Genomic DNA, 144179 nt, shown 5'->3' on the forward strand with positions numbered 1-144179 from the left:
CTGCTGGAGATTTGTATGACCCCTAACCAGAGTACCATTTTGTGCTACAGATGATGTGGATATGGCAAATAGGCCATCCACTCAATGCTTAATAGGGTAAGCTGTTTTAAATTCCACCGATGTATCTCCAGTTAGTGACACTGTTTGCAAGAGGGCCTGGTTCACTGCAAGGAACTATTTTTCCAACAGGATATAGCATTGCTCAGGCCCCCTAAACAATTGCGAGCAGAAGCTAAAGGGCATTTGTTGGTTGCTCTCCCTCTGCCAGAGGACCCAACCTATTCCTTTCTCAGTCACAGAAATATCTAATTCAAATGGTTTTGCAGGGGTGAACATTTGTAGGGCTTGTGCTTACATCACTAAGGCCTTTGCCTGAGTAAACACTTCTTTTTTAATGCTCCAGTCCCAGTGTGCTCCCCATCTTTATCAGGGAGTATAATGGCCTGAGACATTTGGCAAAGAGGAAATGAAGGTCCTTCGGTATCCTAGAAGACCTACAAAGGGTTGTAGTTCTTTAACTGTTTGGGGCCATGGGTATACCTGAATCTACTCAATCACAGCTGGTGGCAAACCCAAGTCTTACTCAACAAACCATGACCAGGAATTTTATGATGCCCCTGGCCTCTGGAGTTTCTGTGGGTTGATGGCCCATCCTCTGAACCACAGGTGCTCTAGAACCTTTTGGGTAGCCTGTGCAAAATATTCAAATCTGTATAAATTAGCAAAATCTGTATATAATGTTCCTGGTGAATGCTGAGCATATCACCTACTATGATTTGGATATGGTTTGTTTGGCCCTGCAAAGTCCATGTTGAAATGTTATCCCTCATGTTGGAGTGGAGCCTGGTGGGAGGTGTTTGGATCATGGAGGGGGACCCTTTGTGAACGACTTGGTACCATTGTTGAGGGGGTGCATAACTTCTTGTAGTTCATATGAGAACTGGTAATTGAGAAGGGCATGGCACTTTCCCTCCCCTCTCTCTTCCTTCCTCTCCTGCCGTGTAATGTCTGCCCCCCTTCACCTTCTGTCATGAGTGGAAGTAGCCTAAAGCCCTCACCAGGAGCAGATGCTGGCACCAGAATTCTTGTACAACCTGCAGGACCATGGGCCAAATAAACCTCTTTTCTTTATAAATTACCCACCCTCAGATATTCCCTTTATGGCAACACAAATGGACTAAGATATCACCCAAAACCGTGAGATCACCAGCCATCAAACCAGGCAGACAGTAAGGCAATAAAAACACCCCAGGAAAGCACTTTAAAAATTAATCGTTGACTCTCCTAGATGAAGGCAGGCATGTCCTGGGACTTTGGATCTAAGGGTGTGCTAAAGAAAGTGTTTGCTAAATCCAGGACAATACATACGTACCTAAATGAGTAGTCAGCCTATACACTATATGAACCACATTTGAGAGCAGCATGTATTAATGGAGTCACCTTATGCGTTCCCAGTAATCAACTGTCTTCGCCCAGGTGCCATCAGGATTTCACACCAGCCATATAGGGCTGTTGTATGGGCTCTACGCTGGATGCACAATCTCCACCCTCTCCGGTTTCTGAATAGTTGCTGTTACCTTTCTGTGCCTTCCTGGGAGATGATAGTGTTTGATAGACACCACCTGTCTTGGGCAGAATAATACCACCAGCTCCCATCTAGCCTCCTTTTGGAGCATGACTCTTAGTACCCTTCCCTAGAGATGGAATTAACCTTTAGTTGTTTCAAGGGCAGCTCCCAGGAGAGTATCTATCCTCACAATGTTCTCAGGAGTTGGGGAGATATAGAACCAACATGGGGTTGGTGGAACATGCCTAATTTATAACAGTAGATGTGCTCATCTCACAGGGATGCATGTAGCTCTGTATCCATCTACATACATTAGGAGCGGTGCATTCAGCTCCTGTATCTGCCAGAACTGAAATTCTTTGTTTTAAGGGTACCAGTGAATCATTATTTCTATGTGGGGCCTTTGGTTCCCCTAAATGGCTCTATATTGAGAAGAACTTTGACCGTCCTGTCATGATAGGGGCTGTGGTGCTCACTACCCTTTTACCTTGGATTCTTCTTCCAGAGGTATTGCTGAGGGTTTAGGATTAATCTTAGGCACATTGCTGCTTGGGCTTTAGGACTTTTCAAAGTCTAAGGAAAACTTCACTGGGTTGTTTGTCTATTTTCTCTCTCTCCATACCTGTCTTCAGAAGATCTTGCCATATTTTACTCCTTGACACCCATTTTGCTGTATCTCTCTCTTTTCCCTTTCCTTGTCTCCTAAAGTTTCCCCCATTATTACAGCACTCCTCGCTTTAGCTGCACTGCCATAGTTTCGAATTCGCTTATTTCAACCAGAGCCCCTGCTAAGGGACTTAAGATGGGAAGAAGCGTTTGCTTCCACCCAGGCAGAGTGGCCTTTAGGAACATATTGCACATACTGGCCATGAATGTGGCATTATTATGCCCCAGAATAGATGGGGCCTGCATTGCCAGTTCGTGCAACAAAGCCTGTGTCTCTTTGATTGTCTTCCCAGGTGCTGGATCCCCAGGTGTATGTATACCCCTTAGATGGCCAGGCTTCCCTATAGGTTAGGATGTATCGGTCTATCCCAGGAGTAGCACAGGAGCCATGTAGGCATTGCCCAATAGAAGGATATGCTGTAATAATGATCATATTTTCAGCTTCATTTCCAGACAGAACCACCCAGTCAGTGCCACCATCCCATAATCTTCTCAGCCAAGTAGCTAAGAACTCCTTCAGGTTCTGGCAAAAATGGCTAGCCAGACCAATTAGCTCTATAGGAGTATATTCGCTCAGGGGATATGTTTGATTGGCAAGTAGTGGAGGGCCTCAGGCTCCTGCCTGGTGGGCTTACTTTAATTTACTCTGTGTGAGGGAGTGAATCCTCAGACGTTCCCCTCCATTATCTGGATCTGTCAGACTCACTTTAACTGTCTAAGGGTTCCCATTTTTTGGCATCCCAGTTGGGGGACTGGACGATGGCAGGGCTTTAGGTATTTTCTTACTGCACCATTTAGCATAGCAGCATGCCGTGTGTTCAGCCTCCTCTTCTTCCACTTTATCGACCCTGTTGGGAACTGACAGAGTGGAGCGTACATCTCTTTCCAGTTGTAATTCCTCCTCTAACTTGCCCACCTGGCTTTCTGCTGCCAGCGGAGCCTCTGTTGCTAGGTGGATGGCCACAACAGAGGTCAGCCTTTCCCAGTTGCTAGAAACCTGGCCTCCTTGCTGGCCAGTTGCAATTTCAAACCCTCCGTAAGGCTAATCAAGCCAGCTGGAGTTTTTGGAGCACCTTGGTATTCCCAGGGAGGCCTGCAAGCATGGAGCAAGCCGGCCACAGAAGCCTCACATAGAACCTTGCACCATTACAGGACGTACCCCGTCAGTTCCTCTTTGCCCCATTTCTATGGGGTCCTGTTGACTATGCCAATTGTTTCATCCTGCCTAACTGCTTTTGGGACTCACCCCAAAAGCAGCAGCAGGGGAATTTGCACAAGAGAGTGCCCCAAATTGTGCTGAGATGGGGCTAGTCGGGATTCCAAGAAAGAAACACTAAATGCCAAAATGATCAGTCCAAAACATTTACTAGGGGAACTTAGAGTGCTGCAGTGGTCCTCATGATGAACAGTAAAAGAAAAGGGGTGTTCTACCTAGGATGTTGCAGCCAGGGGTTGAGGTATGGACTTTATGTGAAAGTTTAAGAAAATTGGCCCAGGGCTGAGACCACTTTCTTTCAGTGTTTTTGGCAACAACATAGACATCTTTATCAGTGCCTGGGAATGTTCAAGGTTTTCCCCCTGGGAAAAATCTGAAGCTGGCTGGTCACAGAGCAGTAAAGGCACTTCATGATTTTTGGCCAGGACACAGAATGAAGGTGGGAGGAACTGGAGACCCTGCAGACTTTATATATCCCAGATAATAAGAGTGCTTTACCAGCTACATGGATTGCAAATATTTCTCCCAGTCTATAGCTTGTCTTTTCATCCCCTTAATAGGGTCTTTGGCAGAACAAACATTTTAAATTTTGATTAAATTCAATTTATTGATTTTTTTTTCTTTTATGAAATGTGCTTTTGTTGTTGAGCCTAAGAATGCTTCACAGAAGTGTAGGTCCTAAAGATTTTCCCTTATGTTTCCTTTAAATGTGGAAAATCACCTGTCCAGTTTGAATTAACTTTTCTATAAGGTGTGAGTTTTACTTTGAATTCTTTTTTTTTTAATCTGTAAATAAGTACTTGCTCCAGTAACAATTGTTGAAAAGATGATTTTTTCCCCCACAGAATAGATTTTGGACCTTTGTGAAAAATCAATTGGCTATACTTTTGTGGGTCTATTTCTGGATTTTATTTGTATAATTCCATTAATTTCTGTATCTACATCTATAGGTACAAACACATTTGGAATTGTTATGTCTTCATTTGTATTAAGCTTTTTGTTCATAGTGTGGTTACCCTCTTAATTTCTGGTAATTTCTTTTACCCTAATGTCCATTATGTTTTATATTAATATAGACGTTATAGATGTTTCAGCTTTTTAAAATTAATATTTGCTCAATAAATCTTTTCAATTCTCCTTCTTTTGAACTTCCTGTGTCTTAGTATTTTGATTTGCCTCTTATAAACATCATGTGGCTAGAATTTTATTAATTTACTTTGACAATTTAGTTTATTTTATGACACAGGGTCTCACTCTGTTGCCCAGGCTGGGGTGCAGTGACACAATCTCCACTCCCTGCAACCTCTGCCTCCCGGACTCTGCCTCCCACTTCAGCCTTCCCAGTAGCTGGGACTACAGATGCACAACACTAGACCTGGCTAGATGTTGCATTTTTTGTAGAGACAGGGTTTTGCCATGTTGCCCAGGCTGGTCTCAAACTTAAGACATCAACTGATCCTCCTGCCTCAGCCTCCCAAAGTTCTGGGATTACAGGTGTGAGCCACCCTGCCTGGCCAATTTATGTTTTTTATCTAAAGCATTTAATCCGTTAAAAAAAAAACTACTTGTATTTTGGGATGTACTTCCATCATCTTATTTTGTGTTTTTTTATTTGTCTTAACTTTTCTGTTGCTCATTTTTTTTCTTGCCTTCTTTTATATTTTCTTTTATAATTCAATTTTTCCCTATACTGTTGTGGAAGTTGATTTTATTTTTATTCTGTTATTGTCACTCTAGTATCTTAACATGCACACTTAATTATTAAACATAAAACTAATCAACACTTTTACCCTTCCTTGCAACAGAAAGGTCTTAGAACACTGTAAGTACAATTTATACAATATTCTTTTCTATTTGTGATTTCTTAATCTTATAGGATATTGTTATATATGATTGATGTTTATATTTCCCATCATATTTTCAACATTTATTGCTCATTATTTTTCCTTATTTTTTTCACCTTTCATCTGGAATCATTTTCCTCCTGTCTATAGTATACTTTTCGGAAGTCCCTTGAATACAAATCTGTTGGTGACAAACTCTTGGTTTTTATTCATTTCAATAGGTCTTGATTTTACCTATGTTTCAAAAAGATTTTTTTGATTAGTATACAATTCTAAGTAGCGTTAATTACTCTGAGCACATTGAAGACATTATTACAGTCCTAATGACTTCTGCTGTTGCTTTTGAAATGCCAGCTGCCAGTTTAGTTTCATTCATTTGAAAATAGTACACCTTTTATGTCTAACTAATTTTAGGATCTTCTCTTTGTCTTTGTGTTCTGCCTAGTCAATATCATGTATACAGGTGTGGGTTCTGTTTTTACTATTATTTTATTTCTTTCCTTTTTATTGGCATTGTGAAATGAATAAATTGCCTTTGCTCGATTCCAAAATGTTTTTTTCTGTAATCTCTTCAGGTATTATCTTTTTGTTCTTTCTTTCCTCCTTTTGGAATTCTGATTAAATGTAATTTATATATTTCAATTCCATTTTGTCCTATTTGTATCATATTTTCTATTGATATGAGCTAGTCCTTGTTCTTCTTTGCAGAAAAATGCTTAATCCTTTTGCCATCATTTATTCTGACTCATATTTTCAATTTCTTATTTCATTCATCATAGTCATCATTTTATAATCTGTATTTTATAATTCTAATACACAATATCTTTATCAATCTATTTCTGCTGTTTCTTCCTCTGGTGTTTTGTTTCCTGTGTGTTTCATGATTTATGTTATTTTAGTTAACTTTGTGGAAATGTTTGAGGCCTCAGTTGAAAGTGAATTCTCCTAGAAAGGATTTACATTTGTTTTATCCAGGAACCTGGGTGGTACTATGAAAACTTTAATCAAAATTTTAGACTTGAGGTTTTTAGGATCAGTTAGGGAGTACAAATTGGGCTTCAAACTTACGGGGTCTGATTCGAGGACATAGACTTTCAGAATGAATTTCTTTTACTTCTGCACTTCATACTACTTTTTAATATGGGTGGATTTTTTTGCAGCTTCCTGCAGAGCTAGGCTTATTTATCATTACCCTAAAACTCATTTTAGCTTAATGCAGGGAGTTTCTAGCAAAATCCTTTTCCTCTGGCTAAATGGATGAGAATTGTTCTATCCTATACAAACTGAGAGGTAGTGATAATTAAAGTTGAAGTTCACCAGGATCAGCAAATACTCCAAAGTTTAAAGCCAGCTTCAGTCTCTTTTGATTTACTTTTTGATCTTTTGAGTATTCATTACTTTGTTTTAGGTTATTTGTACCTTCAAAAAGTTTTATTTAAAGCCAGATGTTGTGTCACCTACCTGCAGTCCCAGCTGAAGCTGAGGCAGGAGGATCACTTGAGCCCAGGAGGTAGAGGCTACAGTGAGCTACGTTTATGCCGCTGCACTCTAGCCTGGGCAACAGAGTGTGAAAAAAATAATACTAATAACAACAAAAAAAAAACAACCAACCAAACAAACACACGTTTTTTTAAAGATTTTTTTCTTTCTCTTTGTTTTAGTGACAACTTTTTTATTTTGTTTTATTTTTTAACTTTTAAGTTCAGGGGTACATGTGCAGGTTTGTTACATAGGTAGACTTGTATCATGGGGGTCTGTTGTACAGATTATCTCATCACCCAGGTATTAAGCCTAGTACCCGTTAGTTATTTTTCCTGATCCTCTCCCTCCTCCCACCCTCCACCTTCTGATAGGCCCCGGTGTGTGCTGTTCCCCTCTATGTGTCCATGTGTTCTCATCATTTAGCTCCCACTTATAAGTGAGAACATGCAGAGTTTGGCTTTCTGTTCCTGTGTTAGTTTGCTAAGGACAATAGCTGCCAGCTCCATCCATGTCCCTGCAAAAGACATGATCTCGTTCTTTTTTTATGGTTGTGGTGTTCCATGGTGTATATGTACCACATTTTCTTTATCCAGTAAGACTTTTTTTCACATAATACACAAAAACTGGAAACAACTCAAATATCAATCAGAAGAATGAATAAATATATCATATTGTATTCATACTATATAATATGATATAGCAATAATTTAAAAAGAACTAACTACACACAACAGCCGATTACACACAACAAGATAGATGAAGCTCTCATCTTGTTGAGTGAAAAAAAACTAGATGCAAAAAAACATATCGCATAATTCCACTCAGATGATGTCTAAGAATAGACAAAAACAGTCATTGATAATAGAAGCCATATTATTGGTTATCCTGAGTTCGGGGAGTGTTGGTTATTGACTAAGGGGGACATGAAGGAAATGTATGGAGCTCTAGAAATATTCTAGGTCTTAATCTGGGTGGTGGTTATATAGGTATACAAACTTACCTAGTTGTACACTCAGGATTAGTGCACTTTACACACTTTAACGTGTGTATCTTGTACCTCAATAAGGTAAAAAATATATATATTGCTCCAGTGTTAGTTGGTTTGGCCAAAGTATCTCATCTGCCTTACTACTGCACATAAAAATCCAAGTGCTCTACAAATATAAAGCATTTATATTCATTACCTATATTGCCAGTGTGAAGTAAAAGATTGGACAGTTATTTAAAGAAGGCAATGAGAATATAAAACTACCACCTCTCCTTTTTTAGCAATAGGGTTTTTAAAATCATAACTTAAACTCCACACTTCATTTTGCTTTTATAGTCAGTATCTGAATGAGCAGAAACATTTCCTAGAGAAAACGTATTAAAACAAAGTATTAACTAATATAATTGCAGATATAATTTCTAAAGGTATAGTGAAGCTATGATTTTTGTAACAAAAGTCTTGAAAATGAATGTACTTTTAATTCTTTAATAAATGTTACCAGGAAGGCCACAGGCAGTTAGACCTGAAGGAATGTGATTAATTTTTCTAGTGTCTCCTATTTCTAGAAACCTATATAATTTCTACCACTGCACACTCAGGGCATTTTTTCATGTCTAAATGCAATTTATCTATAAACTATTTTTGTGTATAGCCATTTATTAATAGAGAAGAAAAGATTTATTTTATTGGCAAAAGGAAATAAGTAGCTAAATGGGTATATTTATGTATTTAATAGCCATTGTTTACACATTTACTAACAGGATCATTAATTGTTTTTGCAAACGAGACTCATGAAGTGGGTAACAAATTATAGATGAGACAAGATGCTTATCTCAGCATACTGAAGCTTGAAACCAACATTTATTAGCAGGATTATCCATGTCTTTATACATCTTTGTCTTCCTCAGCATGTTCAGCAAAGTTCCTAGCACATAACAGGCTCTCACAATGTTTGTCAAATAAATAAACAATAATGATAACATACCTCTCCTTTTAAATCATCTTATTTAAAAAATCATGTTCCTATTATTTAATAGCTATCAAATAAGTTTTACTGTAATGGAATGGGAAAAGAAGAATATTATAACCAATATTTTCATGGATCAAAAATAATCATGTACTACTACCATTTTTTCTAAAGCAAAAAATTCCTCAAGGGGTATGAAAGAATACTTTTGTCAGTGGAAAATAATTGTTAACCACTTAATGCCTGAGCATCAAAAATTGCAAGAAACAAATGTTTACTACGTACAGTATTTGCAAGACATTCTGCCGGATGCCGGGATCCTAAAACACATGGATCATTACCTCAGTTTACTTGGAAGCTGGGGCCCTTGAAACTAAGTCATCTTAACCAACTTTTGGTGTGGATCTCTAAGGGCAACATCAGGCAAAATAGGTCTGGCTCTTTGACTTAACAATTAGATGACAATGACATTCCCCAAGGAGTTCTATAATAGTATTAGTAGAAGAAAAAATTAGTAGTAGAAAAAAAATAGATTTTTGTATTTAGTTTGCTTTTATTTGGTTATTTCCCAAATTACTGCAAGCAAACAGGGCTATTCATTGTGTTTTGCTATTTAATTTCTTCCTATTCCTTTGATTCATCAGAAGCCAGACTAATGCAGTACCTGCTGGGTGAAATTTGGAAGCACTGGTTTTACTATAGCAGAGAGACCCACCCTATTCGTTGAGACCACACTGAATGATCTTTCATAAGGCATAATTTCCAAACACCTTAATTTTAATCATCTAATAATCAAGGGTGGCAGCATGGTTAACCTTGCATGATGATTGTTCTAATGGAACAAGATTATAAAGTGCCTTGCACTTTACCTGAAATATAAAAAGTTGCTCAATAAATATTAACTATCATCATTATTATCTTCTTCATTATCATTTATATTAAGTAGCAGCTAAGAGTCTACACTTTGGAGTTATATCTGAGATCTTGTCCTGGCTCTCTCCCTCAAGAGGCATACAACCTTGAAAAATTCTTCATATCTCTTATATTCAGTTTTCCCACTTTAAAATTGAGAATAAAAATAGCCCTAATATATTCAATTGCTATGATAATCAGTTGAGATGATGCATACCAACCAAGCCTTTAGTATGATGCCTGATACACAGTACATGCCCAATCTATGAAAGTAATAATGACAATGAGAGCAGATTATTCATTTCTATTATATGGTTCATCTCTGAATTCACAAGGCGAGGCCTGGAGTAGATTCCCCCATCCCAATACAGTGTTGGTTGAATTAAACTAGAGTGAGGAACAGACATGGAGGAGAGATACAATGTGAGATAGCCTTATGTGGCATGGGAGCAGCACCTTTTGGATCAAGGAACGAGAGAAAAGGAGAGTGATAGTCTAATTTGATTAAAATAACTTGTACGGGATTATTTACTACTCCAAGAAAGCCTTGGAAAGCCCTCTACCGAGAACTTCAGCAAATCATGTAGGCTTGGAAAACATTAGTGATAGAAGAATTTATTTCCAATAACTCACTGGAAAAACACACCTAAGAATCAAGACATCTGTAAGGCTATTTCAGATTCAAGATTAACTTGGCTTGAGTTACCTGGATATTTGACCCAGTTATCTCATTTAAAATCCATGTATTCTTAATGACAACCCTGTGAACTGTCTGAGCATAAACGTACTTAGCTGCAAAAATGAAGACACTGATGACTCTGCCAAAAGATAGCAGAAAAAAAAGAAAATAGCAAAGAACAATGACCTAAATTTGTGCCTTGGTTGTTTTCCTTCCAGTCCTGAGATTTTCATTATCCTAGCAAAAGGCTGTTTACATACCTTAATATAGTTGCCTTTTCACTTACGTTCTTAGCTTGGAAATATTTTCCAGCAACAACTGTATCTGGGTCTTTGTCTTGATGGCAAATGCGTCCTTTTATGGCCATTGCCCCTTATTCCTCCAAATCTTTTTTCTTACAGTCCACTTACGTTTTTGACAGTGAACAGCCTTGTGGACAACTTCAAGTGGTGATGCATATTTATATATACACTGCCTTCTACTTCAACATGCTTTAATAAACTATACGATACTGAGAAATGAGAGGAGAGCTTTGCTGTCGGAGGGCTGAATTCTTACCCTTGTCAATATCTTACCCTGAATTAGAGGGTTTTTTCCCCTTACTGCTGTCACTCATAGTTTCTCACATCACAAAGGCAAACCTGGGAAAACACACACACACTAAGATTTCTCACTATCCTGTGGTAGCTGATCTTATTGAGCAAATGAAATCACTTGGAAAATGAATGGAGAGGGGCACCAGTCATAATGTAACTCCTGAATTCATTGTTCATCCTAGGCATTTTGTTGTTGGAGAAAAATACATTACTCAAATTAAATAAGTAAAACAATTTTTTTTTCTTTTTATTGCTTGACTGCTGAATGTTTTACAGCTTTGTAATTTGGAAAGAGTGGATCAACTCCTTTTGTGCCTCACTTTATCATGCTATATAATTACATCTGCTAAAGCCCAGCATTAAATTCTGCTTTTTGTGCATGCATACCGTTCATCATCATAAATGACATTTCTTTTGGATGGTGCTGGTTGCTTAGCACTTTTATTTTGTATTTCTTTCCATCAATATCAATACCAGCAATCAGTTTTACAAGGCATCTTTTTATTGAAATTTGCCTTACTTCCATAAAGAAAAGTTCATTGCAAATGGTACATTATAAAGTCTGTACATGGGGTTTCAAACCAACTGTTCATTTCTTTTTTGTTCTCTTTTCCTTTCTCCTTTTTTCCTTCCCTCCCCTCCTTCCTTGTCTGATAAGTGTTGATACGTTTCTTATTCATTGAATTTGAATGAGTGGCCCACATTTTGAACTTGGGACATCTCAGCTGGAGATGAGTAGAGGCAGCTCTTTTAGCATGCATCCTCATTTCTCTGTAGTTTTCATCTTTTCCTCCAGGTTCCCTAACACCTTGCTTGATTAATTCACACTCCCTGCCAGAACCAAGAGGACATGTAGGGTTGTGATCCCCACTCTATGATGAAGTGAGAGTTGCCATTCCTTTATATTTTTTTCAAGTTAAAAAACCTTCATACATGTATGTTAGAGATCCTCAAATGGTTAAACCCATGCCAGGGTCCATTACTTCCTTAACACCCTGTAGTGTCAACCTTGTGTTGAAACCATTGTATTCCTACACTGTGTCTGAGAGAGTGAACTACCCAGCACTTTTGGAAGACAATATATTGTTTTCAGACACACAATTCTATGGTGTTTTGGTCTGTATGGCATAGATATGCAACTCCTAGGGACTTAAAGCATCATTTCAAAACTAAAAATAGATAAGCAGGAAAATATTCATTGAAATGTTATCTATAACAGCTAGGATTTAAAACAACCAGCAAGGTTCTTAAATGTTAATTAGAAAGACTGTGTTGAAACTTGTAAAACATGTTAAGTGAAAAGAACAAATGCAAAAATAGCACACACATTATTACAACTAAGCCTCTAGAGATATATGAAAATATGGAGTGGCTGTGTTAAACATCAGACGAGCATCAATTTGTCTTCTTAAAACAAATTGCCCTTAATTTTATTGATTGGCTTATTTAGTAATACATCCTGGGTGAATGCATTTCATCAAGCACGAAACATGCCTCCCAGAGGAATTTCCATCCTAGAAAGTTTGGCCTAAGGACCATTTAGGATTTTGCTGAGAAATGCAGACCTCAGGCACTTTCATTCACTCAGAACTAGAGACCTCTTTTCTAGTGCCTATTCTCTATTCTCTCCCCAGACACATAAAGTCCTGTGTGCAAATGAAATCTTGCAATGATTATCAGTTTCACAGATTCTTCTCCCTGAACTTGTTTTATCTTGTCACTCTTTTGAACAGGGAGATGCCATTGCCTTTCATCAAGAAAACATGTCAGGAGATCTAACTGTAACAAATACTCCCCCAAAGAATTGGAACTTCAGCAATGGAAAGAAGCAGAAGCTCTGTCAGTCTTAACAAATTAACAGGCAGATTGGTGGGTGTGAGCTTTCTCATCCAGTAAGCCTTGGTGCCCCTGAGGATATTGTGTGGATTGGCATTTTTGAATTGTGAATGAGAAAATCTTTTTTCCCTTAAGATTGCAATACAAGAAAAGGAAAAAACTTAAGGAAAGTCAGATCTCAGATGGAAGAGGGTGGAATCTTTGTTTATAAATAAAAACAGCAGCTGTCTTTTTTTTTTTTTTTTTTTTTTGGTAGAGCTATGTTATTTGATAAATCAGGGATTGAAATTATTATCAGAAGGGGAGTGTTTGGCCTACACAGAGAAGAACTTGGAGTTGAAATCATGCTAATGAAGCAGCACGATGTAATCAGTGAGTAGGTATTATGTCTTAGATGTCTAAGAAAATTTGTCCACAAAAACATATAAACAAAAGAGTTGTTTTTCTTGGTTCCCTAGTAGAAACCTAAATCCATTTTTTAAATCTACCCAAAAATCTACTCCCCCTGATTCTCGTGACGATGTTCTCATTTTCTTTTGGGAAACTGTCATCCATTATCTATTTTGGCATTTCAGGTGGTTGCTGTGTGGTAGAAGCTTGGCTCATCAGAAAGTTCCAGCCTCCAACCACAGTTGAAACAGCCCACATCCATTGGAGCAAAGAAAAGGTCAGTAATTTGTTAGAATTTTGAGAAAATTTCTTTGCACTGGGATTTTGGAATTTAATAGGGATACCATGGTTTAGGAAAAGTGTACTTGAGATAGAAAAACTCCATAGAAGAAAGAGAAGCCCAGATGGGAAAAGAGCCCCAGGTCTCAGCCGGGCCTCAAACCAATCAACTGTGCACATATGTTTCATTTTGGCTTAATTCAGTTGGAGTTTTTATTTTAAAAAACACCCGATTAATATAGGATTTTATACATTGTCAAACTGAAAGAAAGCTCAGAAACTGACCTTTTGCATCCATTTTTCTGCTCTGAAATTTTTAATTATACTCAACAAAGAGGGAAATACAATTTTCAAAGTAGAAACCTTAACTGATGATACACATTTTTTTTTCTGGTGTGGTTTTACTTATCAAGTATGGAGTTACGTGAAGACCAGTTGTAGTAATTTTCAAGACCCTTTACCTGTATCCCAAAGTTCCTTAATGTAGTCTCAAGAAGACGTCATATAAGACTTTCTTTTAAAACCTGTCTATGTGTCTATTTTACATCTACTTATTACTGAGGATGGTTTTAATTTTCTGAGACTAAATTACACTGATGGGGTAAAATTATTATTCATATAAATATTAGGAAGCAAGTGGGAAACAGCCTACCTTTTAAAACTCAAACCTCCACATATAACCCTTATTTTGGTAGTGAAAATGACAGTAGTCAGCGTGAAAAGGAACAGGAGAACAAAAAATAAAGGCCTGCAAACTGTATTTGCTAGTCTATAAATGTAGTACATTCCTGGGGGGAAAAAGAGAAAAGTTTTATGATTTATTTTTCTCTAGGTATCTAGAAGTCATAAGAGATGGGCTAAGTCTACTGAGATAAAACAAAGTAGAGGCCTGAGAGAGTTATTTAATTAGTCCAAAAGACAATTATTATAGAGAAAGGACATTCATTTTTAGAGGGAATTATACTAGCCATGCAAATTGATTAAATTATCTGGACAATGTAATTAAGCTTGCCAGAAAAGCTCATGACTCATAAATTTTGCAACACAGAACCTGGTGTAGCATAGGCTTAAAAATTGGTGACTATAGTCAGTGTCATTGTTGTATTGTTGACATATCGATCAGGTGAGAAAAAAAAGCTAAGAGCTATATCTCTTTAGGTAACTCTCCCCATGTCTATATCTACATCTAGTCTATTTTAAAATAAATTAAATATACAGTGATAATATATATATATATATATATTTATTTAGCTTTCCAGGTAAATGTTATGTGGTCACAATTCATAGGTTAGTGCAGATGGCAGTGAGAACTGGGGCACCGGGACAGTTGTAGTAGAGGGTACAGAGTTTAAGTGGAGATGAAAAGTTTGGACCAGCTACCATGAAATGATTGCTTCTTGGGAATGTATGTGTCAGCTTTATCTCTTTGTGATTTACACAAACTCTCTGCTCAGAGATCTTTTTCCTGCATGCATGGTCCATTACTCAGGGCTGACCAATCTCTAAGGAAAATGATCACTTATCATTCTTACATTTTCTTTTTAATCCTTCAAACTCCAGTAAATCAATGGCATATTCCTTCATCCCCATTAAAGGCCCATTGGTGCACTGTCTCCCTGAGGCTTTTATAGTGGATCCATTGTCAAAGAATATTTTTCTCATCTGCAAAACAGCTAATCTCCACTTAAGGGGTTAGCAGTAAGGACTACAAGTGTTTTCCATTCTTGAGGATATTATTATTCGGCTTCAAAGATACCGTATTTTCTGTTGTTCTTGTTTCCTCCTACCTCACTGATTGTTTTCTGTTTGTCTCATTTTCTGGTTCTGTGCTCAACTTTTAACACTGGAGTGCTCTGGGTTTCAATCTTTTAACTTATTGTTCTTTTGCAAAATGAGCTGATTTTGTCCCATGGCTATAAAGTCACCTATGGGTAGACTCACAAATTATATCTCTGATCTTGACTGTTCTCCAACTCAGGACTCAACCACTTACGTGACATTACCACTTGCCTGTCTAACATATATCTGAACAAATATAGTATAGAACTATTGATTCCCCTGCCCCAGCTCCTTCATCTGTGTCCTCCCTAGACTTCCCCATTTTGAAAATGGCACCAACAGTGTTTGGGCCAAACAACCAAGGATTTTTGAGTATTTTAGTGCACCTTTTTGCACCTTTGTCATCCACCATGAAGTTCAATTGATTCAATTTCCAAAATACACTTCCAATTCCAGAGCTTCCTTTCATGTATACTACTGTCACCCTAACTGGAGTCATTATTTCTTGACTTGGCTGATGAATTTAACATCTAATTGGTTTTTCCTTTCTGCTTCTTGCCCTTGATACAATGCTCTCAGCAGCCAACAACTTCTTAAAATGTGTATAAAATTTATTTTCATACTACTTAAAACCCTCCACTGACTTTCTATCACTACCAACTCCTTTACACTTCCACCAAATCACATGTAACCTGGCTCAGCCTTCCCTCCACACTCCCATATTTCCTTCTCTGTCTCCGTTAGCCTCATCTTTTTTCTCTGCCTCAGTCTTAATACATTTACTCCTGTGTGAGCCTTTGAACCTTTCATTTTCACTCCTGGAACAATTACACAATTCTTCCCATTGCTGAGTTCTCACAGTTCAGATTCCAACCAACTGGGGAGCTTTCGCTGTGCCTCCATCTAAAATAGGGATATTTAGTAATGTTCTATCACATTACCCTATTTTACTTTATTCATTTTATTTAACATCAGTTGAACCACAATAAATTACTATTTTTTTTAAAGAAATAATTGGGCCCGATCCGGTGGCTCACGCCTGTAATCCCAGCACTTTGGGAGGCTGAGGCAGGTGGATTACGAGGTCAGGAGATCGAGACCATCCTAGCTAACATGGTGAAACCTCATCTCTACTAAAAATACAAAAAATTAGCCAGGCGTGGTGGCAGGCGCCTGTAGTCCCAGCCACTTGGGAGGCTGAGGCAGGAGAATCATTTGAACTTGGGAGGTGAGGTTGCAGGGACCGGTTTGCACCACTGCACTCCAAGCTGGGAGACAGAGGAAAACTCCATCTAAAAAAAAAAAAAAAAAAGAAATTATTGATTCGTTATGATTCAGTATCTAGATATAGCTAGTATATTCGGTATCTAGATATATCTAGTATATCTAAAATGTTTTTATTCGCTAAGAGTAGAGACCTGGTTTGTCATTTATGATATGTTCTCCAATGCCAACAACAATGCCTAACACAGAAGAAGCTTAAAAAGCATATTCCCCAAGTTGAATGAATGAATGAATGAATGGAGACTATGAGTTAATTGTAGGGGCATTTGGCATAGCTAGAGAAGTTAGCAGAGCTTCCCTGTGAAAGGGAAAATTGAATAATGACTTGACTTTGTAGGCATAATGTGGTTTTCTTTCTAAGAGTAAGTGGTGGGGAGCAGAAAGTTGAGGATAGAGTTAGTATTTCTGGAAAGAACGATGGTCTATGTAAAGACCTAGAAGCAAAAGGAATCTTGTTGCACTGGAGAAACAAACAGAATGCTCACAATGCAGGCGCTAACAGGGCAAGAAGATCGGTGGTGATCTGTTTCCAAATTATTTCTCAGGGAAATACTTTTTCTTAAACAAATTTTTTTTTTTTTTTTCTCTCTGTCACCCAGGCTGGAGTGCAGTGGCATGATCAATGATCATGGCTCACTGTAGCCTCCCTCCCAGCTCAGCCTCCTGAATAGCTGAGACCACAGGCATGCGGTACCAAACCCAGCTAATCTCTATTTTTTTTTTTTTTTTGTAGAGATGGAGTCTCACTATACTGCCTACACTGGTCTCAAACTCCTGGGTTCAAGCAGTCCTCCTACCTTAGCCTCCCAGAGTGCTGGGATTGTAGGTGTGAGATATTGTGTGGAGCCTTAAACAAAACTATGTGGAAATCCAGTGCATTTTCAAGACCCACCCACACCCGCTGGACATTTGATTCCTTCAGGGTCCTAAGAAAGAAGTATAGTCTACCGATTAAAAATGCCCAGTTTGAGAAAGCATAATTTTCTACTAGGGAAGACCAACTTTCCGGGATTTGTTTATCGGGCTGTACTCCTTTGGAAGGGAGGAGCCCACCTCATGTACAGTGCCAAGCCCAGCCAGCCCTAGTGCATCAGGAATTTGTTATACAATGCTCTCACAGTGTGCTGGGACGGCAGCTCTCACCTGGGTGTTGAATACATGGGCTTTTATGCCAAGATTTCTATGTAAGACCAGGACTCACCTGCCAGAATATTAAAACACATTGAAACCCATTGGTCTGGTCTATCTCTGTGACTCATGCGTATCTTATCTCTTGTAGTTCCAGCTTTCTAAAAAAGAAAAAAAAAATGAGTCTCAGAGGATGATGAACTTGAAATTGAATCCTAACTCTATTATTACCACTGTGACCATGAGTAAATAATCTCATTTGTCTGAATTGTGAGAATTAAATGGAATTATATACACACAATCTTGGTGCATTGCTTAGTACATAGTGATGTGATAATTAGTTATTGTTGTTGTTGATGTTATTAATATTAACTCTTCACAATGATGTCTCCTAAACTAGTCAAGCCTTAATTCTGAGGTCACTCTACAACAGTGTTTCTCAAGTAGGGGTAATCTTGCTCCCGCAAGAGACATTTGGCAAGGCCTGGAGAGATTTTTGTTGAGACTTGAATCGGGGGGTGTGCTACTGGCATTTAGTAGATAGAGATCAGAAATGCTGCTAGCATATACAGTGCACACCTCCAAACCCCAACACAGAAGTATCTTGCCCCAAATGTCAATAGCGCTGAAGTTGAAAAACCTTACCCTACAAAATCAGTCTCTGTAACTTTCCCATGGGAGCATACGGGTTGAATACTTGTCTTTCTTTCCTACTTTTGCTTACCTCTCCTGGCTCCCACTAACTCCAGCAGTTGCACTTTGCCTGGAACACAGTAGGCAGTCAATAATAGTCTGATTAATCGAATGCAGCAACAGAAATGATTTGTCTCCTCCTGCCCCACCCCAGTTAACCTTTGCAAAGAATATTTGGTAAATAGAGACTGCATCTGTAATTAGAACTCAGAATTCAGTATCTCAAATTAAATTAGCCTCCCAGGTGCTTTCTCTTAATTTATAAGTATTTAGAAGCAAGAGTACATTTTAATAACTGCAAATCTCTTAGACAAAAATTTAATTTATAGTGTATGTCATCAATTTAGCTGCATGGTTAAATTGGTTTACTTTATTTGCTCTGCTCCGATCCCTGCAAAAAAGACACATTTGGAAGCTAATTTCTTCTTGAGAGACTGTTACAAAAGTGGCCTGTCATCTTGTTGAAGGGGAGGATGCTGAGTTAAGGGAAATAACAAGTTCATATACTGTTCCTGAGGTTTAAGAAACTCACCTGAAGTCAACCAAAAAGCCTATTTCCAGGAGCCAGAGAGAAGCACTTATGTTCTAATGAGGCTATAACAAGCTGAGACCTGTGCTTCTCACCCCTGGTTGCACATAAGAGTGACCTAAGGAGATTTAAAACATACAGATGCCTGGGCTGCCTGCCCACGCAATTGAAACAGGATCTCTAAGATAAGCCTGGATAGCAGAGCATTACAAAGTTCCCATGTCATTTGTACATCCTGCCAGAGTTGAGAGCTGCCAGCTTAGGTGAAGAATTAGATGAGCAGTCATAATAACAGCCGAGCTGTTCTGACAGAGGTAAATCAGGCATCATTGCTAGGTTTCTATTTTGTAGTATTAGTAGGTGCCTTGGTCACTGCTATGCTGAAAACCAACAAATCTTACACAGCACTGTTAATAATAGTACCTTGCGTTTGTATTTTTATTGTTAATTTTCAGAGGTACATTTTTATTATATTTAATTCTCAAATCCACCCTCAAGAGTAATCAGAAAATATATTCTGGTTTTGTTTTGTTTTTTAGATGAACTAATGGGTTCAGAAAGCTCACTTGACCTACCCAGGTTCAACTTGGTTTGTCTACTTCTTTCTTTTGATCATTTATTTAATAACATATACTGAGTGTCTGCCATGTGACAGAGACTTAACTGGTTTGGAAATAGCAGTGGCAGTATGTAGAATTCCAGGTAGCAGAAGTGGTGGTAGTGACAGGAATGTGATATCATCAAGCAATTGAAAGAATAGGCTTCCTATTAAAAGTTTTCTGTTGTAGGGTGCTGTGGCAGGGATGAGCTTACAGTTTTGAATTCATTGAAACTGGGGTTGCCTGCTCTATTATTCCCAGTTCCCTGTCTTCAGCATTTCTACTGTTTTCTCCATTGTTAGAGTTCATTCTCTATTTTCAAAGCATGGTCCTCTTTCTTAGATTTTTTTTTTCTTTCCTGACTGTGGAATTGGCTACCACTATACAGTTGCCTCTGTCACACACCTCAATCAAAGTGTTGAGTGTTTGTCCAGCCACCATATGGGTCATGTAACCAACTGCTAGCCAATCATGGTACTTGTTTCCTCTGTTTATAGTGATTGGTCTAAAATGTGGGTATGTGTTTATAGTAGGGCCAGTCATAGATCTATGAGATATCACTTGAGGATACCAGGAGACACTGTGGCTCTCTTCCTTGTAATTGTGAGCTGTGAGGTGCCTTCTATCTTGCCTATTGAAGAGAGAGCTGTCCTTGGCAAGAGGTACTAAGGTCAGCTCACAAAGAAAAAGGCTCAGAAGCAGAACCAAGAGAGATGGAGAGAGTAGGAGCTTGGAACATATTGTATTATCCTCTGGATACACCTGTGCCTCAAACTTCCCAATTATACAAGCCAATAAATTCTTCTTACTGCATCAAGGAGTATAGATTGTATGTGTGTGTGTGTGTGTGTGTGTGTGTGTGTGTTTTAACAGAAAATGATCTAATTATAATACCACACATTCTAAAGCTTGGGACATTTGAAAATGCTTTTAACTAACCAGTTTCAACTCAGGATAGGGTTATTCACTGAAAATTTTACAGACAATTCTCCTCCAAACATAGTAGTCAGGCTTGGTCACAAAGTGTACCCCTCTGGGCATCACGGAGTGTGAGGCATGCTCTAGTGTAGTGATTCTCAGCATGGAGTCCCCTGATTGGCAGCATCAGTATCACTGGGGAACTTATCACAAATGCACATTCTTGGGCCCTTCCCCAGACCTATTGAATCAGAGACTCTGGGGCCGGACTCAGCCCCATTTGGATTTCATTTATTTTTCACTTGGATTTGGATTTCATTTATTTTTCACTTTTTCTGGTCTTGGCTCTCATCTAAGATAATCACATTTAGTCCTCATGTCTCCTAGGCAGGCTGTGACAGCTTCTCTGGCCTTCCTTGTTTTTCATGACCTTGAGAGTTCTGGAGATTGTTTTTATTTTTAATGGAGGTGTAATTTACATATATTGAAATGCAAAGATCTCTACTTATAGTTGTAAGAGTTTCAACTGCAATCAATGTTTTAACAAGACCTCTAACATATCCTGATACACACTAAAGTTAGGCAACCACTATTTTGGGGTTCTCAGAATTTTCTCCATTTTTTTGGAAGACAACCAATCAAGGAATATCTTGAATGCTGATTATGGAACATTAACACATAAAAATTTTTCATGTGATAATTTTCATTATCATATGAAAAGTTGTGTAAACAACTTGCCAGACAAGTGCCTCAACCTGTTTCTGTTAATATGACAATAAACAATAATGCTAATGATAGTTAACCTTCATTGTGCACTTATATATCAGGAACCTTACCACTTTCTTTACATATACAGGCATACTTCATTTAATTGTGCTTCACAGATGCATGTTTTTCAAAAGCCCATGTTGAGTAAATCTATCAGTGCCATTTTCCCAACAGCGTGAGTCTACTTTTTTATCTCTGTCACATTTTTGTAATACTCTCAATATGTCAAACTTCTTCATTATTAGTGTATCTGTTACGGTGATCTGTGAGATCTGTGATCTTTGATGTTACTATTGTAATTGTTCTGGGGTGCTATGAACCATGCCCACGTAAGATGGTGAACTTGCTCCGTAAATGTTCTATGTGTTCTGACTGCTTCACTAATTGGTAGTTCCCTGTCTCTTTCCCTTTCCTCAGGCTTCTATATTCCTTGAGTCACAACAGTATTGAAATGAGTCCAGTTATTAACCCTTCAAAGGCCTCTTAGTGTTCAAGTGAAAGGAAGAGTTGTTCATCTCACTTTAAATCATAAACTAGAAATGATTAAGCTTAGTAAGGAAGGCATAAGCAGAGAGAGACTGAAAGCTAGGTTTCTTGTGCCGGTTAGCCAAGTTGTAAATGTAAAGGAAAAGTGCTTGAAGGAAATTAACAGTGATACTCCAGTGAACACACAAATGATAAGAAAGCAAAGTAGCCTTTATTGCTGATATGGAGAAAATTTCAATGGTCTGGATAGACCAAACCAGCCACAATGTTCCCTTAAGCCAAAGCATAATCCAGAACAATGCCGTAACTCTCTTCAGTTCTATGGAGGCTGAGAGAGGTGAGGAAACTGCAGAAAAAAAGTAGAAAGTTTGCAGAAGTTGGTTCATGAAGTTTTAGAAAAGAAGCTGTCTCTATAACATAATAGTGCAAAGTGAAGCAGCAAGTGCTGATGTAGAAGCTGCAGAAAGTTATCCAGAAGATCTAACCTAGTAGTATTGATGAAGGTGGCTACAGTAAACAACACATTTTCAATGTAGACAAAGTTGCTTCATATTGAAAGATGCCTAGAAGAAATATCTAAGAGTTTCATAGTTAGAGAGGAGAAGTCAATAACTGGCTTCAAAGTTTCAAAGGACAGGCAGATTCTCTTGTTAGGGAATCTGGTGACTTTAAATTGAAACCAGTGCCCATTGGCCATTTCAAAAACCCCAGGGCCCTTCAGAATTATGCTAAATCCACCCTGCCTATGCTCTATAAATGAAACAACAAATCCTGGATGACAGTGCATCCAGCATGGTTTACTCAGTGTTTTAAGACTTCTGTTGAAAACTACTCTTCAGAAAATATTTATTTCAAAATATTACTGGTTATTGACAATACACCCAGTCACCCAAGAGCTCTGTTACAGATGTACAAGGAAATGAATGTTGCTTTTCTTTGCTAACACAACATCCATTCTGCAGCCCATAAATTAAGGAGTAATTTTGACTTTCAAGTCTTATTATTTAAGAAATCATTTTGTAAGGCTATAGCTGCCACACTTAGTGATTCCTATGATGGATCTGGGCAAAGTAAATCAAAAACTTTCCAGAAAGGATTCACCATTCTAGATGTCATTAAAAACATTCATGATTTACAGAAGGAGGTCAACATGTCTGTATTAACAAGAGTTTGAAAGAAGTTAATTGAAACCTTCATGGATGACCTTGAGGAGGTGAAGACTTCAGTGGAGGAAGCAACTAAAGATATGGTGGAAATAGCAAGAGAACTAGAATTAGAATAAGGCCTGAAGATGTGACTGAATTACTGCAACCTCGTGATAAAATTTGAGCAGATGAGGAGCTGCTTCTTATGGATGAGCAAAGAAAATGGTTTTTTGAGATGGAATCTACTTCTGGTGAAGACGGTGTGATTATTGTTGAAAAGGAAACAAGTTATTTAGGATATTACATTAACTTAGTTGATGAAGCAGTGGCAGGTTTTGTGAAGATTGATTCCAATTTTGAAGGAAGTTGTGCTGTGGGTAAAATGCTATCAAACAGCATTGCATACTACAGAGAAATCTCTTGTGAAAGAAAATGTCAGAGATGCAGCAAACTTCATTGTTGTCTTGTTTTAAGAAATTGCCACAGCCACCCCAATCTTCAGCAGCCACCACCTTGATGAGTCAGCAGTCATCAACATCGAGGCAAAGCCTTTCACCAACAAAAGGATTATGACTCAATGAATGCTCAGATGACCATGAACATTTTTTAGTAACAAAATATTTTTAAATTAAGGATATATATAGAGGATATGTATTTATATAATATATCCTCTCTATATATAATATATAAATTACATATAATATCCTCTAATACAAATTATATATAATATATATCCTCCATAAATATATCCTTATGTATATAATATATCCTCCATATATATGTCTACATATATATATATATATATATGAAGGATGTATCATGTACATATTAGAGATAATGTTATTGTATGCTGTAGGGTAAATGCACCTGAAAGCAATATCTTAAGTATACTCTTAGAATGATCCTGTATGATAGACACACCTGAATGTGTGCTCTGAGCAAGGGAATCCAGGAGTGGCCAACCCAGTGATTCATTCCTCATTGACTATGAGGAACATCTGAGCCTCTGGCCTTTCCCGTGGAATATAGACTGTACAGGGAATCATGGCCCTGAGTTTTGGGATAAACGAAGGTTGTTGGGTGAAGGTCATTAAGAGGAGAGTGTTAAGTGAAAATGCCATATAAACTGTATGCTGTTAATAAGGAGTTGCAGTTTTCCTTCCCAGCCCACTGCCACTGGGCCATGCAGATATGTTGTCTAGCCTGCTGCCACTGGACTTTAGGTAAGGCAGGTATCTTGTCCAGCCCACTGCCACTGAAATGTTTCTGTAGGTAAGATTGTTTTCCTTTCTAGACTGGCACCACTACACTCTCTCCCTTGTATGTAGGCTCCTAATAAAAAATCTCACGACTTCTTTGCTGGCTCTGGGTCTCTTCTTCAGTCCCTTAAACCTAGTGTCTTCCCTATTGAGGTTAACAGGGGTTCGGCATAATACCCTCTTAATAGACTATAGTATAGTGTAAACATAACTTTTATATGCACTGGGAAACAAACCTAAGAAACTTGTGTGACTTGCTTTATTGCTTTATTCACTTGATTGCAATGGTCTGGAACCAAATTTGCAGTTATCTTGAAGGTATACCTGTATTACCTCCATGTTGAAAGTTGATAGTGTAAAATCTGTTTTGGTTTCAATGTCTCCTTGGAATGAATTTTCAATACCTTAGTAACCAGTCCTGGAAATAGTGTCTCAGTATCCTCATCTGAGAGTCTAGACCCCCTGCAGTGCATCTCACGTATTTGTGGGATGTATTTTCAAGGGGCATTTGTGGCCCCTTTTATTCTTTCAGAAGAGCTAATATCCTTTGAAAGAACCAGTGGAAAAGGAGAAACGTTTGAGAAGAGGATAGGAATGGAAAATCCTTGCAAGTAATTCCATGATTTGCCTCTTCTTGCTTAAGCACATCTAACCCAGGTGGAATGATGGTGCCATTTGCAAGCCATCTGTTTTTAATATGGTAATTTGAAGCTAATAAAAATAATATGATACTGAGGAGAAGGAATCATATGTTATTTGGTGGTGGTTGTCTTTTTGAGCACTTGAAAAAGTGTTTGAGCAGTTCTACTGTAGTAATTCCAAACACCAGTTCATGGCGGACAGCTGTGCACCTTAAGAATTCCCAGAGAGCTTGCTGAAAGTAGAATTGTATGTGTTCAGCCCGTTGAGATTCTAAGTCAGTAGATCTGGAGTGGAGCCCAGGAATTCATGTTATATAAAAAGGCTTTTCAGTTCGGTTGGAATACTCTCTAAACCAAGCTCATTGGTTTATAAACTGTGTACTAATTGTTTAAGGGAAGCACCTTAAGGGCGACGGGAAATCCATCGAGTGCCTGACACTTTCATCCCTTTATATTCTAAATTTTGGTGTAAGGCTTCATTTTAAAAAAAAGAATGTGTTACAATGTTTTAAAGTTATTAGTTTTGTTTATCCCTTTGTTTTCGTTGGTAGGAGAATTGGGACTGAAGTCTGGACCTTGTGACTTCCATGACAGTGTTTCTTCTGCCTGCACCAGAAAGCCAAGGAGACCCCAGGACCCTGGAGGTCTGAGAGCTTTCTCAGAACTGTCCAACTTTTCAGCCACAAGGTAAGTTTAAGGAGATATGATAATGTGGCTAGCTCCTCGGTGGCTTCTAACCTGTAATATTCACTCCTTAAACCCTGACCCTTTCTGAACCTGCCTCATTCATTCACAGAAATCTGTTGAAGGGCCACTTTCCTCTGTTCACAGCTTTGGGTGACAGCTAGAGGGAGAATTGGTAAGGCTATGACAGACTTAGGGCTTAGAGAAGAGAACCATTAACTGTCCTGTCTTCCTCTTTTGGGGCATCTGCTTGGATCTAGTTGTTTCTTTTTGAGGAGCTGTACTAGGATACAGGTTTTAAGATTCCTGTTCTGAAAATAAAAGTCCTATTTTATAAATCTCCAGGAGGGTCAGTTTATAGCTAAGAAATTTCAGTGTTAATTTTGGAGAATGAAAAAGTATAAACTGACAAGTACAGGTATAAAAATATAGAAGACAGAGATTCATAAACTGGGATTCATGGGGAATCAAGAAAGAGATTGTGCCAATATATGCATGGAACCCCTGTGACCCTACCCATCCTCCACATGGCCACACATTTTCTGTTCCAAGTTTTCTATGTAAATATGAAGCAGGCAAGATAAAAATAATTGTCATGGTCCCTCTTAACAACTGGGATACCTTTTGCTGGTATCAACATATATCCTTCTAGTAATTTGCAAAGAACTCATTTTGTGCCCAACAGATGAACACAGAGCAATGTTATCCTTCTTGTAGAGCACTGTTTTTTTTTTTTTAAGTGAGAAAATACTTTGACTTAATAAATCATTAAAATGGTGTTTTACTGAGGAAATGTTCAAAAACTTGCCCCAAGCAGTACCAAGTCAGGCTATCAAGAGCTGTGCTTCTTACTTAGATAACACATTCCATTATTATTTTAAGGGAAGGGTATTAATTGGGATTCTTCTGAGAAACAAGAAAAACCAATAAAGTGTGTGTGTGTTTGTGTAATAAGTATGTATATTATAAGGAAATGTATTCTAAGAAATTGGCTCACATAAGTAAGGAGGCAAGTAAGTCCAAAAATCAGCAGAATGATTCAACAAGCAGGAGACCCAGGAGAGCCGACAGTGTAAGTTTCAGTGCTAAGACTGGCAGTGTCAAGACCTTGGAAGCATTGGTATTTCAGTGTAAGCTCAAAGGTAGGAAAAGACCAATGTTCTGCCTCAAGACAGGCAGGCAGGCAGGAGTTCTGTTGCTTCTAGGCTCCATATTAGAGCACACGATGTGCTTTACTCAGTCTATCAATTTAAATGTCAAACTCATTCCAAAACATCCTCATGGAAACCCCCAGAGTAATGTGTGACCAAATATTTGGGCACTCCATGATGCAGTCAAGTTGACACATGAAATTAGCCATCACACGAGGACAAGACCATAAAGAAGGATGCCTTCAGAGGAAATTCCAAGAGACCTCTGTTCAATTTTCTAAGTCCTCTTTCTCACCTGTTTCCATTCCAGCCTTCTAGTGAAGTTCAGTGTCTTTGGATCCTTTGTTAGGACCCATCCCTCTCCCCACAGAATTACAAGATACCAGGTGCTTCTTGTGTTTTGCAGACAGTTTCTTTAGGCTTCCCTTGGCAGAGGGATAGAGCAGGTAATTCGAATTTGATCTCTCTGTATCCTGAAGCTATAGTTTCCTTCGGAAATAATTTGAATGAAAACATAGTCTAATACCATAAAGATTAATTTTCTCTTAAATATATCTGCTATATTCTGTGAGTGGGATGAATACCCCATTCAGCCTGTGGGAAGAGTGAATATCTCTTCTCTGGAGACTACTTTGACACTACTTGAGACTACCTTTGCAAAAATTTATAACTGAGGAAATTATGACAATGAAACAGATCAGACCTAACCAACTCCATCTTGCTTCTGACGTTTAAGCTGTGCTAATTCATTCCTGAGCATAGGCCGAACTAACCTTGGGAAGGAATTTAGCTTTTAGTTTAACTCTGAAACAAAATTGATAATAGCCCTTTCCCCAAAAAATCCCCTTCTTGCCTGGGGACCCGTCTGCCTTTGTAGGACTAACAAATGAGCTATAAGATTAGAAATTATGGTTTAGGGGCCATAAAGCCTCTGGTGGCAAGAATCTGAACAGCTCCAAATTGTTCCTGGGGATAATATCACTATTGTAAAACCTAAAATCAGTGCTCGAGATATTTTGCAGTTCTTGCACTTGATGCACCAGCTGACACCACCCAGACTGGTAATCCGGCTCTACCAGTTCTGTGATTCCACCCAGGAACAGAAGACAGCAAGAAAAACGCATCTTGATCAGCTATGATTGTATCTCCAACCTGATCAATCAGCACTTGCCACTTCCTTAGCCCCGAACCCACCAAATTGTCCTTAAAAACTCCAATCCCTGAATGCTTGGGGAGACTGATTTGAGTAATAATAAAACTCCAGTCCCCTGCGCAGTCAGCTCTGTGTGAATTACTCTTTCTCCATTGCAATTCCTCTGTCTTGATAAATCAACTCTGTCTAGGCAGCGGGCAAGGTGAACTCACTGAGTGGTTACATTCTTATACAACAATATCTCTGGTCTTATTACTTGTACATCTTTCCCATCTGCTAGAGCCACTCTGGAGGAATGGAACCAGCCTTAAACATTTTTTTTTCCTAATCCCTGGAGGGGTATAGAAATACTTAAAAGATCATTCTCCTAAAAACATGACTTTTTTTTGAGTAGGGGGTACATATTAGGTATTTGAACATCAAGGGGTCTATGTTTAATAACATCAAGATATTTTTAAACAAGTTGATGGGTTTCACAAGTGAAACTTCACAACTCCCTAAATAAAAGAACATGCAGAAAAATTTTCTGCTTTTGACTTTATTGATACATGTGTTCTACCCAGAATATGGTGTTTGATTAAACAGGGCAATAAAAATAATTCTGCAGTGGAATTCTACTGTAGAACCAAGTCCTCTTCCTTCTGCCCATCATCTCTCTTTGCCATGGGACAATTGACAGACAAATGTGATTACTTTTGATACCATAAAGTTATTTGGAAAGCTGTATTAAACTGCATAAGTCCTAATATGTGCACGCCAAAGGTTAAAGGTCACAGAAAAAAATAATGTAAATACTATTGTGATTTTAATTTCCTAACTCTGGGGATTGAAGAACTCAGTATAACTTAAAATGCTTTCTACAATTTCACTTAACCTTTGAGTCTACATGTTAAGACCTGATTGTTTTCTATGTAGATGGAGGCCCATAAAAGCTCTACATCCTTCTCTTGGTAAGGATGCCATAAAAGTTTAGACTTGAGCCTACAGTCAACTTGGGTAAACCGGAAATAAAGGCCCATATGATATACCCTTCTATGTGACTTTAAAGAATCTAAAGCAATCACATTTGTCTGTCAATTGTCCCATAGCAAAGAGAGATGATGGGCAGGAGGAAGAGGACTTGGTTGTATAGTAGAACAGTAATTCCATTTTACTTAGACCTGTAATACGTTGTTCCTTCTACTGCTTCCCATTTCCAACTCCTAGTATGAACCCCGGAACGTAGTGCCTGAGCCTGATCCTAGGAGATCATCTTTAAACAATTTTTTTGAACTTGCTCCATAAATTATTCTTGCCAGACTTTGAATGTGGTGTAGGTGTCAACCCCTAAATAAGAAAGCAGGTTCCGACACAGGTATATAATCAAAAGTAATTTTTCTTTTGCAACATTCCACAAAGAAAAATAGAACATTTGAAGTTGTTGAGATACTTTCATTGTCTTACACTGGTATTTTTGTGTGTGTGTGCGCGTTGTCATATAAAGCTAGGACAGTGTTACAATAATAATATCCTGTATCATTCCATTTTTTATTTTTGTGTTTTTCCCCCTGCCTGTCTCTTTTCAATATTCCCACCATCCTTTCATATTGCCTCCTGGGCCAATCTTTTCTGAAATCAAACAGTAGAATTTTCTTATTATGTTTCAAGTATTTTAAAGATGCTGCTGAATTTCCAGAGCCCCTTGCAACTAGGCAACAGTCCCCTGAGCTCCAGCCCACATGGGGAGAAAAAGAGTGTATAGCTCTGGGTCTTCGGAAATGATTCCAAGACTTGAGCCCTAGGATCTCCCCTTTGTGGACTTTGGCTTTGGGGATGAGTGAGCCCAAGGTGAGGATAAAGAAATGTCACAACAGAAGAGTCTGGAGTTTGTTTTCAGAGAATGTGGTGCAAATATATCTTCCAATGAAAAAAAGGGGAAATAGAAATATCAGCTTAAAAAATAAGCATTTGGGAAGGCAAATTTCTCATTCCCAGTTTCTGCTTTGGGAATCAGAGCACAGCACGTTTTAAAATCAGAGCAGAGGGGCAAATGTTATGCTTTCGAAAGTCGGCAGAGGGAGAAAATGAGTCAGGGCAGCAGTGAGACTTGTGGGTTCCTTTGGCTGAGAATGTGGGCGCCTGTGCTACTGGGAAGTTGAGGAAACAGGCCTAGAACATATTTCATGGATGGGGAGTTCAGAAAGCGTGCAGACACATTTTCCATAGAACAAGAGCGATTGGCCTTGTGGCCTGGATCGTATTTTCCATATACGGCTGTAATTATTCCCTGAGCTGGGATGATGCAGCTATAAGAATAGACGCAGTATACCTGCCTGACCCTCCAGGTAGTTGGCAGCATTCCCCTGTGCCTCACTATCCAATATAACCTGTAACAATGAAGACAAAAGCCAACCTTTATTATGGACTTAATATTCGTCAGGCACATCGGTAAGCACTTTGCATGCATTATCTCACTGAATCTTCCCAGGAGTCTGATGAGCTAGATGCTACCACTATTACCACTTCACACATGAGGAGACTAGGTTGAAAAATATTAAGTAACCTGTCCATTCAGGTGCAGAATATAGAAAATAGATATGATTTCAGCAGGACCAGCTACATTTGCAAGGCCCCCTGTTAGAAAATTATTTCAAGATGGTAGTAGAAACATTAAAGCAAGCATGGGGACCATCTAAGTGCAGGCTCTTGTGCAGGTTGTACACCCATGAAGCTGGCCCTGGTTCCCAATCATGGCTATTTACCAAATTTCTGTTTGTTTTTCTCCTTACCACCATTAATCATCATTATGCATCCTCTGTTCTTTTTTTTTTTTTCCTTTTTTTGTACCTTTTGATTTTTGTTTTCCTCATTTCCAGCATATTCATTTGATATGGTTTAGCTGTGTCCCCATTCACATCTAAACTTGAATTGTATCTCCCAGAACTCCCACATGTTGTGGGAGGGACCCAGGGGGAGGTAATGGAATTATGGGAGCTGATCTTTCCCATGCTATTCTCATGATTGTGAATAAGTTTCTTGCCACCATCATGTAAGAAGTGCCTTTCACCTCTTGCCATGATTCTGTGGCCTCCCCAGCCATGTAGAAATGTAAGTCCAATTAAACCTCTTTTTCTTCCCAGTCTCGGGTATGTCTTTATCAGCAGCATGAAAACGGACTAATACATCATTCTTCATTTATCTACTTTTTTGTTGATGTTTCTGTGGCCCAGTATCTGTGACTCTTTAATGCCCAGTTATAACATAGAAAAGACAGTAAGCTTTGAAGTAAAATAATCCAGTTTTTAGTTTTTCAGTCACAAGGCGTGCATTAAACCATGGGAGTGAGTGACGTCCTGCTCAAAACCTAAGTCAGAGGTGGATACTTGTGAAACTTCTAGTTTTATTCTAATTATTCTTCCTTCCCTCATGAAGGGAACCCACCTGAGAAGGGTTTAGAAGAAGAGCTTTCTGATGCCTCCTTCTCAAGGGAAACTTTTTCCTCCAATTTGCCATGAATTTAAGTCCTTTAAAACAGACTATACCAGACTCTGAAACACCTTGGACCGTGAAACCAAAACTCAAAGTTACTAATCCTTTGCATACGGGGAGAAGAAATATATATCCTCTGTCCTTTTCTAACTATACTATGGTAGGTCCCAGTTGCAGTGGTCTGCAACCAGCCTCAAACACAGAAACCCTCAGAAGTTAGCCGTTCTAAAGCAGCTACCAGAACCCAGCAGAAAATCAACTATGAAACTACCTGGTCATTGTCATTTATGATTGTTCCTGATTGAGGAGCTAAAGCAGCTACCAGAACCCATTAGAAAATTATCTATGAAACTACCTGGTCATTATCATTTATGACTGTTCCTCATTAAGAAGGGAATGTCAGAGCAATTAGAAAACAGAGTCTTGGTGGATGCCAAAGCTAGCTGGTCTTCTAAATTTACTCCAATTTAACTGACTAATCGTCTACAATATATTCTTCTCTTTCTTTCTTATCCTCTATCTTATTTTTCTCTTCTATTCATGCCTAATCCAACCCTTGGTTCTCTCTTACCTATCTACTCTGTGTATCTACATGGCAACTTCATTTCTGAAAAATGCCATCTTCCTCCTTCTCTTTCCTCTGAGTTGTTGCTTCCTTCACTGTCAGTTTGTCATTCTTAGGGATGCCGTTAGCTCCTCAGAGAAGACATTTGCCTCCAAATCAAATTTTACACTTGAAGCAATTTTGTTCTGATTATCTTGGAATTTTCCAGTATAAAAATGGTGGGGTTAAATGAGATATATCAATGTGTACATGCCCTTTGAGCTTTCAGGAAGAGAGGCCCTGTATAAATCAAATCAGATATTTCCAACCTCACAACTTTAATAGCAGTAACCAGCAATAGTCCGTCCTTGAAGTGTTTATTCTCATCTAGATGTGACCATGCGTTTGTGAGTTCATACTTTAATGCTACAAGGCTTGTATTTTACTTTATTTGAAAATATCAAAGTGATTTTTGTCTTTTTCTTTCCATTACAGGGGTACTGTAGGTAGTACCTACTGTGGCCCAGACATGCATATTACGGGAAGATGCATGCTATTTTTATAACTTGTGGCTTGGAGTACTCAGACACTGCTAATGTGATGAAGTGATATGCTTTCCTAAAGTTTCTGATGTATAGTGGTTTTCAGATCAGTTTCAGGATCTAAATGAACTTGCAGAAAGACATCAGTGAACAGTTATTCCAGGCAGCTTGGCATGTTTTTTTTGTTTTTTTTTTTTTTCATTTTAATGTATTTATTTTGAGCCTCTGTGGGTCATAAATTTCTCAGTGGAGTTAGGTTTACTTCAAGGAAGGTCAAAATGATTACCCTCAAATTTTAGAGGTGGAGAGCAGACAGAGAGAGACACTAGGAAGAAAAGGAGTGTGATGATTGCCTAAATGAATTAGCAGGAGATAAGGAAGATTTCAGAAGAGACATATTTCAGAAGAGACATGGGATCAGTCAATCAATTTTCTCCCCCTTTGAAAAGCATAGAAATGCAATTTTATGTCTTTAAAACTGGTTCTAAACAGTTTTCTTCTAAATTAAAAACTTGAAAAAATAAAGAAAAAAGAAACAAACTAGCTTTTGCATTAAACACACCTTAGTAATGAGATGACCGTGGGTGGGAGGAAGAAAGAGGAGGAGCAGGTTTTAAAAAGTAGTATTTTTAGTTTTGTTTTATAATTGAGCCACAAGTTAACATTTTTGAATCAGTTACTAGTTTCTTAAGCTTTTGAAAGTGAAAGGAATCTATTTAACTGGCTTTATGATCATGATCAAATATTCTAGGCATCCTTATGCTTGAGATTTCAATTTTACACGAGGCACTTTCAATTGCAATTGCTGGAAGAGATTGGTTTATGAGATGTGAGCAAACTCAATTTGAAAAAAAAAAAAAACCTTTGAGCTCTTTTTCTATGCATAGCACTGGGCGCCGTGGGGCATTAAAAAAAAAAAAAAGGGAGATGTCATGATGAGGCACACAATCAGTATACGCAGAACATTTCAGAGCAGGTTAGAGAGGGACACAAATGTGGCACCACTCTGAGGCACTTAGGGTGATTGGAGGGAAGAGGGATTAAGTCAGGTGGGGTGGAGCTTGAACAAATGTTATAAAATAAAATATTTCTAATAAGTACCAAGAGAAAAAAAAGAATTATAGGTGCAGAAGGCCCTTAGGACCAATGGGTAAACCCTACCTGTGTCTATAAGCTACAGCAGGGATTTCTGCTGGATGACTTAGATAGTATGAGTAGCTCATACTATCTAAGTAGGCAACAATGAGATTGTAGTATATTGAACATTTATTAAATGCTAACTATATGCCAGATACCACTTTAAGAATTATGGTTATAAAAATAAGTAGACTTTGGTACTCAGTAATCTCACTGCCTACTGAAAGAATCAAACAAGTAACTTAGTCACTAAATAAGTAACTCACACAATAACAGAGATTTTAAGATCTCTTAGTGGGAATAAGAAAGGGTAAAGGATATCATCTAGGTGGGGGTTCCTGGAAATAAATATAATCTCTTCCCCATTATAGTGCTCAGATCGGAAAACTGGATTCAGGCAAATCTGTGTAAATGTTATGGGAAAAATTCTAAATGGTCAAACTGTCAATTGTCTTTCCTGCAAATCAACTTCTAATGTGTTCTGATTCGAAAGTCATGGTTCTTTTATCTGTACTATTTAGCCCTACCATTGCAGCTGACAATTTGGAGGTTTGAGAAACTTAGGAGAAAAAAAGAAAGATCCAGAATCAAAGAGTTTTTAAACTCTTTGGGAAGCATTTATAATAGTACACACCCCTGTTTTGAGCAATGTAAGCACTGCAGACTCAAGCTTCTGTAGTTTGAAAGCCAAATGGATTGTTTGAGGGAATCTGGTTTCTGCTGATAATTGGAAGAAGGATAAGAAGGTTATAAGCAAACAATAGGCTAAAAAGTAAACAACATTTTGAGAACAATTTTATTTGGTATTCCTATTTCTTATAATTAAGTCTCAGCTCAGTAATTTGTTTGGAACTTAATTTTCAACAATTATTTGCAAGTCATAGGATGCTAGGCCTATGGATACACTAACAACTGTGTTAAATTGTAGAAATTCAGAAAGGTCATGGTGAAGTTTTGACTATCATGTGCTATTTACACTGGAAAATTGTTGTCATATGGAGATGAGGGGAGATGGGTTGCCTTATTTTCCGGCATTAACGAAAAATATCAACATTCAATCCTTCACTTCATTCATTCGTTTGCTAAATATTTGAGTGCCTTCCATCACTTAGACATTAAGTTTCTTGTCATGATTTTAGGATCAAGCAAGTTTTGTCTTTGAAACCCAGCCAAGCAGTTTGCAATACTTTATTGTAGTGATAACAATGCTAGCTAACATTTGTTTTATACTTGCAATGTTCTAGTGGCTTTATAAGTATTAACTCATTTAATAATCTTACATATTTTATGAGGTGGTATTATTAACTTTTATTTTGCAGTTGACCCAACTGAACCTTAGAGGCAGTAAAAAACCCACCAAGGCAATACAGTCAGATAGTGTCCAGTTCAAGCAGCCTGACTCCAGATTCTAGACTCTGAAATACTTTAACAAATATAGTACATATCTTGTCCATCAGTCAACAAGAATGTACTGAATATATCCACCTATCTGTGAATCTTTCAAGAGCAGAGATCTTTTCTTCCTTTTCTTCTTATGCCCAGAACTTAACATGGAAACCTATCATAGATATTTATTAAGTAGTATAGAATAAATATTGCAAGGAACATTCAAAATATAGAAGATAAAGTCCCTACTTCAACCTGTTTATAGCCTAATTACCAGTATAAATATATCTGTTTAAAATTTTTTGAAACTTAAAAGTAAAGCAAAAATGTGTATGGTTTGTTTATTCAATGTCACACTGGTGCATTGTTTAATGGGCCCATCCAAGCATGTTATTACTTTAGGAAAATGTACCCATTTACTGATTGACTAGACCTGGACACTATGAATTTACATGTTTACTTATAGATTTGTATACAGTAGAAAAGAGAACTCCAAGAGCTATAGTTTTATTGTTGTGTAGAGTATTAACCAGTTGTTTTTAACATTGATTATTAAAAATTCTTATTATATATTTTTAATATTTTATTTTCTCTTTTATAAGTTATCTTTTCATGATCTTGGGACCAGTTCACCATCTTATTGATTTCTTCATTAATGAGTTAATAAATCTCTGTCATGTATTCATTCTATATTTGTCTAAGAGTCATTGTGTAAGTTTCAAACTTGGACACCTTCCTCATCAGAATTTCACAGAAAATACGTATTTCTAGACATTTGTTAACATAATGATAATCATAGCTAACAATTATGATTCTAAATGCACTCTATGAATTATTTAATTAAATTTCTACAACCACCTATGAAGACAGTCTTACTGCACAGAAGTTGAGGAAACTGTGGAAGAGAGAGTTTATGTGAGCTGCTTAAGGTCATTCAGCTGATATTGGTGAAGTCCAGAGAGATTTGATGTCAAACAGCCTGATTCCAGAGACTATTGTATTAAACACTACACAAACCCCTTCAAATACATAATGCTTACCATCCATTACATTAGCTACATTAACATGAGTTAATATATTAGCATACAGGCAATAGACTAAATAATGATAGCATACAGGCAATGGGCTAAATAATGATAACTATAATACAACTCCTTGAATGTTTGCCACGTGTCAGACACTGTGACAAGTGCTTTACATATAAGATCTCATCTAATTCTCATATAACATCACAATGTGGTTGTTCTTATCCTAATTTGATAGGTAAGGAAACTGGGGCTTAGAGAAATTAAGAGTCTTATCTAAGGTCACACAGCGAGGGCTCAAAGATGGAATCTTGTCTACATGACACCAAGACCATCTTCTTAAACACTTTTTCGTGACTTTTATTCTCAGAAGACTACCCATTGGTAGAATATCTTTTAAAATATCTCACATCGTTAGAGCTGATTACAGTAAGAGTGGACATTCATCTAAACGTCTTCACTTTAGCAGAGCATGGTTAATGTCAACTTAGTGGTTTACATTCTCATGTAAGCTTAGCACAAAATCTGGATAAATTAAAACACTGATGGAGATGATTAAACTAGAGTTTTAGTCATTCACTATATATGAGAAACTAAAACAAACATTTGAAGATTGTTAGCAAGCAATGACAAAGACACTGAAAACAGGAATAATTTTCTGAGCTGTAGTAGAGGAACTGAAGATAAACATTCAGAGTCTGAAACACATTGGACACTTAGGAAGCCATAAAGATTTCTTTCAGTTCTGGAGAATTCATCTCTCTCTCTCTCTCCCCCCGCCTCTCCCCAACCCCCCCATACACAAACATTCTCTCACTCCTCATGTAATTTACACAAATTTTAACTATCACATTCCTCTCTGCTTCATGTATTTCCCTGGAACAGTAGTCCCCAGCCTTTTTGTGACCAGGGACTGGTTTTGTGGAAGACAATTTTTTCCACGGCTGTGGGGCTGGAGGGGATGGTTTCCGGATGAAACTATTCCACCTCAGATAATTGGGCTTTAATTTCTCATAAGGGGTACACAACCTAGATCCCTCACATGTACAGTTCATGATAGGGTTTCAGCCCCTATGAGAATCTAATGCTCAGGCCGTAATGCTTGCTCACCTGTCACTCACCTTTTACTACACAGCCTGGTTTCTAACAGGCCACAGACCCTGGTAAAAGTCCGTGGCCCAGGGGTCCTGCCTTGGATTACCTTTGTACTTCCTTTATATCTTCCACTTATCTAAATCCTACTCACTCTTCCAGACTTGACTGAAAAGGATAGTCTTCCATGCAGACTTCCTTGGAAACTGCAGCTCTCAATCAACTCCTTACACCTTCTTATTTACATAGCAGAGATTCTCAAATGGTTTAAACACCCTGCTGGGTGCTTACTAAAATGCAGATGGCTGAGCTTCCTTCCCCAGAGATGTCAATAGGGTTAAGGGAGGATTTCAAACCAAAAGACTTGGATAATCTTCACTTTTAACTATCCCTCCAAGTAGTTCTGATTTGGAGGGTCTAAAGATCAGATTTTGAGAAGTACTGTCCTGAGCTTTTAGAATTCAGAAAGGAGATCAAAGTGTAAGCATCCCCAGGCCTTTTCTCCTTACTCTTATCTATATTTCCATGTGCAATTCCCAGAAGTTTTATGAAACCGAATCGGGAGACTAGGTGGATAGAGAAGGAAAAGACAAAAAAGGTAAGAGAGAAAGAAAGGTTCCTTGCTTGAATCCCAAAGAAAGCCAGAGAAAGAAACGAAATAGAAAACTAAGTCAATGTATATAAGGAAAAACTGAGGAAGACATGAGAGAGAGAGAGAGAGAGAGAAAGGTGGGACAGAGAGAGTAGAGGGAAGGAAATGAACTGGACTGGAGGAATATTTTTGGCACCAGGACAGTGGTGAAGTGTGAGACATTGGGGAGGTAAGAGAAATTTGGAGATGTATCACTGTGAGTTGTGGCTGGACCCTTTTTCATGACCTTAGAAAGACTCAAATAAAGAATGGAATTTGCTCTGTAGACCGAATGTGTTTGTTCTCCCCAAGTTCATACGTTGTAACCTAATCCTTAATGTGATGGTATTTGGAGGTGGAGCCTTTGGGAGGTGGTTAGGTCATGAAGGTGGAGACTTTATAAAAGCCCTTGGCACAGTGGCTCATGCCTGTAATCCCAGCACTTTGGGAGGCCAAGGTGGGCAGATCACGAGGTCAGGAGTTCGAGACCAGCCTAGCCAACGTGGTGAAAACCCGTCTCTACTAAGAATACAAAAATTAGCCGGGTGTGGTGGCAGGTGTCTGTAGTCCCAGCTACTCGGGAGGCTGAGACAGGAGAATCGCGTGAACCCGGGAGGCGGAGGTTGCAGTGAACTGAGATCATGCCACTGCATTCCAACCTGGGTGACAGAGTGAGACTCCATCTTAAAAAAAAAAAAAAAAAAAAAAAGTCCTTGTAAAAAGAGACCTCAGAGAACAATTTAGCTTCTTTTTGCCACGTGAGACACAGTGAGGTGCCATGTTCATAGACTGACCATCTATGAACCAGGAAATGTGCTCCTACTAGACACCAAATCTGCCAGCACCTTGACACTGGACTCCCCAGCTTCCAGAACTGTGAAAAATACATGTTTTTTGTCGATAAGTCACCCAGTCTGTGATTTTTTTTAATAGCAGCTGAACGAACTAAGACAACATTTCATTTAAGTTACTTTTTGCTCTTTTACCATTTAATACTAGAAGTTTGTCAAATGTAATCTATACAGTGAGCCACATGAGAGCTCCTAAATGTATTACAGTTACACAAGAAAGTAAACTGTTCTCAAGATGTTCACTATCTGGTTACAGGAATAAAGCATGAGTGCAACTGTACCCAAAGGTGCAGAAACTGGCCTCAAATTCCACCCTTGGTGCTAACTAGCAGCAAAACAGGAAGAGAAGCGCTCTCCAACCACTATTCAGTCTTGCTATTCTTGTGACCTTGTCAGTGTGACTATGGTCAGTTTTGTCAAGTGCGGCTATACTTGCTCTTGAGTATAGGGACTCTGTCTTCTGCATCTTTTCATCCCTCGGACCCAAGAGGGTGCCTTGATGTCTATGCTTTCAGGAAATGACTGCTGAATCAATGTCTAAATTAATGCCAAATTGAGCTTCCTGTGAATCCTTTAGCCCTAGTTTTACTCATCTCACAAAAAAAGGAGATATGAAACTGTTTTTGCATACTGATGAAAGCTTTTTAATGTCATAAAGAATGAAACAGAGACTTGCTTAAGGGATCTGTTAAAATATCATGGATTCCATATGAAGGCAGGGGAAAGATTCTAATGTTAAATGTAAGAGAGACCCCCATAATAAATAGACCCCTTGAAAGTGTGGTAACATTCTCCCTTGTAGGAAGAGTGCTTTTTAGATAAAGAAAAGGAACATCACAGCAATTGAGTAAGGTAAACTGAATGACGCATCATTGCAATTAAGAAAGTCAATTTCTAAAGAAACATGAGAGAGGGGTAGAAAGAGAAATGAAAAGATGAAAACATTCCCTGGGATTAATTCTTACCCAGTGCACAGAGTATACGCAGCCTCTGAATCGCCTTAATTCATCTCTGTCTGTTGTCCTGATTCAGATGATAGAGTGGCTCAGTTAAATTGAAACCGAGTTAATTCGACAACCAAAGAGTGGCATTGTTACTGGCTGAAAATCATTCATTTTGATGTGATAAATTCCTTTCTAATGGGGGCATTTTTATTATCTTTGGTGTTTTTGGTTTGGTGGCTTTTTCCAATAATATCAATATTTCAAGTAAGCCAGAAGAGAAACAAAACAGCCTTACACTCCTTTTCTCATTATGATTAGATTTTAAAAACGCCTTGCTGTCCTAGTCTGCTTAAGGTAAAATGAAAACTTAATAGGACCAAGAATACATCAAAATTGTGATTGTAATACAGTGATTAATTCTGAGGTTTTATCAGCATATTAACTAGGGATGCAATTGTGAAGCCTACTACAGTTGGAGATTAGTTGGACATTTAAACCAATTGGATATAAAAGCCAGTTATCTGACAAAACCTTAATCAGCAAATGTTCCCCTTTGGGAGCCTGCTGTAAAATCAGTGTCTTTTCTTCCCAGAAATTCAAAGATGCATTTCTTGTTTAGGCACAATCGTTCCTAACCTTGACTTAATATTGTCATCTCCTAGGGAGTTTTTTTAAAAAATACTATTGCTCTCTAGTGATTTGTACTTAGTTGGTCTGTGGTGCAGCTGGGCAATGGGATTTTTTTTTAAGATCCCTGGGTAGGTGATTTTACTACTTACCCTAACTTCATAGGGACTTCTTTAGATGTGTATGGTTATCAAATCAGAAGATTATAATCAAAAGCGTTAACTGAGAAATCCCTCACAACAATAAGATGGCAAGTTGATTTACTCTTGTATGGCAACTTGATAGACTGGGAGTGGCTTCTTGGAGCACAATATTGAAAAGGATATTAAAGCCATATGTGGTCTCGGTGGCATAGGGTGCTGCTATCTACTAAGGATGGGGAAGAATGCATGGTGCTCTAAATGCTATGTGTTGCTCCACTCAGAATTAGCAAATATGTAAGTATTTAAATTTTGTTTAATTCAGGCAAAATGTATATTTGATAAATAATCCCAATTCACCAAGGAATCAGCAAACTTGTTTCCTTATTCAGGTGTTTTGAAGCAAAAATTATCTTTGTCTTGATTTTTTTTTTTTTTTTCTTTTGGCTTTCTCTTTTCTCTTCCACAATTTTAGTCTTGATTAGGTGTCAGTAGAGACTATTGATTAAAAGGTCTTATAACACTCCCTTTGGACTTTGAACTTCTAGAAATCAGGAATTGTATTTTATAATCTTTGTATCCCCAGCATGTAAAACTGGGTCTGGCATGTGAGTGCCAGTATAAATAGTCCTTGCATTCAAATAGCTCAAGTCCACTTTCTGAAGTACTAGTCTTCCTACTTTTTAAAAAAAGTCACTTCTGCTTGTTAACCTTCCTTCTTTTATTGCTTCACCTTTGTGTTTGCTTATTTGGACATTGTCTTGGCACTGCCTGATGAGAAATGTTTATAGTCAGGGAAACTTTTGTGTTCAGTCTGATAACCTTCCTGTACTGTCCTGGTTTCCTGTTCGTCCTGCTGCACTGACTCCTGGGCTGTCAGTCTGTGGGGTAGGTTGTCTTTTCCAAAGTGGGCCTCATGGTCACCCACTTTTCATTCTCTTCTGCAATGTGACCTGACCATTCCCCTAACAAGAGACCAGGTCTATTTCTCCACTTCCTTGAATCCAGGCAGCTTCTGTATTGCTTTGACTAACAGATCTGGTGGAAGTAATGCTGTGTTGTTTTGAGCATAGCCTTAGCTGTCTTGGTAGCTTCATATTTCTCTCCCTTGGAAGCCAGCAATCTGATATGAATCATGTCTACCCTGAGGCTCCCATGCTGTGACAGTCCCGAGCTAGTGTGAAGATGCAATGTAGTGAGAAAGGGAGAGACAGAAGTTAAGATGCACCAACGTGTCAGAGTGTGAGTGAAGAGTCCTTGACAGTGCAATTCTTCAGCCCCAGCCACCCCAGCTGATGCCACGTAATTCAGATTCAAACAGCTCAGCTGAGACCTTTTTGAATTCCTGACCCAAAGATTCTGAGCAAAATAAAAGTTAACAAATTAAATCACAAGGTTTAGAATAGTTGTGCGGTAATAGCTAGCAGGAATGGGCTCTGGGCAATTCTTGTCAGCTTGTGTATTCTGTCTGCAATGCGGAGCTCACTGCCTAATGACCTTTGTAAGAATACAAGTTTTGAATCTCCAGTGATTGACCACATGGCCACAATATTTCTGGAGTCACACAGATTGCCTTGACTCTCTGCTTCACCTTGTACTAGGTGTGTGAACTTGGACATATCATTTCCGTTTTCTGAAACTCAAATTTCTTGTTTTGTAAAATACAGTAATTAATACATAGTAACAGTGTTGGGGTTAAACATAAAATATTGCATATAAAGCACTGAGCACAATGCTTAGCTCATCTTGAGTGCTCAGCAAGTGGGAGTTGTTAAAAAACAAAACAAAACAAAAACCCCCTGCAAAATCACGGCAATTTTCTCCTTCTGTCTTTCTGCTCTGCTGATTATTGGCCCAACTAAACAGCTGTGCCTCACCCACTGCTCCGTCTTCATCCTAGTTCCTCTGTGAGACTTGTATTCTTAGAATTTGGAAATACCACGTTCTTTTTGGAATTTCAGCCCATGGTGGTTCCTTAGTGACAACTCAGCATGGCTCCCAGGTCCCATAGTGTTGGGTAAGAAGAAAAAGTTTCTAAGGCAATTGTCTTTGGATAAGTCTTCCCTAAGCAAACAGCAGATTCTCTCCTCCATGCTTTTTTTTCTTCTTTATCATTTCATAGAATGTCCTCTTCTCTTACAGATGTGGGACTAGGGAGTAAATGGTGGCATTTAATATGCAAAAGTTACGGGTGGTATTTAAGTTTATAATTACTGTTGTATATAGAAACTGTAGGAAAAAATCAAGTGTGGCATTTGAAGGCAAGATTTGGCTGAATCCCATACTGTATCATTGGCTTTTATTTTAAGCATCTTATTTCCTCAGTTTTCTGTGAGTGCCTTAAATTCAGAGACAGTGTTATCTACAGTGTGTGTAGGTAGCCTTTTCATAATTCTGAATACATGAAACATTTATTTGAATAAAAGATATACTCAAATAAATAGAGTCCGGGCGTCGTGGCTCACGCCTGTAATCCCAGCACCTTGGGAGGCCGAGGCTGGTGGGTCACGAGGTTAGGAGATCAAGACCATCTTGACCAACATGGACAAACCCCGTCTCTACTAAAAGTACAAAAAAATTAGCTGGCCATGGTGGCATGTGCCTGTAGTCCCAGCTACTCAGGAGGCTGAGGCAGGAGAATTGCTTGAACCCAAGAGGTGGAAGTTGCAGTGAGCCGAGATTGCGCGACTGCACTCCAGCCTGGTGACAGAGCAAGACACTGTCTCAATAAATAAATAAATAAATAAATAAATGGAGGAAAAAATGTCTAATGAGAACCAATATTGTGTTAGACTTTCAGATGGTATATTAATGTACCAACTTCATTACTTTTATTTTTTATTTTATTATAAATTGACAATTTGTAATTGTATATCTTTATTGGGTATGGGGTGTTATCATGGTTTATGAAAATAATGTGGAGTAATTAAATCAGGTTAATTAACATACCCACCACCTCAAATACTTATCTTTTTTGTGGTGAGCACATTTGAAATGTACTCTCTCAGCGATTTTGAAATGTACAACACATTTTCGTTAACTATGTTCACTATTCTGTGCCAAAGATCACCAAAAATAAAAACTAAAACATATTCCTCCAAAGATTTTATACTCTTTGTCCATTATCTCCCCATTTCCCTCACCTCCCAGACTCTGTAACTGTCATGTTAGTCTCTGTCTCTTTGAATTACATTGGTTGAGATTCTACATGTAAGTGAGAACATGTGGTACAGGTTGAGCATGCCTAATCCAAAAATCCCAAATCTGGATGCCACAAGTAGAAAATTCCACACTTGACCTCATGTTAGATTGCAATCAAAACACAGTTTACTCTGTTACTCTGTCTCCAAGGGGGAAAAAAAAAAAAAGACTTCATTCGTCTCTCTGGGAGGCACTCCCTCTAGGATGTTCCTCCTTGTCTCTTTCTCCCTTGGCCACTTCTAAAGTGCTTATAGGTGATCATTCTGCGCTTTTCCAGTTTGCTTGCTGCAAGTGCAGGTTTTGAGCCCTTGGGATATTTTATGACTTGAGCTGTTAAAGGCATCTTTAGGCTAGGCCTGTAGTTTCACTGACAATACAATTCTCTGAAAAACTTAGTGGGCTTTGGATCTATCTGCTTCTAGGAAGCTCTGGGTGGCAGGAACTATGCCGTAAGTTTTTGCCTAGATATGTCTCCCTATTTCTTTTCTTCCTTATCCTCAGTTTCTTTCTCTCAGACTAATGGCATTTATCATGAGGCTCTCTGAAACAAAAAGGTTGGGTAAAAATATGACAACCTTAATCTATATTTCCCACAAGGCTTAGTTCCTATATTTCTTTTAACTGAGAAGTCTTAATGGACTTTCTTTAGATTGTCTCCTATTCTTTGTAGTCTAGAAGAAATCTCTTTCTTCAACCCCATAAAGTTCTTTAATTTCTGCCTGCAAATGGTTGCTTGTGATTTCTTGCTGTAAGCAGCAAGAAACAATCAACAAGCACTAATATTCTAGCTTATTCAATCTGCTGCTTCCAGAACAGTATGCTCAGTATGTATTCAATCTTCCTTTGAAGTGATTTTAGGTGATGGTTTTACCAGACATTTCTCCATCTTTCTGAACTGTGAAATCTATTCCTGTGCTACCTGTTGCAAATCCAATGAGTTCTACATTGCTATACATTTAATCAATTTGTTAAAGCAGTACTTCACTTGAAAGTGCTAATTCCTACATTAGATGGGATAGATGGGATGACTTTGCCATGTAGATCTAAAAATATAAAATGGTTCACACATACACAGTTCATTTCTTGATTATATGTCTATTCCAGACAGGCATAATTTGTGAGTGGCTTTGCTTGTTAAGAGTGATTATAAAATATTGGCTCCTTCTACCCTAAGGTTACACCACCTCTGAGGCCTCAAGAAGAAAAATGAAAGTGCAGAAGTTGTAAGATTTTCTCTCGCATATTATTGGCTAGAGCTTAGTTACATGATTATTATTTAGCTGCAAGACTGGCCGGGACACGCAGTCTAGCCATGTGGGCAGACACGGAGAGATGAGAATTGGAGCAGTGGTAGCTTCTCCTCCATGCCATCTTTACCCAGGTGAGCCCCAGTTTCACCCTGAGTTTCTCACTTGTCCACTTGGTTGTTTCATACTCCTCAGAACAAAATTTTCTATCTCAGTAAATGGCATAATTATTCACTGAATTGCTCTAGCCAGAAACTTGAGAGTCCCTTCCCTCACTCTCCCATCTAGTTCATTACAACTCCTGTCTTTTGTTCATTTATTTTAAACACAGGTAAGCAGAATTTAATGAATTATAATCCTTGGTTTTTGACACCCTCTGTGGCCTTCCCAATACCATCCTCCTACTTCCCCATCTGAAGATAACTAGCTTTAATCTTTTCTTTACTTTTTCTTATTACATTTTATCACATATGTATGTATTCCAAAAAGCATGTTATTTAAATTTTTGAATGTTTGTAAAAAGAGAAGGTGTTTGTAATCTTCTGGGACTTTTTTTTTTTTTTTTTTGGAGACAGAGTCTTTCTGTATCAGCCAGGCTCTGGAGTGCAGTGGGATGATCACGGCTCATTGCAACCTCAAACTCCTGGGCTCAAGTGATCCTCCCACCTCAGTTTCCCAAGTATAGGTACATGCCACCCCACCACAACCAGGTCATTTAATTTGTTTTTGTTTTTGTTTTTTTTTTTGGTAGAGACATGGTCTCACTATGTTGCCCAAGCTGTTCTTGAACTCCTGGCTCAAGTGATCTTCCTGCCTTGGCTTCCCAAAGTGCTGGGATTACAGGCATGAACCAGCACACCCAACCAGGGCTTTGAATTCCATATTGCAATGTTAGTATCTCTCCATGATAATGCATGTCCCTGTGGTTTTTAAAAAATATTGACGTCACATAATATTCCAAACACATCTCATTTTATTCATTCTTTTATCAGGCATTTAGATTGCTGTTACAAACATTACAATTTTTTTTTTTTTTACATTGGTGTGTTTATTTACCATGTGCATTTACAAATCTCTCTTGTGTATATACCTAGAGGAAAATTCCTTGCTTTTAGGGTATGTAAATATTTCAGTTTACAAAATTGTTCTAAACTGTTTTCCAAAGTGAAGGTTTCAATTTATGCTTTTGTCAGCAAGGTTTAAAAAATATTGATGCTTTTTGTTTCTTCCAACATTTGGTATTCTTATGTCTCCTAATTTTCATCAATAGGTTTTTTAAAAAATAATGCTCTCTTACCATAGCTTCAGTGTGTATTCACCTGATAGTATTTATATGGACACCTACTTATATGTTTACTAGCATATATGTTTGTTTGAAGAATGCCTCTTCACGATTTATCTGAAGTTTCATTTGAATTTTCCATGAAGATTATTATGTCATCTGCAAATAGTGAACATTTCATTTCCTCTTTTTCAATTGTTATGCCTTAAGTGTCCTTTTCTATCTTATTTTGCCAGCTAGGACATCCAGTGCAATGTTGAATTGAATGGTATAAAATCTTATTCTAATTCGGATTTTAAAGAAAGTGCTTTAAACACTTCTCTATTTAGGATGTTATTTGTTATTGCTGTTGTTTGATAGAAACCCTTTATCAGGTTGAACACTTTTTTTTTTTTACTTCAAATTTACTCAGAATTTTTGAATTGTGAAATTATTTTCAATTTTATTAAGTGATTCTTCTGCATATTTTGAAATTACATTATGGATGCAAAAATAAGTAATATACTTTTCAGGCCCTCAGAGAGATTGGAATTAACAGTAGGGAGAAAGCACACAAATTCACCTGCAGTTGCATATACCCAATAAACCTGTAAAACAAATGAACAGAGTAGTTGTTAATTTTTTCAAAAATTTCCTTTGAAAAATTATCTTGTAGAAGGTGGCACTTAATATAGGTCTTGAAGGATGAATACATTTTAACAGAAAGTTAAGACATGGGATGAAGGGAAAGAAGGAGAGGTCTTTGTTGAAAGGTCTGTTCTAGGTAAAGATATACAGTTAGGAAAATGAATGATGAATGCTAACTGATCATTTATATCAAAGTATGTGAAGAAAATATCAGATATATCTGTTGATATCATATTTTAGAAAACAATACATTTAAGAATAGTAATTCTAAAAAGAAATGTCACTAAAACTGTACTTTAAACGTTAGATACTTTAGGTAGATAAATCTAGCATCGTATTGTATGTTCCAGAAAACACATGCTGCTCTTCAAAAGGGGTTTCATTTTCAATAAATTTGGTAAATACGGCACATTCTATTCTATGATCTATATTATGATATTAAAAGCTCTAATATTTCCTGCAATTTAATGTATTTTTTAGTCTAGATTTGTCAAACACATTTGATACTGAAAATCTGAGTAGACCTTGGGTAATATATTGAAGGAATTTCTTTTGAAAGTCAGTAGTACTGGGTAGCAAATTGGCTTGTTAGGGAAGGAAGAAAAGTAGAAAAGGAGGGAAGAAAGATGCAAAGATCATACTAGGTTTTGTAAAGTGGTAAATGGAAAAATGAAGACATTAAGCAAAAATAGAGAAAATAGAGTGGGAGATTTAATTCAGTTTGAACTACTGTGCTTTGACGTTACTTCTGAGAGTTTCAGGTGACTTTCAGCAAGCAGCTGAACATATATGTCTCTAATTCAGGGACAGAATAGAGATAGAATAGAGATTTGGAGTCACACATATGAAGCTAATGATGAAAGGGAATATGAATCTGCAATGAGAAAATGATACAAAATCAAACATCCACTTCAGAAAAAAGTTATTAGGGAACAGTTACAATTACAGGAACAAGAAGAAGAAAATAAGTGAGTAAAGTGGACCAATAAAAACAAAAACAAGCCAAAACAAAAAATCCAAATGGCCCAGGAGAAAAATCTATAGTTCAGTGTCCTGGAACACATAGGAATGTTGAGGAATAGTTGTGGATGAAGAATAGTCTTTATCATTTTCTTAGAATTCGTTTTCATTTTCTTTTGAATAACCACAGTTTTCAGAATATTCTATTTTTGTTGAGTTTGGGTTTTGAAGTATGGCTTTATCTAAAGACCTCTGTTAATTGTGGGTTATGAACTAAGTCATGGTGCCAATAGCTTTTCCAGTTCTGTGACCCAACTGTGAAAAATATGGAGGGGAAGGAAGTGTTCAGTTGCAGATGGATGCTTTCCAACTCATTGTCACAGGGGTGTTCTGCACCATCTTGATACACATGCAGCTAAGCCCCAGTATCTAATTTGAATTGGTAAGTTGAACAGTAATGACCTCTTCTAGCTCAGAGAGCATTAAAAAGCATTAGTTTATCACCATTCATAGCATTTCTCAGAGCTTTCCAAATGAGAGGAGGAATCATGGATGCTTCCCAAGTGCAAAGAATATGTTTTATGGATAACTGTTGGTCAGGGAAGCCTGATAAACAGTTGAATAATTGAAACTGAACTTATCACTGCTCAATAAACTCTCCATTCTCATTAGTGATACCTCTCATGAATTTCTTGCTGTCATTTACTTTGAAGCTTATGTCTTCACTGCAACTTACTTCATGGAACTGCTGTGGTGAGCATCAACAAAGCCAGCCAATGAGAGATTTTCTGAGATGCTGTCAGCATCATAAACTGTGTCAAATGATCCATTCAGATCAATTGTATGAGACCAGTTCGCAAATTCAACCATTATTGGCAGAACAAGTAATGCATTGTCAAAATCTTCCAGCTCACCCAGATCTAGGTGATTTATCTCCTAAGAAACTTTTATAAATGGACCATAATTTCCCTAAACAATGAAAAAAAAAAATGAAAGCCACCTCTACTCTCTGCTATGTCTACAGGGAAATAGAAATGATGGACAGGGATTACTTATGAGGAAAGATTAAAAGAGCTTAGGGACAAATACAGGGGAAAATAATGATAGTCTGTGAATATTTGAAAGAAATAAAAACAGATGAGAGTGAAATTACAGTATTTAGAATGGCCCAGTTGGGGATAACTAGGAGTAATGGGATGAAAATAATGAAAACATTTAGGCTTATTCTCAGCAACATCTTGCTGGCGGTGCTAGATGACAGACTCATCTCCTGAGGCAAGTGACGGAATTGCTATCACCTTGGGAATTTGAAACTGGAATGGAAAAATTAGGTTTGGTGGCAGACAGCAATGGAGGCAAACTCATTTGTTCTCATTTCTTCCTGTCTTAAGATATTGTGATTCTCAGAGACAAAGAATGCTCAATGACTATCTTTGATCACCTTACTATGTTTCTGTGCATCATTTATAAGGCTTCACATGTCTTCGGAGAATCATTTGGCTGATTTATGCTCTAGTGTAAAACAATTTTTTTTTCTTATCAGTAATACATCTTCTTTTCAGTTATTGGTCCTAATGTGTCATTCTTGACATATAGCTTGCATGCTTCTGATTATATTATGTGTCCTCAGAGGCACGCAAATATATATGAGGATAAAAACTTAAACAACAAGTACAGGGTGCAAAGACTACTCTGGGAACTGAAATGTCACTACTTGCAGAGAAATCCAGCACACACAGGAGTTTGTTATCTGGTGCCAGTGGGCCACCTTTACAGAGCTCATGAACCCTCTTGAGTAGTATGAAATACACTGTGTGAATACAGGTTCCTTTTTCTTTGTAGAAGATCCATGGTGTTCTTTAGCTTCTCAAGAGGACACCTAACTCTCCACTCCTGATTTAAACAAATAAAAAAACTAAGCTGAACATTTGAACAGATAGTCATTGGAATTCCATTTCTAAATGTTTTATGATGACGTCAGATAACATAAAATATCTTGACATTTATTTTTTGGGAAGCACTAAAGACTTTTTGCATTATTTGTCTAATGCTCGTTGAAATTGTCTCTGATTACAACTGTAGAAAGAAATGTGTATGTCTCATCTCAGGAGTTGAGACATACTCTGCCTATTTATGTATTTTTTTAATTCTTGCAAAACTGATGTATTCTCTATTTAAGTAGTTAAAGAAATGTATAAAAGCATAGAAAAGAATAGTAAAAAGTCACTTAAAACAAATTATACTCTCCAGAAATAACTTTTATAACCATTAGGTGAATGCCATTCCAGATGTCTCTGTATACATGTGAAGACAGATTTATTATTACAAGATCAGAAAAACTGTAAAAATTCATTATATAAATGTTAATTAAAAGAATTATTAATGTAGTTTTATATAAATTTAATAGAAATCAAAGAAACTCAAAGAAATAGAATTGAATGTCAAGACGTTTTAACCACATAATGTATTATTTTTTTAAATAATCCCTCTAAATTTAAAAAGTAGTAGTATTTAAAAATGAAGAACTTGGTGTCATTATTGTCTTAAATGACATTGTAATTTTGTCTTTTAGCTTCCTTCTAAAAAAAAATTAGAAAGCTAGCAATTTTCTACATCTTCCAATCACCTCTCCCCCAATTTTCTGATATAGTTTTATTATTAAACTTGCTATTTCAGCTCTGTAATTTCTTCTTTTAGTTTTTAAAAATCAGCTTATCTCAGAGGTCTCATTTTATTTAGGTAAAAAATCGCTAACATAAAATATTTTGGGGGGATTTTCTTCTGATCCTTGAGTTATTTTAAATTTCTGATTGGGCTTATCAATTATCTCAATTTCTCTTTATTGCAGAAAGTTCTCAGTCTACTTGCTGTGCTATTTGTTGTCACCTTGCTTATGCATTGTGTGGGCAGCTCTATCCAAAACTTGCATTTGCTTTGTTATAGTGTGGGGTGACTTCTCCTTCATTGCTTCCCACCCTATCTGAGGTTATTTGTTTCCCACCATAAGCTATAAACTTAGAGGTATATATTCATGTTTTAGGTACTTTTCTTTAGATCAAAGGTAGGGAATAGAATGGGAAGAGAACACATCTGAGACTTGGTATTAGGATATGAGGCCTTTTCTTTTCTCTTTTCCATTATGCACATGGTTAAACCTGCAGTACCGTGGTTTACTCAACTCAGTTCGAGAGTATGCCGCTGAGATCCCTGGGCCTGGCACAGTGGCTCATGCCTGTAATCCCAGCACTTTGGGAGGCCAAGGCGGGCAGATCACGAGATCAGGAGATCAAGACCATCCTGGCTAACATGGTGAAACCCCGTCTCTACTAAAAATACAAAAAATTAGCCAGGCATGGTGGCGGACACCTGTAGTCCCAGCTACTCAGGAGGCTGAGGCAGGAGAATAGCATGAACCTGGGAGGTGGAGCTTGCGGTGAGCAGAGATGGCGCCACTGCACTCCTGACTGGGAGACAGAGCGAGACTCCGTCTCAAAAAAAAAAAAGAATATGCAGCTGAGATCCCAGTGTTTGCAGTGCCAGCAACTGAGATTTAGAAACAGAATTCACTCTGCCCTTCCGTCTACCTCATTGTTTGTTGTTGTTGTTGTTGTTGTTTTTGACACAGAATCTTGCTCTATTACTCAGGCTGGGGTGCAGTGATGCAATCTCAGCTCACTGGCTCACTGCAACCTCTGTGTCCTGGGTTCAAGCAATTCTTCTGCCTCAGCCTACCTGAGTAGCTGAGATTACAGGTGCCTGCCACCATGTCTGGCTAACTTTTATATTTTTAGTAGAGACGGGGTTTCACCATGTTGGTCAGGCTGGTCTTGAACTCCTGACCTCAAGTGATCCACCAGCCTCGACCTCCCAAACTGCTAGGATTACAGGCGTGAGCCACCACACGCAGCCTACTTCATTGCTTTTCCATGAGCAAGAGTCCCTGGATCCTCCCACAAGAGAGCAACTCAGTTTATCATTTTTTCTGTTCCACAAATCTTCAGGTTTCATTTTGAAATTCTCTTTTCTACTTTATGATGTCAGCTTACCTGTTGTTTTAATTTCTTCTCAGATTCAATTACCTTGCTATTTACATACTTTCTTGTCTCTATGCATTTTCTTCTGCTCCCACTACAAATAGATTTTCTCTATCTCGAAACCAAACAACCATGAATTGAATTGACCATTAGCATTCCTGATGGAGAAGATTCTCTCCATCCAGAATTTCTCGTTTGTAACTCCCCAGTGTATGAGTTGACTGCTTTTAGGTCTCATGGTCCAGTCAGCTGTGTTCAGAATTTGGGGTTTATAAAATCAAAATTATGATCACTTTTGCCGAAGAAATGCCCTTGGGGTACTTTCTTCTGAATGTACCATAAAAGGGTACTCTTATTAATAGAATAGGGCTATTCATATGGCCTGCAAACCATCTAAGACCATTAGCCCTGATCAGATGCAGATAAAGAATTAGCAACTGGTTATTAGCGTAAGTTTTTGTTTTGGAGAAAAAGTCATGTTTTGCAACTGACATAAGCTGTATTTGCACACTTCACAAGCTGATTTACAAAAAAGAAAAAATGAATGATTAAATTCAACATTTAAGACATTTACATATAGAGAAATATATATACATTTACATATAGAGAAATAGCCTATTTTATGATATAAGAAATAGTGAACATTTTGAATAATAAAAGGTGGTACTTAATTGGTAAAGGCTAAGTTGAGAGTTGAGACAAAATCTTGCTATTTCAGAAAAGCCACCATAAAATGGGTTTTTGTTTTTTGTCATTAGACCGTCTGACTGAATTACACAGGAAACTGCTGTAGCTCTCAATTCTGTCTATACAGAGAGTCAGAGGACCACTCAATATTTGAATGAACAGATCGTTGAATGAAATCTGCATTAAACTATGATCTTCAAATGTAAAAGGAGTTATGAAGCCTTGGAGCTTCACCCTGGTGAAATGCTAAGAAACTATCTTATGTAAATCCTTCCTGATGAGGAAACTGAGGCTCACAGTAGAGAAAAACTTGTCTACAGCAAACGAGGGCTGAACCTGGTTCTTTTCATTTCTTATCCTGGCTCATTTCATTTCTGATCTAGAATCTTTTTCACTCTGCCACATAGCTTCCAGCTCAGATCAATGTTTTCTCAAATACAGGACACCCGAGAGGCTCGTAGGCCCTTTCAGGGGAAATGAGTCCCTGAATGGGTGATTTATAGATGCAATAACGCTTAGCCTTAAAACGCCCAAGGAAAGAAAACAGACTCTGATAGGTAGTGCCTGACTAAAACCCAAAACCTATTTATACCTAGACATTGTGGCTCCTTCATCGGAAAGGAGAGGATGGGGTGGAGAATAATTTAGGAAACATGCAAGAGATTACTGAGGGCATATTGAAATAATGGTGTTGCATATTTTTATTCTGTCTGGTAGAAGTAGAAAGGAAAAGAAAATCTTACACAGACTGGAAAAGCATTGATGTTAGGCACAACTGGGAGCAATAACGTGGAGCATCTTTTCTAGCAGGTTGAAAGTCCCTAACTCAACTCAAATATTCTATGACAACAGAGTGGTTAAAAAAAGTAGTGTATCCATAGTAAGGAATAATACATAGTTAACCAAAATAGTGAAGATTTGTAAAATCTACTATTAAGTGAAACAAATCAAGATTCAAAATATGTATAGTATGATAACATTTACATTTAAAAATATATACACAAATCCCTATATGTTTTAGTATGTATATAAAGTGTTATACATTTATGTATGGTAAAACATCTCAAATGATACATTGTGGATAACAATTTACAACCAGGACTGATTTTGCCCCTGAGGGAACATTTGGAAATGCTCAGAGATATTTTTGGTTTTCACAGATGGAGCCAAGTGAAATGCTACTGGCACTTAGGGGATACAATGCCCTTAACAAGGATGAGACTACACAGCCTTCAGGACAACCCTGCAACAAAAAATCATTTCACTCACTGTGTCAATAGTGCTGAGATTGAGAAACCCTGCTTTAAATTGATAACAATTATTTTCTTTGGAGGGGCAAATGGAACCTAGGAGTTAAGAGTTTCGGGCTTCAAGCAGAACTTCTATTTTACTTTTACTCTTTGTGCTTCCATTAATGAGAATATGCTGATACATTACTGGTAAATTTTTTAAAATTAAGCTTAAATTACAATAGATGCCTAAATGTATTGCCAAATTTAGATTTCCCCATTAACTCATAAATGTGAGAATGCAATGATTCTTTAAACAGGTTGATGGTAAGTGGCATTGAATGGTGGGTGCAGTGTAATGTGTTGAGAGAGATGTAAGGAAAATCGTACCTCTAAAGGGTGAGTGGCAACTGATGGAAGATAAACGAGAAAGACTGCTGATTTCATTCATTGTGCTACAATCTGCTAGCAATGGAAAGTTGAAGAAAATGCTATTATAAACATCTATGTAGATACTAGCTAGGATGAGCAGCTGTTAATAATTTGCTGTAATGACTTCAAATTTCATTTCTTTATTTTTATTTATTTATTTATTTATTTTTTAATGTTTCTTTTTTTTATTATACTTTAAGTTCTAGGGTACATATGCACAACGTGCAGGTTTGTTACATATGTATACTTGTGCCATGTTGGTGTGCTGCACACATCAACTCGTCAGCACCCATCAATTCATCATTTATATCAGGTATAAATCCCAATGCAATCCCTCCCCCCTCCCCCACTCCCCATGATAGGCCCCGGTGTGTGATGTTCCCCTTCCTGAGTCCAAGTATTCTCATTGTACTGTTCCCACCTATGAGTGAGAACATGCGGTGTTTGGTTTTCTGTTCTTGTGATAGTTTGCTAAGAATGATGGTTTCCAGCTGCATCCATGTCGCTACAAAGGACACAAACTCATCCTTTTTTATGGCTGCATAGTATTCCATGGTGTATATGTGCCACATTTTCTTAATCCAGTCTGTCACAGATGGACATTGGGTTGATTCCAAGTCTTTGCTATTGTGAATAGTGCCGCAATAAACATACGTGTGCATGTGTCTTTATAGCAGCATGATTTATAATCCTTTGGGTATATACCCAGTAGTGGGATGGCTGGGTCATATGGTACATGTAGTTCTAGATCCTTGAGGAATTGCCATACTGTTTTCCATAATGGTTGAACTAGTTTACAGTCCCACCAACAGTGTAAAAGTGTTCCTATTTCTCCACATCCTCTCCAACACCTGTTGTTTCCTGACTTTTTAATGATTGCCATTCTAACTGGTGTGAGATGGTATCTCATTGTGGTTTTGATTTGCATTTCTCTGATGGCGAGTGATGATGAGCATTTTTTCATGTGTCTGTTGGCTGTATGAATGTCTTCTTTTGAGAAATGTCTTTCATATCCTTTGCCCACTTTTTGATGGGGTTATTTGTTTTTTTCTTGTATATTTGTTTGAGTTCTTTGTAGATTCTGGATATTAGCCCTTTGTCAGATGAGTAGATTGCAAAAATTTTCTCCCATTCTGTAGGTTGCCCGTTCACTCTGATGGTAGTTTCTTTTGCTGTGCAGAAGCTCTTTAGTTTAATGAGATCCCATTTGTCAATTTTTGCTTTTGCTGCTGTTGCTTTTGGTGTTTTAGACATGAAGTCCTTGCCCATGCCTATGTCCTGAATGGTATTACCTAGGTATTCTTCTAGGGTTTTTATGGTATTAGATCTAACATTTAAGTCTCTAATCCATCTTGAATTAATTTTTATATAAGGAGTAAGGAAAGGATCCAGTTTCAGCTTTCTACTTATGGCTAGCCAATTTTCCCAGCACCATTTATTAAATAGGGAATCCTTTCCCCATTTTTTGTTTCTCTCAGGTTTGTCAAAGATCAGATGGCTGTAGATGTGTGGTATTATTTCTGAGGACTCTGTTCTGTTCCATTGGTCTATATCTCTGTTTTGGTACCAGTACCATGCTGTTTTGGTTACCGTAGCCTTGTAGTATAGTTTGAAGTCAGGTAGCGTGACGCCTACAGCTTTGTCCTTTTGACTGAGTATTGTTTTGGCAATGAGGGCTCTTTTTTGGTTCCATATGAACTTTAAAGCCGTTTTTTCCAATTCTGTGAAGAAAGTCATTGGTAGCTTGATGGGGATGGCATTGAATCTATAAATAACCTTGGGCAGTATGGCCATTTTCACGATATTGATTCTTCCTATCCATGAGCATGGTATGTTCTTCCATTTGTTTGTGTCCTCTTTGATTTCACTGAGCAGTGGTTTGTAGTTCTCCCTGAAGAAGTCCTTTACATCCCTTGTAAGTTGGATTCCTAGGTATTTTATTCTCTTTGAAGCAATTGTGAATGGAAGTTCATTCCTGATTTGGCTCTCTGTTTGTCTGTTACTGGTGTATAGGAATGCTTGTGATTTTTGCACATTAATTTTGTATCCTGAGACTCTGCTGAAGTTGCTTATCAGCTTAAGGAGATTTTGGGCTGAGACAATGGGGTTTTCTAAATATACAGTCATGTCATCTGCAAACAGGGACAATTTGACTTCTTCTTTTCCTAACTGGATACCCTTTATTTCTTTCTCTTGCCTGATTGTCCTGGCCAGAACTTCCAACACTGTGTTGAATAGGAGTGGTGAGAGAGGGCATCCCTGTCTTGCGCCACTTTTCAAAGGGAATTTTTCCAGTTTTTGCCCATTCAGTATGATATTAGCTGTGGGTTTGTCACAAATAGCTCTTATTATTTTGAGGTACATTCCCTCAATACTGAATTTATTGAGCGTTTTTAGCGTGAAGTGCTGTTGAATTTTGTCAAAAGCCTTTTCTGCATCTATTGAGATAATCATGTGGTTCTTTTCTTTGGTTCTGTTCATATACTGGATTACGTTTATTGATTTGTGAATGTTGAACCAGCCTTGCATCCCAGGGATGAAGCCCACTTGATCATGGTGGATAAGCTTTTTGATGTGCTGCTGAATCCAGTTTGCCAGTATTTTATTGAGGATTTTTGCATCGAAGTTCATCAGGGATATTGGTCTAAAATTCTCTTTTTTTGTTGTGTCTCTGCCAGGCTTTGGTATCAGGATGATGTTGGCCTCATAAAAAGAGTTAGGGAGGATTCCCTCTTTTTCTATTGATTGGAATAGTTTCAGAAGGAATGGTACCAGCTCCTCCTTGTACCTCTGGTAGAATTCAGCTATGAATCCATCTGGTCCTGGACTTTTTTTGGTTGGTAGGCTATTAATTATTGCCTCAATTTCAGAGCCTGTTATTGGTCTATTCAGGGATTCAACTTCTTCCTGGTTTAGTCTTGGAAGAGTGTAAGTGTCCAGGAAATTATCCATTTCTTCTAGATTTTCTAGTTGGTTTGCGTAGAGGTGTTTACAGTATTCTCTGATGGTAGTTTGTATTTCTGTGGGGTCCGTGGTGATATCCCCTTTATCATTTTTTATTGCGTCTATTTGATTCCTCTCTCTTTTCTTCTTTATTAGTCTTGCTAGCGGTCTGTCAATTTTGTTGATCTTTTCAAAAAACCAACTCCTGGATTCATTGATTTTTTGGAGGGTTTTTTGTTTCTCTATCTCCTTCAGTTCTGCTCTGATCTTAGTTATTTCTTACCTTCTGCTAGCTTTTGAACGTGTTTGCTCTTGCCTCTCTAGTTCTTTTAATTGTGATGTTAGAGTGTCAATTTTAGATCTTTCCAGCTTTCTCTTGTGGGCATTTAGTGCTATAAATTTCCCTCTACACACTGCTTTAAATGTATCCCAAGATTCTGGTATGTTGTGTCTTTGTTCTCATTGGTTTCAATGAACATCTTTATTTCTGCCTTCATTTCATTATGTACCCAGTAGTCATTCAGGAGCAGGTTGTTCAGTTTCCATGTAGTTGAGCGGTTTTGATTGAGTTTCTTAGTCCTGAGTTCTAGTTTGATTGCACTGTGGTCTGAGAGACAGTTTGTTATAATTTCTGTTCTTGTACATTTGCTGAGGAGTGCTTTACTTCCAATTATGTGGTCAATTTTGGAATAAGTGCAATGTGGTGCTGAGAAGAATGTATATTCTGTTGATTTGGGGTGGAAAGTTCCATAGATGTCTATTAGGTCCGCTCGGTGCAGAGATGAGTTCAATTCCTGGATATCCTTGTTAACTTTCTGTCTCGTTGATCTGTCTAATGTTGACAGTGGAGTGTTGAAGTCTCCCATTATTATTGTATGGGAGTCTAAGTCTCTTTGTAAGTCTCTAAGGACTTGCTTTATGAATCTGGGTGCTCCTGTATTGGGTGCATATATATTTAGGAGAGTTAGCTCTTCCTGTTGAATTGATCCCTTTACCATTATGTAATGGCCTTCTTTGTCTCTTTTGATCTTTGATGGTTTAAAGTCTGTTTTATCAGAGACTAGGATTGCAACCCCTGCTTTTTTTGTTCTCCATTTGCTTGGTAGATCTTCCTCCATCCCTTTATTTTGAGCCTATGTATGTCTCTGCATGTGAGATGGGTCTCCTGAATACAGCAGACTGATGGGTCTTGACTCTTTATCCAGTTTGCCAGTCTGTGTCTTTTAATTGGAGCATTTAGTCCATTTACATTTAAGGTTAATATTGTTATGTGTGAACTTGATCCAGCCATTAGGATATTAACTGGTTATTTTGCTCATTAGTTGATGCAGTTTCTTCCTAGCCTCGATGGTCTTTACATTTTTGCATGTTTTTGCAATGGCTGGTACCAGTTGTTCCTTTCCATGTTTAGGGCTTCCTTCAGGGTCTCTTGTAAGGCAGGCCTGGTGGTGACAAAATCTCTAAGCATTTGCTTATCTGTGAAGGATTTTATTTCTCCTTCACTGATGAAACTTATTTTGGCTGTATATGAAATTCTGGGTTGAAAGTTATTTTCTTTAAGAATGTTGAATATTGGCCCCCACTCTCTTCTGGCTTGTAGAGTTTCTGCCGAGAGATCTGCTGTTAGTCTGATGGGCTTCCCTTTGTGGGTAACCCGACCTTTCTCTCTGGCTGCCCTTAAGATTCTTTCCTTCATTTCAACTTTGGTGAATCTGGCAATTATGTGTCTTGGAGTTGCTCTTCTGGAGGAGTATCTTTGTGGCGTTCTCTGTATTTCCTGAATTTGAATGTTGGCCTGCCCTACTAGGTTGGGGAAGTTCTCCTGGATGATATCCTGAAGAGTGTTTTCCCATCCAAGTATTAACCAGGCCCGACCCTGCTTAGCTTCCTACTAAAAATACAAAAAAAAAAAACTAGCCGGGCGAGGTGGCGGGCGCCTGTAGTCCCCGCTACTTGGGAGGCTGAGGCAGGAGAATGGCGTAAACCCGGGAGGCGGAGCTTGCAGTGAGCTGAGATCTGGCCACTGCACTCCAGTCCGGGCGACAGAGCGAGACTCCGCCTCAAAAAAAAAAAAAAAAAAAAAGTGTTTTCCAACTTGATTCCATTTTCCCCCTCACTTTCAGGCACCCCAATCAGACGTAGATTTGGTCTTTTTACATAATCCCATACTTCTTGCAGTCTTTGTTCATTTCTTTTTCTTCTTTTTTCTTTTGGTTTCTCTTCTCGCTTCATTTCATTCATTTGATCCTCAATCGCTAATACTCTTTCTTCCAGTTGATCGAGTCGGTTACTGAAGCTTGTGCATTTGTCACGTATTTCTCGTGTCATGGTTTTCATCTCTGTCATTTCGTTTATGACCTTCTCTGCATTAATTAGTCTAGCTGTGAATTCTTCCACTCTTTTTTCAAGATTTTTAGTTTCTTTGTGCTGGGTACGTAATTCCTCCTTTAGCTCTGAGAAGTTTGATGGACTGAAGCCTTCTTCTCTCATCTCGTCAAAGTCATTCTCTGACCAGCTTTGATCTGTTGCTGGCGATGGGCTGCGCTCCTTTGCGGGGGAGATGCGCTCTTATTTTTTGAATTTCCAGCTTTTCTGCCCTGCTTCTTCCCCATCTTTGTGGTTTTATCTGCCTCTGGTCTTTGATGATGGTGACGTACTGATGGGGTTTTGGTATAGGTGTCCTTCCTGTTTGATAGTTTTCCTTCTAACAGTCAGGACCCTCAGCTTTAGGTCTGTTGGAGATTGCTTGAGGTCCACTCCAGACCCTGTTTGCCTGGGTATCAGCAGCAGAGGTTGCAGAAGATAGAATATTGCTGAACAGTGAGTGTACCTGTCTGATTCTTACTTTGGAAGCTTTCTCTCATGGGTATACTCCACCCTGTGAGGTGTGGGGTGTCAGACTGCCCCTAGTGGGGGATGTCTCCCAGCTAGGCTACTCAGGGGTCAGGGACCCACTTGAGCAGGCAGTCTGTCCCTTCTCAGATCTCAACCTGCGTGTTGGGAGATCCACTGCTCTCTCCAAGGCTGTCAGACAGAGTCGTTTGCGTCTGCAAACGTTTCTGCTGCTTTTGTTGTTGTTGTTGTTAACTGTGTCCTGTCCCCATAGGTGGAGTCTACAGAGACAGGCAGGTTTCCTTGAGCTGCTGTGAGCTCCACGTAGTTTGAGCTTCCCAGCGCCTTTGTTTACCTACTTAAGCCTCAGCAATGGCGGGCACCCCTCCCCCAGCCACGCTGCTGCCTTGCGGTTAGATCGCAGACTGCTGTGTTAGCAATGAGGGAGGCTCCGTGGGCGTGGGACCCTCCCGGCCAGCTGTGGGATATATTCTCCTGATGTGCCCATTTGCTTAAAGCGCATTATTGGGGTGGGAGTTACCCGATTTTCCAGGTGTTGTGTGTCTCAGTTCCCCTGGCCTGGAAAAGGGATTCCCTTCCCCCTTGCACTTCCCAAGGGAGGCGATGCCTCGCCCTGCTTCAGCTCTCGCTGGTCGGGCTGCAGCAACTGACCAGCACCGATTGTCCGGCACTCCCTAGTGAGATGACCCCAGTACCTCAGTTGAAAATGCAGAAATCACCGGTCTTCTGTGTCGCTCGCGCTGGGAATTGGAGACTGGAGCTGTTCCTATTGGGCCATCTTGCTCTGCCCCCCCAAATTTCATTTCTTCATTTCTTTTTCCCTCTGGCAAAAACATCATTATTTTGATATATATCAATCAGCAAGTGGATAAAGAAACTGTGGTATATGTATATGATGGAATAATAATCAGCCATAAAAGGGAATGAGTTAATGGTATTTTCAGTGACCTGGATGAGATTGGAGACTATTATTCTAAGTGAAATAACTCAGGAATGGAAAACCAAATGTTGTATGTTCTCACTCATAAGTGGGAGCTAACCTATGAGGATGCAAAGGCATAAGAATGACACAGTGGACTTTGGGGACTTGAGGAAAAGTTGGGAAGGGTGTGAAGGATAAAAGACTACAAATTGGGTTCAGTGTATACTGCTCAGGTGGGGGTGCACCAAAATCTCACAAATCATCACTAAAGAACATACCCATGTAACCAAACACCGCCTGTTCCCCCAATGACCTATGGAAACTAAAAAAAAAAGTTTTTTAATACATAAAAACTTTTTGAAACATACATAAAAACAATATTTTTAATAGTATCATTCTTCTGTAGGATTTTGTCTTTCATTAAGTGGTTATCTATATTAATCCATATTGACAAAGATATTTCTAATTTATTTGAAATGCTACATGTATCATCATGTGAATAGTTCATGGTTAATTTATCCATCTTTCATTAGTTTGTTTCCTTTTTAAAAATTATTTATAAAACATAATTACAGAGAACACCACTGTTCGTATTTCCATGGTTGGAAGTTCCTCTAGGCAAATATCTCCAGAAATAAAATTTCTGAACCATAAGATATGCATAAGCTTAATGTTACCAGATAACAGATGAACCCTCTGTCTCCATAGAGTTTCAAACTGTGTTATTGTACCATCAGTAGGATACCCAAGAGTTCCTGTATCTTTGTAGCCTTGCGTACACTTGGCTCTTCGAGATTTTTGGCAAAAATTACTCTGATGGGTGTAAAATAGTATGCCATTTTTAATTTTTGAATTTTCCTGATTACCAATGATTGAACAATTCTAAATTTTTTATCCATGTGTGATGGTTAATATTGAGTATCAACTTGATGGGGTTGAAGTGTCAATCTGATTGAATTGAAAGTATTGTTCCTAGGTGTGTATGTGAGGGTGTTGCCAAAGGAGATTAACATTTGAGTCAGTGGACTGGGAGAGGCAGACCCATCCTCAATCTGCACCATCTAATCAGCTGCCAGCATGGCTAGAATAAAAGCATGGAGAAGAATGTGGAAGGGCTTGACTTGCTGAGTCTTCTGGCCTTTGTCTTTCTCCTATACTGGATGCTTCCTGCCCTTGAACATTAAACTCCAAGTTCTTCAGCTTTTGGAACCTTGGACTCACACCAGTGGTTTGCCAGGGTCTTTCAGGTCTGCAGCCACAGACTGAAGGCTGCACTGTTGGCTTCAGTACTTTTGAGGTTTTGGGATTGGAACTGGCTTCCTTGCTTCTCAGCTTACAGATGGCCTATTGTGGGACTTCATCTTGTGATCGTGTGAGTCTGTACTCCTTAATAAAGTCCCTTCATATATACATCTATCTTATTAGTTCTGTCCCTCTAGAGAACCCTGACTAATACACCATGCTTTATATTATAGATATTAATTTTGTCTATGGTGTGTCTTGTAAATTTATACATTTTTTCTCTTATGGATCATGCTTTTGGTGGTGTGTCCACAAACTCCTTGCTCAGCCTTAGATATCAAATATTTTCTCATTTTTTCCCTAATTTTTAGAGTTTTATGTTCTATACTTAACTTCATGATTCATTTTGGGTTGTTTGTATCACATGTGAGTATAAGGTCTAGGTTCAATTTTTTAAAAAATATATATCTGTCTAAATTTTCCACATTCGTTTTTGAAAGAGCTCGGTTGAATTGATTTGAACCTTTGTCAAAAATCAGTTTGACATATTATATGAGTCTATTTTTAATTTATTTGAATTTTTGTTCCTTTTCTGTTCCACGGATCTATGTATTTATTTCACTGCCTTGATTATTTTAGCTAGATGGTATGTCTTAAAATTAGGTAGACCGGTTTCTCTGACATTACTCTCCTTTTTCAAAAGTATTTTATCTGCTTTAATTCTTTTGTCTTTGCTTATAAACCGTAGAATAATATTGTTTATAGCTACAAGAAAATTTCCTGGGATTTTGACAAGAATTGTGTCAAACCTGTACGTCAAGTTGGGGGACGTGACATCTTTACTATATGAATCTCACAATCCATAAACTTAATGTCTTCCATTTATTTAGCTCTTCGACTTCTTTCAGTAGCATTTTAGAATTTTTAGCATCTAGATTCTGTATGTGATTTGTTCAGTATACAACTAAGAATTTCATTTTCTTTGGAGCAATTAAAATGGTATTGTGCTCTATTTAACTTTCTGCACATGCCTTGTTAGTGTATAGAAATGTGATGTAGTATTGTCTGTTGATCTTGTATCCCATGACCTTGCTTGACTCATTCATTATTTTAGGAGATTCTATAGATTCCTTAGGATCTTCTACATTCGTCAGTTAGGTCATCTGCAAATTGGAAGACTTTAATCCCCCCCCTTTTTTTTTAACCTCCATAGTTTTTTGTTTTCTTTTCCTGACTTGTTGCACTGGATAGAACTTTCACCATGACATTAGGAATACAACTTTTAGCTGTAGGTGTAGTCTTTATTAAGTTGGGGGCGTTCCATCTATTCCTATTTTTTTCAAAAGCCTAAATCAAGAAGGGATGCCAAATTTTGTCATTTTTTTTTTTCCTGCATTGATTGATATGCTCTTGATCCTTCTTCTTCAGCTGGTTAATGCAGTGAATTATATTGATTTTTGAATATTAAACCAGCCTTGCATCCCTGCACTAAACCCTACTTAAACAGTTTGATTCTTTTTATATATTGCTAAATTCTACTTGCTTTTGTTTTGTTGAGTTTTATGTTGATATTTATGACTTATATTAGTCTAGAGGTTTTTTTTTTACTATCTAATTTTGGTATCAGGGTAACACTAGCTTCATAAAATTAATTGAAAAATATTTCCTCCTTTTTATTTTTTCTGCAAGAGATTGTGTAGAATTTTGGAATTTTTTTTAAACATTTGGAAGAATTCTCCCTTGAAACAATTGGGCTTGCACATTTTCTTTGTTGGGAGTTTTTAATTATAAATGCAATTTTCTTAATAGTTATAGGACTACTCAAATGATCTATTTTATACTGAACTATACTGGTTTGTATTTTTCTTGATATTGTTTCATTGCATCTAAGAGGTCCAATTTTTATATGTAGAGTTGTTTGGGGTATTTATTTATTATCCTTTTGATATTTGCAATGTCTGTGGTAATATCCCCCGTTTTATTCCTGATATTGGTAATTTATGTCTTCTCTCTATCTTCTCTTTTGTAAGCCCTGCTAGAGGCTGATCGATTTTATTGATCTCTTTGAAGAATTAGCTGTTTGTTTCATTGATTTTTTTAATTGTTTTCTTGTTTTCAGTGTCATAGACTTAGCTTTTGTCTTTATTATTGCCTTCTCTCTGCTTGCTTTGTGTTTATTTTGTTCTTCTTTATCTAAGTTCTTTTTCTTTCAACATTTACATTAGATTCAGGGGATTCATGTGCAAGTTTGTTATCTGGGTATATTGTGTGGTGCTGAGGTTTGGGTTATGAGTGATCTTAATACCCAGGTGTTAAGCATAGTACCCAAGAGTTAGGTCTTCAGCCCTTTTCCTCCCTTGCCCCTCTAGTCGTCCCCAGTTTCTATTGTTGCCATCTTTATGTTCATGAGTACTCAATGTTTAGCTCCCACTTATAAGTGAGAATATACAGTATTTGGTTTTCTTTTCCTATGTTAATTCGTGCCTCCAGCTGCATCCATGTTACTGCAAAGGACGTAATTTTGTTTGTTTTTATGGCTGCATAGTATACCATGGTGTATATGTACATTTTCTTTATCCAGTCCACCATTGATGGGCACCTGGGCTGATTCCATGTCTTGGCTATTGTGAATAGTGCTGCAATGAAAATAAGAGTGCATGTGTCTTCTTGGTAGAATGATGTGTTTCCCTTTGGATTTATATCCAATAATTAAACTGGCAGGTTAAATGGTAGTAATGTTTTAAGTTTTTTGAGAAATCTCCAAATTGCTTCCCACAGTGGCTGAATTAATTTACATATGATTTACAAATCATATTTATTGATTTGTGTATGCAGAACCAACACTGTATAAGCATTCCCTTTCTCCACAGTCTTGCTAGCAACTGTTGTTTTTTGACTTTTTTAAAAAAACCTTACTTACTGTTATAGGATGATAGCTCATTGTGGTTTTGACTTGCATTTCTTTGATAATTAGAGATGTTGAGCATTTTTTCATGTTTGTTGATCACTTGTATTTCTTTTCAGAAGTGTCTATTCATGTCTTTCTCCAACTTTTTAATAGACTTATTTGGGTTTTGTTGCTAGTTTAATTGTTTAAGTTCCTTATAGATCCCCAATATTAGATCTCTTTTGGATGCATTGTTTGCAAATATATTCTTCCATTTGGTAGGTTGTCTGTTTACTCTTTTGACAGTTTCTTTTGCTGTGCAAAGGCTCTGTAGTTTAATTAGGTCTCACCTGCCAATTTTCATTTTTGTTACAATTACTTTTGAGTACTTAGTCATAAATTCTTTCTCAAGACTACTGTCCAGAATGGCGTTTCCTAGGTTTTCTCCTAGGATTCTTATAGTTTGAAATCTTGCATTTAAAATTTTAATTGATCTTGAGTTAATTTTTGTGTATGGTGAAAGGTAGGGGACAGTTTCATTCTTCTGCATATGCCTAGCAAGCTGTCTCAGCACCATACATTGAACACGGAAGTCCTTTCTGCATTGCCTATTTTTGTCAACTTGGTTGAAGATCAGATGGCTGTAGGTGTGTGGCTTTATTTCTTCATTCTCTTTTCTGTTCCATTGGTCGATGTGTCTGCTTTTGTACCAGTACTATGCCATTTGGGTTACTGTAGCCTTGTAGTATAGTTTGAAGTAGGGTAATGTTTCTAGCTTTGTTGTTGTTTTTTGTTGTTGTTTTGTTTTGTTTGTTTGTTTGCTGAGGGTTGTTTTGGCTATTTGGGCTCTTTTTTGATTCCATATAACTTTTAGAATAGTTTTTTTCTAGTTCTGTGAGAAATGACATTGATAGTTTGACAGGAATAGCATTGAATTTATACATTGCTTTGGGCAGTATGGCCATTGTAATGATATTTATCCTTCTAATTCATGAGCATGGGATATTTTTCCATTTGTTTGTGTCATCTCTGATTGTTTTTCGCAGTGTTTTGTAGTTCTGCTTGTAGAGATTTTTTCATCTCCTTGGTTAGATGTATTCCTAGGTATTTTATTTATTTTTGGTGGCTATTGAAAATGAGATTGCATTTTTGATTTGGCTCTCAACTTGAACATTATTGGTATATAGAAATGCTGCTGATTTTTAAGTTGACTTTGTATGCTGAAACTTTACTGCAATTGATTTTCATGTCCAGGAGACTTTTGGTGAAATCTTGAGGATTTTCTAAGTATAGGGTCATATTGCCTGTGAAGAGAGATAATTTGACTTCTTTTTCTTTTTGGATGTCTCTTATTTCTTTCTCTTGCCTGATTGCTCTGGCTAGCACTTTCATTACTATGTTGAATAGGAGGAGTGAGAGTGTACATCATTGTCTTGCTCCAGTTCTCAAGGGGAATGCCTTTTTTCCTGCCCATTCAGTATGATGTAGACTGTGGGTGTGTTTCTCACAGATGGCTGTTATGATTATATTCCTTTCATGCCTAATTTCTTGAGGGTTTTTATCATAAAGGGGTGTTGAATTTTATTGAAAGCTTTCTCTGTGTTTCTTGATGATTGTATGGTTTTTGCTTTTAATTTTGTTTATGTAGTGAATCATAATTATTGATTTATGTATGTAGAACTAACCTTGCATCCCAGGAATCAAGCCTACTTGATCATGATTAATTAACCTTTTGATATTCTGTTGAATTCGGTTTCCTAGTATTTTGTTGAGGATTTTTGTGACTATGTTCATCAGGGATATTGGCTTCTGGTTTTATTTTTCTGTTGTGTCTTTGCAAGGTTTTGCTATCATGGTGATGCCAGTTTGTAGTCTGAGTTAGAAAGGTGTCCTTCTTCCTCAATTTTTTGAAAGAGTTTCAGTAGAATTAATACCTCTTCTTTCTACATCTGGTAGAATTTGACTGTGAATTCATCTGATCTGGGTTTTTTTGGTTGGAAGCTTATTTATTACTGATTCAATTTTAGAACGTGATATTGACCTGCTCAGGATTTTAATTTCTTCCTTATTCATTTTTGGCAGATTGTGTTTCCAGGAATTTATCAATTTTCTCTAGATTTTCTAGTTTTGTGTGCATAAAGGATCTTTTGTACTTCTGTGGGATTGATTGTAATGCTACCTTTCTCATTTCTGATTATGCTTATTTGGCCTCTTTTTTTTTCTTTGTTAATCTAGCTAGTGGTCTATTGATCTTGTTTATGCTTTCAAAAAACCAACTTTTGGTTTTGTTGATTTTTTGGTATAAATTTTTGGGCCTCAATTTTGTTCAGTTTCATTCTGATTTTAGTTATTTCTTTTCTTCTGCTAGCTTTGGAGTTAGTTTGTTCTTGTTTTTCTAGTTTCTCTGGGTGTGATGTTAGACTGTTAATCTGATATTTTGTCTTTTGAGGTGGGTGTTTAGTGCTACAAAGTTTCCTCTTAACATGGCTTTCACTGCATTCCAGAGATGTTGGTATACTGTATCTCTATTTTCATTTGTTTCAAGGAATTTTTTGCTTTCTTTTTAATTTTGTTGTTTACCCAAAAGTCATTCAGGAGCAACTTGTTTAGTTTCCATGTAATTGTGTGGTTTTTGAGAGATCTTCTTGGTATTGATTTCTATTTTTATTACACTGTAGTCCAAGAGAATGGCTGATATGATTTCAATTGTTTTGAAATTATTGAGACTTGCTTCATGTCAGAGCATATGGTCCATCTTACAGTATGTCCTATGTGCAAATGAGAAGAATATATGTTCTGTGGTGGATGGGTGGAGTATTCTATAGATATCTATTAGGTCCAATTGGTGAAGTTTTGAGTTTAAGTGTAGAATTTCTTTGTGAGTTTTCTCCCTTGATGATCTATTTAATGCTGTCAGAAAGTTGCTGAAGTCCTCCACTATTATTGTCTGGCTGTCTGTGTCTTTTTTAGGTCTGGAAGTACTTGTTTTATACACCTGTCCCACTCCATTCTGCTATTGAGCCTATCCATTAGAGTTTTAAAAATTTTGGTTACACACTTTTACTTCTAGAGTTTTCATTTTATTTAAATACTTTTATTTCTTTACTATGATTTTATTTCTGAGACTTAAATGTATTTTTTCATTTGTTTCAAGTGTGTTTGTCATTTTTGTTGAAGCATTTTTGTGATGGCTTGTCAGATACTTCTCACATCTCCAATATCTCAATACTATTATCAATTTATTTATTTTTTCATTATTTTGGGGATCTTCCTGGTTCTTTGTTGATGAGTCATTTTGGAATGAACCCAGACACACTGGATATTGTGTTATGAGACTATGGATCATATTTAACCCTTCTATTTTTGCCATCTTTTTCTCACATCAATTTATCAGGTAAATGAGGGAACACTACCTTGTATTTGTGGATAGGGGTGGAATCCATGGTTCCCACCTCTGTATTAATTGAAACCCAAAGGGTACAGTTTCCTTATTACTGCCTGGTGTTAGTGAGAATCCTGAATCTCCATACCTTTCTGGCCAGCAGAAACAGGAATGTCTTATTACTTCTTCCCTCATGACTTTTGCTGACACCACAGTCAGGGTAGTTTCATTACAAATAGGCAGTTGTCAAAGTCCTGACTCTCCACTACCTCTCCTCTTACATTATGCCAATGGTATCAGACCCTTCATAACTTTTGTATGAGAGTGGAAATCCATGTTTCCCATGTAGTCTTTACTGACAGCATGAGGGGGTCTGAATTACTGTTCGATGGAAGTAAATTTGCCTGTTCCTGACTTATCATTGCTCTCTGCTACCAGCTTGGTGGATAGGTTGTGTTGTCTTGTTACTGCTTGGAAAGAGTTGAAGTCTAGGATATCCGTTGGCTTTGATATAGGGTGGGTGGAGATGAAAGTCAAATATTTTGCGTGATCTTTGTCTAGAATAGAGTAGCCATTGTTTAAAAGTTTTCTGTCTTCTTAAATTGCCCCTTTCCTCATTCTGTGACTTGAGAAAACAGAATTTTGATGCAACTTTTTTGACTGTAATTATTGGTCTTATTAGGTTGCTGGCTTCTTCAGCAGCCATCCAAGACATATGAAACAAAAAGGTAATCTAGGGAAATCGATACCACACCATTCCTTGGGACTTGAGTTCCCAGGATTTGAGAGGTTTTTTCTTTTCTTTTTTTTTTTTTTGGTCAAGGTTTGTTTTATATATAATATCCAAGCTTTTTCGTTGTACTTTCTAGGAGGAATAGGAGAAATTATATCTGTTTCATCGTCACAGAAGGCTTGTTAGACTTTTTAATGTTATATTGACATTGAAATTATGGAATAAATCTTACTTGGTCATGATGCATTGTTAACTCTGTATGTACTTGGATTTGATTTTATAATATTTTATATAGAGAATTGACGTAACTTTTTTATGTGATAGTTTTGTCAGTTTGTGGGATCAAGTTTATGCTGGTTTCATAAAACAAGTTGAATTCTCCTCTCTTTTCTTCTCTTTACTTTTGATAAAAGTTATTGGTGAAGCTCTCTGAATTGGGAATTTTCTTAGGATTCAATTTTTTAAATAGATATAGAACAATTTCCATTTTCTATTTATTGCTTACTTATTTTGTAGGTTGTATTTTTTCTACTTCTTCAATTTATTTTGTATCTTTGAATTTATTTGCATAAACTTCATAATTTCCCCTTATTTCCCTTATAATATCTATATCATCTCAGTTTTTTATTCTTTTATTGGTGATGTATGTTTTATCTCTTTTTGTTCTTGATTGGTCTGTTTTTTATATTATTTCCTCAAAGAACCAACTTTTGACTGCTTAGATTTTCTGTATTTAAAATTTATGTTTAATTTTATTATTTTTTCTTTTATCTTATTGTTTCTGTTATTTCATTTCACTAGAGTTTAGTTAATCTTATTTTCTTGAGGTGTGTATTCTGTAAATGATTTTAACCTATTATTTTAATATTTGTATTTAAAGTTACAAATATCATTGTAAGCACAGCTTTAAAAGTATCCCACAATTCTTAACATGCTTTATTTTTATTATTATTCAATAATTACTATTAAATTATTTTTAAATTATTTAAACTTAATACTTTTCACCTTCTAATTTACAACAAGGTGTCTTCTTTGATCCTGGGTTATTTTGAAATTCAATATTTATTTTCCAAGCAGTTAGGATATCTACATGTCTTTTGGATTTCTGGATTAATTCTATTGTGGTCAGAAAGTAAGTCTTAAATGGTTCTATTTTTTCCCTCATATGTGTTGACACTAGTTTTCTAGTTTAGCACAATGTAAATTTTTATAATTTTTTAGGTACATGAAAAAATATATACTGTTTCGTCATAGAGTACAGTTTCCTGTATATGCCAATTGGCTGATATTTATTCATATGTATAATATCTTTACTTTTTAAATTTGTTCTAACAATTATTTTAAAATGTATGTAAAAGTTTCCTACTCTGATTATGGATCAGTCTATTTTCTCTTTCATTTTTGTTATTTTTTCCTACATGTTTTAAGCTATATTTTTTAATACATACAAATAGTATTTTAATTTTCATTTTGTTGGCTCTATCATCAATATGAAATGCTCTTTGTTATCTCAAGTCATACTTTTTGCTTTATAGTCTAATTTGTTTAATTTTACTATATCTATTCCACAAATACTTAGGTAAGTATTTGTATGACAAGTATTTTCCCATTCTTCTACTTTTTGCCTTTTGTATCCTTTTATTTAAAATATGTCTCCTCTAAGTTACACAGTATTTTAACTTTTTGTCTATACTGACCATCTTTGTCTTTTTTGCCCCCTGTAGAATATTTCATCTATTTACATTTGATGTAATATAATTAAGTGGGTTTCAGTCTATCATTTTACTATTTTTATATATTTTTTGGTTTTATGTTCTCATTTTCTTCTGTTTTGCCTTTTATCTAATCAAACTTTAATAAAAATGTTCTTCTCTCTGTTTGTTAGTTAAAAATTCTTTCCATTTTAGTTGTTATCCCAGAGATCACAACATACAATTTTAACTTAATAAATTACAAAATATGGTAATAGCTTTACCACTCCCAGAAAACTCTAACTTTTGGATTCTTTAATTCTTTTTAACTTATCTGATTCCTTTTATTTATTGTCTTGTATTTTAATTCTATATATACTTTAGTCACTATAAGGCTTATTATTATTTAGTACAATAGGGAATTATTTAAGTTTATGCACATATTTATTCATTTAGTAATTTTCATTTCTTTATTTTTTTGCTTCTCTCTGGCATCATTTTACATCTGCCTGAAGTATTCTCTTCAGTATTTATTTTAGTGAAATTCTTCTGTTGACAAATAGTTTTTGCTTAGCTGGAAACATCTTTATTTTGCCTTCATTTTTAAGAGACATTTTATAATCCACCAAATTGAATTTGAAATGTGACAGTTATTTTTCTTCAGCAAATTAAAATGCATTTTCATTGTTTTCTAGCTTTTATCACTTCTGCTGAGAAGTCAACTATCAGTTTTATTGTTGCTTCATTGAAAGTGATGTTTTCTTTTCTTTGGCTGCTTTTAAAATATTCTCTTTGTGGCAAATTATGGCCCATGGATTAAATCTGGCTCAATGCCTGTATTTGTAAGGTTTTATTGGAACACAATCATGGCCATTTGGTTACATGTTATCCATGGCTGCTTACAGCAGAATAGTTGTGATAGAGATAGTATGACCCTCAAAATCTAAACTATTAGGTTGGTGCAAAAGTAATTGCAGTTTCTGTCATCACGTTTAATGGCGAAAACCACAATTAAAAAGAATATTTTCTATCTGGCTCTTTACTGAACAAGTTAGTTAATTCCAATCTATAGTTTTCAGCAATTTGAGTTATTATATGCCTAGCTTTGCTTATTTTTTTCATTTAAAAAATCCTTCATTTATAAAGCTTCTTGAACCTTTAACTTGGTATGTTTCATAAGTTTGTGGAAAGTTTCAAAGAGTGGTCCTTACCATTCTCCCTCTTGACTCCTTTTAAGATGTCAATTGTCAAATCTTCAGCATCTCACGTGCCATTTATACTCATTTTTCTATTTGCAATTCTTCTATTCATTCAGAGTAAATATTTTATTATTATTTTATTTTGCTGGCTGTGCTGAAAGATTTTTTTGTTTTGTTTTGTTTTTGAGACAGAGTTTTGCTCTTGTTGCCCGGCCTGGAACGCAATGGCACAATCTTGGCTCACTGCAACCTCCATCTCCCAGGTTCAAGCGATTCCCCTGCCTCAGCCTCCCAAGTAGCTGGAATTACAGGCACCTGCCACCACACCCAGCTAATTTTTATATTTTTTAGTAGAGATAGGGTCTTGCCATGTTGGCCAGGCTGGCCTTGAACTCCTGATCTCAGGTGATCTACCCACCTCAGCTTCCCAAAGTTGCTGGGGATTACAGGTGTGAGTCACCGTGCCTGGCCACTGAAAGATTTTTATACCTTCCTATTTTATTCTTGGTATCAATTATGTTTTTCTGTTCTAAAATTTCCATTTCATTCTTTGTAAATTCTATTTTTCAAGTGAAGTTCTCCATTTTGTTTTATATTTTATTAAGCCTATTAATTGAAGTTATTTTAAAGTCAATATCTTGATCCTCTAAGGATTTGTTTCTATTGTCTACTTTTTTCTCATTGTTCCTGATATGGTCCTGCTCATGGGAAGTCTGATGACTACTGATAGATGTCAGATTTTGCATGTGAAAAGTTGAGGTTATCTAAAGCACTGTTTGATATTATTTTCTTTCAGAAAGGATTTATTCTGCTTCTGATAGGCAGTTAAAGTGGGGATAGAGTGCCTAATTTAGTTTGGGATTGAATTTGTTTGAAATGGGATTTCAGTCTTTGTTACAACTTGTCTTAGTCTTGCTCACTTTCACTCCTAGGATATACCCCTTTTGGGGTACTAATTTGAAGTCTAGATCTTCATGATACTCCTGTCTTCTTGGTTGCTCCTGAACCCTAATTTTTGTTTCTCCAGCTCTGTGAAACTGTAGAAAATCTGCTCAGCTTTCCAGCTCATTAGCCACTGTTTTCTGCTCTGCTTCCTAGGGTCTCAGCCCCATGCTCTTACTGTTGGAAAATGCCTTGAGGGAAAATGGCACAGATTTTCTATCTCTTTGCTCTCCTTCTGTCTGTGATGCTGAGTCCTCATGTCGAATTGCATTGCCAGGTCTATAATACCTTGAACACATCTAAAAATATATATATTTGTAAAAATTTCTAGTTCTTAACTGGAGAGTTGATCTGCAATAAGGTAACCCATGTGCAAGAGAAGTAGCAATCCTTTACCTACATAAAACTTTTCTTTAGAGTTTATGCCAAGAGACTTTGGTGATTCTTACTCTGAATAACTTTTCAAATTTTTATTTCCAGAATCCAGGGCAGGTGTTTGTTTCTGATCAGAATACCTTCGAAATTATCAGTGGACCTTTTCTGTCTCCTATGATACTTTCAGGTATTTCTTCCATGGATTTCATATATAGCTCTTTATATTAAGTTGTGAAGGAGCTCATTACATTGCTGGGCAGCCCAGATTATTAGAAAATAACATTTGATAAATAACCAGAACGTATTGGATGAGCAGATGATATGTATTCTAGAATTTACTTAATCAAATAAAAGTATATCCCCTTTCAAATAACAACTCAGAGGGCTAAATTCTTATTTCAGCACTAATGGCCAAAGCTTGAAACAGTTTGGAGTATTTGGAGTCACCCTTAGAATGCATTCTTCCAAATGTGCTTGGTGGTGCAAATCTTTTTCCCTGGAGGTTGAAATTAACTTGTAGAAATAGCCTACAGCCATTCAAGGCGTAGTCTAGCTAATAACATGGTGACCAAATTTTGTAAATCTTGGAAGTACAGTCTGCTAAGAGAGATTAAAATTTGTTTCTATTTTTTAGGGTCTAATTCATCAACTTATTTTTAAACAAAATTTTACTTAATGCCTACCATGTACCAAACACTCTGTTAGGTGCCAGGGAGAACAGTGAACAATACAAGTAATTAAATAATTGATTATTAATTCAAACAGTGAATATTCAACATGTAAAGTGGTTACACATACATAATATAGACATACACACATATTGTGCATTTGTGCAGTCCCATACATACATGTATGCATACATATATACATTCCATATATGGCATATGTTCTCATGTATTTTTCATATTGATTTGTCATATACACCCCATTCATTAGACTATCAAAATTCCAAGATATTTTTGTCTCTCTTAACAATGCCTAGTCTATTATTTTGCATATACTGAGAACTTGGTTAGTATTGACTGACTGATTAGTATTAATTGATTATCCATAAGTCTGTATTTTTCAATAACAAACTCAAAATTGCCCTAAGCTCAGAAGTTGTTTGATTATAATATTTCTTACTGACAGTTGCTTTCTTTTCATAATCCATGAGCAAAATATTTACTTTAAATTATAACGCCTTTATGGAAATTTTGATAAAACTCTGGTAGCTTGAGGCCAGGCATCATCAGGGAAAAGAGGCAGCTTATGATTCATAAGAAACTGCATGAATCAAAATACATGGGAATATTTAATACAATGAGTGCTGATCGGCTCTGACCCTATAGAATTCAGTTCCATTATAGCTGCTTATCTTAAGGAAAGGGTGGATTAAAACGCCCACACACTTGGCACAGGAGCCATCATGTACATTTATATTTTAACATCCTTATGTTTCTTTTTTGGCAATTGAATATGTTTTAAAAAACACATTTTGCTTTTCCTAGCACTTTACTCTTAAATTAGAAACAAAATAATAAAATAGAAATCTAAAATGATACTCCAGAAACAGTGAATGCTTAGAGTTAGATTGTAATGAAGTATGTGCATCAGTTGGAAGCAATATTAAAAATACTGCAATTTATTTTCTTATTCAGGTCTATGTTTACTGTTCTAATGTAACAACTTAGTTGACATTTAATATTGAGATGTGAAGGTGTGTTTCAGAAACAGTTTCTGTGACTATACACTAGCCTGCTTCATGTGCCACCACATTTATAGAATGAGCCTGACCCCCTAATAATTCCTTTAAATAATAAACAATTTATCTTTCTTCTAAACAATGAAGAAGAGGAGAAGAATTTTCAATTGCTGATGTAACTTCCCAAAACAAAGTATTTGTTTCAATTTTGGCAAGTCTCTCTATGGTCTGAATACAATTGGGATAAAGTTGTTTTCTATCAAAACGTAATAAGGCAGACAAAATCTTTTTGTAAGAGCCATTTGACACTTGATTTTTCAGAATGAAAGTTTGAAGCAGAATGAAATGTCATGTCAAGAGTATATTATTAGAAAAATAGCAAATGGGTTGCAAATGAAGAGAAAAACTTCAAGGAACATAGAAAATTAAAGATGATTTGGGAATAATGGAAAAAGATGTTTCAGATATTTTGTGGGGAAAGAGATGAATCAGTCAGTCTATAAAGTTCTATCTGGCTCAAATAGAGTATGATGTATCTGTCAGGATAGGTTCCGTTTGCTGCGGTAACAAATGACTCCCCCGTCTCAGTGGATTATGACTATAAATCTTTATTTCTGACTTGTACTTCATGTACATTGTGATTCAGATGTGACTGCTTGTTTCACCCTGAGTTCCAAAATAATGGAAATTCTTTACACATTACTAGTCTTCACGGAAGAAGGAAAAGAAATCACAGGGAAGCAGGTGCTGGCTGCTAAAGCCACTACCTAGAAGTAATGCCTATAATTTCTAGCACATTTTATTATCCATTGCACATAAGATAGTCTTGCCACAGTTGAATGGGTGGGGACTTATAATCCTCCTTTATGGAGAGGTAGTAAATATTCATAAACAATGATACTGTACCATGGTGCCAGATGATGATGGAAAAAAGCATTGTTATATTTAGAAATGTTGTAAGCATAAATGCCTAGGGGAGGCCAAGGAAACTGAGAATAAGAGAAGTTGGCTGGATGCTAGGATGGGAGACAAATAGAAAAAAAGGAATACTACTAGTAGCTTAAGGGCAAATTGTGGCAGGCTCTGAATATGTGCCCAAGAGGTTTACACAGTAATGATATTCTGTAGAAACAAGTTTGTTCTAGGTTAGGTTTCTGTAAAAGAAGAGCCTGGGGGGCTGCAAGTAATTTATCTGAGAGGTGATCTGAGGAAACAGGGGTGAGGGAAAGGGCAACTGAAACAAAAAAGGAGTAGCTATTGACAGGTAAATTATTGAGCTGGTTACTGCTGTGGGCATCCCTAGCTTAACCCATTGGGAATGAAGTGAGGAGCGGAGCAATGTTATTCTAGGTCATCCAAGAAGGAGACATCAAGATTATGTTAAACACGAAATAATTTTATTAGAGGAAATGTCTTTGGGATAAAATGAAGAGTGTGCAGCATCCCAGGCTGTCCCACAGCCCAAGGAAATTCCCATAAGGCATTTGGGAAATCCTAGACTTAAAGTAATTTATCAAAGGAATCCCATGACTTCCAGGAATAGCCATGCACTACTCAGTAATTAAATAGGAGCAGCCTGTGGAAGAAAGGACTTCATCATGAACATAGAGGTGGATTTTAGAGCACAGCATCTGGGGCCCTCAGTCCATCATGCACCCTGTAATTGAAGGTCTGCATGGTACATTCCCATGGCTACTGCAGGATCCAGTAAAATTTACCTCAGAATTGTCCCTTTCAAGGAAGAGAGGCTGAAGCATTTATCCACTAATTTACTTTCTCTGTTGTTTAAGAATTGTTCCTAGGGGTGTAATCCCCATTTTTCCATGTGCATGGGATGAACCAATTCCTTCACCTTAAGAGAGAGTCCTAAGAATGGAAAGTGGAGACATGTGATAGGTGCCTATGGTGTAGTGCTATCAGCATTCACAGGCTCCAACTATCACATCCGTGCCTGGAATCCAGAGTGAGCAGACAGTTGTAATACAGGACCTGCAAAAGCAGTAGCTGCTATACGGCTTATGGCAGGTTTGTTAGTAAAGAAACAATATAATGTATACTTTGGAATGATTTGTTGGCTGGGCGTGGTGGCTCACGCCTGCAATCCCAACACTTTGGGAGGCTGAGGCAGGTGGATCAACTGATGTCAGGAGTTCCAGACCAGCCTGGCCAATATGATGAAACCCCATCTCTACTAAATTAGCTGGGCGTGGTGGCGGGCACCTGTAATCCCAGCCACTCAGGAGACTGAGGCAGGAGAATTTCGTGAACCTGGAAAGGCAGAGGTTGCAGTGAGCCGAGACTGTGCCACTGCACTCCATCCTGGGCGACAAGAGTGAAACTCTCTCTCAAAAACAAATAGGAAAAATGATTCGTCTATCTGCAGGATATGGAAAAACAGAGCGGGGTCAGGAAGATCATAGTCATTGTACAGGTGATACGTCTAGTATTATTGTATGACTACGCAGTTGGATAGAAAGGCTTGAATTCCGATTTTGGAACAAGTTACTTAAAATTTTTAAGACTTAATTTCCTTGTCTGTAAAAAGGGGATAAAATAGTGCCCACCTGATACATTTATATTCTATGGCAAGTTATATAATTTTCTAGATTTTCTTTAGCACCTCTGTAAATGGGGATATGAATGCCCACCCAATAGCGTTGCTGTCAGAATTAAAAGAGATGATAGTATGTGAGATGCGATTTGTTGTCTAACAAATCTCAATTCCCCAGTTTTGCCTTTCTAACAGAACGATATTTGGGAGTGTGGGAAAGGCAGCAATTTTCTCAGTTAGAATACCTCATATTTGGCCGGGCGCGGTGGCTCAAGCCTGTAATCCCAGCACTTTGGGAGGCCGAGACGGGCGGATCACGAGGTCAGGAGATCGAGACCATCCTGGCCAACAGGGTGAACCCCGTCTCTACTAAAAATACAAAAAACTAGCCGGGCGAGGTGGCGGGCGCCTGTAGTCCCAGCTACTCCGGAGGCTGAGGCAGGAGAATGGCGTAAAACCCGGGAGGCGGAGCTTGCAGTGAGCTGAGATCCGCCACTGCACTCCAGCCCGGGCGAAAGAGCAAGACTCCGTCTCAAAAAAAAAAAAAAAAAAAGAATACCTCATATTTATGCTTCTTTGCATGTAGGAGTAGCCATTAATCTCTGTTACAGACAGAGAATTATAAGTGAATGACTAATGGATGGAACTTCTGGGAAAGCTATTGGTTTGCTGATACATGACAGATTCAGGAACAGAGTCAGTTGAAACATGCGTTTTTCTTTTCCCTTTCATTTTTCCCCGTGCTTCAAAGGCCAATGTGATGTCTGGATCCCTTCTGGCTGAGTAGAAAAGTTCAAGATGGTGGTAAAGGAAGAACCTGGATCCTTGATGACCTAATTGACTACCTATATTGATTTGATTTGTACTTCCAATTTTTTTGACATGTAAATGAAGATTAAACTCATATTTGGTTCAAACTACTATAGTTGGGTTTGTTACATGTAGCTGAACATGATCCTGACTAAAAATAAAATAGGACAAGTTCTTTAAAAAGTATCTAGTATATGGTATATATCAATGACTGCTATTATTAGAATTATGATTGTTTTCAATAGCAAAAGATAATGATGGTTCAAATTCAGAGGTCCAGAAAGATTGGAGAGTAAGAGATGCTTATAAATCATATATGTAAGTAGGATCCAAAACACTTGTCAACTAACTGATGGTCATAGGGAAGAGGGAGGAGCCAAATGACCTGAAGTCTCCAAAATTGGAAGTCTGAAGACTCAATAATGACATTAGTAATAGTTAACATTTTAAAAATGTGCTCACTGTGTACCAGCCAAGTTCTAAGCATTTGACCAGTGTTCATTATTGAACAGTAGTGCTACTAACAGCCCCAGGAAAGATGTAGCAGTGCTGTGATGAGAAAATGATGAATTCACTCTAGGATGTAGAGACTCTAACAGGACAGTCACATTTCCAGGGCAGAAGGAAATGTATGTTTGTTCCTTGGAAGATGAATTGGGATGTTGGATATTTGGGTTTGGCATGACCTACTTATGGTGAGAATTAAAGGAGTAGGATGGGTGAGTGCTCCAGTGAGAAGGCTGGAGAGACAGAAAAAATAAAAATGAGTGCAGAAGAGAACTTGTATAGCTGAAGTGTACCAAAGTCTTGGCCTTCCAGCAAAGAAGATGCTCTGAGTTGTCTTGTTGCCGTATATATTGGCCCTTGAGGTCAGGATCCATGTTATCCTTCATGTAACACCAACTATCGCAAATGATTGGGAGATCAGGTATTCTACTGAAAATCAAAATGTTAGAAATCTTCTCTCATGTCAACTCTTATTAGCAAATGTTATATATAGTTAGCCTAGCTTCATCCTTGTTTAAATATAATTGTTCTCAAAGTATGTCTGGGTAGTCCTTCTGGATCTTTGTAATATAGTCCAAGTGTCCATATGCCAAACTTTGAAAGATTGTGGAGATTACTTATCTCTCTATCATCTATCTATCTATCTATCTATCTATCTATCTATCTATGTATCTCTCTCTCTCTCTCTTTACAAGTTGACCTGAGTGAGACAGTAAGACAAACCCCTCCTCTTCCTCCTCCTCCAACATGAAGATGATGAGGTTGAAGACCTTTATGATGACCCACTTCCACTTAGTGAATAGTAAATAGATTTTCTCTTCCTTATGATTTTCTTAATACCATTTTCTTTTCTCTAGCTTATTTTATTACAAAAATACAGCATACAATGCATATAACATACAAAATATGTGTGAATCTATTGTTTACTTTGTCATTAAGGTTTCTGGTCAACTGTAGGCTATCAGTAGCTAAATTTGGGGGCAGTTAAGTTATACTTGGATTTTCAACTGTGCGGGAGATTGGTGCCCCAACCCCTGCATTGCTCAAGAGTCAATTTGTGTGTGTGTTTCTGTGTGTGTATAAAATCCATTTTTGTAATGATTTACTTCTTAGTACAACATGGCGATTTGAGAAGGGATTCCAGTTAATGGGGAATATCCTGGTTAATTGAATTTTTGTTAATTTCATATTGTTTTTTTCTTTACTGTGTTCCTACAAATTTGAGTGTAGTATAATACACCACATAGAAGACTGGGCTATGATTGCTACATATATACCTGCATCTGTTAAATTTTATAAAAAATAAGTAAAAGCCATTTCATTATATCTCATTCTATATAATTTGTTAATGTAATTAGAAACAGATTGTGTTTGTGATGGGATGTTTAAGCCAATTAAAGAAAAACATTTTCAAATAATAGAACTACCCAAAGTCCTGATGGAGACAAGAACTGTATGTCAGTGTTATAAAGTAATTATTCTGGCATCTGCAGCTGGCGATGGGCTAGTTGCTAACTGCAGGTAGAGATCCCTCATCAGCAAGTGTTAATAATGAGTTGAAAGTGCAAGGGGAAGAAAGAATTCATTTTCACTCTTTCTGTCTCTTTGAATAAAATGATTCACAATCCGTACAGCTCCTGTGAGTTTTACTAGCAGCATTTTTAAAAAATAAAATTACTAAATCTTAGCAATGCAAACCATTTAAGGGTCACAGCAAAAAGCAAAATACCTTGTGGAGAATCTCTCTTATTTCTCATTATGCCTACATGGCTTAGAGACTTCTGAAGGGAGTTAACTCACAATCTCCATAGGTAGCCCATTCCATTTTATTATTTGAAATTTCTTATTTAGGGCTAAAATCTGCCTCTGTAAATTAATAGTAGTAATAAGAGCAATAACTGCTGAAACCCGCATTTGCTGAGTGCAATATTTAGCTGCAGATAACAAGATGAACTGTAGCTACTTTTAGCAAAAAGATATTTGAAACAGAGAATTAGATACTGACAAAATTCGAAAAGCTAGTGGAACAGCCTATAGATAAGGCTTTGAGAAGTATCTTCTCAAACATTATCAAACAACTGGCAGTAACAGGGGAGTAAGAAGAAACTATAGTCATTCCAGGACCCTACTGTTTCCCACTTGCCCAATACCAAAACAAAGTAAAACAACACAAAACAAAGCAACATCTGACCCCGCTCTCTCTCTAAATCTATTTAGCTCTAGTTTCTTCTACTATTCTACATATGTCCTAGTCTCCAAGTTTCTTTTCTTTCTTGTTGCTGTTTTTGTTGTATTGTTTTTAACTCCTTTGTGGTCAGGTGAATAACGCTGTTTTACCTTTGTAATGGGCAGAACCAAATAGTCATGTGATGCATAAAGACGTTTTGGTCAGCAATGAATGTACCACATACACGATGGTGATCTCGTAAGATTATAATGGAACTGAAAAAATTCCTGTTGTCTAGTGATGGCATAGCCATTTTAAAATTGTAGCGCAATGCATCACCTTTTCTATGTTTAGATACACAAATACGCACCATTGTGTTATAATTGCCTACAGTACTCAGTACAGAAACATGCTGTGCAAGTTTATAGTCTAGAAGCAATAGGCTATATTAGATAGCATAGTTGTGGAGTAATGATACAGTGATAGAGTCAGGAAGCAGAGAAATTCTAGGCAGAAAAAGGTGGGTCCCTGGCGAGGGCTCCACCCTCAAGCCAAAAAGCCAAAGACCACAGCCCAAAGTGAGAAGGTATATTCCTGTTTTCCCACTCGAATGTTGCCTTTTCCAAAACCACCCATGGCCTTCCCCACTCCCCATTCTGTGCCTATAAAAACCCCATACTTGGCAGTCAGAGAGAAGAAGCAGCTGGACATCAAAGACTATGACTGAACATTGGAGAGAACCAGCTTGACTTTAGAGGGACAACTTGATGGTGTAACTTTGGAGAAGAACCTGCCAGTGACAGCCGGACTTCAGGGGAAGACTACCTTTCCAACCCATTCCCTTTTCTGCTCCCCTTCCCACTGACAGCCACTTTCATTGGCAATAAAATCCCCCACATTTACCATCCTTCAATTTTTTCATGCAAGCTCATTTCTCGTGGATGCCGGACAAGAGCTCAGATGCCATGAGTGCAGATACAAAAGGCGGTCACACTTGCCCTTTGCCCTCACTGGCAGAAGGCTCACTGAGCTGTTAACGCTTAAGCCATCTGTGGATGGCAGAGCTAAAAAGTCACTGTGATACTCCCTCTGGTGCTTCAGGGGTCACGGGTATTCCCCATAGATGTTGCCACAGGGCCTGCCCAGAGTTTGTTCCTGCCAGTGGTCAAAAGCACTCACCCTGGCTCCTGCACCTGCGCATGTGCCTGCTTCCCCTGAAAGGGCTTAAAAGATGCAGGCTGGGTAAGTAAGGCACACTTGTCATGAGTCCCACGAAGGGGTCAGGGAAATACCTTGCTTCAATAGGCAAACTCCAAGTTTGTCTAAGTGCATTCTATGTTCTCACAATGAAGGAATCACTTAAAGTCACATTTCTCAGAAGGCATTCTTAGTATTAAGTGACATATGACTATAGAGGAACATCTGATGCAGCACGTTGGAGAACTAATATTTTTTGATGCCATACACAGATTCTTCAATTTCCTGCCAAATTTTGACTCTCAAAAAATGCATCAGAGTTAGCTTTGCAGGAAGACACACAGGAGGCTAGGATAGATGAAAATAAAGGTAATCCTTGATGAAAATAAAGGTAATCCTTGTTCTTTTTGCAATTCCTGTAAGGATTTCATCCTACTCTGATAGCATTAATTAGTTACGTTTTACAACATTATGTTTAGTAAGTGGTGTTATATCAGTTTTATGAAAGAACAAAGGATCAGCAAGATTAACTGGATTCTCAGAGATTACATACTCATCAGAAAAAGTGAGAATTAAAACTGAGAGCCTTTCTCTCACAACCATTCTACTTCTTTTAAGGAAAGAAGAGAACTACCAGTTTTTTCACATTAGAGAAAATGAAGATCAGGACACTTTTGCATGCATTAGTAGTATACTTAATATATTTGACAACCAGAACAGGTAATTTTTAACATTCCCTCTCCTTTCTATGAGAAAGTTATTGTGAGTAGTAACCTTAAGTAAAACAAGTAATGATAATGACAAAAAAGAAATGCAGACAGTGAAATATTTGTGTAATTGAACTTGTACAATAATGCTGATAAAAATACGTTAAATGAACAAAAAAATAAAAAAGGTTAAAGATTCATACATTTTAGTTACATTAGCATATGTTTTTTAAAAGGAGGAAACCTTATACCTCATATTAGTATCTCATACTTGAGAATAATAACACAGTTTAGGCTTTTAAAATTTCTTCAGATTTGTCTATGACCTTATCAAAATCGATCTTTGCATATTCATGTTCAATAGACAGTATAGCCACATATATCAATCTATCTTCACTCAGGATTCATCAAAGCCCATTTTAAAATTCTAAATGATTTTTACACATAAAATACAGGCACATCAATGGGAAAAGTCTTCAACATAAGGATACATTTGTTAGAGATTCATAAAAAGTCTACAATAAATTTCAGATTAAGAAACTAAAACTTCAAGTGGTCACAAAGAGAGCAAAAGCAATCCAAGAACATTGTACTTTCAATGTCTATTTAAAAGCATACTGTTTAAAAGCGAAAGTGTAGAGTTTCACAGGGATTATTGACAAAAACTGTGCCCAAAGCACCTCAGGCCATTCCAAAGCATTATGAATGCTTTTGTAAAACAAATGCATGCTCCCGAGTCCATGTACATTAGGGACTAACATAACTGGAAGTTCTCCAGCTCTCTCAATGTTGATTCTTCCCTCATTTCTTAATGAAAATTTATCTACCTGAAACACTGGATTTGCTAGCTCCTCTTCCTGCTGATGTGATCATGCAGCTAAGTCTTTTTTGTTTTGTTTTGTTTTGTTTTGTTTTTTAAAAGACAGAAGTGAAAGTGTATGCACTATGGTGCTTGTGGGAAGGTTCTTTCCTAAGGCAGGTGGATCACGAGGTCAGGAGTTCGAGACCAGCCTGACCAATATGGTGAAACCCCATCTCTACTGAAAATACAAAAATTAGCCAGGTGTGGCAGCGCGCACCTGTAATCCCAGCTACTTAGGAGGCTGAGACAGGAGAATCGCTTGAACTCGGGAGGCGGAGGTTGCAGTGAGCTGAGATCGGGCCACTGCACTTCAGCCTGAGTGACAGAGGGAGACTCTGATTAAAAAAGATAAATAAATAAGGCCAGACGCGGTGGCTCACACCTGTAATCCCAGCATTTTGGGAGGCCAAGACGGGCGGATCACGAGGTTAGGAGATCGAGACCATCCTGGCTAACACAGTGAAACCCCGTCTCTACTGAAACTACAAAAAAAAAAAAAAAAAAAATTAACTGGGCGAGGTGGCGGGCGCCTGTAGCCCCAGCTACACGGGAGGCTGAGGCAGGGGAATGGCGTGAGCCTGCGAGGCGGAGCTTGCAGTAAGCCGAGATCCCGCCACTGCACTCCACCCTGGGCGACAGAGCGAGACTCCATCTCAAAAAAAATAAAATAAAATAAAATAAATAAAAATAAAATGGAAACAGAGTGTACTTCTCTTTTCTCTTCTTTCATCCTGCTGCCTGCAGTGCAGAACTGACAGCTGGAGATTGAGGCGCCATCTTGGATCGTGAAGCGATATCTTGACACAGGATGCCAAGAACCCAGAAATGCCAGTATAGTAGAGCAAAAGAATAGAAGGCACTTGGTTCATTGTTAAATGCATGGAACTGCCATATTATTCTTTGACTACTCCCACCAAAAGGGAATACATACTTTTGTATTCAAGTCACTATTTTTTTTTTTTTTTTTTTTTTTTTTTTTTTTTTTGAGATGGAGTCTCGCTCTGTCACCCAAGCTGGAGTGCAGTGGCCAGATCTCAGCTCACTGCAAGCTCCGCCTCCCGGGTTCACGCCATTCTCCTGCCTCAGCCTCCCGAGTAGCTGGGAACAAGTCACTATTTTTAAGATCTCTTGCTCAGAATCCAATAATATGAACAAGCTAATATTACGTCACAAATACAAACCTCTTACAACGTAAATTCTGCAAAATTATATTGTAATTATTAAGCATGCTTAGATTCTCAATTTAGTACTTGTCCCTGCCACTAATAGCTTTATGATTCTAGACATTCGTAGTGAGGGAAAATTAATAGTAATAAGGTTTTTGCACGTGTTAAATGCTATGATGCTGAATATGACATATGGTAAGAGCTTGGTAAATACGTTCTTTTGTTCTTTAAAGAAATCTATATACTTGAGATGGAAATCACCGCTTTCGTTAAATCTCCCATGCACAATCAGATAAAATCTGATGTTTTGGGATTTAAAATAACTTTCAACAAATCAAACCCAAATCATGAGCCTGCATGTAGAAATGAACCTACAATATGAATTCTATGTAAACATTATTAAAATTGATGCTGTAAGTTCTTGCCTAGTACCAACATAAGAAGTCCCAAGGATTTTTACAAAGCTATTCTGTAAAACTGTGTCTGCATTGGCCATATAAGGAACTAAGATGAGTCAAGTGAGACACTTAGGGAGCAACATTTAAAGAGGCACTCACATGCAGGTTCTGCACTTGCAGGAAACTGACAGTAAGTGCTGCCCTAAATGTTGTGTTCTAGGTGTCTCACTTGCCTGACCCTATTCCTGGTCCTGGTCCTGGTCCTGGTCTAGGGACACAGACTGGTCTAATCACAGACAGTAAAATGCCACTGCCTCCTACAGTAGACCATGGATTCTCTTTCTCTTACCTGATTTTCATATGTAGGAAAAATGGAAATATAAACATTTGTAGGATTAATGAACAAATGAGCAACTGAGTGACAACTGAACCATCAATTTATTCATTCTGCTTATATATTTCCAGAAAGGTAAGAAACACCAGAAAATATTTAATTTCTTTCACACCACTCTTTTTTCTTAAACTGAAGCATAATTTACCTACAATAAAATGTATAGCACTTGAGCATATGACTTGAGGAGTTTTTGCCTATATTTGTCACTAAAAATTGGAGGTAATGTAATTTCTTTCTGAGGTAATATAGTTTTTTTCCTTGATCTGGTTGGTAATTTCCTCATGCCACTTCAAGTTAATAATCCCCCCAATCACCCCAGAGGTCACTATTCTACTTATCTCCATAGCCTAGTTTTACCTATTCTCGAACATCATATAAATGGAATCTGACTGTATGTTAAATTTATTCCTGAGAATTTGATCATGTTTAGTGCTATTGTAAATGGTATTGTTATTTATTATTATTTTAAATATCTTTTTCTAAATGTTCTGGTTTATAGAAAGACTGAGTATTGCATTGTGACTTTGTATCCAGTGACTTTGCTATATTCATTTATAAATCTTAGTAATTTGTATTTCTTTTCAGTCTTTTTATGTATAGAATCCCATCCTCTACAAATAAAGAGGGTTTTAATTCTTCCTTCCCAACTTTATAGTTTTTCTTTTCCTTATCTTATTGCACTAGCTAACAGCTTCAGTCTAGTATTGATAGAAATTGTTTGAATATATATATATTTGTCTTATTACTGACACTCGGGGCAGACCATCAATATTTACAATTAAATTGGATATTAGCTGTGGGTTTTCGTAGATATCTATTTTCAGATTTTAAAAGTTTCCTTCTATACCTCGTTTGTTGACTTTTTAAAAAAAAAAGAAAGTGTGTTGAATTATTAATTTATTTTAAAAATACACCATTGGAAAAACATGACATAAAATTAATTGCAGGTATTTAGAATGTACCATTTGATTAATTTTGACCAATATGTACATTCATGAAATCATAATCACAATCCAGCTAACAGACATTTATATCACCCTCAAAAGTTTTCTTTTTCTCCTTTGTAATCCATCCTTCCCTCTACCGCATCCCTAGAAACACTAATATGCTTTCTGCGACTATAGGTTCGTTTAGATTTCTAGAATTTTATATAACTGGAGTCAGACAGTATGTAATTGCATTTTTATTTGTTTTCAATCAGGCTTCTCTCATTCTGCATAATATGGAAATTCATCCAGATTGTTTTTATTATTGTTGTTTTTTTGAGACAGACTTTGGCTCTGTCACCCAGGCTGGAGTGCAGAGGAATGATCTCTGCTCATTGCAACCTCCACCTCCTGGGTTCAAGTGTTTCTCATCCCTCAGCCTCCCAAGTAGCTGTGATTGTGGGTGCACACCACCACACTCAGCTAATGTTTTGGTATTTTTTAGTAGAGATGGAGATTTACCATGTTATTCAGACTGGTCTTGAACTCCTGGCTCAAGTGATCTGCCCACCTTGGCCTCCGAAAGTGCTGGGATTACAAGCATAAGCCACTGCGCCTGGCCCCACGTTGTTAACTGCATAATCGTTGATTATTATTGCTGCATGTCTTTCATATGCATTTATCACAATTGGATTATACATTCATTGTGGATGGGTATTTGTATTATTTTCCAATTGTTAGTTATGAATAAAGCCAATATGAATATTTGTTTAGAAGTATTTGTTTGGGTAATAAACGTTATTACTCTTCAGTAAGTACTTAGTGGTAGAATGGCTTCTCTCTATAATAAATTTATGTATATATTTTTTCCAAGAAAAGAAAATGCTAATCTCTTTTCCAAAGTGGTTGGGCCATTTCATATTCCCACCAGAAATGCAAGAGAGTTCCAGTTGTGCCATAACCTCACCAACACTTTGTGTAATTAACTGTTTTCATTTTAGATTGCCTAATGAATGTGTATTAGTATCTCATCTTAGGTTTAATTGGTGTTTTCCTGGTGACTGACAATGTTGAATCTTTTCAAGTACTTTTGATTATTATTATCTCTTCCTTTCTCTTTTTCTATCTCTCTGTTTGTGTCTCTGTCTCATTTTAGTAAAGTGCATTTTTAAAATTATAATTATGCTTTAAGTTCTAGGGTGCATGTGAACAATGTGCAGCTTTGTTACATAGGTACACATGTGCCGTGTTGGTTTGCTGCACCCATCAACTCGTCATTTACATTAGGTATTTCTCCTAATGCTATCCCTCCCCCAATCTGCCACCTCCCAACAGGCTGTGGTGTGTGATGTCCCCTGCCCTGTGTCCAGGAGTTCTCACTGTTCAATTCCCACCTATGAGTGAGAGCATGCAGTGTTTGGTTTTCTGTCCTTGTGATAGTTTGCTGAGAATGATGGTTTCCAGCTTCATCCATGTCCCTGCAAAGGACATAAACTCATCCTTTTTTATGGCTGCATGGTATTTCATGGTGTATTTGTGCCATATTTTCTTAATCCAGTCTATCCTTGGTGGACATTTGGGTTGGTTCCAAGTCTTTGCTATTGCGAATAGTGCTGCAATAAACATACACGTGCATGTGCCTTTATAGTAGCATGATTTATAGTCCTTTGGGTACATACTCAGTAATGATATAGCTGGGTCAAATGGTATTTCTAGTTCTAGATCCTTGAGGAATTGCCACACTGACTTCCACAATGGTTGAAATAATTTACACTCCCACCAACAGTGTAAAAGCATTTCAATTTCTCCACATCCTCTCCAGCATCTTTTGTTTCCTGACTTAATGATCGCCATTCTAACTGGCGTGAGATAGTATCTCATTGTGGTTTGATTTGCATTTCTCTGATGACCAGTGATGATTTCTCTGATGACCAGTGATCATGTGTCTGTTGGATGCATAAATGTCTTTTTTGAGAAGTGTCTGTTCATATCCTTTGCCCAGTTTTTGATGGGGTTGTCTTTTTCTTGTAAATTTGTTTAAGTTCTTTGTAGATTCTGGATATTAGCTCTTTGTCAGATGGGTAGATTGCAAAAATTTTCTCCCATTCTGTAGGTTGCCTGTTCACTCTGATGGTAGTTTCTTTTGCCGTGCAGAAGCACCTTAGTTTAATTAGATCCCATTTATCAATTTTGGCTTTTGTTGCCATTACTTTTGATGTTTTAGACATGAAGTCCTTGCCCATGACTATGTCCTGAATGATATTGCCTAGGTTTTCTTCTAGAGTTTTTATGGTTTTAGGTCTAACATTTAAGTCTTTAATCCGTCTTGAATCAAGTTTTGCATAAGGTATAAGGAAGGGATCCAGTTTCAGCTTTCCACATATGGCTAGCCAGTTTTCCCAACACCATCTATTAAATAGGGAATCCTTTCCCCATTTCTTGTTTTTGTCATCAGGTTTGTCAAAGATCAGATGGTTGTAGATGTGTGGTGTTATTTCTGAGGTGCCTGTTCTGTTCCACTGGTCTATATATCTTTTTTGATACCAGTACCATGCTGTTTTTGTTACTGTACACTTGTAATATAGTTTGAAGTCAGGTAACGTGATGCCTCAAGCTTTGTTCTTTTTGCTTAGGATTGTCTTGGCAATGCAGGCTCTTTTTTGGTTCCATATGAACTTTAAAGTACTTTTTTCCAATTCTGTGAAGAAAGTCATTGGTAGCTTCACGGAGATGGCATTGAATCTACAAATTACCTTGGGCAATATGGTCATTTTTACAATATTGATTCTTCCTATCCATAAGCATGGAATGTTCTTCCATTTGTTTGTGTCCTCTTTTATTTCATTGAGCAGTGGTTTGTAGTTCTGCTTGAAGAGGTCCTTCACATCCCTTGTAAGTTGGATTCCTAGGTATTTTATTCTCTTTGAAGCAGTTGTGACTGGGAGTTCACTCATGATTTGATTTTCTGTTTGTCTGTTATTGGTGTATAGGAATGCTTGTGATTTTTGCACATTCATTTTGTATACTGAGACTTTGCTGAAGTCGTTGATCAGTTTAAGGAGGTTTTGGGCTGAGATGATGGGGTTTCTAAATATACAATCATGTCATCTGCAAGCAGGGACAATTTGACTTCCTTTTTTCCTAACTGAATACACTTTCTTTCTCTTGCCTGATTGCCCTGGCCAGAACTTCCAACACTATGTTGAATAGGAGTGGTGAGAGAGGACATCTTACTCTTGCGCAAGTTTTCAAAGGGAATGCTTCCAGGTTTTTCCCTTTCCATATGATCTTGGCTGTGGGTTTGTCATAAATAGCTCTTATTATTTTGAGATACATTCCATCAATACCTAGTGTGTTGAGAGATTTTAGCGTGAAGGGCTGTTGAATTTTGTCAAAGCCTTTTCTGCATCTATTGAGATAATCATGTGTTTTTTGTCATTGGATCTGTTTATGTGATGGATTACGTTCATTGATTTGTGTATGTTGAACCAGTTTTGCATCCCAGGGATGAAGCCATCTTGATTGTGGTGGATAAGCTTTTTGATGTGCTGCTGGATTCGGTTTGCCAGTATTTTATTGAGAATTTTCGCATCAATGTTCAGCAGGGATATTGGTCTAAAATTCTCTTTTTTTGTAGTGTCTCTGCCAGGCTTTGGTATCAGAATGATTCTGGCCTCATAAAATGAGTTAGAGGGGATTCCCTCTTTTTGTATTGATTGGAATAGTTTCATAAGGAATGGTACCAGTTCCTCTTTGTACCTCTGGTAGAATTTGGCTGTGAATCCATCTGATCCTGGACTTTTTTTGGTTGGTAAGCTATTAATTATTGCCTCAATTTCAGAGCCTGTTATTGGTCTATTCAGGGATTCAACTTCTTCCTGGTTTAGTCTTGGGAGGGTGTATGTGTCCAGGAATGTATCCATTTATTCTAGATTTTCTAGTTTATTTGCATAGAGGTATTTATAGTGTTCTCTGATAGTAGTTTGTATTTCTGTGGGATCGGTGGGGATATCCCCTTTATCATTTTTCATTGTGTCTGTTTGATTCCTCTCTCTTTTCTTCTTTATTAGTCTTACTAGCAATTTGTCAATTTTGTTGATCTTTTCAAAAAAACAACTCCTGGATTTATTAATTTTTTGAAGGGTTTTTTGTGTCTCTATCTCCTTCAGTTCTGCTCTGATCTTAGTTATTTCTTGTTTTCTGCTAATTTGAATGTGTTTGCTCTTGCTTCTTTAGTTCTTTTAATTGTGATGTTAGGGTGTTGATTTTAGATCTTTGCTGCTTTCTCTTGTGGGCATTTAGTGCTACAAATTTCTTTCTACACACTGCTTTAAATGTGTCCCAGAGATTCTGGTATGTTGTGTCTTGGCTCTCATTGGTTTCAGAGAACATCTTTATTTCTGCCTACATTTCGTTATTTACCCAGTAGTCATTCAGGAGTAAGCTGTTCAGTTTCCATGTAGTTGTGCGATTTTGAGTGAGTTTCTTCATCCAGAGTTCTAATTTGATTGCACTGTGGTCTGAGAGACAGTTTGTTGTGATTTCTGTTTATTTACATTTGCTAAGGAATGCTTCACTTCCAATTATGTGGTCAATTTTAGAATAAGTGTGATGTGGTGCTGAGAAGAATATATGTTCTGTTGATTTGGGGTGGAGAGTTCTGTAGATGTCTATTAGGTCCACTTGGTGCAGAGCTGAGTTCAAGTCCTGGATATTCTTGTTAACCTTCTGTCTCATTGATCTGTCTAATATTGTCAGTGGGGTGTTAAAGTCTCCCATTATTATTGTGTGGGAGTCTAAGTCTCTTTGTAGGTCTCTAAGGGCTTGCTTTATGAATGTGGGTGCTCCTGTATTGGGTGCATATATATTTAGGATAGTTAGCTCTTCTTACTGCGTTGATCCCTTTGCCATTATGTAATGGCCTTCTTCGTCTCTTTTGATCTTTGCTGGTTTAAAGTCTGTTTTGTCAGAGACTAGGATTGCAACCCCTGCTTGTTTTTGCTTTCCATTTTCTTGGTAGGTCTTCCTCCATCCCTTTATTTTGAGCCTATGTGTATCTCTGCACGTAAGATGAGTCTCCTGAATACAGCACACTGAGGGGCCTTGACTCTTTATCCAATTTCCCAGTTTGTGTCTTTTAATTTACATTTAAGGTTAATATTGTTATGTGTGAATTTTATCCTGTCATTATGATGTTAGCTGGATATTTTGCCCATTAATTGATGCAGTTTCTTCATGGCATCAATGGTCTTTACCATTTGGCATGTTTTTGCAGTGGCTGGTACCAGTTGTTCCTTTCCCTGTTTAGTGCTTCCTTCAGGAGCTCTTGAAAGGCAGGCCTGGTGGTGTCAGAATCTCTCAGCATTTGCTTGTCTGTAAAGGATTTTATTTCTCCTTCACTTTTGAAGCTTAGTTTGGCTGGATATGAAATTCTGGGTTGAAAATTCCTTTCTTTAAGAATGTTGAGAATGTTGAATATTGGCCCCCACTCTCTTCTGGCTTGTAGGGCTTCTGCCAAAAGATCCTCTGTTACTCTGATGGGCCTCCCTTTGTGGGTACCTGGTCTTTCTCTCTGGCTGCCATTAACACTTTTTCCTTCATTTCAACCTTGGTGAATCTGACAATTATGTGTCTTAGGGTTGCTCTTCTTGAGGAGTATCTTTGTGGTATTCTCTGTATTTCCTGAATTTGAATGTTGGCCTGGGGCTAGGTTGGGGTAGTTCTCCTGGATAATATCCTGAAGAGTGTTTTACAACTTGGTTACATTCTCCCCATCACTTTTAGGTATACCAATCAGACGTAGAATTTGTCTTTTCACATAGTCCAATATTTCTTTAAGGCTTTGTTCGTTTCTTTTTACTCTTTTTCCTCTAAACTTATTTTCTAGCTTTATTTCATTAATTTGCTCTTCAGTCACTGATATCCTTTCTTCCACTTGATCAAATTGCCTATTGAAGCTTGTGCATGTGTCACGAAGTTCTCGTGCCATGGTTTTCAGCTCCATCAGGTCATTTATGGTCTTCTCTACTCTGTTTATTCTAGCTATCCATTCATCTAACCTTCTTTCAAGGTTTTTACCCTCCCTGCGATGGGTTAAAACATCCTCCTTTAGCTCAGAGAAGTTTGTTATTACCAACCTTCTGAAGTCTACTTCTGTCAACTTGTCACAGTCGTTCTCCATCCAGCTTTGTTCTGTTGCTGGTGAGGAGCTGCTGTCCTTTGGAGGAGAAGAGGCACTCTGGTTTTTAGAATTTTCAGCTTTTCTGCTCTGGTTTCTCCCCATCTTTGTGTTTTTTTCTACCTTTGGTCTTTGATGATGGTGACCTGCAGATGGGGTTTTGACGTGGATGTCCTTTTTGTTCATGTTGGTGCTGTTCCTTTCTGTTTGTTAGTTTTCCTTCTAACAGTCCGGTGCCTCACCTGAAGGTCTTTTGGAGTTTGCTGGAGGTCCCCTCCAGACGTTGTTTGCCTGGGTATCACCAGTGGAGACTGCAGAACAGCAAATATTTCAGAACAGCAAATATTGCTGCCTGATCCTTCCTCTGGAAGCTTTGTCCCAGAGGGGCACCCACCTGTATGAGGTGTCTGTCAGGCCCTACTGGGAAGTGTCTCCCAGTTAGGCTACATGGGTTCAGGGACCCACTTGAGGAGGCAGTCTGTCTGTTCTCAGAGGTCAAACCCCATACTAGGGGAACCACTGCTCTCTTCAGAGCCGTCAGACAGGGACATTTAACTCTGCAGAAGTTTCTGCTGCCTTTTGTTCAGCTGTGCCCTGCCCACAGAGGTGGAGTCTACAAAGGCAGTAGGCCTTGCTGAGCTGTGGTTGGCTCCACCCAGTTTGAGCTTCTTGGCTGCTTTGTTTACCTACTCAAGCCTCAGCAATGGCAGATGCTCCTCCCCCTGCCCAGCTGCAGCCTCGCAGGTCAATCTCAGACTGCTGCACTAGCAGTGAGCAAGGCTCCGTGGGTGTGGGACCCACTGAGCCAGGCATGGGAGAGAGAATCTCCTGGTCTGCCAGTTGCTAAGACTGTGGGAAAAGCACAGTATTTGGGAAGCAGTGCCCTGTTTTTCCAGGTACAGTCTGTCATGGCTTCCCTTGGCTAGGAAAAGGAAATCCCTCCACCCCTTGGACTTCCCAGGTAAGGTGACTTGCCCTGCTTCGACTTGCCCTCCATGGGCTGCACCCACTGTCCAACCAGTCCCAATGAGACGAACCAGGTACCTCAGTTGGAAGTGCAGAAACCACCCGTCTTCTACGTTGAACATGCCGGGAGCTGCAGATCAGAGTTCTTCCTATTTGACCATCTTGGACGAAGATCTCTGGTAAAGTGCATTTTCAAAGATATTGCCCGCCCCCCACTTTTTTTGGTTATTTGTCTTACTTTTTAGTTGTAATAGTGTTTTATATATCCTGGATTTAATTCTTTATCTGAGAGATGTATTGTAAATATTTTGTCTCAAGTTGTGGCTAGTCATTTTGTTTCCTAAGTGCTGTCTGTAAAAGGAAAAAATCTTAAATTTTGACGGAATTCAGTTTCTCATTTTTTTCTTTTAGGTTTTGTTCAAAAACTTTGCAAACTTTAAGGTTAAAAGATTTTTTCTATGTTCTAGTAAAGAAGTTTTATAGTTTTAGATTTTACATTTAGGCAGGTCTCTCATTCATTTTGAGTAAACCCTTACATGGTGAGAGATGAAGATCTATGTTCATTATTTTCTATATTTATATTCACATAATCCAGCACAATTTGTCAGAAAATTTTTCTTTCTCTGTTGAGTTGCTTTGGCACATTTGCCAAAAATCAATCAATATGTAAGCATAGGTCTGTTTCTGGCCTCTCTATTATTTTCCATTAATCTATATTGTCACTATAACTAAATTGTCTTGGTTACTGTAGATTTAAAATAAATCTAAAGTCATATAAAGTTCTCCATTTTGTTCCTCTCTGTATTTTCAAAATAACATTGCTTATATTGGGTCCTGTACATATTTTAATATCATCTTATTAATTTCTTTAAAAGTAAAGCCTCCTAAAATTTTGATTAGGATTGCATTGAATCCATGGAATAGCTATAGGAGAATGTCTGTCTGAAAAATACTGTCTTTTTGTCCATTAACCTGGTGTAGATATTTTAAAATTTCTCTCAGCAATGTTTTGTGGTTTTCAGTAAAGCATTTTTAGATGTCTTTTGTTAGGTTTATTCCTAAGTATTTTGTGGTAACTACATCATCTAGAAATAGGGAACATCTTCTGCTGTTGTTAAAACTTTCTCTGTTTTCTTGCTACCTACTTTCATGGGGACTGCCTTCTGCTCCTGTGTTCTACCAAACATGAAACAATTTCTGTGTCCTATGTCTTCAGACAGACTTGTTACTATTCGGAATTTGATTCACCTGTTTGACTTGTAACCTTAGTTTGTGTGTGTGTGTGTGTGTGTGTGTGTGTGTGTGTGTTTTGAGACAGAATCTCACTCTTGTCACCCCAGCTAGAGTGCAATGATGCAGTCTCGACTCACTATAACCTCTACCCCCTGGGTTCAAGCAATTCTCCTGCCTCATCCTCCCAAGGAGCTGGGATTACAGGTGCCCACCACCACAACTGGCTAATTTTTTGTATTTTGAATAGAGATGGCATTTCATCATGTTGGCCAGGCTGGTCTTGAACTCCTGACCTCAGGTGATCCACCTGCTTTGGCCTCCCAAAGTATTGGGACAACAGGCATGAGCCACCATGCCCGGCAGACCTTAGTTTTTTGATAGATTATTAAAAGGTTTTGATTTTTAAAATTATTTAACTTTTTCTAATTGTTAGAATGAAACAGCATTCTCTATTGTTTCTGCATCCAAACAGAACTGTTTGTAAATTTTAATATGTTATATTTTCATTATTTTCAGATCAAAAGACATTTTTATTATGATTTTTATTGATTTAATGAGATTTTTGGAAGTGTGTCCCTTAATTTATCATTTGGTAATTTCATATTATTTTGTCATTGATTTTAGTTGAATTCTGTTGTGTTGGCAATTATGCTCTGTATGTTTACTGAGGCGTCATTTTATAAGTGGAGCATCACTTGTCTATATTGGTGAAAATGTCCTTTGCAAACATGATTAAAATTTGTACTTTGAAGTTGTTGGCCATAGTGCCCTAAAATATCAAATAAGGTAGTTTGGGTAGTAGTTTTGTACACATCTTCTATGTCTTTATTAATATTTAAATGCTGTTGGCCAGGTACAGTGGCCCATGCCTATAATCCCAGCACTTTGGGAGGCTGAGGTAGGTGGATTGCTTGAGGTTAGGAGTTCAAGAACAGCGTGACCAATGTGGTAAAACCTCTGTCTCTACTAAAAATACAAAAATTAGCCAGGCATGGTGGTGCATGCCTGTAATCCCAGCTACTCAGGAGTCTGAGGCAAGAGAATCACTTGAACCCAGGAGCCAGAGGTTGCAGTGAGCTGATATCATGCCACTCAGTGCAGCCACTGCATTGCAGCCTGTGTAACAGAGCAAGACTCTGTCAAAAAAAAAAAAAAAAAAAAAATGCCATGTTATGTCTTTTTCTCCTGCCAGTTCTATCAATTTTTATTCCTTATATTTGAACATGTGCTTTTAAATGTATACGTGTTTAGAGTTGTTGTAGCTTCCTGATGAATTTATCCTTTTATCATTATAAAACTTACTCTTTATTTCTGATGATATTTCTTGTCTCGACGTTCACTTTGTCTCAAATGGACATAGCTCTATGCTGGATTGCTTATTAGTGTCTGCTTGGTGTGTCTTTCCCGTCTGCTCACTTTTCAGCTGTGTGTGTACCCTATTGTTCCACCAGAGAAACAGAACCAGTAGGCTAGATGGCAAGAAAAAGAGTCATCATTGAAAATATCCAAATTTTGTCTGTTGAGTACCAAGTTTCTGGTATTTTGTTTGCTTGAGGTCCTTTCCATACCTTCATCTATCTATTTAAATATTTATTAGGGGCCTATAATATAGCAGGTGCTCAGCTGCAATTTTGAAACATACCAATACAAATGGAAACTCTGTCAGTAGAGTGGTTCCCAGTGTTTGACATCACACAAAAATCCACTGACACATAGACTCCAGCATCCTAGGCTTTACCCAAGCTCAGCCACTTGGGTGCACTTAGTGTGCCACCTGCTTCCCACCTTTGCTGTGAATTCTTTCCTTTCTGGATTGGGCGCCTCATGCTCGTTGCTGTGAGCAGAAAGACAAGTAAGCCCAAGTATCCAGCTGTTATTACTCTTTCGTTTTATTTCTTACAGGTTATGCCAATCAACTAAGCAGAAAATAAAAGACCTCTAAAGTTAATGTAGTACTTGTATACATATATGCATGGAACAGTCATAGTTAAATTAGTCAGGATACAATTTAGCCATGAGCACTTGTTCTGCTCTGAAATTGAAGACAGATTCATAAGTTCGAAATGAAAGGGGAAAATAAGTAGTCCTTTGAAAAATAAGTGTAATGTTACTTCAACTTCATAATTTAGGAGTAAGGTATGTAGACATTAATTTGAACTCTAATAAGTGTATTTAATAAGCATACTATAAGATTACATAATTACTATGTAGCCTAAGAATATTTAATAACCACATTATACATAGCTATTATGCTTTACAGTATGGAATAGATTTCCATTTTCACTTTCAGAATTAGCATTCCTCCCACGCTGATAAATCAAGTAATTGGTTCTTTACTGATTAAACCATTGTTTCCCCTCTTTTAGTATTTGGAACTGGAACAACTTACTTTTGATGAGTCCTACTTACTGGTCCAGTCCCAGCCCACCTGCACATTATAGTATCTCTGCATTTGTATGACTTTAGAAAGCCTCAGGCTAATTTTTCTTGAATAATTCATTATCTATATTTTCAATGACACATGTATCCTGGGAATGCTGATCATATGCATTGCTCGCTTTGATCTTGAGAGAGCTTAGGAGATTTTGAACTGCATTTTCATCATACATTAAATTTGTTGACTGCAATATGAAATCTGTTGTCACTAACACTTAATTTAAGGAAAGCCACAGAGAATCCTTCAATGCTTAGCAGCAGCAAGAACTTTGCACAGTCTTTGTCTTTGTTTCCAGGCCTTAGGTGCTGGGCATAGGGACATTACATTCACGCTAAAGCAAACTTATTTTAACTAATCGTTAAAATTCCATTTGGCAAAGACTTTTCTCATCTCTGCTCTTATGCAGTACACATTTTAGTGGAAAGGGACAAAAAAAATAAATGAACAGTAACACTTTTATAATTATAAATGATCTAAAGACAAAAAAAAAAAAGAGGATGACATAGAGTGAGTAAGACTAGCAGCTACGAAGTTTGGGGAGCCCAGGGAGACATGAAACTGTGGGGCTCTTCTATAAAAAAATAAGAATCTTGGCATGGCAACAGCAGAAATGAAACCAGCCCTGTTAGCATGATGGGAAAGAGTGGGCAGGGACTTTAATAAGTGTGTTGTAAACCTTTAGGTAAACTTTAGAAGTTAAATTGATAGAGAAGAATCATTCCCATGGCCCTAACTGGCTTGAAGAACAGAAAGTCCTGGGGAGCTGATGCACCTAGGCCAAGCTCTACAAGATGAAGCCCTGGAGAGAAACTGGGGCTCTGTAAGGCCTGTTAAGTCATGTCAGCGTGTGAGAATTTGGCAAGCAAGGCTTATAAAGTGCTTTATGGATGGAAGCTTCTCTGTGTCTATTCGTTCTTCTGGGCTGCCTGGTGGTTAAGAAAAAAAAAAAGAAAGTGGCCGGGCGCGGTGGCTCAAGCCTGTAATCCCAGCACTTTGGGAGGCCGAGACGGGCGGATCACGAGGTCAGCAGATCGAGACCATCCTGGCTAAAACGGTGAAACCCCGTCTCTACTAAAAAGTACAAAAAAACTAGCCGGGCGAGGTGGCGGGCGCCTATAGTCCCAGCTACTCGGGAGGCTGAGGCAGGAGAATGGCGTGAACCCGGGAGGCGGAGCTTGCAGTGAGCTGAGATCCGGCCACTGCACTCCAGCCCGGGCGACAGAGCGAGACTCCACCTCAAAAAAAAAAAAAAAAAAAAAGAAAGTGACGGATTTTCCCTCTATGTCTCCCTCACTTCTTTCCTTTCTATTTGTATTATATGCCAAAATCATAAGTAGTTTAGGATAATTCACTCAATTGTTTGATTTTATGGAAGATTGATCCCAACCATTGGACTAAATAGACGTACTGATTTAAGTGAAACAGAGAAACCACTATCTCCCCAAAAAACAATTGAAAATAATGAGAAAAGAGTCATTTACGTTATACACAAACACACACACATATATATACACACTTTATATATGTAATATCTATGCACACTTTATGTATGCACACACACACACACAGAGTTATCCCTCACTATCCATGGAGAATTGATCCCTGGACTCCCTTCCTTCCACAGATACCAAATTCCCAGTTGTTCAAGTTCCTGATATAAAATGGTGTAGCATTTGTGTATAATCTATGCACGTCTATCCATATATTTTAAATCATCTCCAATTACTTATAATGCTCAATACAATATAAATTCTATGTATATAATTATACTGTGTTTTCATTCATATTTTTTATTGCTGTATTGCCATTTTTTGTGTGTTTTTCCCCCAAATATTTCAGATCTGAGCTTGGTTGAATCTGTGAATCAGAACCTGCAGATAGGGAGGGGCGCCTGTACACACATGTATAGGCATACATACGATATGTCTATCCATATTATATATACATATATTATATATGTACTTCCATATAACATGGACACATGATACATTTGGTATAATCTTGAATTCAGAATAAATGGGAGATGCATCATATTAGTCAAGTTCTCCAGAGGCACAGAACCAATAGGATATATGTGTATATAAAAGGGAGTTTATTTGGGAAAATTGGCTCAGGCAATCAATCAAAAGGCAGAATCGAATCCCATGTTAGGCCGTCTGCCAGTTGAAGAAAGGGAGAAGCTGGGAGCGGCTCAGTTCAAGTCAGAAAGCCTCAAAACCAGGGAAGCTAACAGTATACAGCCTTCTATTTGTGACCGGAGGTCTGAGAGCCCCTGGGAAGTCACTGGTGCAAGTCCCCGAGTCCAAAGGCAGAAGAACCGCCTGGAGTCTGAGGTCCAACAGCAGGAGGAGCAGAAAAACATGTCCAGCACAAGAAGGAGAGCCACAAGACTCAACAAGCAAAACTTAGCCCACTATTTTCTGCCTGCTTTGTCCTAGCCACGCTGCCAGCCAACTGTATGGTGCCCAGCCACACTGAGGCGGGGTCATCCTCTCCCAGTCCACCAACTCACATGTCAGTCTCCTTTGTTAATACTCTCACAAACACATCCAGAAACACTACTTTTTGTGTTGACAAAAAGTCAACAATCAAGTTGACACCTAATATTAACCAATCAAGTTGATGCCTAATATTAACCATCACAGGGGATAATATAGTTTGGATATTTGCCCTGCCCAGTTTTGGAGGTGGAGCCTGGTGGGAGAAGTTTGGATCATAGGAGTGGATCCCTCATGAATGGCTTGTGTCATCCTCTTGGTGATAAGTGAGCTCTTGCTTTGAGTTCACAGGAGATCTGGTCATTGAAAAGCGTGCGGCGCCTCACCCTCGCCTTGTTCCTGCTTTTGCCATGTGATGGGCCTACTCCCCCTTGGTCTTCCACCATGACTGTAATCTTTTGGAGGCCTCCCCAGAAGCTGATGCCAGAGCTATGCTTCCTGTATAACCTGCAGAACCATGAGACAATTAAACCTATTTTCTTTATAAATTACCCAGTCTCAGCAACTTCTTTATAGCAATGCAAGAACAACCTAACATAGGAGGAGCCAGTAATCTTCCACATGGAAAACTTATGGTATTATTTTTCCGTTAGAGATATAAATAAAAACTGATTGCTAAAACTAGAAACAAACTATTTTTTTTATAGGTTTTGTATGCCTTCATTGGCCATCAACATAGATAAAATCAGATGGCCAAAGATCTTCTATTCATTCAGCCAAAATGATTTAGAATTTATTCTGTCATTATTTATTTATTCGTTTAGCAAATGTCTACTTATTAATTACCTTCAATAGGCCAGAAATTTGGCAGATTCTGTGGTTGCTAAAGATACAATGTTTCCTATTACGGTTGATGTAAAAAAAAAACAAATACCATTGAAAAATGAGAGATCATTGTTAACACGACAAAAAATGACCTTATACAAATTTTTTTTTTTTTTTTTTTTTTTTTTTTTTGAGGCGGAGTCTCGCTCTGTCGCCCGGACTGGAGTGCAGTGGCCGGATCTCAGCTCACTGCAAGCTCCGCCTCCCGGGTTTACACCATTCTCCTGCCTCAGCCTCCCGAGTAGCTGGGACTACAGGTGCCCGCCACCTCGCCCGGCTGGTTTTTGTATTTTTAGTAGAGACGGGGTTTCACTGTGTTAGCCAGGATGGTCTCGATCTCCTGACCTCGTGATCCGCCCATCTCGGCCTCCCAAAGTGCTGGGATTACAGGCTTGAGCCACCGCGCCCGGCCTTATACAAATTTTTAAATCCAGGTTGATCATGCAATGGATCCTTTTGATGTCTGCAATAATGTGAGTAATAAGGGATTTCTATTTGTACCCTATTGTATTTTTTTGATTTTCAGAAAATTAGAATATGTCCAGCTAAAGAGCATTTAAGAGTAGCCCAAATATTGTACAGTTCACTGAAACTTACAATTTTAAGTAACTTAATGCTTTAAACAGAATTTCTTGTTCAGGACCAGCATAATGACAGAAATTTTACTTCTGCTTGTCAATTTCTTGTCATAGATAAATGTGGTGAAGTCAGTAGCTCCCTTGTTTCAAGCCTAAGGACTGTGGGACTCTTCTTAACAGCAGACATTGAAATTCTGAAAATGTCATCACTGGTTGTTGCCTTTGCTTTGTCTGACTTCATTATTGGTAGTTCTAAATATCAGCATTATTCTCTCTCGAGTGTTCCTACCAGAACTTTTTTGTTCAGTGGGAACTAGGAGGGAGGAGACAGCAGCTTTTCACTGGGTCTGGTGTTGACTGATGAAGTAACATGTTTGCAGATTTTTAAGATCTGCACTGAATGATGACATTGGAAAGCTGAATACTTTTGTGATGTTATCTGGTCTATATATGATGTTGTCTACTCCATGTGTGACTAGTGATTTTGTTTATGTAGCAGCAATCCCTTTTTCTACTAATGTGATTGGCAAATTCTGGAACAAGTTGCCAGTCTTGTTCTGTTAAACACAACCCTGGAAATGAAACCCAAATTTATGTATCCATTCAAATGTGTTCTATGCTACTGTTATATTAAGGACCCCAAGGAAATTATAAGGCCAGAGCCCATTTCTCATTGGTATCCAAAAATATCAAAAATATTGATGTAAGAAGAAAAAAAATTACTCATAAAAGATTCATCGTACTAATGCATGTTGACATGGTAGGTATTCAGAGAGTTAGAATAAATGGTCACTTAATATGAGTAACTCAGCATGAAAAAAAGTTTATTAGCTCCTCCGCTATCAATCAACTTTAGTAATAACTGCCTCTCCTTATTAGCACGTGTAATAGTCCCTAAGCAAAATTAATAGTTTAGATAAAACACACAACCTATGGAGATTTAGAGAACAATGCTTAATTTGCTGCTAATGTATCATTAATATAAATATTGCTTTTTATTTATGTAAACTTTACAGTAATTGGGGCATGGAGTAAAGGAGCATAAGATCACTGCACTTGCTATAAGACTCACAGCAGGTGCCACATCCTTTATGTGAGTCTCCATGGAGGTACCACCCACACAACATCTGCAGAAATGACCTAGCTTGTAGTTTAGGCTTCTTAACTGTGTGATCTTAATAAATTACCCAACTTCTCTGAGGTTTAGCTTCCTTGCCTATAAAATAAAGAATAATTACCTGTTAAAAAATATTTGCTATGATGCAATGAATCATCCAAATGACAAGCCCAGCCCTGTGGTTTTTCCTCTTGTGGGTACATCTTATGGATCAAGAGGCAATGAGTGCACATATTTTTGGTGATAGACAGTTATATTTGGAGGAGCCCTACCACTTGTTTTTCAAGTGCTTTCCTTTTTGTTCAATTAATTTCCAACTCAAATCTTTGACATATACTGTTAACTTGAAAAATGCAAATGATCTAATTATATATTTACACACAAATCTAAGTATCTTTAAACATACATAGATCACACATCAATGCTGAAAGGTGAGTCAGGTATGTGTGTGTGTGTGCATATTTAATGGACATTTGTTAGAACTAGTTTAAGGGTTAGATCATAAACTACCTAATGGTAGCAGGTATGTCTTATTTATCTCTCAATACTGAGCACCAAGCACAGGGGTGAATGTATGCAAGGTGGTTAGGATGTTTGACATAAAGTAGGAAACATGAGCAACTCCAAAGGTAGAAAATATCCCTGAGGAGTTTGTATAAAATCATTGCCAACTGTAAGTGTCTTTGAGGACAGAAATTGTGCTTCTCACTCTCATTACTTTTTTTTTCTTTCTGAGACAGAGTTTCGCTCTGTTGCCCAGGCTGGAGTGTAGTGGTGTGATCTCCACTCACTGAAACCTCCGCCTCCAAGGTTCAAGCGATTCTCCTTCCTCAGCCTCCTGAGTAGCTGGGACTACAGGCACCTGTTACCACACCCGCCTATTTTTTTTTTTTTTTTTGTATTTTTGGTAGAGACACGGTTTCACCATGTTGGCCAGGCTGATCTCAATCTCCTGGCCTCAGGTTATCTGCCCACCTCGGTCTCCCAAAGTGCTGAGATTACAGGCGTGAGCCACCACGCCCAGCCTCCACATTGCCTTCTGCAAGGCATTCAAACAGGGTTGAGGGATCAGGAAAGGGGAGAGAGTTTATATCATAGTAAATGTTATTGCTTCACTAAATAAGAGATTTGGAAACTGTTTTACACTTTCACTAACTTATTAAAACATCTTTTTTTTGGAATAGACTTTCCCCTTTTCTATTTTAATATGTAATTTTCACATAAGAAAGTCTATTTTAAAATCATTTCCAAATTTCCTAACACAATCTGGAAGCTATTTTGGAGATGTGGCATTCCCAGAAGAATAAAGTAGATTGAGTAAATGCTAAATCAGTGTATTAAAAAATAGGCTGCCTTAAAGGCATGTAGGTGTCACTACTATTTTGAAATAATCATCACTTAGAATTATAACTCACTTGTTTTGCAAGCCAGGTTAATAAATACACACAATTTGAACCACTAATGAGACATTTTTTCATTTAAAGTGTGGGGATGACATGTGGAAATGCAGTGTCCACTAACTAGTTTCTATTTTCATAAGGATTTTAAAATAACAAATATAGTGACAGAAACTAGGTATCATTTACCAAGTTCATTGAAATGGTTATTTTTTCAGTGGTCTCCTAGGAATCTAAAAGAATAAGGGCAGCTTCCTGGAAACACCTTATAAGAGACCTCAGTTGTTCCCAGAAGACGGGAGGTTTTCTGAACTCTGTATGATCTTTAGCAGTGGTTCATCATTCTTGTTGTACATTACAGTTATATTGGGGGGGTTAAGAAAAATATTGACGTTTGAGTGTATCTGGAACAATCAAATCGTAATCTTTGGTGAAGGGAGAGCTTGTAGGAACTGAGTGTCAGTGTAGTAGAAGCTTCCCAGGTTAATGTGTAGCCATTGTTGAAAATCATTGACCTAGCAAGAACAAGAAGTACAAGTTCATGACAATGAAACTATAATTTCCACTATCCCTACACAAAAGACACTGTTGATATATCTAAGCATGTTTTCCTACTGAAACCATATCCAGTCTCAGGAAATTTTTCAACGGTTTTCTCTACATAACTACTAGGAACCAATCAGTATTTCTGTCTCTGAGGAATTTGTGGTAATTTTCAGAGTTCACAGATGTTCAATAAGTATTTATGGATTGATCAGGCTGTCCCCAGTAACCCACCAGCAGGTTACTAGATAGTTGATTTGTTATTTACCTAGCTTGGCCCAGTGTTTCTGAGCAGAAGAAGAATAAGGCATTTCTTAATTGCTTCAAATATTCATAGAGCAGTTTGTGACTGTGAAGTTTATTTTAAAATCATCTCTGACCCAAACTGAAATCCTATTCTATGATTTTATCTGGTATCATTAAAAATCTGTAACATATCTGAAATCTGCATTTTTATCAAATAGGCAGTCATTATAATATTTAATGTTAATGCGTTAAAAGGTGTAGTTTACTGAAACAAAGAGACTTTGAGTTAAACAGAGGCATCGCTTCCACCTAACATAATTCATCCTTAAGGACTACTAAATTCACCAAATGCACATGCCAGTGAATATCCAGGGCCCTGTATCTCCTGCCAGTGAATGAATATAGGACTTCAAAAGCACAAAAAGTAAAGAAGCCGTGCCTTCTAGCCTTCATCCTCTGAAGAGTGGTCTATATATATTTGCTCCTCCTTTTGTTTAAAAATCTTTATCCTCAACATTTAGAAAGTTATACTTTCTCATTTCTTTCACATACAATTCCTAATTACCTCTCCCATGCTATCACACTCTATGCTTTTACAATATTTTCTATCTCAGTTATTCTGTGAGTTTCCTTAATTGTCTACAAGTACAGAGGAAGTTTGAAAACACTCTTGTTAACGCTTGGAAGAAAGAGTCCACCAGTGTCCCCTTGACTGGCAGCCTTTATCAGACGATGTCATCCAGACTCTCCCACTTTTCCTTTTCTGTGCAGCGAGGCTGTGGGGAAGCCCACAAGACTTTGGCATAGAAGAGCAATTTAGCTGTGACAAGGTGTTTAATCTGCTTTGCATGCCCAGTGGCATTCTTGAGATACTCTTCATCAGAAATCCAAACTCTGGAGCCACCTGCTTCTTTGAGATGCACAAATCTATTAAACTTGCTATAATTCATTTCAAAATGACAAATATAAAGGAAGCAAATGTATCACATACTTAAATGGTCTATTAAGTTAGTAGATGTTGAGGCAAACTTCGAATTTATTGTGGCACTCCTATTTTGGAATTATAAGAAGCTGTAGCTAAAGGGATTTTTTAAATGGTTATTTATTTTACTTGCTTTATTAAGGTATAATTGATAAATATAAATTGTCTATATATAAGGCATACAATGTAGTGATTTGATATGTTTATACATGGTGAAATGATTACCACAATGAAAATAATTAATATCTCCGTCACCTCACATAGTTGTCATTTGTGTGCCTGTGTGTGGTGAAAACACTTAAGATTTAGTATCAGCAAATTTCAAGCACGCAGTCAGTATTTTTAACTATAGTCACCATTAGATTAGCTTTACTTAGACTCCCATAACTTATTCATCTTTTAATTATAACTCTGTACCCTGTGACCAGCATCTCCCACTTCCCTTAATCCCCAGTCCCTGGCAACCTCCGTTTTATTTTCTGCTTTTGTGAGTTTGGCTTTTCAAAATTTCAATTTTTTAAAAAATCTCATTTATGAGATGATACAGTATTTAATCTTCTGTATCCAGCTTTTTTTCACCAAGTATAATGTCTGAAGTATAATGTCTTCATTCCTGTTGTCACAAATGGCAGGATTTCCTTCTTTAATTCTTCATTTTCTTTGTTTATTAACTTGTCAATAGAAACTTAAGTTGTTTCCATATCTTGGCTATGGTGAATACTGTTGCAATAAACATGGGACTGCAGCTATCTCGTCAAAATACTGACTTCATTTCCTTTAGATATATACCCAGTAGCAGGATTGCTAGAGTATGTGGTAGTTTTATTTCTAATTTTTGAGGACCCTCCGTACTGTTTTCCGTAATTGATATGCCAAATTACATTCCCACTAACAGTGTCAGAGTACCTTTTCTCCACACTCTCAACAACTCTTGCTATCTCTTCTCTATTTTATAGTAATCGTCCTAACAGGTGTCAGATGATATGTCATGTGATTTTGATTTGCTAATAATTTCTTTAAAGATTACTGATATTGAGCACCTTTCTTTTTATTATAATTTTTATTTTAGATTCAGGAGTGCATGTGCAGGTTTGTTATTTAGGTAAAACACTTTGTCACAGGGTTTTGGTGTACAGATTATTTTGTCATCCAATAGGAATTTTGTCTGATCCTCTCCCTCCTCCTATCCTCCACCCTCAAGTAGGCTCTGGTGTCTGTTGTTTCCCTCTGTGTCCATGTGTTCTCATTTAGCTCCAATTAAAAGTGAGATAGGAAGAATCAATATAATTAAAATAGTCATAGTTCCCAAAGCAATTTACAGATTCAATGTTATTCCTATCAAACGACCAATGATATTATTCACAGAATTAGAAAAAAAAGGTATCTTAAGCATTTGGTTTTTGGTCCCAATGTCAGTTTGTTTAGGATAATGACCTCCAGCTTCATCCATGTTACTGTAAAGGACATGATCTTGTTCTTTTTACAGCTGTATAGTATTCCATGGTTCATATGTGCCACCTTTTCTCTACCTAGCCTACCACTGATGGGCATTTAGGCTGATTCCATGTCTTTGCTGTTGTAAATAGTGCTGCAATGAACATATGGGTGCATGTGTCTTTATCATAGAAGGATTTACATTCCTTTGGGTATATACCCAATAATTAGATTGCTGGGTTGAATAGCAATTCTGTTTCAGGTTCTTTGAGGAATTGCCACACTGCTTTCCACACTGGCTGAACTAATGTACAGTCCCACCAGCAGTGTATAAGCATTCCTTACTCCACAACCTCACCAGCATCTGTCATTTTTTGACTTTTTCATAGTAGCCATTCTGATTGATGTGAAATGGTATTCCATTGTCATTTTGATTTGCATTTCTCTAATGATTAATGATGTTGAACATTTTTTCATATGCTTGCTGGCCACATGTATGTCGTCTTTTGAGAAATATCTGTTCATGACACTTGCCTATTTTTTAATGGGGTTGGTTTTCTCCTTGTAAATTTGTTTAACTTCTTCATAGACTCTGGTTATTAGACTTTTGTCAGATGCATAGTTTGCGTTTTCTCCCGTTTTGTAGGATGTGTGTTTACTCTGTTGATTTGTGTGTGTGTGTGTGTGTGTGTGTGTGAAGAAACTCTTTAGTTCAAGTGGGTCTCATTTGTCAATTTTTTGTTGTTGTTGCAATTACTTTTGGCATCTGCATCTTGAAATTTTTGCCAAATCCTATGTCCAGAATGGTATTTCCTTGGTTATCTTCCATTATTTTTATAGTTTTAGGTTTTACATTGAAGTCTTTAATTCATTTTGAGCTGATTTTTATACACTGTGTAAGAAGATGTTGAGTTTCAATCTTATGCATATGGCTAGCCAGTTATCCCAGCATAATTTATTGAATAGGGAGTCCTTTCTCCATTGCTTGTTTTTGTATGCTTTGTGAAACATCAGATGATTGTAGTGTGTGGCATTACTTCTGGGCTTCCTATTCTGTTCGATTGGTCTATGCATCTGTTTTTGTATCAGTACTATGCTGTTTTGATTACTATAGCCTTTAATATAGTTTGAAGTCTTTGTATCAGTACCATGTTGTTTTGATTACTATAGCCTTTAATATAGTTTGAAGCCAGGTAATGTGATGCCTCCAGCTTTGTTCTTTTTGATTAGAATTACTTTGGCTATTTAGGCTATTTTTCAGTTCCAAGTGAATTTTAAGATAGCTTTTTTTCTAATTCTGTAAATAATGTCACTGGTAGTTTTGTAGAAATAGCATTGAATCTGTAAATTGCTTTGGGAAGTTTGACTATTTTAATGACATTGATTCTTCCTATCAATGAGCATGGAGTGTTTTTCCATGTTTTTGTATCATGTCTGATTTCTTTGAGTAGTGTTTTGTAATTATCATTGTAGAGGTCTTTTACCTATCTGGTTAGCTGTATTCATAGGTATTTTATTGTTAAGAGGGAAGTTTATGGCACTAAACACTCACATCAAAAAGTTAGAAAGATCTCAGATTAACAATTTAATATTACAACTAGAGGAATTAGAGAAGCAAGAATAAACCAACCCCAAAGCTAGCAGAAGATAAGAAATAACCAAAATCAGAGCTGAATGGAAGGAAATTGAGACACAAAAACACACAAGGGATCAATGAAGCGAGGAGTTTTTTTTTTTTTTTTTTTTGAGAAAAATTAATAAGATTGAGGGTCGAGTTGCTAGACTAACAAAGACAAAAAGAGAGAACATCTGGATAAACACAATTAGAAATGACAAAAAGGACATTACCACTGACCCACAGAAATAGAAAACATCCTCAGAGACTACCATGAACACCTCTATGCCCACAAACTAGAAAATCTAGAATAAATGGATAAATTTCTGGACATATACAACCTCCCAAGACTGAATCAGAAGAAATAGAATCCCTGAACAGAACAACAATGAGTTCCAAAATTGAATCAGAATAAAAAATCTACCAACCAAAAAAGAGCCCTGGATCAGGTGAATTCACAGTTGAATTCTACCAGCTGTATAAAGAAGAGCCGATACCATTCCTACTGAAACTATTACAAAAAGTTGGGGAGGAGGTACTCCTCCCCAATGCATTCTGTGAGGCCAGCACCATTTTGATACCAAAACCTAGCAGAGATACGACCATAAAAGAGAACTTCAGGGGGCGGAGCAAGATGGCCGCATAGGAACAGCTCCAGTCTCCAACTCCCAGCGCGAGTGACACAGAAGACCGGTGATTTCTGCATTTTCAACTGAGGTACTGGGGTCATCTCTCTAGGGAGTGCCGGACAATCGGTGCTGGTCAGCTGCTACAGCCTGACCAGCGTGAGCTGAAGCAGGGCGAGGCATCGCCTCACCTGGAAGCGCAAGGGGGAAGGAATCCGTTTTCCTAGCCAGGGGAACTGAGACACACAACACCTGGAAAATCGGGTAACTCCCACCCCAATACTGCGCTTTAAGGAAACAGGCACACCAGGAGAATATATCCCACACCTGGCCGGGAGGGTCCCACGCCCACGGAGCCTCCCTCACTGCTAACACAGCAGTCTGCGGCGATCGATCTGCAAGGCAGCAGCGAGGCTGGGGGAGGGGCGCCCGCCATTGCCGAGGCTTAAGTAGGTAAACAAAGCCGCTGGGAAGCTCGAACTGGGTGGAGCTCACAACAGCTCAAGGAAACCTGCCTGTCTCTGTAGACTCCACCTCTGGGGACAGCCCACAGCTGAGGTCCAATAGGGGAAGCAGCGGGGGCCGGTGCAGAGGCGAACGACTCTGTCTGACAGCTTTGGGGAGAGCCGTGGATCTCCCAACGCTGAGGTTGAGATCCGAGAACGGACAGACTGCCTGCTCAGGTGGGTCCCTGACCCTGAGTAGCCTAGCTGGGAGACATCCCGAACTAGGGTCAGTCTGATACCCCAAACCTCACAGGGTGGAGTCATCCCTGAGAGGAAACTTCCAAAGGAAGAATCAGACAGGTACACTCGCTGTTCAGCAATATTCTATCTTCGGCAACCTCTGCTGCTGATACCCAGGCAAACAGGGTCTGGAGTGGACCTCAAGCAATCTCCAACAGACCACAGACAGTCCTTCTGACTGTCAGACGGAAAACTATCAAACAGGAAGGACACCTACACCAAAACCCCATCAGTACGTCACCATCATCAAAGACCAGAGACAGATAAAACCACAAAGATGGGGAAGAAGCAGGGCAGAAAAGCTGGAAATTCAAAAATAAGAGCGCATCTCCCCCTGCAAAGGAGCGCAGCCCATCGCCAGCAACGGATCAAAGCTGGTCAGAGAATGACTTTGATGAGATGAGAAGAAGGCTTCAGCCCATCAAACTTCTCAGAGCTAAAGGAGGAATTACGTACCCAGCGCAAAGAACTAAAAATCTTGAAAAAAGAGTGGAAGAATTGACAGCTAGACTAATTAATGCAGAGAAGATCATAAACGAAATGACAGAGATGAAAACCATGACACGAGAAATACGTGACAAATGCACAAGCTTCAGTAACCGACTCGATCAACTGGAAGAAAGAGTATCAGCGATTGAGGATCAAATGAATGAAATGAAGCGAGAAGAGAAACCAAAAGAAAAAGAAGAAAAAGAAATGAACAAAGCCTGCAAGAAGTATGGGATTATGTAAAAAGACCAAATCTACGTCTGATTGGGGTGCCTGAAAGTGAGGGGGAAAATGGAACCAAGTTGGAAAACACTCTTTAGGATAACATCCAGGAGAACTTCCCCAACCTAGTAGGGCAGGCCAACATTCAAATTCAGGAAATACAGAGAACGCCACAAAGATACTCCTCCAGAAGAGCAACTCCAAGACACATAATTGCCAAATTCACCAAAGTTGAAATGAAGGAAAAAATCTTAAGGGCAGCCAGAGAGAAAGGTCGGGTTACCCACAAAGGGAAGCCCATCAGACTAACAGCAGATCTCTCGGCAGAAACTCTACAAGCCAGAAGAGAGTGGGGGCCAATATTCAACGTTCTTAAAGAAAAGAATTTTCAACCCAGAATTTCATATCCAGCCAAACTAACTTTCATCAGTGAAGGAGAAATAAAATCCTTTACAGATAAGCAAATGCTTAGAGATTTTGTCACCACCAGGCCTGCCTTACAAGAGACCCTGAAGGAAGCCCTAAACATGGAAAGGAACAACCGGTACCAGCCATTGCAAAAACATGCCAAAATGTAAAGACCATCGAGGCTAGGAAGAAACTGCATCAACTAACGAGCAAAATAACCAGTTAATATCATAATGACAGGATCAAGTTCACACATAACAATATTAACCTTAAATGTAAATGGACTAAATGCTCCAATTAAAAGACACAGACTGGCAAACTGGATAAAGAGTCAAGACCCATCAGTCTGCTGTATTCAGGAGACCCATCTCACATGCAGAGACATACATAGGCTCAAAATAAAGGGATGGAGGAAGATCTACCAAGCAAATGGAGAACAAAAAAAAGCAGGGGTTGCAATCCTAGTCTCTGATAAAACAGACTTTAAACCGTCAAAGATCAAAAGAGACAAAGAAGGCCATTACATAATGGTAAAGGGATCAATTCAACAGGAAGAGCTAACTATGCTAAATATATATGCACCCAATACAGGAGCACCCAGATTCATAAAGCAAGTCCTTAGAGACCTACAAAGAGACTTAGACTCCCATACAATAATAATGGGAGACTTCAACACTCCACTGTCAACATTAGACAGATCAACGAGACAGAAAGTTAACAAGGATATCCAGGAGTTGAACTCATCTCTGCACCAAGCGGACCTAATAGACATCTATGGAACTCTCCACCCCAAATCAACAGAATATACATTCTTCTCAGCACCACATCACACTTATTCCAAAATTGACCACATAATTGGAAGTAAAGCACTCCTCAGCAAATGTACAAGAACAGAAATTATAACAAACTGTCTCTCAGACCACAGTGCAATCAAACTAGAACTCAGGACTAAGAAACTCAATCCAAACCGCTCAACTACATGGAAACTGAACAACCTGCTCCTGAATGACTACTGGGTACATAACGAAATGAAGGCAGAAATAAAGATGTTCTTGGAAACCAATGAGAACAAAGATACAACATACCAGAATCTCTGGGACACATTTAAAGCAGTGTGTAGAGGGAAATTTATAGCACTAAATGCCCACAAGAGAAAGCTGGAAAGATCTAAAATTGACACTCTAACATCACAATTAAAAGAACTAGAGAGGCAAGAGCAAACACATTCAAAAGCTAGCAGAAGGCAAGAAATAACTAAGATCAGAGCAGAACTGAAGGAGATAGAGACACAAAAAACCCCCCAAAAAATCAATGAATCCAGGAGTTGGTTTTTTGAAAAGATCAACAAAATTGACAGACCGCTAGCAAGACTAATAAAGAAGAAAAGAGAGAGGAATCAAATAGACGCAATAAAAAATGATAAAGGGGATATCACCACCGACCCCACAGAAATACAAACAACCATCAGAGAATACTATAAATGCCTCTACGCAAATCAACTAGAAAATCTAGAAGAAATGGATAATTTCCTGGACACTTACACTCTCCCAAGACTAAACCAGGAAGAAGTTGAATCCCTGAATAGACCAATAGCAGGCTCTGAAATTGAGGCAACAATTAATAGCCTACCCACGAAAAAAAGTCCAGGACCAGATGGATTCACAGCTGAATTCTACCAGAGGTACAAGGAGGAGCTGGTACCATTCCTTCTGAAACTATTCCAATCAATAGAAAAAGAGGGAATCCTCCCTAACTCTTTTTATGAGGCCAACATCATCCTGATACCAAAGCCTGGCAGAGACACAACAAAAAAGAGAATTTTAGACCAATATCCCTGATGAACATCGATGCAAAAATTCTCAATAAAATACTGGCAAACCGGATTCAGCAGCACATCAAAAAGCTTATCCACCATGATCAAGTGGACTTCATCCCTGGGATGCAAGGCTGGTTCAACATTCGCAAATCAATAAACGTAATCCAGCATATAAAGCGAACCAAAGACAAGAACCACATGATTATCTCAATAGATGCAGAAAAGGCTTTTGACAAAATTCAACAGCCCTTCATGCTAAAAACGCTCAATAAATTCGGTATTGATGGAACGTACCTCAAAATAATAAGAGCTATTTATGACAAACCCACAGCTAATATCATACTGAATGGGCAAAAACTGGAAAAATTCCCTTTGAAAAGTGGCACAAGACAGGGATGCCCTCTCTCACCACTCCTATTCAACATAGTGTTGGAAGTTCTGGCTAGGGCAATCAGGCAAGAGAAAGAAATCAAGGTATCCAGTTAGGAAAAGAAGAAGTCAATTGTCCCTGTTTGCAGATGACATGATTGTATATTTAGAAAACCCCATCGCCTCAGCCCAAAATCTCCTTAAGCTGATAAGCAACTTCAGCAAAGTCTCAGGATACAAAATTAATGTGCAAAAATCACAAGCATTCTTATACACCAGTAACAGACAAACAGAGAGCCAAATCAGGAATGAACTTCCATTCACAATTGCTTCAAAGAGAATAAAATACCTAGGAATCCAACTTACAAGGGATGTAAAGGACCTCTTCAAGGAGAACTACAAACCACTGCTCAGTGAAATCAAAGAGGACACAAACAAATGGAAGAACATACCATGCTCATGGATAGGAAGAATCAATATCATGAAAATGGCCATACTGCCCAAGGTTATTTATAGATTCAATGCCATCCCCATCAAGCTACCAATGAGTTTCTTCACAGAACTGGAAAAAACTGCTTTAAAGTTCATATGGAACCAAAAAAGAGCCCGCATTGCCAAGACAATCCTAAGTCAAAAGGACAAAGCTGGAGGCGTCACGCTACCTGACTTCAAACTATACTACAAGGCTACAGTAACCAAAACAGCATGGTACTGGTACCAAAACAGAGATATAGACCAATGGAACAGAACAGAGTCCTCAGAAATAATACCACACATCTACAGCCATCTGATCTTTGACAAACCTGAGAGAAACAAGAAATGGGGAAAGGATTCCCTATTTAATAAATGGTGCTGGGAAAATTGGCTAGCCATAAGCAGAAAGCTGAAACTGGATCCTTTCCTTACCCCTTATACGAAGATTAATTCAAGATGGATTAGAGACTTAAATGTTAGACCTAATACCATAAAAACCCTAGAAGAAAATCTAGGTAGTACCATTCAGGACATAGGCATGGGCAAGGACTTCATGTCTAAAACACCAAAAGCAACAGCAGCAAAAGCCAAAATTGACAAATGGGATCTAATTAAACTAAAGAGCTTTTGCACAGCAAAAGAAACTACCATCAGAGTGAACAGGCAACCTACAGAATGGGAGAAAATTTTTGCAACCTACTCCTCTGACAAAGGGCTAATATCCAGAATCTACAAAGAACTCAAACAAATATACAAGAAAAAAACAAACAACCCCATCAAAAAGTGGGCAAAGGATATGAACAGACATTTCTCAAAAGAAGACATCCATACAGCCAACAGACACATGAAAAAATGCTCGTCATCACTCACCATCAGAGAAATGCAAATCAAAACCACAATGAGATACCATCTCACACCAGTTAGAATGGCAATCATTAAGAAGTCAGGAACAATAGATGTTGGAGAGGATGTGGAGAAATAGGAACACTTTTACACTGTTGGTGGGATTGTAAACTAGTTCAACCATTATGGAAAACAGTATGGCAATCCTCAAGGATCTAGAACTAGATGTACCATAGGACCCAGCCATCCCACTACTGGGTATATACCCAAAGGATTATAAATCATGCTGCTATAAAGACACATGCACACGTATGTTTATTGCGGCACTATTCACAATAGCAAAGACTTGGAATCAACCCAAATGTCCATCTGTGACAGACTGGATTAAGAAAATGTGGCACATATACACCATGGAATACTATGCAGCCATAAAAAAGGATGAGTTTGCGTCCTTTGTAGGGACATGGATGCAGCTGGAAACCATCATTCTTAGCAAACTATCACAAGAAGAGAAAACCAAACACCGCATGTTCTCACTCATAGGTGGGAACTGAACAATGAGATCACTTGGACTCGGGAAGGGGAACATCACACACTGGGGCCTATCAGGGGGAGGGGGGAGGAGGGAGGGATTGCATTGGGGAGTTATACATGATATAAACGTTATGCACATGTACCCTAGAACTTAAAGTATAATAAAAAAATAATAATAATAATACACCCAACAACACAGCATAACATATAAAACAAAATAAAATAAAATGTAAATAAAAAAAAAAGAGAGAACTTCAGGCCATCCTTGATGAATATTGATACAAAAAAATTCTTAACAAAATACTAGCAAAAAAATCCAGTGGCACATCAAGAAGCTAATCCACCACAATCAAGTAGGCTATATTCCTTGGCTGCAAGGTTGGTTCAACATATGCAAATCAATAAATGTGATTCATCACATAAACAGAACTAAAAACAAAAACCACATGATTATTTCTATAGATACAAAAAAGCTTTTGATAAAATTCAACATGTCTTTATGCCAATGAACTAGGCATCAAAGGAACACACTTCAAAATATTAAGAGCCATCTATGACAAGACCACAACCAACATCATACTGAATTGACAAAAGCTGGAAGCATTTTCCGTGAAAACCAGCACAAAACAAGGATGCCCCCTATGACCACTCCTGTTCAACATAGTACTGGAAGTCCTGACCAGAGCAATCAGGCAAGAGAAATAAATGGAAGGCATTTATGATGGTTAATATTGAGTGTCATCTTGATTGGGTGGAAGGATGTAAAGTATTGTTCCTGTGTGCGTCTGTGAGGGTGTTGCCACAGAAGATTAACATTTGAGTCAGTGGACTGGGAGATTGACCCACCCTCAATCTGAGTGGGCGCAATCTAATCAGCTGCCAGCACGGCCAGAATAAAAGCAGGCAGAAGAATGTAAAAAGACTAGACTGGCTTAGTCTTCTGGCCTACATCTTTTTCCCATGCTAGATACTTCCTGCCTTTAAACATCGAACTCAAGTTCTTCAGTTTTTGGACTCATAGACTTTCAACTACTGACTGAAGGCTGCAGTGTAGGCTTCCCTACTTTTGAGGTTTTGGGACTTACACTGACTTCCTTGCTCCTCAGCTAGCAGACGGCCTATTGTGAGACCTCACCCTGTGATCGTGTGAGTCAATACTCCTTAATAAACTCCCCTTTATATAAACATCTATTCTATTAGTTCTGTCCCTGTAGAAAACCCTGGCTAATACAACATCCAAATAGAACAAGAGGAAGTCAAACTATCCCAGTATACAGATAATTCTATATCTGGAAAAGCCCACAGTCTCTGCCCAAAAGCTCTTTGATCTGACAAACAACTTCAGCAATGTTTCAAGATACAAAATCAATGTACAAAAATAAGTAGCATTCCTATACACCAACAACATCCAAGCTGAGAGCCAAATCAGGAACAAAATATCGTTCACAATTGAACACTTTTCTACATATCTATTTTTATGTCTTCTTTGGAAAAATGTTTATTCAGTTTATTTGCCTATTTTAGTTAAGTTATTTGTTTTTTTACTATTGAGTTATATGAATTTTTAAAAATATATTTTGAATATTAATACTTTATTGAATATATGGTTTGCAAATATTTTCTTCCATTCTATGGGTTATCTTTTTATTTTCTTCAGTTTTTTTCCTTTGTTGTGCAGAAGCTTTTTCATTTCTTGTAGTCCTGCTTGTTTGATTTTGCTTTTGTTTCCTGTGGTTTTCACACCATATGCAAAAAATTATTGCCAAACCAATATCAGGGAGTTTTTCCTCTTTGTTGTCTTCTAGGAGGTTTACAGTTTTAGGTCTTGCATGTAACACTTTAATCCATTTGGAGTTAAGTTTTGTACGTGGCGTGAGATAAGGGTTCAATTCAGTCTTTTTCATGCAGAGAGCTATCCAGTTTTCCCAACATCTTTTATTGAAGAATTCTTTTTTTGCCATTGTGTGTTCTTAGTGCCCTTGTCAATGATCAGTTGACCATGTATGTGTAGGTTTACTTCTGGGCTCTCTAATCTGTTCCATTGGTCTATGTGTCTGTGTTTATGATAGTACCATGCTGTTTTGATTGCTATATCTTTGTAACACCATTTGAATTCAGGTAGTGTGATACATCCAGCTTTACTTTTCTTTCTCAAGACTGCTTTGGCTATTCAGGATATTTTGAGGTTTTCTGTCAATTTTAGGATTATTTATAATATTGCTGTAAAAATGCCATTGGGATTTTGATAGGAATTGTATTAAATCTCTAGATTGCTTTGTGTACTATGGACATTTTAACATTATTAATTCTATTACATAGTATTAATTCCAATTCTTTTTTTTTTTTTTCTTGAGAAAGAGTTTTGCTATTGTTGCCCAGGCTGGAGTGCAGTGGCACTGTGTCGGCTTATTGCAACCTCTGTCTCCCCCGTTCAAGGGATTCTCCTACCTCAGTCTCCCAAGTAGCTGGGATTACAGGTGTGTGCCACCACACCTAGCTCATAATTCCAATTCAAAATCAAGAGCTATCTTTCCATGTATTTGTGTCATCTGTAATTTTTTAAATCAATGTTTTATAGTTTTCAGTGTACAGATATTTTACCTGCTTGGATAATTTATTACAAAGTGCCATTTTGTGTGTGTGTGTGTGTAGCTATTGTAAGTGGAATTGTTTTCTTGATTTTATTTTTGGGGTAGTTTGTTGTTAGTGTGTAGAAATACAATTGGTCTTTATAAGATGATTTTATAACCTGCAACTTTATTGAATTTGTTCTAACAGCTTTTTAGTGGAGTCGTTAGGGTTTTCTTCATGTAAGATCGTGTCACCAGCAGAGACATTAACATATTCTTTTCTGATTTGAATGCTTTTTATATGATTGTTTTGCCTAATCGTGGTGGTGAGGGCTTCTATTAACATGTTCCTGATTGTAGGAAAAAGTGTTCAGCTTTTCACTGTTAGCAATAGCATGTCATATATGACTTTTATTGTGCTAAGGTAATTTCATTGTATTCCTAGCTTACTAGGTGTTTTTATCATGAAAGAACGTTAATTTTTTTCAAATGCCTTTTCTGTACCTGTTGAGATAATCATGTTTGTATTCCATTCAATTAATGTGGTATATCATGTTTATTAATTTGCATACATTAAACCATCCTTGCCTCTCAGGGATAAATATCACTTGATCATGTTGTAGAATTCTTTTAATTTGCTGTTGGTTTGGATTTGTTAGTATTTTGTTGAAGATCTTTGCATCAATATTCATCTGTGACGTAAACCTGAAATTTCCTTTTATTGTAGTATGCTTATGGCTTTATGAGAGTAATGCTAGCCTATAGTTTGAAATCATTGCCTCCTTGTCATTTTTTTTTTTTGACAATTTTGAGCTTTACCATTAATTATTTAAATGTTTGATAGAATTTACCCATGAAACCAACTGGTCCTGGGATCTTCTTTGTTGGAAGTGTTTTGATTACTGATTCAGACTTCTTTATTTCTTATTGGTCTGCTCGAATTTTCTCTTTCTTCATGACTCAGTCTTTGTAGGTTGTATGTATCCAGGAATTTATCCATTACTTCTAGGTTATCCAGTTGGCTGATATATAATTGTTCATAATAATCTCTTATAAGCCAGTGCATTTCTTTGGTATCACGTATGATGTCACTTCTTTTATATATAATTTTATTTGCATTCTTTCTCTTAAGGCCAGGAATTTGAGACCAGCCTGGGCAACATAGCAAGACCCTGTGTCTCAAAAAAAAAAAAAAATACCCAGGCATAATGGTGCCTGCCTGTAGCCTCGGCTACTTGGTGAAGTCTCTGCTTGACCCCAGGAGGTTGAGTTTGCAGTGAGTCCTGATCACGCCCCTGTCCTCCAGCCTGGGTGACAGAGTGAGACTCTATCTCCAAAAATAAGATGGATGGAAGGAAGGAAGGAAGGAAGGAAGGAAGGAAGGAAGGAAGGAAGGAGAGAAAGAGTGTGAGTGATTTGACATAGGAAAAAAAGTACTTGACATTATTTTGTGTGTGTGTGATGAGAATGTCATGGTGAAATTGCCCTCATGGAAAGAAATTCTCTGCAGGTTGCTAGGTAAGATTTCATCCAAAGAATATTTTAGCAGTTTATTAAGTTTCTACTCAAACTTGCTTCTACTTGTGCTTCTATTGGTCACAAGCTGGAACTTTTTGGCTAAATGCCATCTGAAACTATGATTATTGCATAGGTCCTGGTCTTTCCTTACTTGCTTCCACTAAAGCATTGTTTCCAACTTCAATCATTTACATACCACCACCACAATTATTACTGGTTCTGCATACTATCTCTACTGAAGGTAATATTATTCTTTAAACTGACTCATTTTGGGGGTTTATCTGGATTTATTTTAAAATTAAGTTGCAGTAATATGTATAGATTGCTGTTATATATTTTTCTAATCTATTATTAAAATAGAATCCCAATATTCTACATAAAAATAGTGTGTATCACTGGGGATACAAATAGCACACTTTGAGAATTAATAAAGCAAACCACTTGTTTTATTCCTCTTTCACTTTGTTAAGTTATTTGATATTAGAAACAATTACATGGAGCCGGTCATTCTTTGTCTATATCAGTAAAATGGAGCAGAGTATAGCACATGCTGTGGAAATTTGATCAAGCAAATAAGAAAATCATATATTAAGCACCTGATGTGTTCTAGGCACTGATCCTTCATTTAATAGAATTATTTATCTAGTGAGTTCATAAAGATTATTTACATATTTGGGCGGCAAACTTAAGGGCATTTTCACCAGTGCTGTTATGCTACATAATTTTTCTGTTCTTTCTAACCTCAATTATGTCCAGGTTGAAGAAAGCCTGAACTTAACTTTGTAAGAACAAGCTAGTATCTTCACTCCCTAAGTCATTGCTTGTTCCCTTGTTATTTGCTTCCTGGAGCTGAATCTAGGGTATGTCTACATAAGACTGAAAAAGGAGTGTGGCATTTGATGCACTGACATCTTCCACACAGTCAGCATTTCAGTATGGATAAACCTTTGTGAATCAGGGCAGTATCCCAACCTGGATATCGGATGGCAGATTCTAATATTCTTCACTAAATAATTATGTTTGAGGATGAGCTCATTTTTAATGAAGAAAACGTGTCACATGGTCACTTTTTTCTGAAGAGTAACACACTTTGAATAATAGAAGTCCCAATATTTCAAAGCCTTTAGAAAATCTCTTTTACTCACTCCCCTCATTTGAATACTTGCCTAAGAAACAAAAATGGAATTTTCTTAGTGGTATTGTGTTCCTTTAAAGAAAATCTGGTATATAGAAGTTAGAACTTCATAAATATCAATGATTGCATTGCCAAGAAACTTCAAGATCCACTCTGAAAAACTGCTTATAGCAAGTCCCCTCCCCATTTGTTCATATAATTCTCTTCAGGAAGGGATGAATTGCATAATATATTGTAGTTGGAGTTTATTACTCTTTTAAGTTTTGGCAAATGTATTAAGCAAATGTGCATTAATACCTTTTAACCAATACTGGATGGCTTATCATTGTTTTCACTGGAATTGAACTTAGATTTTTCTTTTCTAGATATGTATATTGGAAATTTGTAGTCAATTTTTTTTACTGTTTTTATATTTTGCATGTAAATATCCCAAACATCCAGGAAATAGTATTTTTCTTCTTGAAATAAGTATTTGGACTCTGAATTTCATTTTAGCTTCTTGTCTATTTCCAATCAATACATTCTAGAGAGTCTATTTATAGGAAAACCTGATATATATCACATTTTCTGACTTCACTATGCACACACCGTATTTCTTCTCAACTTGTTACTATTTGTTAATTACTTATTATTCTTACACATCACTCTTTAGTAGTTTCTAATCTTTCTCTCTCATAGGGCTCAGTGACTGTCTTGGTCTCTCACAGCAGGAAGAGACGCTCTCAAATAGGTATATACATGGGGAGAGAGAGAGCAAAGAGATTGAGATACAATCAGTCACCAGCAAGTTGGCTTGATTTTCTGAATGGAGCATGATAGCATGCTATAGAGTCCAAGGAATTTGCCAAATCTATGTAGGAAAATTTGCCCATCCTGACCCCACCCCCTGCCACCACCCGAGTGAGGCAGACTGACAGAGCACATTGGCTTGCTGTGGAGACAAGATCAGGGAAAGTGCCTCTGAAAAGAAAGAATTTTGGGAGTCCTGAAGGTACAGAAGGTAATCAATCATGTGAAGAGACAAGAGGAAGGGTATAAGCTAGTTAGAAAATAAGAATAGGATGAGGAAAGAAGGAAAGCAAGATTCAGACCACATAAGGGCCTTAGAGGTCATAGAAAGGAATTCAGATTTTAAACAAAATGTGTTAAAATAAAATTTGGCAAGAGTGGAGTCACCAAGAAAGGACAGAGCCACGTACTCATGAGTTAATATCGAAGTTCAGGGTAATAGAAGGGTGTGAGATATTTTTTGGAGGATTTGTTGGATAAATTAGATATGTGGAGTTACAGAAAGGGATGAGAAAATACTCACTCTTTGATTATTGTTCCTAATCTCTATCCCTCCCTACAGGAGATTTAGAGGAAGAGTGATGAATCAAAAGTCTTGGTCCAAGGATTAGCTTTGCACCACCTACAAACCTAGGCAGCTGCAGGTACAATTTGATTTGGTTGATTTGATAGGGTTGATTCTATCAGATGAGTACAGACCCATGACCATTAAATATAATTCCATCATTTATTTAAAAACTACTTTCTTGAATGATTGAGCTTACTTCTAATAAAAAAGTAAACTATCATCAAAAGGATATTGGTCATTGGATTGGCTTTCTCATCGGTAAGTGTGAGGTTTGGAGAGCATTATTTTGTGATAACCTCAGTACAGGCAGTTGTATCTCAGATCTAGAGAGTAAAGTAACTCTTGTTGCTTATGATTTACATCATGTCCACAGTGCACCAGCAGAGGTTACCATGCACACTCCCAAAGTCACTGGGGGGGCTAATACAAATACTTATTCCTTCTCCTTCAGATCCTGGCTGTCTACAGTTATATATTCCTTGCTTCAATCATATACAGTGTACCCACTCAGAGCAATTAATTATCTTTGTCTCTTTTAAAATTACTCTCCAATCAAGTAAATATAAAAAGACAGAGTGTTACAAAAAATAATTCCTATCTGGTCCTCTCATTAGCTAGCAATTGCATAAACAGAATATTATTTGCTCTTTGGACATTAATTTAGAAGACATGGAGTCGTGCTGTCTCTAAGCTATTCTGATAAAAGTCCTGTTCTTTTTCTGGATTTCATGATGTCATATAATGATCTTTTAACTTATTGTTTCCTCAGCAAATGGTACCACAGCCATTGTGCAGCCCAGATGCATGATTCTACTTAAATTTTTTAAAAGTGTCCTCCTTCAAGGTTGTGTGACCTTGTAGATTCATTTGATCCTCAGGAACATTGCAAAATTCCATAAAAATAATTTAATTAATATTTAAAGCATTATAGTATTTTGAAGATAGTGATAGGTAATAGAGAGAGGAATAAAACTTTACTTGTACTAGAACAAATAGTTAGAAATATAGGTGTTTTTCTTCATGAATTTAGTGTTGGATTTCAATATACTAACATTTTCCTCCCAAGACTGATAAAAATATAAAGCATTTTCTACACCTGAGTAATGACAACAAAAAGGGAAACAGTCAGAATGAACTGCATACTACTAGTATTAGTAATAATACCACCATTAATGTTTAGCAATTAATAATTTATAATACCTTTTTTACCCTTACATTAATGAAACTTATGTTAAGTGACTTGCCCTAGATCACATAGCTTGGGAATCTGGAATCAGGATTAGAACAGAATTTTAAACTCTGTACTTTTCTCAGTATGGCGTCTGATTTCCAAAATTAGCTATGATAGTCAATAAACAATTAGAAAACTTGTCTCCATCATCTTTTGGCATCAGTTCTTTTTTTTCTGTGGTCACTGTTACCCTCACTATTTGCCTAAGATTGAAAAGCAGTTAGGAAGAAAGTTTGTTCCCAACTTTGAATTGTCCAGTTGACAAAGCTAAGACCTGAGTTGAGTGTAGAAAAAACCTAATCCTGTTGCTGCTATCATCATACTCTCAATTGTAGAATCGGGATCAGACCCAATGTACTTATAGTAGGATCATGAAGAGCATGTTAGAGCTGGAGTTGTGCACAGAAGCCAACAAATCTGATCCCATCAAAGTAGACATGGCTGTAATTTGCTTTGCAAATAACAAATAATAGAATAAAACAATTCATCAGTGAAAGGGGATTACATCATGTAATTAGGGAGCAGATTTCAATCTAGTTGGATTCAAAGGCTCAAATGGTGTCATCAGAATTCAGCCTCTTTCTCTCTCTCTCTCATCTGTTTTCCTTAGTTCTCTGGCAGCTCCAGGTTTACATCTTCACAGCATCAAATTAAACATTTACTCTAGAAAGTAAAACTATTAGCTTTGATTTGAAGTACTTGGATTAAATGCTGAACCTGCAGCTAATTACTGATTTACACATCCATCAACGATCTTGCCCCCACCCAAACCACATGGAAAGAGAGTGAATGAGAAGTGGATTCCTAATGTGCACAGAGGACTCATTTCTTTTAAGAAACACAGCTGGCTGTATTGAGAAGAAGCCCTGAAGTCTGCCTATGGCCAAGGAGAAGTTGAGAGGGAGCAGGAACCAGTATCCAAATTAGAACTGTAACATTCACACTAGTTTTCCCTCCTTGACATCTCACAGCTTCTATGGAGAATATGACAAGGTTGGAGGTCCCCAAATCATCATGTAGATGGCCTTTTCCAATTTCCCTCGGGATACAGAAAATGAAGGAAAATTGATGGTCTGCAGGACAGGCAGGAGTATCTAATCTTTTGGCTTCCCTGGGCCACATTGGAAGAAGAAGAATTGTCTTGGGCCACACATAAAATACACTAACAATAACTGATGAGCTAAAAAAATTTTCATAATGTTTTAAGGAAGTTTATGAATTTGTGTTGAGCTGCATTCAAAGCTGCACAAGGCTGCATGTAGCCCTTGGGCCGCAGGTTGGACAAGTTTGTGGTAAAGAAATATGGATAAAGTATGAATTATGCAAAGTTGTAAATATACCTGAACTAGATTTAACTCACAAAGAGAACCCTTTTCAGTCTACCCTTGTGATAACACTGACCTTCCTGTAATAGAAAGGTTACAGCTTTCAGTTAGATGACAGTTTTTTTTTCCAGAGGGTTAGGGATAAACAGCTTTTTTTAACCTATCTCAGTTTTCTACTATCTGTCTTGAACCAATAAAATAACCAAGATTGTGGCAAGGACAATCCAATCCCTCTTTCCTTATCACATTCAGCATTGAGTTTCTGATGTCTGTCTCTTTTTTCCCTGCAGTTTCTGAATCTCCGTGCTTCAGTTTCACGTGTCTGTCTTCTGAGGAGCCCATCTGCCAAGCTACATCATGGCAGACTTAATGATAGGCTTTATTACTCTTTCCTGGCAGCTGCCTATGCTTTCTTCCTTTGTGGGGCAAGGAGCAGGTTCGTTCTCACTCTGTGTTCTCTGCTTCTCAAGTCTAAGTATGAGAAGAGGGCAGGAGAAAAGCAGACAGTGTAGTGTATGTCATTCTACTAACAGGGGAGGCAGAAGTAAAAACAAAAGTAAATCTTCCCTCAATTCTTAATGTTCTCGAATCCACGGTGAACTTGTTTTAGCATCGTGGAGATCCCTACCAGGTGTCCTTGTTCCAAATTCTAACCATGAAAGATCAGTTATAAGCCAGCTTTAATAGCCAGTTTTATTCCAATGATTTTGCTTACAAAATGGTTCCAGGTTTCTAGTACATAAGTTATCTCTGAACTGTCTGGAATGAAATATAGATATTTCTATATTTGGTTTGGGAAAATCTGAATAAGCCAGGTAGCTATGACCTACTTTCTCAGAGGATTCAAACCATTATGGGGCCCTGGGGCCATTATGAAAACTTCACCATTTCACATAGAGTCAACGGAGCCAGATATTGGCATCATTCATTTGAATCCTTGATTAAAAGTATTATTATACATTTACAGTGATCAAAATAATGTAATGGTTTGTAGTATCTTCCAAAAATGGCCACAGGAATATTATCCACATTTTTCCTAAATGTTGGCTCTTCCCCATCAAGACATGAAGTCTCTATCTCCCTCCCTTAAAACTAAACTTTGGCACTTCCCGATCAAGACACGAAATCTCTATCCTCTTCTCTTGAAACTAGATGGGCTTTTGTCATTGTCTCAATGAATAGATGAAGCGGAAGTAGCCTTGTATGATGTTTGACACTAGGTCATAAAAGGCAATACAGCTTTCTCCTGAACTTCCTTCTTGGGACACTCGCCATTAGTACCCAGATGCCATTTTGTGAATAAGCTTGGACAAAAAGTTTGGGACAGTAAATAATTGGAACAGGTTTAGTTGATTTTTAAAACCAGTGAAAATATGTTAATATCATGAATTAGAACTGATATTCTGGGGAAAATATTAAACTCCCCTATTAAGGATAAATTTTCCTTCCTCCCTTCCTCCCTTCCTCCCTTCCTCCCTCCCTCCCTCCCTTCCCTCCTTCCCTCCCTTCCTTCCTTCCTTCCTTCCTTCTTCCTTCTTTCCTCCCTCCCTCCTTCCTTCCTTCTTTCCTTCCTTCCTCCCCCCTTCCTCCCTCCCCCTTCCTAACTTTCTTCCTTCTTTCCTCCCTCCCTCCCCCTTCCTACCTTCCTTCGTCCATTCCCTCCTTCCTTCCTTCCTTCCTTCTTTCCTTCCTCCCCCATCCCCCCTCCCTCCCTCCCTCCCTCCCTTCCCTCCTTCCCTCCCTTCCTTCCTTCCTTCCTCCCTTCCTTCCCTCCTTTCTTCCTTCCTTTCCTCCCTCATTCTCTCCTTACCTCCATCCTTCCCACTCTATTTCTTTCACTACTTCCTATTTCCTTCCTCATCTGCCAAGCTGAACACTTTTTTTGCTAGAAATACAGGAAATAAACTGCATCACCAAAGTCCCACTTTCTCCTAGGTGTGCTTAGGACAACTTGGCATAGGACCAAAGTGGCCTGAAAGAGTTAAAGAATCATCCCCAAGATTTATTTCACAATGGATACATTTTATCATATTTTAAAGCATCATGAATATATAATTTAGTTGGTGAAAATATGTGTATTTTCTCCTCTGCTTATTTCTTGATAGAGTTCATGGCTATCCCATCTTCCTCTGACCCTTTTTAAACTTCAGTAAATGTCTATGTGCATGACTGTGAAACCTCCAAAAGATTATTTGTAACATTTTCCCAAAATAACCTTTTCTGTAAGGATCATCCATTTATCCATCCATCCATGAATTAGTACACTTAACCCACATGTGTCAAGTGTCCATTAGGTACAGGATACTGGGGATCCAAAGGTAGGAGTTAGAAGACTTGCCCTTACAAATATCATATTCTCATGCAAGAGATAGAAAAGCAAACATATAAATTAATTGATTAATTAATTCAACAAACATTTATCAAGCTACTACTGTATTTCCAGGATTATGACAGACTCTGGAGTTCACAGCAATAAGGAAGGTTGACACAGCCTTTGTCTTATAGATAAGGAATTAGGATAGAAAACCAAATAATAACAACAGTACAAAATCCAATGAAGAGTTTAGAGAAGACCTTCTAAGAAAGGGTGTCCAATCCCTTGGCTTCCCTGGGCCACATTGAAAGAAGAAGAATTGTCTTGGACCACATATAAAATACACTAACAATAATGATAGCTGATGAGCTAAAAAAAAAATTGCAAAAAAACTCATAATGTTCTAAGAAAGTTTATGAATTTGTGTTGGACCGCTTTAAAGCTGTCCTGGGCCACATGCGGCCTGCAGGTCATGGGTTGGACAAGCTTGTCCTAAAGGAAGTGAAGTATCAGCTGAAACCTGTAGACAAATTGGAGTGAGCCAGGTGAAGGCAGATTTTGGGAGAGAGTACAAGTTAAGAAGGAGAGCAGGTGTGACGATCTAGAGGCGAGGAAGAGAATGGTACGTGCACTTGAAAAAAAGAAAAAGTTCAGTAAGGGAAGGATGATGCCTGGATGGAGATGATAGTGAGAAATAAGCCTGGAAAAGCAGACAGTCTCAAAGGTAAAGGGAAACTATTGAAAGGATTAAGCACCCTGGGAATAATAAGATAATTGTATGTAGACTCTTCTGACTGCAAGATGATGAATAAATCTTCATGGAGCAGGCTTAGAATCAGGAGCCCTGTGAGATGGCTGTAGGGACAATCTTGGACAAAGGTCATGATGGTTAGTATGAGGATGGTGACAGTGATGAATAAAAGTGTACATGTTTAAAATCTGGAAGTATAATATGTAGGGCATTTTTATTTGATGGGTTAGATGTCAAGGATGGAAACATGAAGAGTAAGAATAAATTCCAGGTTTCTAGACTAGGCAACAGGGAAGGTTGTCATGCCACTAAAGACGAACCCTTCCTTAGGAAGGACATTGGGACTGGGCATGGTAGCTGACGACTATAATCCCAGCACTTTGGGAGGACGAAGCAGGTGGATCACAAGGTCAGGATATCGAGACCATCCTGGCCAGCATGGTGAAATCCCATCTCTACTAAAAACACAAAAATTAGCTGGACGTAGTGGTGAGTGCCTGTAATCCCAGCTACTTGGGAGGCTGAGGCAGGAGAATCACTTGAACCAGGGAGTTGGAGGCTGCAGTGAGCCAAGATCACACCACTGTACTCCAGCCTGGTGACAGAGCAAGACTCGATCTCAAAAATCAATACATCAGTAAATCAATAAATAAAGGAAGGAGATTGGATCTGGAAATAAGGTAATGAGTACAGTTTGGGTTATATTGAATCTGAGTTTTCTGTAAACTATCCCAGTAGAAATGTCAATTTTTAGTCAATATAGCCAAGTTGGAAGTTCAATATACATGTCTGGAACTCAGCAAGAAAAAAATGGACTGAAGCTAAATATCTAAAAACTATCAACATATAGAAGATGATAATAGAATCCCTGAGAGGAGTAAGTGTATAAGGTCAGAGAAAAAGGCCTTGTGCAGAATGATAAAGAAAATTAACTTTTAGGGGAGGCACTGGATATTTAGATAGACTCACTGGGGAAAAGAAACCAGGGGAATGTGGAACCTGAGAAACCAAATACATTGCAAAGATTTATATATTTAGAAAAAATATACGTAAGTTTTAGGAGTATCATCGGGCAGACGTTGAGAACTTTGGACTAAACTAAGGTAGTGGCATTGGTGATGAAGAAGAGAAAACTTACACTTGGGAGATAAAATGGGCCGGGCTTGGAAATCAAAGGTCTCTAAGGATAAAGGAGGAGTGAAGTAGTAATTCCCTGTTTGTTCCAGGCATCAAGGGCAATTGTAGAGGCTTCCCCACCAGTCAAGTCTTATCAGGGTTTATTCACACTGAGTGTTTAAAGAACACACAAGCAGGCTGTCTATATATCTTTGCGTGTCTTAAAAAGAGTCTGTTTTTAACACAGTGAGTTCTCACTGTGTGACCCTTGCAATGTACAAAGAATTACACAGTTAGATGCTTGAAGGTGCTTTCTAGAAAGGGATTGACAACTCTGCGGGTCTCCAGATGACACATGTCCTGACTGTTCTTAAGTTGGCTTTGAGGGTTACATCCATAAGAATACGTCTGTTCTGCTTTCTCCTGACAACCAAAGACAAAAGGATTATTAGAGATTCCTCCACAAAATGCATCCTTCAGATTTAATTTTTTAATTGGCTAAGAACTAACTTGATCCAAAAAGAAGGGGAGTATTCTGAAATTGTATTACAAATTTAAGCCTGGTTATTACTTAAGGCATGGGATCTCTTCCTTCCTTCTTTCTTTCATTTCTTTCTTTCTCCCCTCCCTTCTCTCTTCTCTACCTCTCGACAATTGTAGCTGTATGTTCTACTATCAAAGGCTTAAGAAAATAAGACAAAGCAGAAGAGCATACAAGTTCTACCTGCATAGAGAGATAATAGAAGGCTCCTGGCCTGCAGAGCCAGAGAGCAGGACACTGCCTGTGGCAAGGTCTCCTTGTGTGCAGGTAGGAGACTTATGAATCTGTTGCTACCCAAGCACCTAAAGCTTTTAGCACCCTTGGATAGAACTCATGCAGCTTTTAAGAAAGCATCACTTAAACATTATCTTCAATCAACATTATATTCATCTGGATTTTAAGAAGCTGAGAATTTGCTTTATTACTAGACACTCAGAAAGCAGGGCAAATGATTACTTCCACAAATGACAGGTTCATTCATTTTAGGATTATTTCACTTCTGGACTGAAAATCTTATATCCTCTGGATCAGTGTCTATTTTTTCATCAGAAAAAATCACACTAACATTTTTACGAAAATGAGCAAAAAACATTGTACACATATTCTTTTCATTATCCATGATCCATTTTATATATTTACTGCAAATAGCCTTACAGTAAACATGTCATAATTTTAATGAGTCACATGTGTTGCTAATTAAAAGAGTTTATTAGGCTGGATTTCATGTACTGCCTAGTAGTCCTACAATTTATCAGGCTTTCTTTCCTCTGCTGCCTAAGTGAGTCTATAGCCTCTTTGAACTCATCATCCCTTCCAACCTCTATGCTTTTCTAAATGCACCAGGGCTAGGTTTTCATAAAATTCTGCCATCTCTGAAGGTTATATTGCCCAAGAACTGAACCAAGTGAATATTATCTTGAAAACTAGCAATGCATTATGTTTAGTGTGTGCAACAGAACTCTCTTGCAGAAAGCCTACAAAATTGAAAGCTGAAAACTGACTGTTGGAGATAAAAAGCACAAAGATAAAAAAGAAAACAGAAAAAAAACAAAACAAAACTTGGGCCACTTAACTGAAACCCCCAGTGGTAAAAAAAAAAAGAAGAAGAAGAAGAAAAAAAAAAAATGGGATGTGAAGCACCTCTGATCCATTTTTTTCAAATCTAAAATACATGTCAAGTAAACATTTTACAAAATCAGTTATTCTTCTCAGATGACACCAATACATTGGCTGTCAGTCGGGGGCTGCTCTCAACTGCTAACAGTCATTTGCGTTCACTGCCATGCGGCCCCCTTTATCTTTAAGCTAAAGGAGAGAAGGGAACAAAATACTTTGTTAGGTTTGGATCTGATCCCCTGGTGTGTATAGACTGCCTTCTCTCCTTAAATGAGATGTCTGCCTTCCATTACTGCTATATTGAAATAACTAGTGAAAAGAACATGAATGCCTGAAGTGCAGAAGTCACTTCATTTATTCATGCGTTCATTCACTCATGTATCTAACATATTTCTTTTGAATGTCATATTTCTTTTGATGCATCCACAGTCTGCAGCAGACTGTGGATGCAGGAGTAGACAAAACAGTGTTTTTGACTCAATGGCGCTTACTTTGTAGTAGGAGTAAAGAGACATTAAATAAGCACGTAAAGTATTTTAAGAGAGTGAGAAATACATTAATTGAATATTTTAAGAGGGAGATAGTGCAACACAGGAAAAACCTTGATTCCCTTCTCTCAAATCCCATATTCCATCTATTAGCAAAACCTGTTAGCCCTTCAAAATATATTCAGAATGTGACTCATTCTAAACTGTGATCATAAACATCCTGGTCTAAGTCAGCATCCTCTTTCTCCAGTGTTAACACAGTGGCCTTCTGTTTTCTTGGCTTCAATCCTCATCTCCCCTATGATCTATTTTCGTGCAACCACAGTAATACTTCTAACATTGAGTCAGATCATGCTATTTGGTCCAATGCCTTCTGATCTCAGAGTAAACGCCAAAGTCCCGGCAATGTCTTCAAGGCCCTTTGTCAGCTGCCATCCCTCCACCTCTGCAACCTGGTTTCTCAATACCCTTGTCATGGCCCACACTGCTCTAAAATCCTGGCTTCCTTGTAATTATTTAAGCACAGCAGCCATGTTCCTATCTTAGGCTCTGTGGTGGGCAGAATTCCAAAATGGCCCCCCAAGGTTCCTGGACCATGATATACACACACCAACTGGCAGCTATTTAATCGAACATGAATTTAGTTACAGCTGTGAAGGGATTTTGTGCGTGTAACTAAAGTCTCAAATTTGTTACCTTTAAAACAGGGAGATTATCCTGGGGGAGGGGAGAGAAGGGAACTTACCTGATTTCATAACACTTTAAATCCGGGGTTAATGGTCAGGAGCAGAGAAAGTCAGATTCAAAGCACAAGGGGATTTGATGTTTAAGGAGTTCTCTGTTGCTAACTTAAAGATAAAGGGGGCCGCATGGCAGTGAACGCAAGTGACTGTTAGTAGCTGAGAGCAGCCCCTGACTGACAGCCGTCAAGGAAATGGGTCTAATCACCACAAGGAACTGAATTCTGTCGTCAATCTGAGTGAAACTGGAAGAGGATCCTGAGCCCGAGATGATGTAGCAGCCCAGCCAACACCTTGATTTCAGCCATGTGAGACCCTGAGCAGGGAACCCAGTGGCACTGTGCCTAGACTTCTAATCTGTAAGGAACCATGAAATGCTACATGTGTGTTGTTTTAAGCCACTATGTTTGGAGTAATTTGTTATGCAGAACTATAAAACTAATAGAGGCTCTTTGCATTTGCCCTTCCTCTTTCCTAGAATGTTTTCCTCAGTTATCCTTCAGAGACCTCTCTGGCTTTGTCCCTCACTTCCGGTAGGTTTCTGATTAATTACCATCTTGTTATGAGGCATTTCATAACACAAAGGGGCCTGACACTCATATATTGGGTAATTTGAGGATTTGAATCAAGTGACTGTAAAAGTGTAGTTGTTACCAAGCCATCAATGGTCTTGCTGCCCAATGAACATAGCAGCCAAAATCATGGTAGTATCTTTTGAGAAAAGAAAAACTTTATTGTGAATTGACTGGCAAGAAGACAGGCAGAAAGACTCAAACACCCAAATCTGTCTTTCCAGTCTGAGGTATGGGGCTGGTTTTACAGGCAGAGGGTAATAAGGTATAATTTGATTGGAATCTTCCCATGGGGTGACACCAGGGCTCAATCTAATTGGATCATGGATTATGCCATGTGGTGTCCCTTAATGTGGTCCCCGTTCCTTGGTCTGAGCACTTAGGTTCCATGTGGTTGCACACTTGGTTCATGCTTAATTATGTAACTTGCAACCTAGGGTCTATGGCAACTGAAAAACAACTCACAACTTTTATTACACAAAGTTGAACCAGGTTGAGCTGGCTTTGTGATTACATAGGCAGGTTATAGAGAAACTGGAGTATTACCCTGGGATTAATGGGAGGGGATCAAGGGGAAAAAATGATGATGGGAATTGGGGACATGGCTATGTAGTGAGAACTATCCAGCAGGAGCTGGGACCTTCCATATGGATGTATGGCCAGTGGGAGAAAGTCATGAAAGTATCACTCCTTGGCAGCTTTCCTCCATGCCTATTGTCTAACACACTCACTGGAATATGAGTGTTATGAGGGGAAGTATTTGACCACGTGTGTTCCCTGTTTTATCCCCAGGGCCTAGAACAGTGCTTGAATATAGTGTTCAACCTTCTTCAAGTGAATGTATGAGAAGGTAGAGAGATATTTCATAATCTGGACAACAGATTTATCTAACACTTGAGCTAAGACATAGCTGATGAGAAGGAGGTGGCCAAGAGCAGAAAAAGGATATGAAATTCCGGATGGAGGAAATAGAAAACGCCCAGGCCTAAGGAGGAAATTAGTTTCTATGTTTGAGGAACAGTGTAGACACACAGCTGCATTGAGGTTGAGTGTTGGAAATAATGCTTGATGTGAAAGAGGTAGGCGGAGACTAGCTCATGGAGTGTCTAGTAGGACATGGTAAGTGATAGGGTTTGGATCTGTGTCCCTGCCAAACCTGGTGGTGAATTATAATCCCCCGTGTTGAAGGTGGGGACTGGTAGGAGGTGACTGAACCATGGGGGTGGATCCCTCATACAATTGGTGCTGTCTTCATGATAGTGAGTGCTTTGTAAGATCTGGTTGTGGTAAAGTGTGGCACCCCTCCCCCAATCTCTTCCTTCTGCTTTTGCCATATAATGTACCTTCTATCACTTCACCGTCTGGCATGATTAAAAGTTCCCTGATGCCTCCCCAGAAGCCAAGCAGACTCTGATGCCATGCCTGTACAGCCTGCAGAACTCTGAGCCAACTAAACCGCTTTTCTTTATAAATTACCTAGTCTCAAATATTTCTACATAGCAACACAGGAATAGACCAGTACAGCAAGGAATTTGCATTTAATTTTAAATACCAGAAAAATATGTTGTGGGGTTTTAAGCTGAGAAGAGAAGAGACACTGTGTATTTTACATTGTTAATGTCCAGAGAAAAAATCCAAATATAAGGTAATAACGGAATAGTTGGGTTTGTGAATCAAATCTTTGCTTCTCAGTTCTAAGACATCCATTTCTAGGGTATAGAATCTTAATGAACTCTCCCAGTTTTTATTTCCCCATGCCTTCGGTGTGTTTCTACCCTCCAAATCTGACAGGAGGCTTTATGTGGGCTGCACCCTGCAGCTCTTTGATTAGAATCTTCCAATTTTAATTCTCAAAAAACCCTCAAGTGTTGTCTTGGGTAAGGTACAAAGATGGCAGAGTTGTATTTTATTTTATCTTCAGGGTCTAGAAGAATATCTGGGCATAGTAAGTGCTCAGCAATTACTACCTGTTAGAAAATTTTATTATTAGCCCTCGTTGATCTAACTTAGTAAGAATAAAATATCTACGATAAGGCAGTTTGTGATCAAATCCCAGCACAGTAGCTTCCTAGCAATGTAACATTGAACATGCCTTCAGTTTCTCTTGGTTTTAGTTTGTAATCTGCAAAATGGCATCGATAATATTATTTTGGCAGTAATTAATAAATTAAATGGGGTAATATCTACAAAGTCCTAGCACATCGTTATGATTAATAAATGAGGCATTATTCTTGGCTATTACTATATATTGCAGGTAGAACGCAGTGAGTTGAAGGAAAAAAGATTTTGTACTTCTTCTGTCACCTACTCACTCCTACCCCCAGGAAAGGGAGCTAGCATTGGCTATATATATCTAAAGGAGAGTTTGTTAAGTATTAACTTACATCATTACAAGGTCCTACAACAGGCTGTCTGCAAGCTGAGGAGCAAGGAGAGCCAGTCCAAGCCCCAAAACTGAAAAAGTTGGAGTTCCATGTTCGAGGGCAGGAAGCATCCACCACGGAAGAAAGATGTAGGCTCGGAAGCTAGGCCAGTCTCACCGTTTCACGGTGAGACTGCTTTATGTTCTCTGGCAACTGATTAGATTGTGCCCACCAGATTAAGGGTGGATCTGCCTTCCCTAGTCCACTGACTCAAACATTAATCCCTTTTGGTAACACCCTCACAGACACACCCAAGACCAATATTTTGTATCCTTCAATCTAATCAAGTTGACACTCAGTACTAACCATCACAGTGGGAAAATGCTTCTTTTTTTTTTTTTTTTTTTTTTGAGACGGAGTCTCGCTCTATCGCCCAGGCTGGAGTGCAGTGCCTGGGCCTGCCTCCTGGGTTCACGCCATTTTCCTGCCTCAGCCTCCTGAGCAGCTGGGACTACAGGCGCCCACCACCACATCTGGCTAATTTTTTGTGTTTGTAGAGACAGGGTTTAACTGTGTTAGCCAGGATGGTCTCGATCTCCTGATCTCATGATCTGCCCGCCTCGGCCTCCCAAAGTGCTGGGATTACAAGTGTGAGCCACTGTGCCCAGCTGAAAATGCTTCTTATGTCTAGGAGTGGTGAGCACCAGTGCCCATTCCCACAATGCTGCTTCAGAGGAGCTGCACAGGCCTGGGCATCCTGGGGGCCTAAAGTGTGAGAGATGTGGGTTTGATAGCTTTACTGAAATGGCCCTGGAAGCAATAGTAAGCATAAAGGACCAGTCTGTCTCCAGTGCTCCATACTGAACGATTTACATAGTGATATTGACCATGATTGAACAGGCTCTCCACCTATTTTCCAAACACCACACAGTGTCCCTGGAAGCTTATACAACCTTAAAAGATCACCTAAAACTGATACCTTACAACATGAGTTAAATTGGTTTCTTATTACCCTGGTTAGAGACCTCTCCAAGTGAGATTTAATTTAATGTGGAAAAATAATGTGGTGGAGTAAAATTAAATGCTAAACAATTTCAACAGCGATGATGTAGATGGTAATTAGTAAATATTCAAAGGAGTGAATCTGCATTACCCATTTTCCTGTGCACCATTTCCGACTTTAAGTCAAATTCGTATTGTAGACCGATGACATTTTTTGTCTCAGAATGAAAGCTTTCTGAAGAAAAGAAGAGCTAATGGAAGGATATGGAGGCTTTTTCCCCCCCTCCAACTCTTTTTATCATAGGATCATTGAGACAGAAGGGATCTCAGAAGGCATTTTAATCCTCTACTACTTGTCTCTGAGAATGGCTGAGAGCATTGTTTCTTCCTGCCACTTTCCTCTGGGATTATTCTGCTTACTGAAATCTGCTATTTACTTTATAGGCTTATACAATAAAAAGTATTTAGATGAGCTGAAGTGCAGCTCCTTAAAAATGTATGTAATTCCAGTTGGCTTTTTAAATGGCTATCTTTGAAATGCAGAAATGCATAACAAAATCAACAGTGTTTCAGTGAGTGGAAATATTGAATGTTCCTTTGTTACACTGGGTATCTTTGAACAACTGGAATGCATTTACAATGCTTGCTGGTCTTCTGAGAGACATGCATCAAAACAGTGCTTTTGTTGGTGGGCTGGTTTGATGACACAGAGGCATTCTTATGTTTGAAGCATCTCAGTAGCTTTATAAATTTAAAAATAAGTGATTTCTCTTTTAGTGATGAAGCACTCATTGTATTCTGATGACTTCTGATTCTTTGATTCAATGACTTCTGATCTAGTTTACAAAGTTTTTAAGACTAGATTACTGAAGATGAACTTCTCAGCTCCTAGATTATATAGAACAAGGATTGCTGCTTCTGCAGACTCAGCAAGTTGCTGTTCTCAGGAAGTAAGTACAGTGGAAAAAACATAGGCAGTGGGGTTGAATTGCCTGGGCTTGGAACACAGCTTCACTGTGTTCTGTCTGTGTAAACTTGTATTCTTCTGAAAGCTCATGCAGAGACAGGGACTTGGATGCAGGTACTTAACCTGGGAAGTGATTCCAAGAAGGTACTTAACCTGAGAAATGATTCCAAGCTGAAGAAAAAGGAAAAAAGCCAATGACTGATTAGTGCTGTGGACAACCAGGACTCAATCCAGCCAGGCCTCTTTGAGATTCCCTATAAAATGTGATATTGCTTCGGAATAGCTGCATGGAGGGATGGGGAAACTGGGCTAGGTATTCACTGATACCTGTTTCTCAAGAACTGAGAGTTCTTCCCAAGGTATTACATTCCAGGTACTGCCCAACTGTCCTGTCCAGGAGCTGCAAAAGCTCTCAGAAAGCTCCCAGGCAGAGAATCAGAGAAAGAGTGACACTTATTGAGGAGGTGGGGCAGGGGGACTCTCATTGCAAATAGGGGACCTCAGAGGTGGGTTGGGGGATGTGAGAGGTGAATAAACAGTGTCTCCTACAGTCTTTGCATGCATAATCTAAGGATTTTATAAGAATGAGTCAACTTTGGAGGAAAATCATACTTAGCATAGTCTACTGACTTGTTTACAACACCTGTAGAGAATACAGTACTATGTTTGCCATGTAAAGGATTCTGTCTAGCCTTCAGTAGCTTCCCATTAACTTGTATGGTGAGGGAGTAAAACTTGGAAGTATGACATCACTGTTTTCTCATATGACGTGCCCTGAGATGTGTGTTTTGTGCTTCAGGGGCTCCTGAATGGTTCTAGAAGATTCTGAATGTATTTTTAGCAGGTAACTGGTATTGTAAAGCAGCAGCTTAGCATCTTCCTGTTTTTACTCTGCATAGATCAGAGTTGTCCTGCTCCGTGACTGTGATTTCTATGTACTGCATTGATGGGATGCTGTTTTGAAGTCCCTGAGGTAGGGAGACACTCTTAGGATCAGAGGAGAACTGAAAATAATCTCTCCTTCTATGAGGCTTTGGAAAGTTGTATATGACACGATTAGCCATGCTCCATGCAGCCTTGGTTAAAAGGCACCTTGGGGCTGCTACCAGGTATTTCATGCCCAATATAATCTAGGCTGTATCTGTAGACATGTAAAGTATTATTAACTCCATTTTCCTAATGAGGCAACTGAGAACCAGAACATTGATCCATGCATCAGAATCACCTACTGGGCTCATTAAAACAGATGGCTGGGCCCCACCCTAAGATTTTCTGAATGCTGATTCTTGATCTGGAGTGGCACCTGAGAACTTGCATCTCTACAACGTGGACCACACTTTGAGAGCTGCTGAAATATATATATATATATATATATATACACACACACACACACACATATATGTGTGTGTGTGTGTGTGTGTGTGTAGTGCATCTCAGTTAATGTTTGTCTTTGCAGCTGAATGATCTAAGCACTAGAGATGTCTGTCTTATTCACTGGTCTTTCTCTAGCTCAGGAACTGGCCCATAGTGCCAAGGTATTTGTTGAAAGAGAAGATGTGTGACTACAAATCCAGGTGAAGCTTAACTATTGCCTATGAACAGATGATGTGTTCCCGCCTGGAATGTCTATTTCTAAGGTGCATTTTTTGAACTTTTCTTTTCCAGACTCTAGTCTTCTCCTCACCGCTGACACCTGTTTTTTTTAAATCTTACTGAGTCAATTCCCATTCCAGGTGGCTGTTGACTTGCTGGTCTCTGACTAGACATATTTCTAAGCAAATTGAGCTCAGGGGTCCCTTATGCTTTCTCTTGACTGACTTGCTTTACTTGAGCTCCACTGTCTCTAGTTCATGGTCGATGTGTTATCTCTTGTCTCTACTTAACCTCTGGCTCTTAAGGAGCATAAAAGATTGATTTAGAAAACCACAGCCTGTCTGGGTCTCATCATTAGAAACTTCTCTGAATGAAGCAGGAAAGAAGCCAGCAATTTTCTAGTCCCCTTGAGGGGCTGGTATTAATAAAACAAAAACAAGCTTTGACTTTTATTTCTTTCTTCGTAATTGTCCATGCTCTTAAGTTGCCTTCTAACACAAATGCTGTGTTGAAGAAAAATCTAAATGATAGTAAGATACTTCTCCTTAGAGTATTTTATGAGGAAGACATGGTTTTCCTGAAATCTTGGCTTCAGAAGATATACATGGAATCATCCATGGGGATTTAGAATGCAGATTCCTGGGTCCCAACCCAGTTATATTCAATTGGAAGCAACTCTCTGTGGAGAAGGCCCAGGAATCAGCGCTTCTGGGGACTGCTGTAACAAATGTGTGAGAACCACTGCGATAGACCATGGGGTAGCAGACCTTTTCTATAAAAGGCCATATAGCAAATATTTTCAGCTTTGCTGGGCACATGATCTCTCCTATGAGTACTCAACTCTGCCACTGCAGCACGAAAACAAACATAGCAATATGTAAATATGTACTAGTCCATTTTCATGCTGCTGATAAAAACATACCCAAGGACTGGGCAATTTACAAAACAAAGAGGTTTATTGGAATCACAGTTCCATGTAGCTGGGGAGGCCTCACACTCTGGTGGAAGGTGAAAGGCACATCTCACAAGACCGCAGACATGAGAATAGAACTTGTTCAGGGAAACTCCCATATTTAAAACCATCAGACCTCATGAGACCCATTCATTATCAGGAGAAAAGCACAGGAAAGAGCCATTCCATGATTCAATCATCTCCCACCAGGTCCCTCCCACAACACATGGGAATTATGGAAGATACAAGATGAGATTTGGGTGGGGACACAGAGCCAAACCATGTTTTTCTACCCCGGTCCCTCTCAAATCTCATATCTTCACAGTTCAAAACCAATCATGGCTTCTCAGCAGATTGGTTTTGACTTCCCCCCAGAGTCTTAACTCATTTCATCATCAACTCAGAAGTCCACAGTTCAGTGTCTCATCTGAAACAGGGCAAGTTCCTTCGGCCTAAATGCCTGTAAAATCAAAAGCAAGTTAGTTACTTTCTAGATACGCTGGGGTACAGGCATTGGTAAATACAGCTATTCCAAATGGGAGAAATTGGCCAAAACAAAGTGCCTACAGGCCCCATGCAAGTCCAAAATCCAGCAAGGCAGTCAAATCTTAAAACTCCAAAACGATCTCCTTTGACTCCATGTCTCACATCCAGGTTACGCTGATGCAAGAGGTGGGTTCCCATGGTCTTGGACAGCTCTGCCCCTATGGTTTTGCAGAGTACATCCCCACTCCTGGCTGCTTTCACAGGCTTGTGTTGAGTGTCTGTGGACTTTCCAGGCACACAGTGCAAGCTGTAGGTGGATCTACCATTCTGGGATCAGGAAGACGGTGGCCTTCTTCTCACAGTTCCAATAGGTGGTGCACCATTAGGGATTCTGTGTGGGGGCTCCAACCCCACATTTCCCTTCTGCACTGCCTTAGCAGGAGTTCTCCATGAGAGCCCCACCCCTGCAGCAAACTTCTGCTGGACATCCAGGCATTTCCATACATCCTCTGAAATCTAGACATATGTTCCCAAACCTCAATCCTTTACTTCTGTGTACCCACAGGCTCAACACCATGTGGAAGCTGCCAAAGCCTGGGGCTTGTAACCTCTGAAACCATGGCCTGAGCTGTACCTTGGCCCTTTTTAGTCATGGCTGGAGCAGCTGGTAAGCAGGACACCAAGTCCCTAGGCTTCACACAGCAGGGGGACTCTGGGCCCAGCCCACAGAAACATTTTTTCTTCCTATGCTTCTGTGCCTGTGATGGGAGGAGCTGCTGTGAAGACCTCTGACATGCCCTGGAGACATTTTCTCCATTGTCTTGGGGATTAACATTCAGCTCCTCATTACTTATACAAATTTCTGCAACTGACTTGAATTTCTTCTCAGAAAATGGGTTTTTCTTTTCTATCACATTGTCAGGTGGCAAATTTTCTATACTTTTGTGCTGTTTCCCTTTTAAAACTGAATGCCTTTAACAGCACCCTAGTCACGTCTTGAATGCTTTGCTGCTTAGGAATTTTTTTCCCCCAGATACCCTAAATCATTTCTCTCAAGTTCAAATTTCCACAGATCTCTGGGTCAGGGGCAAAATGCCACCAGTCTCTTTGCTAAAACACAACAAGAGTCATCTTTGCTCTAGTTCCCAACAAGTTCCTCATCTCCATCTGAGACCACCTCAGCCTGGATTTCATTGTCCGTATTATTATCCAGCATTTTGGTCAAAGTCACTCAACAAGTCTCTAGGGAGTTCCAAACTTTCCCACATATTCCTGTCGTCTTCTGAGCCCTCCAGCCTGTTACCTAGTTCTAAAGTCACTTCCACATTTTCAGTTATCTTTTGAGGAATGCCCCACTCTACTGGTACCAATTTACTGTATTAGTTCGTTTTCAGGTTGCTGATAAAGACATACCTAAGACTAGACAATTTACGAAAAAAAGAAGTTTATTAGGATCACAGTTCTGTGTGGCTGGCGAGGCCTCACAATCATGGCAGAAGGTGAAAGGCACGTCTCACATGGCCACAAACAAGAGAATAGAGCTTGTGCAGGGAAACTCCCATTTTTAAAACCATCAGATCTCATGAGACACATTCACTGTCACAAGAACAGCATGGGAAAACCTGTCCCCATGATTCAATCATGTCCCACCAGGTCTCTCCCATAACATGTAGGAATTATGGGAGTTACAAGGTGAGATTTGGGTGGGGACACAGAGCCAAACCATATCAAAATGAATCAGTGTAACTGTGTTCTAATAAAAAATTTATTTATGAACACTGACATTTGAATTTCATATAGTTTCCTGTGTCATGAGACACAGTAAAAAAAATCCTTTAATTGTTTTTTAACCACTTAAAAATATGAAAACCCTTCTTAACACACGGGACTTACTTTGGCCCACAGGCTGTAGTCTGGTACCCTCTGTCCTGGACAGTCTAGACGGTTGTAAGAAGAGAGTGGTAATGCAGAGTTGTAAGTACTCTGCTGATGTTGATGTTCAATATTTGAGCAGAGTGTCTCAGACTTTATATGCTCTTTTTTTCTTCTTGGAATTCTGGAAAACTCATGAGATAAGAAAATGTTAGAGAGAAATGGAGAAAATGAGATAAGCAATTTGGCAGTCTCTCAGACAAGGTTTGGAAATCAAACTGTTAATGCAGTCTTCAAGGCCTTATAATGCTTTTGATATTTTTTATCAACATTATAGACAGTGCTGTTTTAATAAGACTCAGTCATGGGTTTGGAACTCACTGTCCTAATAGGACTGATGGTATTAACCTCAACCTTGGCTCCAGAAATGGCTTGTACCTGAAGTCTGTTTCCTGGGCCACATGATTGAGTGTTATATTGGATATAAGAATCCAATCAGAGCCAATGACATTGTCTTATACAGGAGATGCTGGGGATAAAAGAGGCAGGACCTCTATGCTAATGGATTTGAACCTCGGTGAATACATAGCTGAAACTTCTGCAGCTATCTGGGTGCTATCATTTTAGCAAGTGTCTTTGAGAATGAAGTCAACCCAACTCACTGGAGGACCAGACATCAGACAGAAAGGACCTACCAGGTGTGACTGGAAACTTCCTTGCAGTACTTCAACTTTCTAGACTTCCCATGACAAAATCAATGCCTTCTCTGTTTGATTGAGATAGAACTAGTCAGATTTTCTGCCATTTGCAATCTATGGAGTCTTATTTATATAATCTTCTGATTCAAACATTCTACAATTCTCTATCTTTGGAATCAACTATGCAAATGACCGGTCAGTAAAATCAGCTGCTCCCTGCAGCACTGACTTGTTCTCAAGTGGTTAGAATTTAAGAAATGTAAGAGTGGCCGGGCGCGGTGGCTCAAGCCTGTATCCAGCACTTTGGAGGCCGAGGCGGGCGGATCACGAGGTCAGGAGATCGAGACCCTCCTGGCTAACACGGTGAAACCTCGTCTCTACTAAAAATACAAAAAACTAGCCGGGCGCGGTGGCGGGCGCCTGTAGTCCCAGCTACTCGGAGGCTGAGGCGGGAGAATGGCGGGAACCCGGGAGGCGGAGCTTGCAGTGAGCCGAGATCGCGCCACTGCACTCCAGCCTGGGCGACACAGCGAGACTCCGTCTCAAAAAAAAAAAAAAAAAAAAAAAAGAAATGTAAGAGTAACAATTGCATTGAGAGAAGGGATGTTAATTTTCCTATTGTATTGCCAGTTCATTATTCCTATCCAAATGGCATAAGGCAGATAAAATAGACACAACTCTCATTTCTAATAAGTGCAAAAATTGGATGCCATACAATTAAAATTTATAGAGATGTGGCCGGGCGCGTTGGCTCAAGCCTGTAATCCCAGCACTTTGGGAGGCGGAGACAGGCAGATCACGAAGTCAGGAGATCGAGACCATCCTGGCTAATATGGTGAAACCCCGTCTCTACTAAAAAATACAAAATACTAGCCGGGCGAGGTGGCGGGCGCCTGTAGTCCCAGCTACTTGGGAGGCTGAGGCAGGAGAATGGCGTAAACCCGGGGGGCGGAGCTTGCAGTGAGCTGAGATCCAGAGAGATTTTTACTCTCTCTGATGGTGAAAGTATGAGCAGAAAAAATTTGTGCTGAAAGAATAGCAGAACTTAGATAAATCACAAACATCCAGTATTTTCCAATATTGATTTCTCCTTTCCTCCATTTTCCCTTCCTAAAAGACTCTCCTTGATGTCTTAGTGTGCCTCAGAGGCGAGTTTCTCTGTAAAGTCTTCAGCAGTCTTCTGAGCACAGAATTACCCTCTTTCCCCTCATTCTCCAATGGCATTTTATGCATGCTTTTATTATAACATTTATTATGCTTTAAGATGAGAGAGGATAAGTATCAGTTTTTACTTCCTGTATCAAAATGTGTCTTCTTGAGAACATAGTATATTATTTACTTTTAAACCTCCACACCTAACAGCACCTGACTCAGAGTAAGATTTGGGGTTTACTCAGTCAATATTTGTAGTATTTGTTGGTTAAATGATAGGCCACCAGAATGCTGTCTGGAGTATGTAACTACTTCTGCATGGTAATAGTAGCACACAAAATATGAAATGGAAATTAAAGCATTTCAAAACCTTTCCACCTCTAACTCACTGAGGTAAACAATTTAATACCATGATGTGCCCTTTCACAGCATTTTCCATATTGTATTAGTTAACCATTGCAGTGTAGCAAATTACTCAGGAACTTAGCCTTCACAAAAACAGTAAATACTTATTATACTACAGTTTTAGAAAGACAGGAATCCAGGAGCAGCTTGGCTGGGTTGTTCAGGCTCAGTCTCTCATGTGGTTGCCATTAAAATGTTGACTGGGGCTACAGGGTTTAACTAGAGTGAGAGAATCTGTTTCTTATGTCATTGTTGGCTGAGGCATTAGCTTCTCACTGGGCTGGTTCTCAGTGGGAGGCCTCAGTTCCTTTCCACATAAACCTCTCCACACAGCTGCTTGAGAGGCCTCACAATATGGCAGCTAGTTTCCCTCAGAAAAACCAGTTAAGTAAAAAGAGCCAGGCATAAACTGCAGTCACGTGCCATCACTTCTGCTGTATGGTCTTGGTCCCGAGACCAACTCTAATACCATGCATTATACAAGGGTATGAGTAGCAAGAGTCAGGGGCCATTGGGGGCCATCTTGGAGACTGGCTACCATCCATATAGGGTTTTTGGTTTTTATAAAAAATATAATGATGCATTTATTTGCAACTTTTTTCACATATAAATACTTCACCTTTTCTCCAGGTTGGTAGATATGGATGGATCTAAGTCATTCTTTACATTGTAGCTGACATTATAATACATTTATTTCAGACCTATTAATTCTCATTGTTTTCTATTACAATACAGTAATACATATTCTTGCATATTTATTTTCATTTTATAGAGGCTACCAAAAGTAAAAATGCTTGATCAAAAATAGTGTTTTGTTTTTTCTATTTCCATATACATTATTACATTTCAAAGGAGTGACAATATTTATTTTGCACCAACTATGCACAAAAGTACTCATTTTCCCATATCCTCTTTAGCACTGGACAATTTTTTATATACATTTGGTCATTTTGATGGGCAAGAGAAATCTCTCATTTTTCGTTTAGTGTACTTATTTCACTATTAGTGAGCTTGAGCAGTTAACATATGTATTGACCTTGTGCCTTATCTTTTCTGAATATTGTCTACTTGTAACC

The sequence above is a fragment of the Trachypithecus francoisi genome, unplaced genomic scaffold, assembly GCF_009764315.1.
Source record: "Trachypithecus francoisi isolate TF-2019V2 unplaced genomic scaffold, Tfra_2.0 Lachesis_group0, whole genome shotgun sequence".
NCBI classification, from domain to species: Eukaryota; Metazoa; Chordata; class Mammalia; order Primates; family Cercopithecidae; genus Trachypithecus; species Trachypithecus francoisi.